Source organism: Oncorhynchus mykiss, chromosome 21, assembly GCF_013265735.2.
Source record: "Oncorhynchus mykiss isolate Arlee chromosome 21, USDA_OmykA_1.1, whole genome shotgun sequence".
Taxonomy (NCBI): Eukaryota; Metazoa; Chordata; class Actinopteri; order Salmoniformes; family Salmonidae; genus Oncorhynchus; species Oncorhynchus mykiss.
In genome coordinates this window covers 20,919,751-21,063,929 of record NC_048585.1, presented here as the reverse complement: position 1 = coordinate 21,063,929, position 144,179 = coordinate 20,919,751, and the positions used below count along the sequence as shown (strand labels likewise).

The 144,179-nt window shown below is 44.1% G+C and overlaps 4 protein-coding genes across 7 annotated transcripts; 1 reads left to right on the top strand and 3 right to left on the bottom strand.

Moving 5' to 3' along the window:
- Positions 1-24,275: 24,275 nt before the first annotated feature.
- On the bottom strand, positions 24,276-45,723 carry LOC110501024 (guanine nucleotide-binding protein G(i) subunit alpha-1). The gene is made up of 9 exons (XM_036957240.1): positions 45,227-45,723; positions 37,425-37,467; positions 35,332-35,473; positions 34,964-35,121; positions 33,955-34,083; positions 31,960-32,089; positions 29,917-30,070; positions 26,554-26,774; positions 24,276-25,540 (listed from the first exon to the last, which is right to left on the bottom strand). Exons 1-8 carry the CDS (start codon positions 45,342-45,344, stop codon positions 26,584-26,586), a joined length of 1,065 nt encoding a protein of 354 aa, XP_036813135.1. The 5' UTR covers positions 45,345-45,723; the 3' UTR covers positions 24,276-25,540; positions 26,554-26,583.
- A 6,109-nt stretch (positions 45,724-51,832) lies between these two features.
- On the top strand, positions 51,833-58,812 carry LOC110499981 (platelet glycoprotein 4). Its single transcript, XM_021577070.2, has 12 exons — positions 51,833-52,108; positions 52,391-52,551; positions 52,900-53,047; positions 54,159-54,305; positions 54,577-54,668; positions 55,471-55,520; positions 55,729-55,798; positions 56,224-56,408; positions 56,743-56,861; positions 57,129-57,202; positions 57,301-57,355; positions 57,508-58,812. Exons 1-12 carry the CDS (start codon positions 51,986-51,988, stop codon positions 57,676-57,678), a joined length of 1,395 nt encoding a protein of 464 aa, XP_021432745.2. The 5' UTR covers positions 51,833-51,985; the 3' UTR covers positions 57,679-58,812.
- Positions 58,813-59,490: 678 nt separating this feature from the next.
- LOC110499980 (semaphorin-3C) lies at positions 59,491-109,354 on the bottom strand. 3 transcript variants are annotated; one of them, XM_036957238.1, is made up of 18 exons: positions 109,199-109,354; positions 91,440-91,614; positions 76,809-76,969; positions 75,790-75,852; positions 73,581-73,700; positions 72,235-72,325; positions 70,892-71,011; positions 70,515-70,657; positions 70,311-70,425; positions 69,783-69,852; positions 67,718-67,862; positions 67,224-67,446; positions 65,921-66,009; positions 65,250-65,291; positions 64,862-65,019; positions 63,810-63,877; positions 62,824-62,954; positions 59,491-61,994 (listed from the first exon to the last, which is right to left on the bottom strand). In XM_036957238.1, the coding sequence occupies exons 2-18, from the start codon at positions 91,573-91,575 to the stop codon at positions 61,563-61,565; spliced, it is 2,307 nt and encodes a 768-aa protein (XP_036813133.1). In that variant the 5' UTR covers positions 91,576-91,614; positions 109,199-109,354; the 3' UTR covers positions 59,491-61,562. The 3 variants fall into 3 exon arrangements, with proteins under 3 accessions (XP_036813133.1, XP_021432743.2, XP_021432742.2); XM_021577068.2 differs by lacking the exon at positions 109,199-109,354 and adding an exon at positions 101,021-101,149; XM_021577067.2 differs by lacking the exon at positions 109,199-109,354 and adding an exon at positions 100,893-101,111.
- An 11,285-nt stretch (positions 109,355-120,639) lies between these two features.
- LOC110499979 (protein FAM180A) lies at positions 120,640-132,457 on the bottom strand. 2 transcript variants are annotated; one of them, XM_021577065.2, is made up of 4 exons: positions 132,008-132,457; positions 126,826-126,969; positions 126,057-126,154; positions 120,640-121,469 (listed from the first exon to the last, which is right to left on the bottom strand). In XM_021577065.2, exons 1-4 carry the CDS (start codon positions 132,084-132,086, stop codon positions 121,122-121,124), a joined length of 669 nt encoding a protein of 222 aa, XP_021432740.2. In that variant the 5' UTR covers positions 132,087-132,457; the 3' UTR covers positions 120,640-121,121. The 2 variants fall into 2 exon arrangements, with proteins under 2 accessions (XP_021432740.2, XP_021432741.2); XM_021577066.2 differs by lacking the exon at positions 126,826-126,969 and having other exon boundaries at positions 132,008-132,430.
- Positions 132,458-144,179: the final 11,722 nt, after the last annotated feature.

Here is a 144,179-nt window from a genome sequence, read left to right as displayed (position 1 = left end):
TTCTCCATGAAGAGGGGTAAGAGCGGAGCAGAAAGAGTGTTGTGGGTTGTTGTCCACTCTTTCAGAATAGTACTGATGTTTCTATCTGTGATTAACTTTGTCTCTCTCACCTCAGCTGCTATGGATGTAGTTTATGTCAATATCCCCAACCTCAGTGAAAGTGACAGCTCCAAATTGCTCAAAAAGAGCTACAGCTATCAGTCTCTTTCTATTGGAAGTGGTTCTTTCAAACGGCCCCCTCGCGAGGCGGCTGCTGCTGATGATCTAGCCCCGGCAGAAGGTCAGACTAACAATTTCAGCTCGATGGGTGGAAATGTCATGATATTACCCACACAGCCTGCAAAGGTCACATGGATCTGTGACTCTAAAACACAGACGTGAAACACAGAGATAGGAGAGGAGAGGTTGGTCTGTAGGCCGTCTGCCTGAGTGCCTGTTTCCACTTCAGTCCACTTCTAAAGAGCTCTCTTAGAGCAAAGTGTGCCATCGCCATAACTTCTCCCTCCTCCGCCCTCATTCAGAGCCATTTCACTCTCATAAACAACAAGGGGCAAGAGTGATGGTCGAGACTGGCCTAGCGCCATGCATAAAAGATGAGCTATGAAACAATGTGTGTGGCTGTAACACAGAGAATAATAGAGGCCTCTAGTGGCCAGAAGGCAGTATCAATATGAGCAGTACCATTGAGGGCTTCCACCATTTCAATGTAGTCAACTGGGTGGGACTTTCAACTTCATTGACTGATTCCTCCTGCTGACCCTGTTGGAGTCAAGTCCAACCGGGTCATCAGGAGGGATTAGCCAATCGTGAAGAAGAACATTTACTACTTCTGTTGTGGAAAATATTGAGTCAAATATTTGCACAGATAGCGGAGCTTGTAGATTCAGTTTAGACTACTACAGAGTAACAGAGCAGAGCCATTCCATGGAAAAAGCTAAATTCTCATATCACAGAGTCCTGCCTTTAGTGTATTCTGTCTTTGCATAACAAATATAATCCCCTCCCTCTATACAAAAATAACTCCTCTTGACCTTTCTCCACCATTATCTTTCCGTCTCAGTTCTTGCTTGTTAACGTCCACATCTGACAGCTGGCTAGGTTATTATGGTAACGGGCCCTAGTCATATATGATCCATTCGACCCTATAGCCACTCTGTCTCAGCACCTCAAAGTGGACAGTCCGAGAGAGAAGAGAGGACAGCATGGACTGGTGACTGGTGTCTCAGGAGTTTCTGAAGGAAACAGGGTAAAGTACAGACAAGGTGAGGTGAAACGAGGGAAAGTAAACTCTGCAGAATGTGGGACCAAAGGCACTCTCACACACAAGGATGACTGTGTGTGTGTGTGTGTGTGTGTGTGTATGATTATGCATTCCCCTCGCAGCCACAATCCCCATGTCTCAGGCCCACACAGGAGGAGGGAGGGAGAGAGAGAGGGAGGGAGGGATGACAGATCTCTCTCCCCTTGAGTGTCAGAGCCCTGGTCCCTGTGTGTGTGCAGATAACACACGCCGGGCTAATTAATTACCCACCGCCGCATACATCGTCCAGCACAAACATTCATAACAGTCACAGAGGCCTTCAGTATTGGGAGAGCCCCACACATGCTGCAGTTGCCTCTCAAGGCAAAGTCACCCCACTCCTCCCCTCTGCAACTGGCGGCCTATGTCCCCAAAATGGAGAGGTGCTGAGGGTGACATTTCTCTGTTCAATCCTGTCATTTATCAATAGAACGAGGCAATATGAGCCATAGTAAATGAATATCTATTTTTCACAAGGCTAGTGCTTCACCGGGGCGGAATTCTCTCTCCATCCAGACAAGAAAGCCCAGGAATGTATAGCTTCAACGTGTGAACACACTTTTGCGGCTACGTTTGTTATTTACCAAGGCTGCTTGGTTGCTATGCTGTGTCAGATTGATCTCTCTGTGTGATTATGTTGGCTCAGCCTCTCCTCCTCCTCTTCCCACTCGTCTAGCAGGGAATCTTCACCATTCTGTACCTACTGATGACTGAATTGAGATGAATCCTTACAGACCTTCTGTCGGAGGCTCCAGACTCAATTTTCCCTTTTCATTATCCAGAAAAATAAATAATCTGTTTTTTTCCCATTTGTTGTTTTTGGAATACTTCGTCCTGTAGATCATCACAGAATGAGAAAAAAAAATGTGTAGAGGCAGATAAGAGGGTGTGTGTGTGTGTGTGTGTGTGTGTGTGTGTGTGTGTGTGTGTTTGTTATCTTCTTGATGCAAAAACAGACATAATGACCTGAAATTGATGGTTTATCAAGTTCTACAGTATAGGGAGATCAAACCGTGTGGAAAACACACATGTAAATGGTTACAGAATGAAAAACACGCTACATTGCTCTCCTGTCCTTGGATATTCAACTTGTCCTCATCAGCTCCACCATATCCTAAAGAACACAGTGTCTCTTGCTAAGCATGGACTCTGACAGGCAGGGCCCTGTTTGGACTGTTCGAGGCCCTTAGCTGTGACATGGCTTTATTCAAGTGCAGGAGTGGGGATCTCTGGGCCAAAAAAGCCCTGAGGCTTAGTAGTGGGGAAAAGACAGTGCCTTCAGTCAAAGTCTGATTTAAGAGAGAGCCCTGTCAAGGTTGTTCCCTCTCAGGGATGTCTGTCTGCCTGTCCCCTGTGTAGCCTCACTCACAGAGGTAGATAGACAGGGTCCATGACATGCATCCATAACAACATGAGGTGCAGAGAGGCAGAGTTGTCTCGTGTGTGTGTGTGTGTGTGTGTGTGTGTGTGTGTGTGTGTGTGTGTGTGTGTGTGTGTGTGTGTGTGTCCACTTGCTACTGGCTTTGCATAGTGATGTGTTATTCAAGTCCTTATTCCCCTCCTGATGCCTGTCTGCTTCTATCCTTGACTTTCCTCCAGTGGGAGAGAGAGAGGGAGAGAGAGAGGGCTGCCAGTCTGAGTCTCAGTGCACTAATCTGTTGAGATTAGAAGTGACATAGGGGATCATTAACAGTACAGCCATACACTAACCCCAGAACAGCAGTCACAGCCACACCAACAGGACGAAACGGTGCCAGAGTTTTCACTGGCATCCATTTTCTTTCCACCTTCCTCCCTCTTAAATCTCTGCCTTTCCTCCAGAACTCTCATCACAGATCTGCATCTGCCTCGTCTGTGCCGCTGCCAACTAACGGATTCTCACTCCACTGAGTTCTACACTGGCAGGCTCTAAGGACTCTCCCTCCCAGACCCACACACACTGCTGTCTCTGTCAAGGAGCTGTGAGGGGTACAGCTGAGGTGTATGTGGCGGTATGCTGGATAGGTCAATCTAGACCTGATTGGTTGAGAGATGGATCGTGCACTGGGATGATTCTATCTAAAGTGACCAATCTATCTAGGGAGAGATGAAGGAGAAAAGAGGGAGGTGGGACAGAGAGAAGAATTGAGTGTGTGGAAGAGAGTGAGCGAACGAGGCAAAAAGAGAAGAGCAGAGAGTGAGAGGCCAGAGAGTAGAGAGAGAGAGGCTAGAGAGAGAGGCTAGAGAGTAGAGAGAGAGGCTAGAGAGAGTAGAGAGAGAGAGGCTAGAGAGTAGAGAGAGGCGAGAGAGAGAGGCGAGACAGAGAGGTGAGAGAGAGAGGCGAGAGAGAAGTGAGAGAGTAGAGGCGAGAGTGAGAGAGAGACACCATTAGATCTTATTGTATACTTGGAGGTACAAAGGCTGTTTCACTGCTGCATACTATGCAAATTGCTTTCAGGGAGTAATCCATACTGTTAACACAAGCTGCTCATATTTAACACCATGTCATTACAGCCTGAGGGAGATGATTAGAAAATGAAGCACTACACAGAAGTAACAGTCAACCACATAGACACAAAGTGCATACCCACAACCACATCGATATCAACAAGCCTGCCCTTGTCCCTGTGTGTCAGGCATGGTGTAGGCTCTACTGCTCTTATCCTCTCTGTCTGTGTGTGTGCTCACTACTGAACACAACGCATGTTCCCCTCGCGCTCCACTGATCCATGAAACACGTTGGCCACTAGCAGCCAGACTCCTGGCTAAATCAACAGATGCAGCTCTCTCTCGCTCGCTCTTTGCAGGCAGAGCGTTTAACCTTTTCCTTCTCAGAGACGACCTACGAGAACAGAGAACTCAAGCGAAAATCCATTCTCTCCTCCTCTGAAGGACCTCGGGTCTGGTGTGAAATCTCTCTGAAAGGGTGGGTGGAGTACCGACTCAGAAAGGAAGGCTGTACTGTAACATTCCAAACATAAAGCAAAGGTAGGCTTTCAGTTGGGACACCTGGATCATCTTCAACCAATGACTGCTGTTTGTTCGTTTACCTGTATTTGAGCCATGAACACTTACCTATTGCTCAACAGGTAATCTCATCATGTATATTTGATGATGTGAAGGAAGGTCTCTATTACAAGCCCTCTCAGTAAGAGGCCAACCGCACACTTGGTGTTGACTGATGCCCAAGCATCACCTTCCACATTCAGTCTCTCTCTGGCTGTCACACAGGAAATGTTAGAAGCAAAGCAAATCAGAGTCATTTTCCAGGGATTAGGTTTTCAACTTCTGAAACGTCAATGGAAATTCAAATAGACTTGGCTGAGGGAGTGAAGGTGGCTGAAATAAGCAGGTAGGCTATGAAATGCATGCACTATGCTGTGTGTGTAATCCCGAGAACAGAATATAATAGGGGAATATATGTTACACACATCTATGTAAACACTGTGACACACACACACACACACACTTGTAAACACGGTATGACGCTGAGCGTTCCCCGTACTCCCCCGGGGCAGTGGATGAGTGTATCATCGATTCAGCAGCATCTCCGCACCGCCATTACCAAAACAGACTAGAACGTCTACTATTGATCTGTGTCCCCTGTACAGCCCCAGCCATGTGACTGGCCTATCACCATGTGATTTAAGATACATTTCATAGCCATAATAAGATATTATCACCGCCTAGAGCCAGCCACGGCTTAATCCATTTAATATGATTTTCTAATTACTAAAATGCGGGCAGAGAACAGATTGCATCAGAATGCAATTTATTTTCAAAATGTGGACAGCGCACTGAAACAACTCACAGGCTGTCCCAAATAGCACCCTACAGTATATCCCTATGGGCAGTATACAGGGAATAGGGTACCATTTGGAACGCATCCATATTCCTTTTTGAGATGTGTCCTGCACACTAAAACAATACATTGTCCGTCTCATTCTCAGCCCTGTGTTGCACCTGTGACAGGGTTTTCAATGAGTCTGACAGTCCAAGGACAATTTCTCAGAAACGGGATGCTGTTGTGGATTGATTGATAAACAGTAAGACATGATCGCCTTTGTGGGAAACAAGTGTGTATTGTGGAGCTGTAATCAGATCGATAAGGAGGGCTGTGCGAGACAAATACTACACTCCACATACGGATCAATGGCTGTTTACACCGACTGATCGCACGCACACGCACACTCGATGGGATCAACAGGACACAATAGTCACTTGTTGAAACTACAGGTAAGATGAGAACCACTGCTAAATAATTGATTTGAAAATATTGAGCGTTTTTTTATTTAAGTAACTGGTGCTGCTGATGCACACTGGAGCAAGCAAAGCTTCTGTTGGTTGGGATTGTAGGCTACCACACAATCCATCAAATCAGAGTCTATAGTTGGCATAACATTTTTGCCTTGCAGAGATAAACAGATTTTTCTAAGGGTCTGACATAACCCGTCAAGTGTTCTTGTAAGCTTGAAGTGTAAACTGGTTTACTTGACAACCACTGAAATGTCGTTCCTTATTTAATGGACATCTGTTCAGTTTCTCAACCACTTTCCACCAGAATAAACAACCTTATGAAGAATTCCACTTCAGACTTTTAGCTGGAACACATCTACTGTGATGAAATGATACTGCAGCAAATGGGTACATGCATTAGTGCACTATGTAACGAACCATAGCAAACTGTTTCGAACGAGTTTCTTTTGGCTAATTCAGGTAGGTCCCTCCCCGTTTGTTTCCATTTGGTTCCAAGCAAATACACTCCTGTTCCCACAGAGAGGCTGTGGTGTCCAGTCGAGCAGAGTTTCCCTCTCCCCGTGCACATTCTGGGTTTTGCCCTATCACTACACAGCTGATTAAAATAATCAAAGCTTGATAGTTGGTTATTTGAATCAGCTGTGTCAAATCAAAAACATGCTCCCAAGGGGGGGCACATCCTTGGTTGATGTGCCGTTTCCACGGGCAACCAGTGTCCTTATCACATGGAAAGAGGGTTGCAATGCCAGAAAGCCAGAGCGGGCTCAGATAGCCTACCTCTGCATTATATTTTGAATGTAACTATAAATTGGGTAATCTGGATCATATTCAACCAATGCTTCCTGTTTGTTTGTTTGTTTACATGAGCCATGAACATTTGTCTATTGCTCAACAGGTACAGTAATCTCATCATGTGTGTGTGTATATATATATATATATATATATATATATATATATTATATTTATTTTATTTAACTAGGCAAGTCAGAACAAATACTTATTTACAATGCTGGCCTAGAAACAATGGTCAGGGGCGGAACGACAGATTTTTACCTTGTCAGCTCGGGGATTCGATCGAGCAACCTTTCGGTTACTAGTCCAACGCTCGAACCACTATGTTACCTGCTGCCCCAAATGTATATTTGATGATGTGAAGGAGGGCATCTGTTACATGCCCAAGCATCACCTTCCACATTCAGTCTCTCTCAGACTGGCACACAGGAAATGTTAGAAGCAAAGCAAATCAGAGCACATTTCAAGGGATATGTCTTCGACTTTTAAAATGGAAATTCAAATAGACTTGGCTGAGGAAGTGAAGAGCCCATACTGCCATCTAGTGGCTAAGATATAAGCAGACAGTCCATGAAATATAGAGCACAAACATTAAGAACAGCTTACTAAAATTGAGTTGCACCCCCCTTATGCCCTCAGAACAACCTCAACTTGCCAGGGCCTGGACTCTACAAAAGGTGTTGAAAGCATTGCACAGGGATGCTGGCCCATGGTGACCCCAATGCTTCCCACAGTTGTGTCAAGTTGGGTGGTGGACAATTTTTATTTGTTTAACATTTTTCTCCACAATTTTGTGATTATGATCTTGTTTCATCGCTGCAACTCCCCAACGGGCTCGGGAGAGGCGAAGTTCGAGTCATGCATCCTCCGAAACATGACCCGCCAAACCGCGCTTCTTAACACCCGCCCACACCAATATGTCAGAGGAGTTCACAGTTCACCTGACGACCGAAGTCAGCCTGCAAGCGCCCGCCACGCCACAAGGAGTCACTATGAACCACGCCACAAGGAGTCACAATGAGCCAAGTAAAGCCCCCCCTCCAGCCAAACCTTTCCCGAACCCGGACAACGCTGGGCTAATTGTGTGCCGCCCTATGGGATCGAACCCCAGGCTGTAGTGATGCCACAATACTGTGATACAGTGTCTTAGACCACTGCGCCACTGGGGAGGCTTGGTGGACCATTCTTGATACACACGGGAAACAGTTAAGCGCAAAAATCCCAGGAGCTTTGCAGTTCTTGACACAAACCGGTGCGCCTACTACCATACCCTGTTCAAATGCACTTAAATATTTTGTCTTGCCCATTCACCCTCTGAATGGCACACATACACCATCTGTGTCAATGCTTAAACATCCTTCTTTAACCTGTCTCCTCCCCTTCATCTACTCTCATTGAAGTGGATTTAACAGGTGACATCAATAAGGACATCAATCATAGCATTCACCTGGTCAGGCTATGTCATGGAAATAGCAGGTGTTCCTAATGTTTGTACACTGTGTGATGTACACATTATGCTGTGCGTCTAATCCTGTGAACAGAATATAATATGTTGATTGATAAACAGTAAGACATGATTCCCTTTGTGGGAAACAAGTGGTTATTGTGGAGCTGTAATCGATAAGGAGGGCTGTGGGAGACAAATACAACATTCCACATGCTTCCCATCTGGAGCAAGCAAAGCTTCTGTTGGTTGGGATTGTAGGCTACCACACAATCAACCAAATCCAAGTCTATAGTTGGCGTACCATTTTGCTGTGCAGCGTGACGTGTAAACATGTTGACTGGTGTTCATGACAACCACTGAAACTGTTCCTTATCAAGTGAAAGGACATCTGTTCATTTTCTCAACCACTTTTCACCACAAACAATCCTGTGAAGAATTCCACTTCAGACCTTCAGCTGGAACACGTATGAGGAATTTAAATGATACTGTGGCAAACGGGTGTATGCATTAATGCACACTGTAGCAAACTGTAGTAAAGCGTTGAAACAAAAACAAGTCTATTGGTGAATGAAGGTAGGTTCCACTCTGTTTTGTCCCATTTACTTACATTTGGTTCCCAGTAAATACACCCCTGTTCTCACAAAGAGGCTGTGGTGTCCAGCGTTTGTTGGCTCCCATGCACGTCCTTGGTTGATGTGCCGTTTCCACTGGCAACAGGGTCCTTATGATATGGAGAGGGCTGCTATGCCATAGAGCCAGAGCGGGCTCAAATAGGAGGCTTTAAATAGCCATCTGTAGATTACTACTCCGCTCTGGCTGGCCAAGATGAGGGTTAACTGCCTAGGACGATGTGAGCACCCTGCAAGCAAATAGCCCAACCCTATCTGGCCTAAATAACTCCCTGAAATAACCCTGACTTACACACCTTTAGCCCTCTCATTCATGCCCAGTTATGGTCAGAATGGTACACACATTTCAGTAGCCTAATGGTCTGTTTAGCAGAACGGGCTGAATGTGTTTATTGCCTGTTGACATGGTTTGATTCTGATGAGATATGATTCTGATGAGATATGATTCTGATGAGATATGATTTTGATTAGATATGATTCTGATGAGAGATGATATGATTCTGATGAGATATGATTCTGATGAGATATGATTCTGATGAGAGATGATTCTGATGAGATGATATGATTCTGATGAGATATGATTCTGATGAGATATGATTCTGATGAGACATGATTCTGATGAGATATGATTCTGATGAGAGATGATTCTGATGAGATATGATTCTGATGAGAGATGATTCTGATGAGAGATGATTCTGATGAGATATGATTCTGATGAGATATGATTCTGATGAGACATGATTCTGATGAGATGATATGATTCTGATGAGATATGATTCTGATGAGATGATATGATTCTGATGAGATATGATTCTGATGAGATGATGATTCTGATGAGATATGATTCTGATGAGATGATATGATTCTGATGAGATATGATTCTGATGAGATGATATGATTCTGATGAGATATGATTCTGATGAGATGATATGATTCTGATGAGATATGATTCTGATGAGATATGATTCTGATGAGACTTGCTTCAATAAGATAGAGACAAGATATTGTTGTGAAGGCGTTGATCATAGTTCTTCTCACTAACTGCAGTTCTATTTGCAACAGCCCACCATAGCTTGGGGGGGGGGGGGGGGGGCTTGTCTGACATTGGCTTGGTTTCAATTGACTTCTTAAAGCTATTTTTAAAACAAGCGTTTTAGTCGTTTCCATTAATTGCATTGAGTCCTTTCCACTCACCACACTGCAGCCCTAGAGACTAATTAATGGTTAGGAAACCCACAGGGTGGACCATTAGCAGATCCTTACCATGCATTAGCATCTCCTTCTCAATCCCCCCTAAAAGGCTGTTATGTTGTTTGAAGGTTATTTTTGTGTTCAGGATGACAAAAGTCTAATGAAATCCTATTTGGACGGTGAATCTAAACCATCATCTTCCTTTGAAGTCATTATCAATCTAATCTCACACGAGCCCTTTCCTTCAACCCTCACACTGAAAAACAGCCTTCTCATCAAAAAATGATGAAGACAGAAAGATGGCTTCCTGTTAACACATGAGTAGGTCCTGTGAATAGCAGGAAGCATCTCTGCAAACAGAAAACAATTATTCCAAGGTGGTTACAGAAGGGTGAGAGGGATTTAATAAGAGTTTACAGTTCTGATGCGAGTTGGGATTGGAGGAGACGGCCGTGCAGTCTCAATCACCACGCTCATTAGTCAGAGCACATTATAGAACTATTGAAAAGACACGGGAGCTGTTTATAACCATTCAACACTACTTCACAGACCAATTGGGTCCGATATCCCATTGTTAACTAAATAGACACTTTTTCTTGAAATATCCATCTTGTCCACTGAATAGATTATAAAAATGCAACTATAAAAATAACTTGACACATTTAAAATACATATTTTGAAGAGAATGATAATTATTGGCACTTCATTCTTGGGATTGGTTGACTGCTCCAGTGATAATGATGCAGCTTTATGGCTACATCAGCACTTATTGGCCAATCCTTCAGTGAGAAAAATCAATGCTGTCATGCTGATGACGATAGCATAGCTGTGCCTTTAATTACATACAGTGAGAGGTTACATCTCTCTACTCCAGGGGGTGCTATAGTAGTCTGGCTCCAGGGAGTCCACAGCCATTGTTCAAGCCTGTCTAAAACTGTAAAACTATACTGTAGAACAACAAGTGTGAAAGTTCCAATCTATTTCAATCCATCTCAAACCCTGATTTCAGGCTAAATACTTACTTATTAATACTTAATACCTTGCACCTCATTATCACTCAGAACAGTATGATTACTGTAGTTTTACCTTGGAAAGGACCCAAACCCACCATTTGCAGCAGACTGAGTGCTAGACACCCTGAGCACTCAGTGAATGGTTTACAGTAACACCCCAAACCTCTCTCTCTTTCACTCCCTCAGACCTCTGCTCAGTTCTACAGACACAGCCTGTTCTCATAGCCTAGACGTACCATAGTAAATGTAAATCTGGGTCACTCACATTAGTATGATATGTTACGTTTGGCATGGTTACATAAGACAGACGTTTGCAACCCTCTAGAGTCGACTAACACACTGCTGCATCAATCTAAGTTACATAACAAAAACAATCCCCATCAAATCAGTCAGTTGAAGCTAGAGATATCAGTTGTTTTGCATTGCATGCGTCTCAATCCACCTCATCTTCCAGTAACACACTTCTGTATCTGTGGTGAAAGGTGGAAGAGCTGTGTTTTTCAGACATCCTGAAAATTGGTCTTCAAATCAAACGTTGTCACATGCGCCGAATACAACAGGTGTAGACCTTACTGTGAAATGCTTACTTACACGCCCTTAACCAACAATGCAGTTCAAGAAAGAGTTAATACAAATATTTACTATATAAACTAAAGTAAAAATCAACATTGATTACATAACAATTATGAGGCAATATACACAATGGGTACCGGTACCAAGTCAATGTGCGGGGGTACAGGTTAATCGAGGTCATTTGTAAAGTGACTATGTAAACAGTCCGGGTGGCCATTTCATTAGTTTAGTTGTTCAGCAGTCTTATGGCTTGGGAATAGAAGCTGTAAGAAGCCTATTGGTCCTAGACTTGGTGCTCCGGTACTGCTTGCTGTGCGGAAGCAGAGAGAACAGTCTATGACTTGGGTGACTGGAGTCTTTGACAATTTGTGGCCTTTCTCTGACACCGCCTAGTATATAGGTCCTGGATGTCAGGAAGCTTGTCCCCAGTGATGTACTGGGCCGTACGCACTACCCTCTGTAGCGCCTGTGGAGGTGCTCAACGCGCTCCACAAGTGTCACAGGACTCGTCTGAATGTAACTGGTACTGGTTTCAAAAATAAATGGAAGTATGAAGGTAGTTTGGTGCCTAACCAAAAAAGGGGTTAAATACCGGTCAAAAGTTTTAGAACGGTAGTACATCTCACATTTGGACTCCAGACCAAAAGGACAGATTTCCACCGGTCTAATGCCCATTGCTCGTGTCTCTTGGCCCAAGCAAGTCTGTTCTTCTTATTGGTGTCCTTCAGTAGTGGTTTCCAATTCGACCATGAAGGCCTGATTCACACAGTCTCCTCTGAACAGTTGATGTTGAGATGTGTCTGTTACTTGAACTCTGTGAAGCATTTATTTGGGCTGCAATTTCTGAGGCTGGTAACTCTAATGAACATCCTCTGCAGCAGAGGTAACTCTGGGTCTTCCATTTCTGTGGTGGTCCTCATGAGAGCCAGTTTCATCATAGCGCTTGATGGTTTTTGCAAATGCACTTGAATAAACTTTCGAAGTTCACTAACCTTCATGTCTTAATAGTACTGGACTGTCGTTTCTTTGCATATTTGAACTGTTCCTGCCATAATATGGAGTTGGTCTTTTATCAAATAAATTCATTAAAAATCCTACAGTGTTTTTTTTCCCTCATTTTGTCTGTCATAGTTGAAGCGTACATATGATGAAAATTACAGGCCTCATCTTTTTAAGTGGGAGAACTTGCACAATTGGTGGCTGACTAAATACGTTTTTGCCCCACTGTATATATAAACACACATACACTGTATATATTTCCTGAGATTTCGGGGACAGACACTTCACCTTGTCCTATGATACATTATTTTACTCTCCTTTTTGCAATTTATGAATGTTATTCAATGCGTTTCTATGGGCTTTAGTAGTAATGCCCAAAATCAATATTTTAGCAAATAAGTTAAAATTTGCTAAATTATCTAGTCTTAAAACAATTCCATATTTCAGCTTAGCACCCCCCCTCATCTTACACTAAAAATTGAAGGCAAAAACAAAAGGAGAGTCGTTGGTTGGACGCATAATGTGAATGTCTAGCAAACCAAATGTTGTGTTTTCAAATCATCACAGATAACTTCAGTATTTTAGCAACTTTTCAACTTACAACCTTTTAGTTACTTATCATGTTCGGTAACCCTTCCCTTAACCCTTTATCCTAACTCCTATCCTTAACCCTAACCCCTAGACTAGCTAACATTAGCCACCTAGTTAACGTTAACCACAACCAATTTTTTACATATCATACATTTTCAAATTCATAACATATTGTACATTTTGCTAATTTTGTAACGTATCATATGAATTGTAATTCATATCATACGAAATGCATGGACATCCACAAATTAATACATAACACCGCTTTTAGTAAGATGTTACGTTTCGTATGATATGTAGTAAGATGTTACGTTTCGTATGGTATGTAGTAAGATGTTACGTATGTACCTGACACCAGGTTGACAGACAACTCTTCCAGAAAAATCACCAGAGGCCCATAAACAATCATGCAATGCCACAAATAATGAAAGTAAATTGCTCCAGACATTAAAATAGACGTGGGAGCTGGACAGAGAGGTTGATAATTACTGTCTCTGTGTTATGTAACGGTAGCCTATTGATTTCTGCTTTGCCTTGGGAAGATTTTTCCTTTTAATTAGGCATCAGGTTCCAGTGGCTCTAAATGGCCAATTATCTTCTGAAATATAGATGGGTTTCTCTCAGGCTCCATGCATCCATTAGGCCCCATCTATTCATGATGTATAGAGGATGAATATTAATTAAGGATCTACGTGTTAGAATTAGCAATGCCATTATCCTCCTTTACTGTACTGGATGTTTTGAACAATTTACATTTGTAAAGTGCTTTTCATTATAGAGCACAGTGCATTGTAAAAGAAACAGAAAGAAAATGGAAACAACTAGACAGGGTAAACAACACAAAGAAGACAGCTGACGCTACATGGGACAAGGACACCAAGTAGCATAGCTATCAACAGAAGGCCGTTCTGAAGAGAAAGGTCTTTAGGCCCGTTTTAAAAAGGAGCCTTCAAGCAGTAGTATTTATTAGGATCACCAATTAGCAGCTGCTGCAGCAGTGGCTACTCTTCCTGGGGTCCAAACAGGAATCAAAACAACAAATAAAATGCATAGCACTACATTTGTTACAATTGACTATTTTGCAGAGGCTCCCATCCAGATGCGACACACAGCTAGTGCATTCATCTCAAGACAACCAGGCGAGACAGCAGCATATCACTACATAATACAATACAACATACAGAGTGCCGTCCTGTTTTTGAATCTGGTTTCATTGCAAGCTTGAGTTACCTGGGGTGGCAGAGAGTTCCATGTCGTCATGGCACTATTTAATACTGTGCGTTTCCCAGCTTCTGTTCTTGACCTGGGGACTGTAAAAAGACCTCTGGTTGCATCTCGTCTGGAACCCGATGAGTGTCTGAATAGTGTGCAAACAGCTTGAACGGACAGTTCGGTACCTTCAACAACTTGCGAAGGCCAATAGTGATGCAGTCAGTGTCTCAACTTTTGAGCCAGGGGAGATTGACATGCATGTTGACATTTGCCCTTCGTGTACATCTAAGTGCAATACGTGCTGCTCTGTTCTGGACCAACTTCACATTGCATGTCCTTTGCCACACCTGACCACACATCTGAACAGTAGTATAGGTCCGACAAAACTAGGGCCTGTGGGACCTGTCTGGTTGATCGAGATGTCAAGAAAGCAGAGCAACCATTGAGTCCATACATTTTGACCATGACAGCTTGCTATCTAGGGTTACACCCAGCAGTTTAGTCCCCTCAACTTGCTCAATGGCCACATTATTCAATAATAGATGTAGATGAGGTTTAGGTTTGATTTGTCCGAAATAATGTTTTTAGTTTGAGCTATTTAGCACCAGCCTATTGTCATGACTGTCCTGTGAGGATCTGAATGGGTCAGATCAGCTCGGCAATGGATGACAATAACCAGACCCTCTCTCACCCACAGAAGAGTGGAGGAGCGAACTACTGCCGGTTCCACAGCTCACACCCTGTCATAAATTAAAGGAGAGGGTGTCTAGGGTTTTCCCCACCTGCATTAACCAAAATAATATTTTTGTTAACAGTCTTCCCTCCGAAACTCTAACACATTCTAATGCGAATATTGGAACAATATTTCTAACATAAGAACGTAGGGACTGATCAGAAATGATCTATAGAAAACTGTCATATTGGTTTTTATTTTGCGATGTCATTAAAAAAGTTAAAGGAAATACTGTAACTTGGAAAATAAGTCCCCTTTATCTGTCAAGTTTCCATCCTCAACGTTGTCTATGAAATATGAAAAATTAACATATTTTTTGATAAGATGGGAATGTGATTTTAGGAGGTATGAGAGAATCTCTCTCCTATAAACTGTGCATAGTTAGAAGCCACGCCGAGTGATGTCAGACTGACGGAAACGTCCCTTCGGCCAGAGTGCAAAAAAGGGTTGGTAACAGAAATTAACATTAGACCAGAAAAGCGTGGAGCTATGTTGAAACTTTGAACCTCAAGACGAGGTGAAGGAAATAAACTTACCTCCCAGACTAGACCAAAACATCGCCAGGCTGCAGCTGCACGTGTAACGGGGTGCAAACTGACTATCAACACGAGGTGGAGACAGGAGAAAACTCCTCTCGGACAATCACTGGTATGACGGATTAGCTGTCTTGAGTCGAATATCTAAAAAAGAGAATCTAAGGTGGGACCATCCTACTGCTCTTCAAATCCTGCTTTACTACTCTTCTCAGATCACCTTAGTACACTACTCTCATCACCCTGAGGGAACCATAGACATGGCTAGCCATCTTCCCAGGAGCATCTTCCAGAGTGAACAACAGTAGAAGAGATGGGTCCGGACCCTTTCGGACAATCCAAGCCTTACAAGCGTGCCGCTGAAAGGCCAACCCATCACCCTTCCTAAGGAGGGCTAGTTCTGACAGAGAAGGCATTCACATGTAAATACATTCATGATTTTTTTACTCCAAAATGGGCGGCAGTTTATGTACAAAGTAAATTATTACTGTGAGAATAGTTCTAAAATGTATCAACGATAAGTGTCCCCTTTTCTCTCTCGCCTCTTCATTCTCTGTGCAACAAGCCACCATATGTTGTCGGTCTGTTAACACGAGAAACAGGTCCCTAAGTTAATAAATAAACCAATTTGTGTAGTACTGAATCATGATTAAGGCTGGGCTTTTGCAGATGCATGAGGTTACGACTGATAAGAGATCATGATTGTGATTGTTTTATGGATGTGATAGGAAAAGACCTTTAGAGTTACCATCTCCCGAATTAAACTAAAACAACCGCTCTCTTGGTGCCCCAAATCCTAATGAGTTAATCGTTACATGATTCATTTAAAATTGGGTAGCAATTAAGCATAGTTGATTAAATAAATAACAGTAATCAGATTGAATGTAAAGTCACGACGCGATTGCTAGTGACACATTTTAAAACTGACTCTAGCTCTGTTAAAGGTGTCAGTTATTTATTTTACTGTTGTAGCTGATGTGTATACTGTTGAGTTGTCATCATACATAGACACAGGCTTTATTCAAGGTCAGTGGAAGGTCATTAGTAAAAACAGAAAACAATGCACCCACCACTTTGTTTTTACACTGCTCCAATTCGCTGTTTATTCTCTATGCATAGTCACTTTACAAATGACCTTGCCTAACCTGTAGCCTCGCACATAGACTCGGTCCCAGTACCCCCTGTATATAGCCTCGTCATTGTTATGTACATTTCTTGTGTTATTTTTGATTGATTTGATTTGACTTTGTTTAGTAACTATTTTATTAACTCTTTATTGAACTGCGTTGTTGGTTAAGGGCTTGTAAGTAAGCATTTCACTGTAACCTCTGTCCACCTGTTGTATTTGGCGCATGTGACAAATACAATTTGAGGCTTCCATAAAAGAAAACACAGTTCTATTAGATAGGCAACTCTCCATCCATGATAAGACAGAGGATGGAAATCCATACACCTACCTTTTCCGGCAGTAGGTTATGATCAATGATAGTTTTTTCAAACGTAAAATATCCTTGTAGTATTTTTTCAAAAGTTTGCTAAACACCGTGAACAGGGTGATTGGTCAGCTGTTTGAACCATTAAACAGGGTGCTTTGCTATTCTTGAGCAGCGGAATGACCTTCGTAATGACCTGTGCCCTCAGGCCCTCCAGGCCCTAGAGCACACTGTCTTCTAGGCTTAAATTGAAGATCTGGCAAATAAACTCAGCAAAGAAAGAAACGTTCCTTTTCAGGACCCAATAAATCCAATAAAAAGAAAATCCAACAACTTCACAAATCCAATAACTTCACAAATCTTCATTGTAAAGGGTTTAACTTCACTAGGGTAAGGGGCAGCATTCGGAATTTTGGATGAAAAGGGTGCCCAAATTAAACTGCCTGCTACTCAGTCCCAGAAGCTACGATATACATATAATTGGTAGATTTGGATAGAAAACACTAAAGTTTCCAAAACTGTTAAAATAATGTCTGTGAGTATAACAGAACTGATATGGCAGGCGAAAACCAGAGGAAAATCCAACCAGGAAGTACTATTATTTTGAAAGGCTGGTTTTCCATTGAAAGCCTATCCACCATACAAAGACTTAGGACCCAGTTCACAATCTCTATGGCTTCTTCTACATGTGGCCAGTCTTTTAAAAATGAGGGAGATACAGCACTTTCAATGAATGGACAGTGGAAATTTCCAGACATAAGTCCAGTGTGTGATCGGGAGCGCGCATTTGTTTATCCTTTTCTATTGACGTAGATTTTGTCCGGTTGAAATATTGATTATTTATGACAAAAACAACCTGAGGATTGATTTTAAACATCGTTTGACATGTTTCTACAAACTTTTATTGTACTTTTTTGACTTTCTCTGGATGTTGAGAGCGCGCTTTGTGCCTTTGGATTACTGAACTAAACGCACCAACAAAACTGAGGTTTTAGGACATAAAGAGGGACATTATCAAACAAAACAAACATTTATCGTCTGACATGGAGACCTGGGAGTGCCACCAGATGAAGATCAAAGGTAAGTGATTAATTTTAATGCCATTTCTGATTTTCCTTGGTTGGAAAATGGCTGTATGTTATCTGTGGCTAGGCACTGACCTAATATAATCGCATGGTGTGCTTTCACCGTAAAGCCTTTTTGAAATCTGACACAGCGGCTGGATTAGCAAGACGTTTATCTTTAATCCTATGTATAAAGCTTGTATTTTTCATCAATGTTTATGATGAGTATTTCTGTAATTTGATGTGGCTCTCTGAAATGTCACCAGATGTTTGTTTGAGACAATTTCAACTAAGGTTTTTGGACATAAAGATGAACAAATATTAACAAAAAACACACGTTTATTGTGTAATATGATGTCCTGTGAGTGCCATCTGATGAAGATCAAAAGTGAGGGATTCATTTAAAAAAAAAAAAAAAAAATCGCCATTTCTGACTTTTGTGAGCCCTCGCCTTGGCTGGAAAATGGCTGTATGGTTTTCTGTGACTAGGCGCAAATAAAAGCAAGGGGTTCTTTTGCCGTAAAGCCTTTTTGAAATCGGACACTGTGGTTGGATTTACAATAAGTTTATCTTTAAAATGATGTTTGAGGAATTTTAATTATAATATTTCTGTTGTTTTGAATTTGGCACCCAGCAATTTCACTGGCTGTTGTCGAGGAGGGATGCTACCGTCCCACTGGTACCAGAGAGGTTAAACACTGTTTCCCATGCTTGTTCAATGAACCATAAACAGTTAATTAACATGTTAATTAACATGCCCGAGTTACACCAGGAATGCCCAATCCCTCAATCAGTGCTCAGACTGTCCTACCTTACAACTGGCCTGTTGTAAGGTAGGTCCTCACCAGACATCACTGGCAACAACACCGCCTACGTGCACAAACCCACCATCACTGGACCAGACAGGACTTGCAAAAAGTGCTCTTCACTGACAAGTCACAGATTTGTCTCACCAGGGGTGATTGTCAGATTTGCGTTTATCGTTGAAGGAATGAGCGTTACACCGAGGCCTGTACTCTGGAGCGGGATCGATTTGGATGTGGAGGGTGCGTCATGGTCTGGGGTGTCACAGCATCATCGGACTGAGCTTGTCATTGCAGGCAAGCACAACGCTGTACGTTACAGGGAAGACATCCTCCTCCCTCACGTGGTACCCTTCCTGTAGGCTCATCCTGACATGACCCTCCAGCATGACAATGCCACTAGCCATACTGCTCCTTCTGTGTGTGCTTTCCTGCAAGACAGGAATGTCAGTGTTCTGCCATGGCCAGCAAAGAACCCGGATCTCAATCTCATTGAGCACGCCTGGGACCCGTTGGATCGGAGGGTGAGGGCCATTCCCCCCAGAACTGTCCAGGAACTTGCAGGTGCCTTGGTGGAAGAGTGGGGTAACATCTTACAGCAAGAACTAGCAAATCTGGTGCAGTGCATGAGGAGGAGATGCACTGCAGTACTTAATGCAGCTGGTGGCCACACCAGATACTGACTGTTACTTTTGATTTGGACCCCTCCCCCTTTGTTCAGGGATACATTATTCCATTTCTGTCACGTCTCTGGAACTTGTTCAGTTTATGTCTCAGTTTTTGAATCTTATGTTCATACAAATACTTACATGTTAATTTTGCTGAAAATAAAAACAGTGAGAGGACGTTTCTTTTTTTGCTGAGTTTAGGAGTCAATGTATTCCGCTACCAACCTCAGTAATTTACCATCCATGTTATCGGCACCAGGTGGTTTGTCCTTATTGATAATATTATTGCCTTCACCTGTTCCACACTAACTTTGCGTTATTTAAAACTACAGTGCTTGTCGTTCGTTACTTGGTCCGTTATGCATGAATATTTAGGCTCAGCATTTGTTTGCATGTAAATCCCAATTTGCTAATCTTGTCAATAAAAGTGGTTGCAATATTTAAGGGTTTTGTTATGAACAAGCCATCTGCTCAATGAAGGATGGGGCTAGATTTAGTTTGTTCTTATTGCCTATAATTATATTTAAGGTACTCTATAGAGCTTTTGACTATCATTCATAATTTGTTCCATAGTATAGTTTCTTCTTGTTTTTGTTAGTTACGTGATTTCTCAATTTACAGTATGTTTGCCAATCTGCTGTGTTGCCAGATGTATTTGCTATTCCCTTTGCTTCATCCATCTCAGCCCTGGTGTTTTTCAATTCATCATCTATTCATTGGGATTTGGCAGTTCTCACAAACCATTTATTGATGGGTGCATGACTATCAATAACCGGAAGAAGCAATTTAAGAAGCAATGGTCAGAGAAGGCATTCCATATCATATGTACAGTGGGCTATTAGGCTACTTAGCCTGGCTGAAGTAGGTGCTCTGGTCTGAGTACAACCCATCACTGTCTGGAAGGAGAAACCTGACTCCAACTCCAAAGGGCTTCCAGTAGCCATCAGCCTGAGAGGTATAGTTACACCAGCCAGGTCGCAAGCATCCTTACAAAGTGGACAGTTTGGTTTCTATGAGCATAGTACACAAACAAATACATGACATCGCCATTGCACCATTTTCCAAAGTAGGACATAACAAGTACATGAGCCATAATCTTTTGCATAATGAATGATTCATTCACAGGAAATCAGCAGAGGCCCACCCACGGACAGACAAAGAGCGGGAGCTTGAGAGTTCCTCAGCGGTGGCCCAGTGAGCAGCCATAGTGGTAAACCAAACTACACCGCCTGGCAACGGACTTCATCTTCCATAAGCCTTTGCGGCAGCCTGGTGGGCACAAACTCCTGTCCGGAGGTAGGTAACCCTTGACCCTCCATGACCACCCCCCTACCCCAGCCAGTCATGCAGCTCATGTGACTGGGACATTTTTTTTTACATTTCACCTTTATTTAACCAGGTAGGCTAGTTAAGAACAAGTTCTCATTTACAACTGCGACCTGGCCGAGATAAAGCAAAGCAGTGCGACACAAACACAGAGTTACACATGGAAGTAACACGCGTAGTCAACACAATAGAAAAATAAGTCTATATACAGTGTGTGCAAATGGCGTGAGGAGGTAAGGCAATAAATAGGCCATTGTAGCGAAGTATGGTATGGGTTGTTGGTAAGCCCAGGCAGTGGGCACACAGGAATGTTAAGTCTGCAAAGGCTGTTTAATCCCAGGCATTTTATATCAAAGCACAGAGAGCTAACTCTCCCTGGACTACTGTTCAGGCTGCAGCAAGGAGTGGATGAGGTGTGAGAGCTGGAACTGTTCCAAACACATCTGGGTCCCTGGGCTCTCTGCACCGAGGCCTGCGGAGAAGATGGGTTCTTTATCACACACACACACACGCTGTGTTATGGATTTGATGTGGGTGGTGGTGGTGGCGGCATAGTGTAGTACACACGCATTACTAGATTTTGGCACACACTGCAGTGGAGAAGTGATCAGTGAATCTGTTGGTGTTTCTGCATCAAACTAAATGAAGTATTATCACATAGCAGTCAAGGACAGGAGAGAATGAATGAGAACTGGAAAAAGAACTGGAAAAAAAGTTGGAAATGACAACATTGCTCAATGCTGTTGTGACGATTACGTGAAGCGCTTTTCTTGGCTCAATGCATGTACTCTACTTAAGGAGAAGTGCTGTCATTGATAATACAAATATTTTTTTACTAAATCTTGGGTTGGCGTCATTCTTCAATTGGCCCCGTAGAATCACATGACCGCTTCGTCACAAAGGCCCAATGTTCAATATGCAGAAAATAGCTTGGTGACGACGGCGTCTTACGTCCCATCAGTTCCCGAAACATCAGGATCTATTTATAACGCGTCTCTTCTCCACTGAGCTGAAGGTAATGCCTGTCTAAAGGAATATCTCTGCCTGTTGCCATGGAGCCCAGCGTCGATGACATCACGGGGAGAGGACGAAGATGAAAGCGAGTCGTGGGGACTGAACAAGAGCAACAAAGATCAGGTGACGTGTTGTGGGGGGCTGGGGAAAAAAAAAGATAAGCAAGGAGTGTCACCAAAGGCTGTATAGCAAACACACAGATAAAGTAGTAGATTGATATCACACACACACACACACACGTTTAACTATCCTTGTGGGGAAAAAACAATCGATTGCCATTAAAAATCATTTTTGTGGGGTGGAGAAATGCTTTCAGTTTTAAAGCTAATTCCCTGCAATTCTACACACTATGCCATGACTAATGCCATGTTAATGATATCCGAGTGAGATTGACTAACAAAATTAATATGGGGGGCCCCCTGGAGGTCAGCGCCCCTGGGCACGTGCCCTGCGTGCCTGGTCAGTTTTCGGCCATGATTACTAGAAAAAAAAGACAGCTGGCAAAACTACCTTCCCAATCAACATTTATTTTCTTGACATAGCTAATTGATTTGACTGCCACGCTAACTATGCCACATCTGTGAAAAGACTAAAATCCTTCAGGGAAGCACCGACTCACACACACACCACAATGTTACAGAGAGAGAACATCCAAACACAACAGGTCCTCTGATTGGTAATAACAGTAGAACTGGTAAGACCAGGGTTGGTCAGCTGTGGACCGTTTCCAGGCTTTGGAAAGTGACATTGATCAATTTCTCCTACTCATGTCACTTCAGTGGTGTATCATATAGTATCTTAACTGGTTTTGAATTGCTAATAGCCACACTGATGCTGTGCACTGACTATAGTCTCCAATCAGCTGTGCTCTATATAGACATGCAGAAGTGTGTGTTGGTGCTCCCCAGGGTTGTAATACAAACAGTGTGTGTGTGTGTGTACTTGCGAGTGAATACAGCACCCCATAGGGACTTGGAGGTGGCAGCCAGACAGACAAAGTGTGGCTAGTTTAACAACGTGGCCGGTCCAACACAACCACCACCGGGAGCAGATCACACAGATAAGCCTGTCTTCTCCCTCCTGCGGCCAGCTGCTTCATACAGAGATACCAGACACAGTAAACAAAGAGTAAACACTGTACAGTTCCAGGCAGCACAGGAATAATGTGTCCATTGTTCTGTCACACACACACAACAACCTCCCTCTGCTCTTCAGCGTTACCCATTCATTAACAGTGTCACTATTGTTTTACAGTGTTTCACACCGAAGCTGCTGCGGGGATGCTAAAAATATCTCCCGCCAAACGTGGCGCCCACGGGATGCAAATCCCTGAGCCCCGCTTCACATAAACACATTTTCCTCCCTCTGTCCGTCACACATCTGTCTCTCCCTCCTCCTCTGTCATATTGTAATGACAGCTAAACTATGCAAATGTAGCTTTCCCGCACAGACACGCTGCCACAGTGATGTGCGCACATCTATAGATGCAAATCAGCGTGTCTATCATGTGCACACATTATGCAAACTATGGTGCCTGACCCAGTGCTTAGAAAGTCCTTTGAGAATGTCTTCCACCCGGGGATCTCCAATCTGTCCAGGGATGTATGGAAGAAGTAGTGAACGCTACAGTGTTGAAGGGTTGTGTGGCTGCTAAGCGGCATCTGTGCCAGTCCAATGCCTCCTTGGGATCCCCTGAGGTGGCCCAGATCTGACTTGGGATATGGGAAGGCACAAGAGCGTGTCACAGAAGTGGACAGTGGTGGTCTCTGCCTATGTATAGTGCCAACTCATTTACATTGCAAACAGTGTTTCTGGGATAACATCTATGACCAATACAAATTTGTCAGCTAATCTTAACAAGCTCACACAATATGGAAACTGAGTAGGTGTATCTCACACACACACAATGTTGATTCAACCAGTGTGACCCCAGTGGGAGGTTACTGTAAACTACATCAAAAGGTTATGAAAGAACCTGTAAACTACACAAACGCATTTTGTTTCCCCCGAAAACCCAAACCAACAACAGCCCTGCAGGGTAATCTGGCTAATGAGATCAGAGAAATGAGATAGACATCATTTTTTTTCCCCGCTATGACTAAACATGTCACCATGGCCACTGACCAGACTCTCTCACTCAACACCCAACAAACATTAGTGCCACACTCCATACAGCTGTATACTCAAACAGACAGGGAAATGCCACCAGAGGAGAATAATCTAGAGACAGAGAATTGTCTCCAGTTTGCCAGTTTCCTTGATCACACACACTATCTGATGTGTTTTGTATGTGTTTGTGCCAACCACTCAAGAAACACTTGAATTTCAAAAATGTTACACTACGTTAAAGAATTAAGGAACAAAGACACTGGGAATTAGCCCGTTGGGAAAATCACTCCCGTTATACCACTGTCTCACAGTGAAGTGTGTCACACCTTGTGCAGTAAAACTAAAGTGAAACAGAAGGATTTGGGGTTTTCCCAGCTAACTGGACATGGCAGCCAGTGTGACATCAACATGGAATGAAGAAACGGGATGGTAAGACATAAATGATGACATAAGGATGACTACATGACATAACAATGATGACATGACATAAGGATGAATACATGAGGGTGACTAGAAGAAATGCTCAAACTCACCTGAAGTAAGTTGACTCCCTCCCCCTTTTCACCAACTGTAACTCAGGAGAGCACTGAAGACGCAAGGTTCACTGAATGGTTTGTAAAGGGTTTTATTAGCAAAATAAGGGAATGAGTGTACAAAGGCTCCCTGTCTGTTGGAGAACACAGACAGCTGTGGCTGGTTACAGACCATAACCATGTGTTTGTTCCCCATTCATTTTTACTTTACAATTGTGATTCTGCAGTGATCGCAGAGACCAAGTCCCCGAAGCCACCTTAAATAAATCTTAAAATATACAGTAAAATATGACTCCGATTGAGCTATTCTGTCATTACACAGCATAACGTAAGCTCCCTGACCTAGCTAGGGTTCATATTGGATACACATAGGATATGGTGTACTGTTAAAAACCACATCCCTTTGTCAGTATGGGACAGCCTGTGGGCAGGGCTGGTGATGGTCACCATCGAGACACACATACACACCTTTGGACCACGAGGAATCTCGCCACTAAATTGGTTGGGAATGTGCACAAAAGATTGTTAATATCCCTCAGGAAACGTTTCACCGTTTATGTTGGAACGATTTCAGCAGGCAAAAAAAATAGCAATTTGGTCAGTGACTGCAGAGAAAAAGGACATGCAAAAGGCACAAGTACAAACAAACTGAGCTCAAATCCCTTTCCCCTAACAATTGGGGAGGGAGAAAAAGAATATTTCCACCAAAATGCAAGCTTCCTTTTCCAGAGAGGGCTTAAAAAAGGAACAAACTAAATAAAACAAGCTTCCTTTTCCAGAGAGGGCTTAAAAAAGGAACAAACTAAATAAAACAAGCTTCCTTTTCCAGAGAGGGCTTAAAAAAGAAACAAACTAAATAAAACAAGCTTCCTTTTCCAGAGAGGGCTTAAAAAAGGAACAAACTAAATAAAACAAGCTTCCTTTTCCAGAGAGGGCTTAAAAAAGGAACAAACTAAATAAAACAAGCTTCCTTTTCCAGAGAGGGCTTAAAAAAGGAACAAACTAAATAAAACAAGCTTCCTTTTCCAGAGAGGGCTTAAAAAAGGAACAAACTAAATAAAACAAGCTTCCTTTTCCAGAGAGGGCTTAAAAAAGGAACAAACTAAATAAAACAAGCTTGCTCTTCCAAAAAAAGAAAAAAAAAGTGTGAAAATGATTTTACAACGACACAAACATCCAACACAAATGTTTAAACGCCAATTCAAAATGTTCCAAGACAAAAACATAAATAAATCTGTTAAAAGTGGCATATAGTACAGCAATGGTCCATAATTGATTCTCCCCAATCAGATTCTTGTGAACTTCTCCCCGAAAACGCACATTATGCTGGCTTTTCACCACCTAGAGAGAGAAAGAGTGAGAAATAGAGAAAGAGTGAGAGAGAGAAATAGACACCATTAGATCTTATTGTATGCTTGGCGGTACAAACGGCCTTCCATTCAAATATCCTTAAAATATTGTTTGACCATGCCATGATCATCTCCCAAACATCTTAATGGAGCAGAACATTTGATTAGGCTCCCGAATCAAGAGGGCCTTGATTTCAGCTGATTAGATTTAACACGCGTTTGATCATGAAAGGGTTAAACTGCATCTCTGAGGCAGCCTGGAAGCAGCTCAACGTGTTACAAATCAAATCCGTCAACTGATTTTAAAACGTTTGAAGTTGGATGCCAGTCGTCAGGAGGTAGAGATACACACGACAACAAGAGCTCCTGTGGATAACTTTCACCATCTGGGAAAGCTAGCATACTAGTTTAGCACACTGGCAATGTGGATAATACCGTGCACCCTGCCTGAAACCGGCCTTGGCTATGACTGCAGCATGCTAGTGTAACGGATCTCAGTGTGCTGCTAACAGTTTGGCTTCCTCCACTCCCTGTCCCCATACTGGGCTCAAACCTCTGGGCTTGATCCTCTGCTTCGCAACACACGTGACCTCCAACCTTGACAACATACCATCAGTTTCAGCTATCAAACTGGTGGTTGCGACATTTGAAGCTCACTGTGGAGTGAGCTAAATCAGCTGAAATCAAGACCCTCTTGATTTGGGAGCCTAATTAAATGTTCTGCATTAAGATGTTTGGGAGATGATCATGGCATGGTCAAACAATATATATTTGTAAGTCCTCAACACTGGCACTCTGAGCACTCATGGCAGCCACCAGTCAGACATGTGCCCTCAACCATGTAGCGCCAACATCAATCCCCCAGCACTCTACACATACGAACACAAGTTCACAAGTCTGCAGTGCGTAGGCAGGGCTATGTTGCACATAGAGAAGTGATGAGAAGGGAGAGAGAGGGAAAGATTGATGGAGAAAGGGAACGAAAAAAAAAAAAGGTGGGCTTACCAGAAAACTTCCATCGATGAAATCCAGGTCTTAGAAGAGTCCACAGTCCTTCAGGTTGTTCTTGATGATGACGTCAGTGACGGCATCGAAGACAAACTGCACGTTCTTGGTGTCGGTGGCGCAGGTGAAGTGAGTGTAGATCTCCTTGGTGTCCTTCCTCTTGTTCAGGTCCTCAAACTGACACTGGATGTAGGCCGCAGCTTCCTCGTAAGTGTTGGAGCCTAGCCGCAAGACAAGAAAACCCCCACATTTCTAATGACTTTCCTCATAAGGCGTAGTCCCAGCATCTACTTCAGGCATTCTCACTATGTCATGAATTGATGTTAATAGGAGTGAGAATTCAACTGAAGTGCAAGACAGTACACCAACTCAGCAAAAAAATAACCATCCTCACTGTCAACTGCATTTATTATTTAGCAAACTTAACATGTTTGAACAAAGGGGGAGCGGTCAAAATCAAAGGTAACAGTCAGTATCTGGTGTGGCCACCAGCTGCATTAAGTACTGCAGTTCATCTCCTCCTCATGGACTGCACCAGATGTGCCAGTTCTTGCTGTGAGATGTTACCCCACTCTTCCACCAAGGCACCTGCAAGTTCCCAGACATTTCTGGGGAGAATGGCCCTAGCCCTCACCCTCCGATCCAACAGGTCCCAGACGTGCTCAATGGGAATGAGATCCGGGTTTTTCGCTGGCCATGGCAGAACACTGCCATTCCTGTCTTGCAGGAAATCACGCACAGAACGAGCAGTATGGCTGGTGGCATTGTCATGATGGAGGCTCATGTCAGGATGCAGGAAGGGTACCACATGAGGGAGGAGGATGTCTTCCCTGTAACGCAAAGCGTTGAGATCGCTTGCAATGACAACAAGCTCAGTCCAATGATGCTGTGACACCGCCCCAGACCATGACAGACCCTCCACCTCGATCCCGCTCCAGAGTACAGGCCTCGGTGTAACGCTCATTCCTTCGACGATAAAGGCAAATCCGACCATCACCCCTGGTGAGACAAAACCGCGAGTCGTCAAAGAGCACTTTTTGCCAGTCCTGTCTGGTCCAGCGATGGTGGGTTTGTGCCCATAGGCGACGTTGTAGCCGGTGATGTCTAGTGAGGACCTGCCTTACAACAGGCCTCCAAGCCCTCAGTCCAGCCCCTCTCAGCCTATTGCGGACAGTCTGAGCACTGATGGAGGGATTGTGCGTTCCTGGTGTAACTCGAGCAGTTGTTGCCACCATCCTGTACCTGTCCTGCAGGTGTGACATTCGGATGTACCGATCCTGTGCAAGTGTTGTTACACGTGGTCTGCCACTGCGAGGACAATCAGTTGTCCGTCCTTTCTTCCTGTAGCGCTGTCTTATGCATCTCACAGTACGGACATTTCAATTTATTGACCTGGCCACATTTGCAGTCCTCATGCCTCCTTGCAGCATGCCTAAGGAACGTTCATGCAGATGAGCAGGGACCCTGGGCATCTTTCTTTAGGTGTTTCCCAGAGTCAGTAGAAAGGCCTCTTTAGTGTCCTAAGTTTTTATAACTGTGACCTTAATTACCCTACCGTCTTTTTCAATTTTTTATTTCACGTTGAGAAATGCTTGTTGAAGTTTTCGATTATCATGGAATTAAATCGGTGGTGATCGTGTTACCTAGCCTCAGTGCAGTGGGCAGCTGGGAGGAGGTGCTCTTATTCTCCATGGACTTTACAATGTCCCAGAACTTTTTTTTTCAAATTTCTGCTTGAAAAAGCTGGCCTTTGCTTTCCTGACTGACTGCGTGTATTGGTTCCCGACTTCCCTGAACAGTTGCATATCGCGGAGACTATTCAATGCTATTGCAGTCCGCCACAGGATGTTTTTGTGCTGGTCGAGGGCAGTCAGGTCTGGAGTGAACCAAAGGCTATATCTGTTCTTAGTTCTGCATTTTTTGAACAGAGTATGCTTATCTAAAATGGTGAGGAAGTTACTTTTAAAGAATGACCAGGCATCCTCAACTGACGGGATGAGGTCAATATCCTTCCAGGATACCCGGGCCAGGTCGATTAGAAAGGCCTGCTCGCAGAAGTGTTTTAGGGAGCGTTTGACAGTGATGAGGGGTGGTTGTTTGACTGCGGACCCATAGCGGATACAGGCAATGAGGCAGTGATCGCTGAGATCCTGTTTGAAGACAGCGGAGGTGTATTTGGAGGGCCAGTTGGTCAGGATAACGTCTATGAGGGTGCCCTTGTTTACAGATTTAGGGTTGTACCTGGTGGGTTCCTTGATGATTTGTGAGAGATTGAGGGAATTTAGCTTAGATTGTAGGACTGTCGGGGTGTTAAGCATAGAACTAACTGTAAGCTGTTAGTGTCTTAATGACCGTTCCACGGGTGCATGTTCATTAATTGTTTATGGCTCATTGAACAAGCATGAGAAACAAACAGTGTTTAAACCCTTTACAATGAAGATCTGTGAAGCTCTTAGGGATAGCCCCCTTCTTTTCAATTTTTGCCTATAATGACATACCCAAATTTAACTACAAGTAGCTCAGGCCCTGAAGCAGGGATATGCATGTTCTTGGTACCATTTGAAAGGTTTTGGAAATGTGAACGGAATGTAGAAGAACAACAATAGATCTGGTAAAAGATAATACAAAGATTTTTTGTTTTTTTTGTACCGTCATCTTTGAAATGCAAGAGAAAATACATTATGGCCTATCCCAGTCCACGTGCAATTTAGACTTTGGCCACTAGATGACATCAGTGTATTTGCAATGTTTTAGACTGATCCAATGAACCATTGTTTTTCTGCTCAACATTTTGTATCATGACTGGCCAAATGTGCCTAATTGGTTTATTAATAACTTTTCATGCTCAATACTGTGCACTCTCCTCAAACAATAGCATGGTATTCTTTCACCGTAATATCTACTGTAAATTGGACAGTGCAGTTAGATTAACAAGAATTTAAGCTTTCTGCCAATATCAGATATGTTTATGTCCTGGGAAATGTTCTTCTTTCTTACAACATCATGCTAATCGCATTAGCCTACGTTAGCTCAACCGTCCTGTGGAATGAACACCGATCCCGAAGAAGTTTTTAAAAAGGTAGAAGTGACCAATGTCTGTTGAACGTCTCCTGTCACAACACTGATGCGGTGGAACATACCATCTGAATATGTTCAGTAACTACACTATATTACCGGCGGTATATGTTTATATGAGATCCTCTTTCCAATCATGTAGACATTCAATTATATTTGTTCAGGTGTGCAAATGACAAAGAAATCATTGAAAATGTACAGACAACTCCAGCGATAAGTCACACACAATTCACAGTTATCCCCAATCATTCTATAAACTACCATGGCTGGTTGGCTGTGTTACTGTACCTGCGTATTCTGGGTAACAGATAGTTAGAGGACTCTTCTTGATCTTCTCCTCAAACAGGTCTTTCTTGTTAAGGAAGAGGATGATGGAGGTGTCTGTGAACCACTTGTTGTTGCAGATGGAGTCAAACAGCTTCATGCTCTCATGCATCCGATTCTGGGGCGAGAAGAAGGCAACATTGGACAATAGCTTTTGTGGGGCTTCGAGCTACAGGACTTCACCTGCACTGATGTGGAATAACGGGACAGGTGAAAGCAAACACCTGCTAGGACGTCCACCATATTGCTTTATCCTATGTTTTCAGATCAGTACAGATGAAGGAAAGGAGTTGAGGAGAGAAAGCCTTTTTAAACTATCGAGATAAACTCAGAAACATGTTTGGACTCGTAGAGACAGTTTCACAGACCCAGAATGAAGCTCAGCCCAGCACTAAAATGCATGTTCAATGTAAATATTATATTGAGAACGATCTTTTGTTCAGGACTTGGCTGGTTTCATACAGATATACAGTACCAGTCAAACGTTTGGACACACTCCTCATTCCAGAGTTAGCTTTATAGAATAATAGTGAAGACATCAAACTATGAAATAAACACATATGGAATCATGTAGTAACCAAAACAGTCTTCAACAAATCAAAATATATTTTATATTTTTCAAAGTAGCCACCCTTTTCCTTGACAGTTTTGCACACTTGGCATTCTCTCAACCAGCTTCATGAGGTAGTCACCTGGAATGCATTTCAATTAACAGGTGTGGCTTCTTAAAAGTTAGTTTGTGGAATTTCTTTCCTTCTTAATGCGTTTGAGCCAATCAGTTGTGTGACAAAATAGGGGTGGAATACAGTAGATAGCCCTATTTGATAAAAGACCAAGTCCATATTATGGCAAGAACTCAAATAAGCAAAGAAACGACAGTCCATCATTACTTTAAGACATGAAGGTAAGTCAATCTGTAAAAGTTCAAGAACTTTGAAAGTGTCTTCAAGTGCATTCGCAAAAACCATCAAACGCTATGATGAAACTGACACAGGAAAGGAAGACCCAGAGTTACCTCTGCTGCAGAGGATACGTTCATTAGAGTTACCAGCCTCAGAAATTGCAGCCCAAATAAATGCTTCACAGAGTTCAAGTAAGACACATCTCAACATCAACTGTTCAGGAGACTGCGTGATTCAGGCCTTCATGGTCGAATTGCTGCAAGGAAACCACTACTGAAGGACACAAATAAGAAGAATAGACTTGTTTGGGCCAAGAGACATGAGCAATGGACATCAGACCGGTGGAAATCTGTCCTTTGGTCTGATGAGTCCAAATTTGAGATGTTTGGTTCCAACCTCCGTGTCTTGGTGAGACACACGGATGACCTCCGCATGTGTGGTTTCCATGGAGGAGGTGATGTGATGGTGTGGGGTGGGGGGTGGGTGCTTTGCTGGTGACACTGTCAGTGCTGGTGACACTGTCAGTGATTTATTTCAAATTCAAGACACACTTAACCAGCATGGCTACCAGAGCATTCTGCAGCGATACCCCATCCCATCTGGTTCGCACTTAGTGGGACTATCATTTGTTTTTCAACAGGACAATAACCAACACCTCCAGGCTGTGTAAGGGCTATTTGACTAAGAAGGAGAGTGATGGAGTGCTGCATCAGATCACCCAACCTCAACCCAAATGAGATGATTTGGGATGAGTTGGACCGCAGAGTGAAGGAAAAGCAGCCAACAAGTGCTCAGCGTATGTGGGAACTCCAAGACTGTTGGAAATGCATTCCAGGTGAAGGTGGTTGAGAGAATGCCAAGCGTGTACAAAGCTGTTAAAGGCAAAGGGTGGCTACTTTGAAGAATCTAAAATACATTTTGATTTGTTTAACACTTTTTTGGTTACTACATGATTCCATGTGTTATTTCATAGTTTATGTCTTCACTATCATTCTACAATGTAGAAGATAGTAAAAATAAAGAAACCCTTGAATGAGTAAGTGTTTCAAAACTTTTGACTGGTACTGTACTCTTATTTAATGTCCATCGTTGGACAGGAACTCACCATCTCCTCATCTTCAGCCAGCACCAGATCATAGTCGCTGAGCGCCACACAGAAGATGATGGCAGTGACACCCTCGAAGCAGTGGATCCACTTCTTCCTCTCGGACCTCTGACCTCCAACATCAAACATCCTGAGCACCAGACAATGTAAACAGAGTATGTTTCCATGCATGTTGCACACAAGACAAACAACTTTATTGGCCATTGGCCAGTAGAGAAAACAGAGCTGTGGACTGGGGCTCTGGGTTTAAGTGTTTAACCATCTAACAGGCCACCAGGTGGAAATGACAGAGAATACATTCATTTTTTGGATGCTTTTCTGTGTTGTGGAGAGATGGTACACAGTAGAAATGTTCAACACAGAATAAAATATTTAGAAGGGAGGGTATAATTGTTTTATGGGGTATAAATGGATACACTTTGTTAAATGTAATGTTTTTGTATTTTAAATAACATTCTTGTTTACACCCGTACCAATTTGCACTTTGAGCTGTATAACCCATTAACGTAACCCGAGGGAACAAGCCGCTAATAATGTCACCCGCTTTGTGAGCCAGTTTCCACCCATTGGCACACAGACGGCTGTGGGGCTCTAATGTACTTAGATATGGTTTGCATTGGAATGGCTCCACATAGTTCTCTCTGCTGAGTTGCACTGAGTGGCTTGGCTGAACAAACTGTTGAGGAAGAGCATTTTTAAAGGGCTTGCTATTCAACTAGGATGTGGAGTGGGGGACAGACATGATAAAACAACTAAATATGCAGTGTTGTGGAAGCTACTCTGAAAATATAGTTTACCGAGCTACCGATTACTTCACACTGGAAGAAGTGAAGCTACACTAATGCTACCATTAAGGAAAACATAGTTAACTTAACTAAAGTTACTTTGAATGTGTAATTTAGCCAATATAACAAAAACTGTTTAAAGTGACAATTAGGCAGGTATGATTTTTTTGTTTGTTGCAAAAGCAGTAGTGTGTAGTTCCAGTAGTCAGCTACACCACTACATGGTAAAGAAGTAGTGTGTAGTTCCAGTAGTTAGCTACACCACTACATGGTAAAGAAGTAGTGTGTAATTCCAGTAGTTAGCTACACCACTACATGGTAAAGAAGTAGTGTGTAGTTCCAGTAGTTAGCTACAGCATTACATGGTAAAGAAGTAGTGTGTAGTTCTAGTAGTTAGCTACAGCACTACATGGTAAAGAAGTAGTGTGTAGTTCCAGTAGTTAGCTACACCGCTACATGGTAAAGAAGTAGTGTGTAGTTCCAGTAGTTAGCTACACCACTACATGGTAAAGAAGTAGTGTGTAGTTCCAGTAGTTAGCTACACCGCTACATGGTAAAGAAGTAGTGTGTAGTTCCAGTAGTTAGCTACACCGCTACATGGTAAAGAAGTAGTGTGTAGTTCTAGTAGTTAGCTACAGCACTACATGGTAAAGAAGTAGTGTGTAGTTCCAGTAGTTAGCTACACCGCTACATGGTAAAGAAGTAGTGTGTAGTTCCAGTAGTTAGCTACACCGCTACATGGTAAAGAAGTAGTGTGTAGTTCCAGTAGTTAGCTACACCACTACATGGTAAAGAAGTAGTGTGTAGTTCCAGTAGTTCGCCACACCACTACATAGTAAAACAGTTCACTACTGAAAACACTACCTAGATTTGAATTTAGTTGAACTACCACCAAGCTACTGTAAAATGCAGTTCAATTACTAGTTGAACTACATGTAGTTCACTAATCCCCAACACTGGAAATATGGGTATTGACCAGTGAGCCAATCGTTCCCCTTTCCTCTCTGGCATCAGCCAATGGAACACTAGAACAGATATGATTCACTGCTGATGTCGTATGGTTCAGCTCTGTCACAATGAACCACTGGACTAAGGACATTTCTATGGGTTTGAGAGATTCAATACGCACAGTAGGGAAGTAGATTGAGTTATCCTGTTTAAAGTATGGAATATGACTACACTTAAAAAGAGATTTGGAGGAAGTGCTCACTTAAAGTGGAGGTCCTTGAAGGTGAAATGTGTCTCCACAATGCCTGTGGTTTTGACTCTAGTCCTCAGGACATCCTGCTGGGTCGGGATATAGGTGGCTTGGGATATCCTGTCCAAATCGTTTAAGTAACTGGAGAAGGGAGGGGGAGAGAGAGAATGTTTAGATGGGAGTCAATGCATCCAATACACATACTTCAATGGAACAATAGGACAATAAGCTATTCTAATAATAAACAGATCTTGTTTGGCCATGAACCATGTCTGCTTCTATATCTTGAACTGGGAAAAACAAGTGACATTTTTTCCACTCTCTTCCACACTATCAATGCCCCCTTCTGTTGCCTCAGAATGGTCCCTCATCCAATATTTCCACATAGGGCTCAGTTCTGGACTTGTCGCACACACCTTGTCGCACACCACAATGCGGACAAAAAAAGAACAACCACTTCAGGAAAAAACAAATGAACCGAGGGAGTTTCGAGCTCAAGCGCTGCCCACTGAAAGGGATTTGGACATGTTTTCTAGCTCTTCTGTCTGTGGTGTTTTGCTACCAGAGTTTGGTAAACAATAGCCCTGGCCAATCTGCTGTTAGCATTTAGCTCATGTAGCTGTCTAAGGTCAAGGACTCAGCAGACACGCAGCAGCCTGCGTGTTACAGTCCTGCTACAGGGGTGACACCCCCACACAAAACAAATATTGACAGTTTCACTCAAGGTTGAAACACCAAGCGGACTGGACTGTAGGCAGTAGAGATCTACATGTCTGCCAGAGAGTGGGCGGGCATCTGTAATAAATGGACTGCTCAAGGCCTTTGGTTATTTTAGAGGAATGAGAATGTATTTACTTCCAGCAGAAGAGAATTAAGGAGGAAGAGGAACTTCAGGAGCTCTGTGTGTGAGTGTGTGTGTGTATCAGACCAAGGGGAGCAGACTGTCTGACCAGGACAAGGTGGTGTGTGTGTGTGTGTGTGTGTGTGTGTGTGTGTGTGTGTGTGTGTGTGTGTGACCCACTATGCTGCAGAGTCGTTGAGCTGGTACTCTCGTGAGCGGCTGAAGCAGGCCTGTACCCCTCCGTCCTTCCACAGGCGTTTGATGACCCCGGCCAGCTCCGCTGTCATGAAGCCTTCCTCTGCCGACCCCGCCAGCACAAACAGCTGTCTCGCATCATCCTGGGAGAGAGCAGTCCGTCAGCACAACCATCACTATTACCATCAAATCGTCACCATCAGTTCCACTGTGAAAATCATCCCTACCATCAATAGCATTATTAATACTGCCATGGCATCATCAGTGTTGGGCATGTGATTGGGTGCGTTTATAGTTTTAGTCAGAAGGCTTTGATAAATGCAATCCATCATCATCATGTCTAGCCCACTCACGGCTCTGGCGGCGTCTCCAAAGTCGATCTTGAGTCTTCCCATGGCTCGGATGACGGCGATGATGGACTGGATGGTGTTGCTGTAGACCACAGCCCTGTACTGTTTACACTCCTCCTCCGAGTAGCCTGCCTCGTGGATAATCCTGACACACGGGACGGAGGACACAACTACAGTCAGTCACCATGAGGAACACGACAGTCAGTCACTATGAGGAACACGGAGCAACACGACAGTCAGTCACTATGAGGAACACGGAGCAACACGACAGTCAGTCACTATGAGGAACACGGAGCAACACGACAGTCAGTCACTATGAGGAACACGGAGCAACACGACACAGTCAGTCTATGAGGAACACGGAGCAACACGACACAGTCAGTCTCCATGACTAACACGGAGCAACACGACACAGTCAGTCTCCATGAGTAACACGGAGCAACACGACACAGTCAGTCTCCATGAGTAACACGGAGCAACACGACACAGTCAGTCTCCATGAGTAACACGGAGCAACACGACACAGTCAGTCTCCATGAGTAACACGGAGCAACACGACACAGTCAGTCTCCATGAGTAACACGGAGCAACACGACACAGTCAGTCTCCATGAGTAACACAGAGCAACACGACAGTCAGTCACTATGAGGAACACGACAGTCAGTCACTATGAGGAACACGACAGTCAGTCTCCACGAGTAACACGGAGCAACACGACAGTCAGTCACTGAGGAACACGACAGTCAGTCACTATGAGGAACTTGGAGCAACACGACAGTCAGTCACTATGAGGAACACGGAGCAACACGACAGTCAGTCTAGGAACACGGAGCAACACGACAGTCAGTCACTATGAGGAACACGGAGCAACACGACAGTCAGTCACTATGAGGAACACGGAGCAACACGACAGTCAGTCACAAGGAGAAACATGGAGCAACACGTCAGTCAGTCACAAGGAGAAACATGGAGCAACACGTCAGTCAGTCACAAGGAGAAACATGGAGCAACACGTCAGTCAGTCACAAGGATAAACATGGAGCAACACGTCAGTCAGTCACAAGGAGAAACATGGAGCAACACGTCAGTCAGTCACAAGGAGAAACATGGAGCAACACGTCAGTCAGTCACAAGGATAAACATGGAGCAACACGTCAGTCAGTCACAAGGATAAACATGGAGCAACACGTCAGTCAGTCACAAGGAGAAACATGAAGCAACACGTTAGTCAGTCACAAGGAGAAACATGGAGCAACACGTTAGTCAGTCACAAGGAGAAACATGGAGCAACACGTCAGTCAGTCACAAGGAGAAACATGGAGCAACACATCAGTCAGTCACAAGGAGAAACATGGAGCAACACATCAGTCAGTCACAAGGAGAAACATGGAGCAACACGTCAGTCAGTCAGTCACAAGGAGAAACATGGAGCAACACGTCAGTCAGTCAGTCACAAGGAGAAACATGGAGCAACACGTCAGTCAGTCACAAGGAGAAACATGGAGCAACACGTCAGTCAGTCAGTCACAAGGAGAAACATGGAGCAACACGTCAGTCAGTCAGTCACAAGGAGAAACATGGAGCAACACGTCAGTCAGTCACAAGGAGAAACATGGAGCAACACAGTCAGTCACAAGGAGGAACATGGAGCAACACGTCAGTCAGTCACAAGGAGAAACATGGAGCAACACGTCAGTCAGTCACAAGGAGAAACATGGAGCAACACGTCAGTCAGTCACAAGGAGAAACATGGAGCAACACGTCAGTCAGTCACAAGGAGAAACATGGAGCAACACTTTCTGTTTTTGAGAACACGTTCATTTTTATTAACAGCAAAAAATTAGACAGGAAAATAGCAGACCAATAACCCCCAACCCCATGGCAACCTTTCCATCATAAAATGACGGTGGGGAACGCGAACATTGATAACAACACTATCCAGGTAACAATGTTTACAGCATCTGAATTGAATGGGGCACTAGGACAATAACAATGACTCATTTCTGAGAACTGTCCCCACAGAAGGGCAAAAACAATGCTTTGTTTTGATGGTGTGGCAGATATGGCATCTGGAAGAATGGAAGGAACATACTCACTTCATCTGCTTGACTATTGTGCTCTTCCCCGACTCACCAGCACCTGAGAGAGAGAACACATTTACCAAACCAGTCAAAGCTTATAATGGAACTAATTGCAATTATGCGATAAGAGCGATGTGTTCCGAATCTGCAGGGGAATTTCAAGCCAACACTGACCATAATGTTGATTGCCTGGTATGGGATAACACTGACATACTGAGAAAGAAAAGTCCAATTGTAAAGAGCTACTCATTACAGGCCATTATGCAACTCCTTTTGAAATGGACCACCGTGGAGAACCCCGAGGTGGTCAAACACTCTGATCATTTCCCTTCCTGTGTTTCTGTATTGACGTCTCTGACCCACAGCGTCGCTCTGCAGCCGTCCGGTCGATACGGACCCTCCCCACCTCTCCCTTTATCGGCACATTTCAACAGCAGCACTAACACAGCATTATGGACCTACCTACTGCAGCAGGAACCAATGACCCATCTCAGGCAGCGTCGCAAGAATCATTGAATGAGCCGCACCATAGCAAAACACAGTAACATTCAGAGAGTGTGTGTGTGTGTATGTGTTGAGATGGGAGTACAGTGAAGGGACAGAGGTGAATACATTATGGTCCTCAGTATTATTGCAAAGGCCAAATCATTGGCAGTACAGTCCTCATCTTCATTAACAGCAGTGAAGCATGCAGCCTGCAGTAGTTTCCACTAACCACTAACACAACGATGCCATCAACCAGTTAATATCTGGTCATTGGGTCTTTGTACATTAAATGAGTTAGTTGTCTTTCTGGTGGTATATCAGAGCTGACAACGATCAGTTGTAACCAGGGTTTGCCTTAATGGGCCTATGAGCACATATTGTGTTACTTCAAGATGGTACAAGCCTTCTATATTGAATTACACATTACTGACTGATAGGCTGTGTAAAACACTCACGAGGACACGAGCTGGGAGGGTGGACACTAAAGCTAGCATCCAATGAGTGTGAGGCGGAGAGGTGATTGACATGGCAATACTCCTATGAGAGAGGCAGGGAACACAGAATAAGCGTTGCTTGGGCCTGGCTGCTGCTAGGGGCTCCGTGCCTCCGTCACACTGCCATGGCAACCGGCTCCGTTACCAAAGACATCTCAGCGCTCGCCACACGGTCAGTTGAGGAGGATTAGGGGTGAGTGTGTAGTGATGGCTCATCTCCATAGCCCAGGCATGTATTATTGATAGGCAAATGTCCCCAAACTGCACACAATGCCCCCATAACACATAAGTAGAGGATGTGTCATGGAGATTGACTAAGCCAGGCCCCCTCCTCGACATAACATCCACCGGTGGGTTTTTCCACTCAGGGACAGTCACTGGCCAATGGGAAATATGGGTTGTCCCTGAAAACTAACATATTGTTTTCACTTGTTTCGTGGGCTTGCTAAGTCCCTTCCCATTGGGGTTGCTCAGCTCGGACACAATAAACACAGTCAGAAAAAGGGGAACAGTAGCCATGTCAGTCTAAACCTTACTCATTAGTATTACTTACCAATTCTATAGAAGTTCAGTAGAGGATTAAAAAAAGTCCCAATTTTTGTTGTGTAATTACAAACGCCATTGCTATGCAATAAAATGCAACTACCAAAGTAGTATATAACATTTTAATACAATGTTGTTGTTACTAGTGTGATTAAAGTTCTTCACTGTTTATTCAGAACTGTCCAGGCTGTACTAACACCCATCTGAGTTGCCAGGAGGAAGCTAGTTCTGTAACACCCAATCTTCCCATCTCGCAAGACCCAGCTAGTATTACATTACAGCAAGACAATGAGCACATGCACACACACACACGTCAGGGCTTCTCGTTGTGGCAAGTGAAACTTGGGGGCCTGGAACTTTCCCTAACGCAGTAGAGAACCTGAAACCAACATGTAGAAGTGAATTCCTGTGGACAAGCCTTTCTCCAGAGCCTTAGAGCATGCTGATACAGAGTGTGTGTGAGAATGTGTGTGTTTTAACAGTGTGCCAGGCAGGTACCTCCTACTGTTCAGCCTAATTGGAATGGCTTTCACCGGAGGACAAATTGTTTTAATTAATTGTCGCTGTGGCCCTGGCCCCAGAGAGGAGGACTAACACATCTCATTGCTCCGGAGCCAAACAGTCACATGTGCCACTAAGAACCCCAGAGGAGACAGCAGACACATGTGCACTGTAACACACACACACATAAAAACAAAAGTGCGCGCACACAGACACACAGCATTGGCAGCAGGTAAAGTCATCTCCCTACTTCTGCTAAGGGCCTAGGTGCCAAGGCAGCGACACAACATAGCATTCCACTCCCTACCACACTGACTGGCTGCCTCTCAATCTAGAATAAACATACCCTCTTTACAGGCCGTTGTGTGTTCACTGAACCCTCCCTCTAGATATATGTTTTACTGTCTGACCGACACACTTGATTTCTCAATATGGGACACAAAACCCTGCATAGTGTCAACAAAATGTACGCTAGCAAGTCATAGGAATAATTGTTGAATGATATCGGCAAGGTACTTTTCCCTTATGACATTTCTTTAAGTAAGGCAAACAAACGCTCCAGTCTGGACTGACTGACCTTGCTCTGTCCTTCAACTCTAAAGTTACTGGTGTAGGGCCACACCCCTATTACATCACTAAAGTCTAATGGCCCTGATTTGAGCCACATGGCCATTAAAGAAAGCAAAGGCAGAAAAGTGGACCTCGTGGGCTGGGATAGACAGAGTCATGTTACCCACCCATCAAAGAGCCAGACCAAAACCACAGTGAGGCAGCTGCTTTCTGGCGGTTGGGAAAAGAATGTATTTTAAGAAAAATTGTTGAGGCCTGCAAACTAAATGGACGTTTACAGAACAGTACTTCTAAAGCCCACCAACCATCCAACCCATCTCTCCTGGAACTTCCTCCAAGGTGGTTTTCCACAGACAGTAAAGAGGACAAGCATGTCGACAATGAAGGAAAGTTTTAAAGTGCTGTGGTAGGATTGGCTACAATCAAGTCTTCATTCCAAATGACAGCTCTGTTGTATTTTAATCTTAAAATTATGATTAAGTTGGAGCTTTTATATAATACCAGGGTGGGGAGAATCACTTTTGGAGTTCCTCCCACTCTCTCAGAGCTCAGTCTCTCTGCCTGTCCCGGAGTTGAGGGCTTTCAGATCTAATGATCCGAGGGGTTTTCTGTCTGAGTCACCGGAAGAACCAGGGCACGTCCTGCCTGGGGTTCAGTTAGGCTGGCCAGGGCATACAGTCCTCTGGGAGAGGGGGACAGAGCGAGAGAGGCAGTGAGGGACAGGGCTGAACGGGCTTACAGCTGGGCCTGGCTCGCTCTCCGTGAACCACATTAGTGGTGCCACATTAGCCGGCACCATCCCTCGTTACCATTGGGAGCTGTTGAGCCTGTGAGTGACTCACAAGGGAACCCAGGAAGTTACAGGAGCATTAACCCATCAGGGAGTCATGTAGCTCAATCAGCTGGATTCATCTGCCCACATCCAGAACAATGGATAATAGATTTAGGAAACAAACTACATGCAGACCGATACTTTACTGGAAGAGACCAGTAACAGTAGTAGATCTAACGGGATGGTGCTGGAGAAGTGGAAGCTACTGAATTCCTCATAATTCATAAGCACTTCAGTTTACAGTAGACCTACATAAAATCACCCGATGTGATAAATGACATGGTAAAATAGCAGATAGTGATAACCTAGGAATTGCTTGTTTGTTTGAGAGTTATTGCTACACATTTGGTAACAGGTAATTAACCACCATGTGTTGAACTATTTGAAGTACAAGAAAGGCAGTTTCCAATCAAACATCCAGGAAATACAAGTGGAAGCATTAGTACTGTAAAATAAAAGTACTACCCATAACGCTTTACATAAAATGTTACATAGACCACCTACAGAAACCTCTTGACACCAATGTGGTTGGATTTAGTCGGCCTAATATAGACAAGACAAGATGTTGCTTGTACAGACTTGACAGCATACACCCAAACATTCATAGCACTCCTCATACAAATGATTGTTCCTCTGACAGCAGGATGCCGGTACACTCCGCTGACAGAGGGCTCATTATGCTGTGTGTGTGTGTTAAGTTTTATGAGTCATATAGGATACACATGGTATACACTGGCCAATGAAATGCTTACATGCAGGTTCCTTTCTGGAGAATACAACAATTGTTTTGTATTTGTGCGTGCGTCCTACCGTATACCACCCCCCATGAAGTCCACAGCACAGACATGGACAGGGTCAGCTCATCAACGCCACACAATGTAAAACACGGACGCTAGACGGTAGGTGTCCTTGAAGTGATTTAATAGTTAATATTCCCCACCGTTTCTGAGGTGCTGCCTGTGCCGATGTATGCACCATCAGCATCACTGATATGGCTGTGACCTCTTGACCAGGATGTAATTAAACAAAGTATGTTTAGTGGGGCGGCTAGGAGGCAGATGAGAGGAATTGAGACTTTTGTGACAGAAGTATAGTAACAGAAAATACTAATATGTAAACAAACAGAAACCAAAACATCTTCCTCCTCTCCATGAGTACACCTCAATTTATAATGAGTGTTAGAGTTTAGACCTGATCTAGAACATTCCTTCCTGTTGCTCCTCTATTAGCATATCTGACGAGGCTGGGTGTGTTACCTGGTTACCAACCTGAACGGCTGACACAGGAAGCAGGCCAGGGTGCCAACGTGCAAACAAGTTTCAATGTCACACGCACAAGTACAGTGAAATGCCTTTCTTGCAAGCTCTAACATGCTGACCTTGCGTTGCAAAATAAATTGACAAATACATGTTAGTCAATCATTTCATCTAAACTGCTCACGCGCGTCAACGAACATCTGCATGGCCAGGTGAAAAATAGAACTTGGTTCGATTTTTGACGTGCTGCAAGTCCCACCTCTCCCATCTCCTCATTGGTTTTTAGGAGCATATACCCACGTGGGTGATTGAAAGATGAACTGCGGTCCACACACCAGTCAGTGGTGGTAATGCACCTTAAAGTTGGTTGCCAACCGACAAAGTCCGACGCATAGTGTTGATCAAGCTGTTGATTGTGGCCTGTGGAATGTTGTCCCACTACTCTTCAATGGCTGTGCAAAGTTTCTGGACATTGTCGGGAACTGGAACACGTGGTCGTCCGTACACGTCGATCCAGGGCATCCCAAACATGCTCAATGGGTGATATGTCTGGTGAGTATGCAGTCCATGGTATAACTGGGACATTTTCAGCTTCCAGGAATTGTGTACAGATCCTTGCGACATGGGTCCGTGTATTATCATGCTGAAACATGAGGTGATGGTGGCAGATGAATGACACGACAACGGACCTCAGGATCTTGTCACAGGTTCTCTGTGCATTCAAATTGTCCTTGATAAAAGGTAACGGTGTTCGTTGACCGTAAGCTTAGGCCTGCCCATATCATAACTCCACCATGGGGCTCTCTGTTCACAACATTGCCATCAGCAAACCGCTCGCCCACACAACACTATACACACTGTCTGCCATCTGCTCGGAACAGTTGAAACTGGGATTCATCCATGAAGAGCACAATTCTCCAGCATGCCAGTGGCCATGAAAGGTGAGCATTTGCCCACTGAAGTCGGTTACGACACGAAACTGCAGTCAGGTCAAGTGGTGAGGATGACGAGCATGCAGAGGAGCTTCCTTGAGGCGGTTTCTGACAGATTGTGCAGAAATTCTTCTGTTGTACAAACCCAGTTTCATCAGCTGTCTGGGTGCCTGGTCTCAGACTATCCCCAGGTGAAGAAGCCAAATGTTGAGGGCATGGGCTGCCATGGTTACACATGGACTGCAGTTGTGAGGCCGGTTGGATGTACTGCCAAATTATCTAAAACGATGTTGGAGGCAGCTTATGGTAGAGAAATTCTCCGGCAACAGCTCTGGTGTACACTATACTTGCAGTCAAGCATGCCAATTAAACACATCCTCAAAAGTTGAGACATCTGTGACATTGTATTGTGACAAATGTACATTTTAGAGTGTCCTTTTATTGTCCCCAGCACAAGGTGTACCTGTGTAGTGATCATGCTGTTTAATATAGCTTATTGATATGCCACATCAGATGGATGGATTATCTTGGCAAATGAGAAATGCTCACAAACAGGGATGTAAACAATTTGTGCGTATGGAAAGGAGAAAATATTTTTGTGTGTATGGAAAATGTCACTTTACATCTTGTGTTTATATTTTTCTTCAGTAAATGATTTTGGGAGACACCGTTTTCAAAAGAGTTCAAAATATTGGACGTCACAGGTCTGGGATCGACTTTACACAAACTTTATAATTTCACTCAGAGGAATATTTGGAGACCTAAGTCGCAGACTGCAGCCAGCCCATAGTACTTGACCCGACTTGCTTCGAATCAGTTTCATCATTCATAGAAATACAGATGAATGTGGCCTAGGTTCTCAACAACAAGGAAGAGGCTTATACCATATAACCATAGACCACAAACCTAGAAGTGTCTTATTGTTATTATAAACCGATTACCAACGTAATTAGAAAAGTACAAATAAAAAAGTTGTCATACTCGTGGTATACCACAGGTGTCAGCAAATCAGCATTCAAACCACCCAGTTTATAAATATCAGCATGTACAACTAGAAGAAAATAGCAGGAAATCAAATTAAAAAAAAAACAGGGACAATGTCCTCACCAAAAGCTTTCATAGCCATCTACTGACAGGCCTACAGTTTTACAGGTATTTCAGGACAGCCATTGTTGCTCATGGAATCAGTGAAGAATACCCATATTTACAGAGAAGACACATCCAGTCCTTCTCTTCCCCAATGGAGTGGATGGTAGAGCAGTATTTCAAAAACAATCACTAGTTTCTGTCTAGGGAAATGGGCTTATTTGTTTGTCAATGGAATGTCCACGGTTTTAATTGATTTTAGGTAAAACACATTGTGCAGTAGGCTAAACTCAGAGATAAGTCCATCCACTATTGCAACAACCAATGAGAGTAGCGGTAAGAAAGAGCCTGAAGTTTAATTTTGACCTGTTTATCTAAGAAATGGCGGAATCATAAACAACATACATCCATGCCTGAAGTAGCAAAAAAGGCGATGAGGTCTCAAACAAAAATGTTTTGAACATAGTAGTATAGTTATTGCAATTCGTTATTCCAACAGTTTCTGGGCCAATTACCAAGTTGGAAACATCATATGCACTCAGCTGGACATAGCATTCAAACACAATGCTGCAGAGAGGCGACAAAAAAGGTGTCAAATGCTGGAGGATTAAGCCAATGAATATGGCCCATAGAAACCATTTGTGTTGCTGAACAAGCGTAACAAAGAGGGGGTACTTTGTTGCAACTGCCTGTAAGGGTGATAGATAACATACCGAAGGCTGGAACTGATGAGCCAGCGTGGACAACGAGCTTTGTTCTGCTTATAGGCTAAATCGGAAAAAAAACAATCTTAAACTTGTTTTATTAGGTCGTCCAATTTCGCCAATGTGCTTTGATTTCAAGGTCTATGCAAAAGTTGACAATATTTTACATTTGATTACGACAGCTTGTGTGCTATGCGGAATTATATGAAATCGTGCTAGAATTCTCAATTCAAATTGTTGCCATTATATGTATGCAGACCAATTGTTTATCACTGTAAATAGTGCGTTTGACATTTAGTTACAATGTCGCAATCGCAGCTAATATTACAGTTTGTGAAGTTCACGGATAACCATTGTTTCGTCCCACAATGTTTCACGTTGCGGGACGAAGCAAGGACAACCACTTCCCTTACCGAGAAGCAGTAGCTTGACCTCTCTTGCGGCTTTCTCCCCGTCGTCCCGCAGATTCCTGTCGATCATTTTACTGCGCTCCACCGCCGCCTTATCGTCCGTGCTCAGGGTACACCCCATCCTCAAGCAAATTGTCCGGACCCAAGTGATGCAAAAATATCAAATATATACAGAACCAACATGCAAGAGTTAAAAAGCGAGCCGCTGCTCCCGGAGACCCACACACGCCCTTGTGTGAAAGCTATCGGGTCGCTTGGATTTATACTTTTTTTTTTAAGATAAAAAAAAAAAAGGACCAGGAGTGTGCTTCTTTAGTCCACTATATTCCTACGCTTTCAGTCAGTGTAAGCTATTTCTCTCGTCGTGGCATAAATAGCTGTAAATGAAAACAGTTCCACGGCGAATTGCTCTCTCTGTCTCAGCACGTCCGTCTTTCACTGCCACAGTGAGCTCTGCTCATTCAACTACAATTACCACCAGCTGGCTACACGAATACTTCCTGTTTCAGTTTTTTTCTGTCAAAATACCAGAATGACCTTTGAGTCAATATATTGTGGTCTTTGGAAATGCCTAAAACTGTAAGTGACATTTGATATCACGCGAGAAAACAATGTACTGTACTTTACTGTTTCTTGTCTGTGTATAAAATATTATAGGGAACACTGGGGCCATCCCACTTCTGACACCGATATAGCTAAACCAAGGCAAACATGCTATTCACCCCCAAGAGAAACCTCAAGAGATATATTATACGGTTCATGCAGATTATTAGGCTACTAGGGTGTTATAATGTATTTTCATTATCAAACCATGAGGGTTGTTAAAGGATACGTGATTTCTTATTCCATAGCCAGATTCTTTGCTTCTAGTAGCCTACGTCTAAAGTTAATATACAGTACACATATAATTAATTAAATTAATTCTGGAATTAAAACATTTAATTCCAGAATAAAACAATATCAAAAGGGTATGCAACACCTGAGTTGTAGTTGCATTTCTGCCACCTGGTGGTTTTATAGAGAAAACTCCATGGAAAGACCTCATCTCCACCTTCTGATAGAGATTCCATATGAATAGTCTGCATCACATGAGACTGCAGAGGGGAGGATGACTCATAACAATGGCCGGAATGGAGTGAATGTAATTGTACCAAACATGTTTTTGATACCATTCCATTCATTTATTTCCAGCCAGGCATGCAGGGAACATTTCCAGCATGCCTTTTACATATCATTTTACTTTCAAATGGGGATGTTTAGGAGTACATGCAAAATAATGGTGGTGACCCCTGCTATTCTAATGGTTTCCTATAAACAGATTTCCCTTTGTGACCACAGATACAGGCCAGGTGCTGAGGAAAGTATAAGAGGTAGATACAGAATTATAACATGGTATGAGACAGCTCCATACAGTGTTACAGCTTGGCTAATGGAAAGCCCATTTTTCAACTAATCTGTTCTGGGTGATACTTTCTTCATTCTCGGATGTCCGTGCCCAGTTGGAGGTGGTTCTCCACCTGTGGTCTGTCTGTCTGTCTTACAGAATAGCCAGGAAGATGTGGTGATGGAGATGGTGAGCCTGGTCAGAGAGACCATCAATCTAGTGGCTGCTTTCAGGAAGGTGCTGATTGTCAGAGGTCTCCCCAAGACCGGCTCTGGGAAGATCCCCGTGCCAACCTGGTCAACAAGAAGCCATTCACCCATTCACCTCAACAAGCCCATTGAATCATATTACAAAACGTGAGACATTCAGGCCCACTTTGAGGGATAGTTGCATAGAAATTAATAATGGTTGTTGTTTCTGGACAACAAAGGTGGAATTATTCAGTAAGATTCCTGTACAGCTGCCATTTCAGTTTTCTGGTGAGCCAGTTGTTGGATAATTTGAATTCATGTCAACAAATTGGATAAAAGTTTGAGGAGCATATCAAATATCAAATGTAATTCAATTTAAACTGATTTAATATATAAAAAAAGGCTGCTGTGGAAGCGTCTGTCTCCACAGATCACTCCTACCATTGAGGACCCAGATGTGGGCAAGGACATTGAGGATGGGGAAACAGGAGCTGAGACCTGCTGGACAGTGACTCTCTCTAGGCTTTAGCCTCTAACCTCACACCTGGGCAGCAGTCTAATTAGCTATACTGTCCTTCGCCTGAGTTGTGATGCTGTGAATGAACATTATAACCTACTTCCTACCATAGGGGGCCATCTTCACAAACCAACACTCGACCACCAAGCTGTCCAACGGAATATGCTTAAGCCCTCAGCAAGATCCAAAATAAAAGATATTGTGATTGTAATGAACACAAGGTGAGACAGAGAACAGGTTTCAAGTGCAGGGCGCAGCAGGTGTTTATTGCAAAGGACCGCAGGAGGAGGCACGTAGCTGGGTCCAGGGGCATGCAGAAGGTCATACACAGGGGCTATAAAAGGGCAACAGTACAGGCAGGGAAAATGCTAGTAACCTAGTCCAGGAGATCAGGCAATAGGCAGATAACAGTAAATCCGCTAAAGTACAGGCAAAAACTATCATACAAAAGCGGCATAAATCACAGCGGAAACCCCAGTGCTCAGAACAACAAAACAAACAATACCTCACAATGATGGGGTGCAAAGAACTTAACTAAATAGTGTGTGTAAATGACATGCAGGTGAGTGAACAGGTGATTATAATTCAGATGATTGGAATCTGGAGAGTGAGCTGCGTTCAGGGGATCTAGGTGTTTGAGAGTGTGAGCTGGAAAGTGAGCTACGTTCAGGGGATCTAGGTGTTTGAGAGTGTGAGCTGGAAGCAGATGTTACAGTGATATCAATTTAAAAAAATTGACTTGGCCATGAACGGGATCTTTTTCACTTACTAATACACTGGTGCCTTCAGTGGCCTCTCATTTAAACTGCACAGGATCATGCTGGTGGCCATCTGGTGGAGAATACAAGTGAAGAGAACATAGTTATGAATACTCATTTGAAGCTCTGAACCCCTGAGTTCCTTGATAGCTCAACAGGTTAGTGCTGGAGTGGCAAGCCAACTCCAACATGGGTTTGAATGCTAGCTTTGCCCAAGATGTTTATATTTAAGTGTTCTAGACTTGTCTGGTTAAATATCACAGATGAGCACTTGTCAGATCTCAGGAGTGGCTCATGAGGTATATGCTGGGTTTTACACACCCAGCACTTCAAGGTCACATTTCTTGCAATGTGGGTTTGAGTCCCACTCAGTCTGTCTCTCCTTCATGGTGAAGTAGGAGGTGGTGTTGCTGGATCCAGTATCTGGTAAGTGGGCTGGGGTTGCCCAGGATGGTGCACTGGTAGGGATACCCCATAGGGGAGGGGTAGATGGGGGCACTGGCTCCCCTGGGGATAGTGGGGAGGAAAGGCGTGGCTATTAGCAAAGGTGAAGAAAGAACAGGACGGGTTAACACAGACATCTCCGTCATGTGAGGCATGGGTTCAAAATCCTGCAACTATTATCTTCAAGCCTCTGATCATTTGCATGGTTAGATATGTCATGTCTCAATGGGTTAATGCACACTCATTCAATTCCTAAACAATCAGCTCATTGATAGACACTATGCGCCACAGAGGTACAGCTCACAGCACTTAAAAAAAACCTTTTGACAGCTCTTCCAACCTATGTGAAATGAAAAGCAAACAAGACAGATCTGAGAACCTTGCGCCTGTTAATAATCATGGCAGTAATCCGAAATGGTAATGTTAGTCATGACCCCAGTCTTGCAATGTCATTAAATATAACTGCATTCACTAGATTTAATTGCATACATCTTCTAATGTCATCTCTAATATATTGTAACTATTCCAAATTGTTTCACATGAAGAGAGGCATGCTTATGTGCCTGTTTGCGAAGCATGGACCAAACATTGAAATAGGAGTAGAACTTTTACTGTGGATATGGAATGGAGATGAGAACGAGAATTGGAGGGGAGGAAGCCACGTGCTGTAGATGAAGGATCCTTACCCGTGGACTGTAGTGTAATAACACATAATACCACATAGCTGTGGTAGGCTGCTGTGGTGATGGTGTCATTCTGAAGTATCTCAATGTGTGAAAGACAGTCATTTCAACCAATATTTTACTGACAGTATTTTTTGTTGTTGACAATCAACATTTGCTTGATCAGCCTCTTTCAGATCGTAGTTTATTATGTAGAATGCATATGCTGCTTTGGCATGTTGAACAAGGAATCACACGTAAGCTTTAGTCATGTTTGGCCCAGGTTTGTGCACCTGTTGTAGTGAATCTTCAGGTGGAGTTTGATATCCTCCTGTGGATTAAATACATTTAAATAAAGATGTGTCTGTTAGCAGATGCTCAAAGCGATTTACAGGAACAATTAGGGTTGAGTGCCTTCCTCAAGGGCAAATCAACATATTTTTTATTTAGTCAGCTTGGGGATTCAAACCAGAAACTTTTTGGTTACTGGCCCAAAGCTCTTAACCACTAGGCTACCTGGTGCCCGTAAAAGCGAAGAACAGGGTGTGGCAGGTCAGGAGGGCAGATGAGGCTGGTGGGAGGTGCCATAGGAGGATGTACTCATTGTAATGGCTAGAATGAATTATATTGAACTGTATCAAAAATATGGAAACCACATGTTTGAATCCGTTCCATTGATTCCAATCCAGCCATTACAATGAGCCCATCCAAAAAAAAGAAACGTCCCTTTTTCATTATCGCTCAAAGATAATTTGTAAAATTCCAAATAACTTCACAGATCTTCATTGTAAAGGGTTTAAACACTGTTTCCCAATTTAATGAGCATGCACCTGTGGAACGGTCGTTAAGACACTAACAGCTTACAGACGACGGAAGGCAATTAAGGTCACAGTTATGAAAACTTAGGACACTAAAGAGGCCTTTCAACGGACTCTGAAAAACACAGAAAGAAAGATGCCCAGGATCCCTGCTCATGTTTGCGAACATGCCTTAGGCATGCTGCAAGAAGGCATGAGGACTGCAGATGTGGCCAGGGTAATAAATTGCAATGTCCATAACTGTTGTAAGGCAGGTCCTCACCAGACATCACTGGCAACAACGTTGCCTATTGTCACAAACCCACCGTCGCTGGACCAGACAGGACTGGCAAAAAGTGCTCTTCACTGACGAGTCGCGGTTTTGTCTCACCAGGGGTTATGGTCGGATTTGCGTTTATCGTCGAAGGAATGAGCATTACACCGAGGCCTGTACTCTGGAGCGGGATCTATTCGGAGGTGGAGGGTCTGTCATGGTCTGGGGAGGTGTGTCACAGCATCATTGGACTGAGCTTGTTGTCATTGCAGGCAATCTCAACGCTGTGCGTTACAGGGAAGACATCCTTCTCCCTCATGTGGTACCCTTCCTGCAGGCTCATCCTGACATGACCCTCCATCATGAAAATGCCACCAGCCATACTGCTCGTTCTGTGCATGATTTCCTGCAAGACAGGAATGTCAGTGTTCTGCCATGGCCAGTGAAGAGCCCGGATCTCAATTCCATTGAGCACGTCTGGGACCTGTTGGATCGGAGGGTGAGGGCTAGGGCCATTCCCCCAAGAAAAGTCCGGGAACTTGCAGGTGCCTTGGTGGAAGAGTGGGTCAACATCTCACAGCAAGGACTGGCAAATCTGGTGCAGATTATCATCACTTAATGCAGCTGGTGGCCACACCAGATAATGTTACTTTTGATTTTGACCGCTCCCCCTCCCCTTTGTTCAGGGACACATTATTCAATTTCTGTCACTTCTGTGGAACTTGTTCAGTTTATGTCTCAGTTGTTGAATCTTGTTATGTTCATACAAATATTTACACTGGTTCAGTTTGCTGAAAATAAATGCAGTTGACAGTGAGAGGACATTTCTTTTTTTGCTGAGTTCATATGTCCTCCCACCAGCTTCCTCTGGGTCAAGGTGTTTAGTAAAGTAGAGATATGGATGTGGGACAGAGGGTCACCTGGAGGGAAGAGGAGGAACCTATTAACTCTAAGATAACAACACCTGAATAATGCATGTCAGTACGGTATTGCAATAATAAATACACCTGTTCAACAAAAGATGTAGGTCTGTATTTGTAACACCAGGGGGCATTTTGTGACACAGAATCTCCCACATACTGAATGACCTGACATTAGACCAGACCGAGGTAGAAGATAACTCCAATATCACTCAAATCTATGGCTGTCATAACCATGGTTTGCCATAATCATATAATCAAGATTACACTTCTCCTTCTTTGATATCAGCATGGGATTAGTAAAGCTCTGCAAATTCCATTGAAAACATAGAGTTGTGGATATATTCTCTGAAAAGTACCCAATTCGTCTCCTCCGACCCACCTCCAACAGTGACCATCTCATCTCTTCCTCTAAGCAGGGGGAGGGTATAAAGCAACCCACATACCATCAGGAAATAATATTAGAATAGAATATCCAATTAACACAACATGATATACAGAGACTTGCTCTGTATTTATAGGTACAGAAATCACAGTTCCTCTCAGAGCATATCCTTCCTTCTTGACTCCTCCTCAGTTAAGCAGAGCTCCAATCAGCTAGTGTAGTGTAGTGATATCTGTAGGTCAGGAGTCATCATCACCCAACCTTCAACCCCCAGCTGTCACATTACTATATACCTCTTATCAGTAGGTGGCCTGGTTTAGGACCAGCTACATCTGTCTGTACTTGTCCTTCAGTCTCAGTCTCTCGGTCTCTCCGCTGGCACGGCTGCTGCTGGGACCTACATACACCACAGATAGAAACACACACCACCATGGGTTGCTGTAACAAGCTGTGTGGGCTAAAGGCTGGAATTGGGGCTGGAATTGCAGTGGCCATATTAGGTATAATCCTTATCCCCGTGGGGAACAATATCATCCGTGAGACTGTTACAAAGGTGAGTGTCAGCTGGCTAGAGCTGTAACCATTTTGGATTTCCAAAAGGTCCGTTTAGGAAAAAGTGGTTTGCTGCTAGCGAGAAAGGGACATGAGAGTAGATTCTAAACAGTAAGTGAAAGAAACATCTTCATTTGTTCAATCTCTTGCAGGTCCCAGGTCATATTTTCCAAATGCATCTAAAAAAGTTGACATAGCTTAAATAAATGCGTGAAAAGATTGCTGCTTTACTTAAAATCAGGACACTGTATAGAAAGTGTTTCTGTCTGTCTGGTGAATGCAGGAATCGGTCATCGAGCCTGGGACCACAGCCTGGGACAACTGGGTGTCTGCAGACACACCTGTCTACAGACAGTTCTGGCTCTTTGACGTGCAGAACCCACAGGATGTGGTGGAGAATGGGTCAAAGCCCACATTGGTGGAGAAAGGGCCCTACACATACAAGTAGGTCCCTACTCACTCAGATGCCTCTAAAAGATCAACAAAATGATGTATATACGATGTGCATCATCTCTGTTAGGTGATTTCAATGCTGTATAGAGGAAGAAAACCTATGGTGTTGTTCATCTCCACTTTGTATTCTAAATATAATTGGATGACTTTGAATTATAAATTGCTCTTTAATATCTACTACTAATATAGATGAAGAGAAAACACCTATATTTGAATACATCTAATCTAGAATCCAATCTAATATGATATAATGTACGAGAGATTAAAAGTCACTGGGTGAGAAAGCAGGAGACGAAAGGGTGGGTGACACTCGTCCGTGTGTGTCTCTCTACCCATCAGGACGCGGTACCTGCCCAAAGAGAACATCACGGCCAACCCAGAGAACCACACCATCTCCTTCCTGCTCCCTGCGGGGGCCATATTTGAGCCCTCCCTGTCTGTGGGGTCTGAGGAGGACAGTGTCACCTCCCTCAACCTGGCTGTGGCTGTAAGTGGGTGACACCTCATTATCTTGTGATGGCTCTCTCTACCTGTCTGAGTGGATGTTGTGTATTCCACCTCTGTCGAGGTTCCTTTGTCTGGAGTAGAGAAAAAGGACAATAAGGAGAGCTGGGGTTGAAGGGAACCAAGTGTCTGGATTAAATGAGCACAACATAAGTTATGTTATGCTTGTTCTTCTAGAAAGTTCTCCCATCTCCACAGAGGAACTCTAGAGCTCTTTCAGAATGACCATCACAAATCCTTCGACCTCATGGCTTGGTTTTTGTTTTTTGATCTGACATGCACTGTCAGGTGGATTCCAATCAAGTTGTAGAAACATCTTGGCCTCCCAAGTGGCGTAGTGGTCTAAGACTGTGCCACTAGAGATCCTGGTTCGAGTCCAGGCTCTGTCGCAGCCGACAGGGAGACCCATGGCGCGGCGCACAATTGTCCCAGCGTCGTCCGGGTTAGGGGAGAGTTTGGCCGGCAGGGATGTTCTTGTCCGATCACGCACTGGCGACTCCTGTGGCGGGCCGGGCACAATGCAAGATTGGATACCACGAAATTGGGGAGAAAAGCGGGCATTTAATTATTATTTTTTTAATTAAAGAAAAAGAGAAAAGAAAAAGGATGAAACAGGATGCACCTGAGCTTCATTTCGAGTCTCATAGCAAAGGGTCTGAATACTTATGTAAATAAGGTATTTCTGTTTTTATATGTTATATATTTGCAAATTAAAACCTGTTTATGCTTTGTCATTATGGGGTATTGTGTGTTGATTGCTGAGTATTTGTTTTATTTAATCAATTTTAGAACAAGGCTGTAACCAATCAAAATGTCAAGTGGTCTGACTACTTCCCGAAGGCACTGTAGATAACAGATCGGGACCTTTGTATTCTATATGTTTAAGGATCTATGAGGTTAGAGTCAATAATACAACCATTTGTAGGACACAGCCCTCTCTCGCACGTCACCACATCAGTCATAAAACCTTTCTGTTGCAATCCTCTATCTGCATGAGCTGGGGAAGCAGTAATATGCAGGTGTGCTGACATTATGTAATGTACTCGTTTTGAATCATGGAAATGCAACTTCCTTTTTCTTCTCCTTCCTTTCAGGGTGGGTACAAGTTGTTACCCCCATGGGTACTGGAAGCTGCAATAAAGTTAAACAATGTCTCCCTCTTCCAGCGACGGACAGTGAGGGAAATACTCTGGGGTTACAAAGACCCCATTCTGAAAGGGACACTGGGCCTCTTTTTTCCTGTAAGCTCACCAGCATATCATTTTCACACACCTTCCCTATGTAGAATAATACAAATCCTTTATTTTCATACACCTTCCCTATATAGAATAATACAAATCCTTTATTTTCATACACCTTCCCTATATATAATAATACAAATCCTTTATTTCGTTTTATATGTACGTTATTCTAAAAAATACCAATCTACATTATTTATGTTACATTCACTGAAAATGTAAGAATAACTTAATGAAATGTCATGTACTATGGTGTGATGTGCTGTTTCCTCAGTACAACGGCACATATGATGGGCCATACAATGTCTTCACGGGCAAGGATGACATCTCTAAAGTGTCTATCATTGACAGCTGGCGGGGGGAAAAGTGAGTCTATCTTGAGCCTCCACACACTGAAGTTGATGGAGAGTTGTTGTGAGGGTTGAATCTAAATAGTGCAATGAGTACACACTAATCTTCCCCCCATATCATAACAGGGACCCATGATGTAATTCTCTTACCGTTTTTCCGTTACCAGATGTAAATCCACTTCACCTATTGTAATATCAATAAACAAAATAAAAAATAAATAAACTGTAATTCTGTTAGAAAAATGTGCATCTGCACAGTTCTAGTAAACGTTGTTTTGTGACATTTTCTGTGTAAATTGTTCAAAGTAGTCCTTGTGCATAGAGTTGCATGGTTTGTTGTTAAACTTTGAAATCAATGCTTTTTGTTTGGCGTACATCTTAAAGTGAAACATCTGAGTCTGTTACCGTTACCGTACCGTCCATATTGTCAGTTCAGTCTAATGGCGTCATGGATTTACAGCATCATCTGTAGAATTCTCCTGGCAAACCATGTAAAACCACAGGTCTTTGGTGAGTGTAGGCAGGCTGCGGACTGGCTATCTGGTATTTTGGGCAAAAGCCAGATGGGCTGGTCCATTTATAGCACAGTAGGCCTGTCTAACTAGTTTTTTTTTGTGCCCCAAATAATGATCTGGCTAATAATGGGGGCCTCAAAGAAAATAAATAGGCCGGTGTGGGGGCCTCAAGGAAAACAATATGCTGGTATGTTTGAAATGCCAGGGCCAATTTATTGTCCCAATCCACCCCTGAATGTAGGTAGTTTTTGTCTGGGTCGTATTACCCAATAACTGATGGCTTTACTGATTTCTCTGTAATAGGAAGGTGTCTTTCTGGAACAACACATACTGCGACATGATCAACGGCACAGGTACAGTCACCCAAATACCCAGGCAGCAAACAATTTGCATTGAATCACTGTCTTGTTGAATTACATTTTACTCACACAACCAAAACATTTCAAATGCATAAGAAATCAATTAAGAACACTGGAGAATCATTACTAAATCATCTTATACTCCCATGGTTAATATATTCAATTCTATGTTCTTTACCATTGTTCTGACTATTTTCATCAGATGGCTCGTCATTCTCTCCCTTCCTGGACAAGAAGAAGCCTCTGTACTTCTTCTCCCCTGACATCAGCAGGTGGAGTGATCATTTACCTATTGGGGTGGAAAGTAATGTTCAGATCTAATGTAGACTGGTGTTACGGTATACGATGACAAGTGGAGATGATAACACATCAATGTTCAGATCTCATGTAGACTGGTGTTATGGTATACAAAGACAAGTGGAGATGATAACTGATTCTGTTTTGCAGAGGCCCTAGTCTGTAAAGCAACTTCTATCAGCTTTAATCCTGTTCACTGCCGTCATACAGTCAATAGAAATGTACTACTTGTTTATCATACCCCTTAAAGTCTGGAAGGAACTCTTCACTAAGTAGGGCCCCTGATCTTCTATTCCCATCACTTTTGAAGATGCCCTTTTAATCATGACCACAAGAGGTCAGGCCCTGGAAAAAACAAAGAGCCTTGTCTCATAAAAGCACTTTTCTTCAATGTCTTCAGGTCTGTGTCAGCTGAGTATGAGAGGAGCCTGAACCTGAAGGGGATCGAGGTGTACCGGTTCAAACTGCCCCCGCTCACCCTAGCCTCCCCTGCAGTCAACCCAGACAATCAGTGCTTCTGCACGGACTCCGTGGTCTCTAAGAACTGCACATCGGCCGGAGTCCTGGACATTAGCTCCTCTCGTGGTGAGGGACACGGGCAACAGTCACTAACTGGTTCCTGCACTGCTGGACATCAGCAGATAAAAATCATAATATGATCTATTAGCACTGTATGAATGGCACAGAAGTCTAATAAATTAATATTTTTGTCATGTCAGCAGACGCTCTTATCCAGAGAGACTTACAGGAGCAATAAAGGGTTAATAGCAACTAGCATTTACTGTAGTTCCATTGGACTACAAGCAGGTCCCAGAGTTTTTCCTGGTCAGGGAAAACTGTGGGTTCTACACGTACTGTAAGCATGCCCTGTGTACAGTACCAGGTGATCAACGTGTCCATCTTTGATATTCTCAACCAGGACAACCAGTCTACATCTCCCTGCCTCACTTCCTGCATGGTAGTCCATACCTGATTGAAGATGTAGAGGGCCTTGGTCCTAGTGAGGAGCATCACGTCACGTTCCTGGATGTGGAACCGGTGAGAGCCCTGCGTCCATTCACCTTTCACCTCTGACCTCTAGAAGATGTCAAATGACCTTCCCAACTATGCAGTCATCCGTGAATATGCTCCCAAAAAAGTCTTAGCACGCATAGTATTCTTGTGCTGTTCTCTCAATAAGCGACATCTTTTTGCTCTCGCATCTATTTAGATTTTGACAGATCCTGGTTGTCTGTTGCTGGCGTGTACAGTACAGTAGGCCTAACTGCTGTGGGAATAAATGTGTTTGGTGTTTGTTTCCGTCAGACCACGGGGTTCAGTCTGAGGTTCGCTAAGAGACTGCAGGTGAACATGATGTACGGCCCCTCCAAGATCATCACGTAGGTTTAATGTCTCGGTCTATTATTTTCCCGTACTTTACTATTGTATGTACAGACACTCATCCAAGGATATCTCACTCTCATTACATATTCTCCAGGGTGTTAAAGAAAGTGAAGGACTACACCGTGCTCCCTATAGTTTGGCTAAATGAGGTAAGTCATTTGAGCTGTACTTACTGCTGCCAGGCCTTACTTCTAAAACTTTTAAACTTGCGTTTGTTATGGCACATTTCCAAAGTATTTCCTGAGTATATAACCTCTCGTTTCTGTACGTGCTACACCTCAACGACTGTCTGTTTCCACAGACGGCATCCCTGGATGACGAGACAGCGGACAGGTTTAAGAAGGAGCTGTTATCTCGTGTTGACATGCTGGAGACGGTGCAGTTCACGCTGATAGGCTTAGGGTCAGCAGCCTTGGTACTCTGCACAGTGGCACATTGTTTGGTAAGCAGAAACAACAACAAGCTTGTGTGAGAGGGACAATGCTGCTGGACAACAGAGGAACAGCGGGGGTACAAGGACATCAGTGTGCTGTAACTTGTCACTTAATATCACGCACGTTCATCATTTGTGTTATTTACAATGTCAAAATTCTTGCTCTGATACAAAGCGAGGATATATTGTAGACATTGTGGGAGTTAGAATGTACTTTTTCTTTGTACAAATTCTTATAAAACTGTTCCTTTATGTTATTGTAATTTGATTTGCACACACCTCCCGGCTAGATTTTGGTCAGGGATCCTGAAAGCTAGAATATACGGCGGTTAAAATTGCTATGACATTAACGTAGCGAACATTCATGACTCCAATAAAAAGAAATCAAGCTGATTCAAATGTATTCAACTTAATCTCGGCTCCCACTGAAGTTGAGCCATGAATATCAATGGAGGCAGGAACGGGGAGGAAGTGAAGTTGTTTTATGATACCCTGCTTCTCAAGGGGTCTTAAGCTAGACTCATGCCGTGCCATAACCCTACTTAAACTGGCCCACCTAACCAGCTTAGGTTCTCATTACTGGAACAAACCGCTCTATTGTACATTTGAAGACAAATTATTCAGTTTCCCTTTCACCTCATGTGGCCCGTAAATCAAAATGAGAGTGAAAACAACCCCATACGGATGATTATTCTGTGGTTTCTGCATGGCACTTGGGTTTGTTTGGTAAGAAAGCACTGTTTTTCCCCGCAAGGAACCCTCCCTTAGTTTTAAGGGGTTTAAGGTGACCATTTGCCGGTTCCCGGGGCGCTTTGATACCGCTGTCTACTCTAGAGAGTACAGTAACAGTGGAAAGTGTTTCATTGAGATTGAACGAGAAATCTTTACTTGCCTTAGTGCTCCTCAGCTCTCTAGCGTTCCCTGCACCAGCACACTCTAAAGCAGCCATTTTCTTTCTAAGCCAGATCTTCTAAGATGTGTGGCTGTTTGAAAATGAATAATAAGTACTGAATATGAATCTACAAACGGAAACTAACCAATATTCAATGCTAGTTCTAACAGCAGCTACTGATATCTTTATTTAAATATTCTGAAGGAAAGTAGGTCATGCCTAAGTATAATTTCTCAAGTATTTAAACTTGTGGATACCTAATAAATCACATTGTAAATCTATTCAGCTTCACTTGGAGTCATTACACTGTTTCCCAGAATTCTTTCCCGTTTCCCATATCCACCCTATTTGCATGGGCAGCTTCTTCCTACCCATAATTCCTCAGAAGGGACCCCTGACCTTTTTCTCAATATTAATGCTGCATTCACGTGCTAGTCGGAAACTTACATTTTCGACTTGCTAACTGGTTGTAGTTATTATACACGTACCGCGTTCAACCAGTTAGTAAGATGGATATTTCAGATTTCCAACTAGCACATGAACACGGCAAATATGTAGCCAACAGAACAGTAATGTGATTGTTTTCATTCATCATACAATTTCATCAGTGGAAGCTGCTGAGGGGAGGACGGCTCATAATAAATGGCTGGAATGGAGTAAATGGAATGGCATCAAATGCATGGAAACCATGTCTAAGATGTATTTGATACCACTCCACCAATTCCACTCTAGACATTACCATAAGCCTCCCCCCAATTAAAAGGTGCCACCAACCTCATGAATTCCATGCATTCAATAAATCGATGTAATTCCTAAGCGTGACTGAACAGTGAAAGTGTATCACATCTGAAGAGATAAGTGAAATATGGGGACTTCCTGCTCCTTGGAATGATCCTGTTGTTCCTTTCCTGTCAGATTCATCTCTGACTACCTACAACCTAAATGTAGGACATTCAAAGTAGTTTCTAAATGCATTTATTCAGGCTGTCATTACATTAATAAATAGAAATACACCAGTTTTATGATGACATGGAAATGACATTGAACATCACTATGACGACACTTTTGTTAAACGTTTGACTCGACCTCAACTCGTCAGTCTAGAGATTTATGTTTTCAGGAAAAGCCAGACCTTCAAAAAAATATTTTGTCAAACAGAAAATATAGCTCTACGATTTGCAGATACGGTCAAGAATGTTTGATGAAATATGTTAAATTATATACACTAGGGTCACATTCCAAAGCGCAGATCCACAAAAACTGGACACAATGACATAAGTTACAATGATGAAAAATAAAGAATGAAAAACACTCTGTACACATACAGACCATGAATACATCTACACAGACTATACTTCTGAGACAAACAGGAGAGAGCTATTCACACTATAGAAAACAGAGAGCGCCAATCTGACCATCTCACAAACTGTGAACGAAATGATTAGAATGATATTCAAGTTAAATGGTCGTCATGGTTATTTTTGATCGTGCACGTCTGCCTTGCTGTACGTGAAATTAAAACTCCGTAAGGGGATGAAATATATCTCATCAAATCATGGATCAAGAAAATGCAAACCCCAAAATCAGGAGTGTACATGCATGTACCTGAATACAAAAGCTAGGATGTGCGTCACTGCTATACTCCATCAGTATAAAACCAATCCAGCGATGTATTGCAAATAGCCACAAAGTTAAGATGGAGAATATACACATTAACATGCTTATGTGCTGACGACACAGTATCGTACACTATCGAAGAGATACTTGTACAGTATGGCACAATGTCCCGTACCATTTAAGAACATAAATGTTCCAAGTAACGTGAATAAATACAGGAAAGACGACGGAAAATGTTAGGTCACAGCATTCTATGACCTTTGTCCTATTCAACGTGATGTTTAGAATATGACTGAGTAAGGATTGTGAACATGTCGGGTGGTCTTACCAGTGTTCCTGTAATAAATTGAGCAGAATCCCTCCCAACAAAGGTTCTTTGCTCACACAGCGCTACGTGCTCTAGTGTAACGGTACTGTCCATATGGGTGGCAGCTGAGCTGGAGGTGTACTTTGGCCTAGCCACTGTTTCAATTTCCAAGGCTGGAATATTTTTATTGGGACCACTTAGTGTGGACAATATGCCCTTTGTATAGGCTGTGCTGCTATTTTATCTGGTGTTAGGAGGGATAGAGTTCCTCCATAGAGACAGGGCTACAATGTGAACATAGAAGCGGGTCATACAATGAGAGATTTGTTTCTGATATTGACGACAGCCCTGTCGTTTTGTCAAATGGAAAACTGTAATAGGTGGTAGTTGTAAACCGTGTTCATATGGTTGAATATGATATGAATATGAGTCAATGTACAGTTGCAGAGCAGAGTGTAAACAACTAGGGTGCTCCCTATGAAACACCCCTCTTGGATATACAAATTAATATGCCAATGATCTCCCTACTCAAATCACAATCTTTACCATCTGTAAGTCCAGGTTTGTTCTCCTTGGACCAGACATCCATCCATACTAAGCCATTATACGCTGCTTGATGCATTTCCCCATGCTGTAAATGTCTATACAGAATATACTACAATACTGCTATCAGACCATTTGCCTACTGTATAGCGTGAACACAGTATATATGTGTGGCAAGTATTATCATAGAGCTATGGGAGCAGCATTGAATGCAGTAAGTCATCCTGTGTATGTAGCCTACGACACCTGAACCCGATGCCTAAATCCACACATCTCCATGTGTCCTGATCCAGGGTCAGGGCTTACACCTCTGTCTAAATGGCGAGTGTGACAGGATGTGAGGTGTGCATGTATATCACAGTCATCTGGTCAGTGTACCTCATGCATATAAGACTACAGACAGACCCAGGCAGGGTGAGTCCCACTCTCTCCTTGTAAACCTACAGTAGCTTGAGCTAGGGAAGTGTTCAGTTCAGGTCCATTGCCTCTGGGCAGGGCGGGAGCTCGGGGGTTGTGTGTGTGTGTTCATGTATACCCCCTCTACACAGCCCTTGTCTCCACCAGTCAGACATCAGGCAGTTCCAGGTGGTTCCTGCGGTTGCGGCTCTTCCGGAGGTCTAGCAGGGGCTTGAGCTTGGCCATGTCACCCCGTAGGGGAGGCCCTCCCCTCGGCCCCTTCTGCTGCCTGGCCCCTTGCAGGCTCTGGAGCTGCTTTTTCTCCTTACAGTACTGCTGTATGGCCAGGCTCTCTGCAGGGCTGAAGGCTGAGAGCAGGGCCTTGGGGTGCAGGGTGCTGGCCCAGGCCCAGGGAGACTGCTGCTTGTCCATCAGCACTGACACCATGGCCTCACTCAGGACACGCAGGCGGAGCTTGGCCACGGTGCGCTTGAAGGTGTTCTCCGTGGCCAGGCAATAGTACAGGCCCTGGTCGGACAGCTGGACGGAGCGGATGAGCAGGCCGTGGTCAGTGGCGACCACACGGTCACCCAGCTTCACCTGGAAGGGGGAAAGAGAGGTGTCAGCAGAATGGTCTTAATTGTCCTATAGCATAACACATTATCCCACAGCATGATCTGTAGTCAAGTAAATCGAGCAAAGACAAGTCAACTTCAAGTGCCACTCCAGTCTCCTTTTCAGCTCATTTAACACTGGATTGACTTAACGTAAGGCACATCTCAATAGGTGGTCCAGATATGTCATGACATAGCACAAGGAAGGGGGAGGGCTTTACTCCTTTGTTCTCTATTGTCCCACAAGCAAGGGGGGAGGCCCATGACATCACGACTTCCCATCAGCCCAACGCCATGAATGCCCTACTCCTTGAAGTTTGCAGTTATGTCTAAAACACAATTTCACAAAGATGTGAATCCTTATAAGAGCAGGTTCTCTTAACACAGCCCCGTATCATTTCTCATGGCCTGATGGGCAGCAGGAAGTCTCAGAGGGTGTCAATAATGTGAAATGTTTCCCCCCGTTGAGAATAGACTCATTAGTTAGGTCCCGTATCACATCTGATCTACAGTATATCTCATCATTACTCATTATCTTGTTACACAGCCAAGAAATACTTTACAACGTCATCCCCGAGGCATGACATGATAGTGGTCTGATATTACTTCAAACACGTCGTCACAATCGAAGGATACCTACTCAATCCTCCTTTACGTCATGGGATTCCATTCTTGCCTAAAACGTCATTGATTTGCAAGAAACTGGAGTCGGAATTGAGCCAGCTCTGACATTGAACACACAGAATGAATCATTCGATTTCTATGGTTCAACCCAGCTTCTCAATTAACTTTGACTCGGGAAGTTGTTGTCTGACCTCTTTCCTCCTGTCATTGTCTCTGTGGATGAGCCAGCGAATGGAGGCCTGAGGGGACTTAGGAAGACACTCTAGGAAGGTGGTGTTGTTCTTCACTCCATACTGGGTCATCTCCACCGCGTTCCTGTACGCTGAAACAAGGGTGTTTCACACACGTCAACTCATTGACAGACATAAACCACACAACAGGATGATGTAGGTCCCAAGAGTCAGGGTCAAAAGTTGACCGGAGGGTTAGTGACACCTGCAGTACAACCAAACCCTCACAGTCACTAGGGGGTGAATCCTAACTTCCACTTAAGTCTAATTTTCAATTAGTCTCCCATTGAAATTTGACTCAAGTTAAGATTATCCCCCAAGTACGCTTGTTTGTCAGATTGAATCCCCACTGAGATGCACTTCATATCTGTATAGTAGAACAAGCTTGGTTGACCTGGTCTTTAACTGACAGCATTGTCATCTGATGTTTGTGTCCCAGCCAACTAGCTCATCCCCATGCTGGATGGATGACAGGGTATAGACTAATTAGCACCGATGACCATGTGGTTTGGTCCCATGACATATGTTCATTTACACAGACTTATACTGGAATGTAGCACTATGGGGATCGTAGCGCCTCCCCTTGTTAGACTGCTTGCCGACAGCTGATTGAGTGAATCATCTCTGCATAGTCTGTTTGCTTACACACACACACACACACACACACACACACACACACTCTCACTCTCAAGGGGACAATACAGTAAAACACTATGCACCTGCTGCTGACCCACAAGGGCCTGAACTCAAATGACCCATAAACCAACAGAATCTATGTTAGACCCTTTTAGAGTAAAATGAGTACAGCTGGGATAGACTAGCCACATAACAAATGAGTCGAGGAAATCAGATAAATGGATAAGCACACCAATGCCCTCTGTTGGCCAATTCAACAGAGCTGTGGGTTTCTCAGGCATTTGGTGCACGTTGGCTGGATGTTGTCATACCTTTCAGGTTGAATCCTCTGCACTGAGTCAGTGGGTTGCCATGGATGATGTCCTGTCTTCTGCTCCTTCTGTATAGAAACCATAATCATCCAGAAATATTCCAATGCCACAATACAGTACCCTTATATATATATATATATATATTTAAATAAAATGTACTATGAAGTGGCCTAACTGTTGAATCCTGTCAAATATATTGTATATCTAGTTTCATTGCCTACATAAACTAGTTGGAGAATACCTACCTTTCACAAAGCCCAGTAGCTTAGAAACATGGTTACACCAACCCTCCAGCCCATTATGAAAATCTCTAAAATCCCCAAATATCAACAGTGAGGAAGGACCACTGAGCCAGACAGAGGTGTGAGGAAGATTTGACAGTGTTATTCCACTATATGGTTCAGTCGCCTCCCATCCAACAGCTACAGGGAGAGAGAGCTTAAACAGCAGGCTTTCTGAGGAGTAAAAGGGCAGAGCCTCTGTTCCCTGACCAAGCTGCACTTGAACTGTGGTTGACTGAAATGGCAGCTGAGCAGCCGGTGAGGAGGGAAACCAGAGGGGGGACTGTTCAAAGTAGAACGGTATCACTCACTGTGCTACGGCTATGGTTGGATCAATTCAAGAATACATGGTGTATACACTGAGTATACCAAACACAGACAAGGACCAGGACAGGAACCGTGTCAGAACAGGGGGAACAGAATGACATCACAACGATAATGCTGAAGCGGGGAACAACCTCTGGAACAGACAGATATCGGGGAGGTAATGAAAGCAGGTGATTGAGCCCAGATGAGCCTGACTTGTCTTTATTCCCAGCTAATTCCCCATGAATAACCCCTTAGCTATGTGAAGTGTTGCCCTATACTGTAACCCTTAACAACCTGGGTCCTCAGCACCAATGTTTTACGGGTAAAAGCAGACTGCACCATAGAGCGGAATAACACTGTAAAATGTTAATTGTGCCGCTCGGTTTGCTTTAGAGTGGTCTTTTCTCACAGTTGGCATTGTACTGTTGATGTTGACCCAACCCAGGGTCTGTAGTACCGTACCTCTTGCCAGTGGGGTAGAAGCGGGAGCAGCTCAGGCCGTCCCAGGCACAGTAGGGGTCTCTGGCCAGGCAGCAGTCGGCGCAGGCTGAGCCGTAGGCATGGCAACGGTGCAGAGACACTTGAGACACGCCGTGCTCTGAACTTACGTACAGCTGTTGCTGCAAGGCAAAACAGTTCAAATGTCAACCACACTGTTTGTTTTAATAAGTGGAAGCGTGACTTAACTAAGTTAAGCTCACAGACAATTATGGCTTATTATCTGGCTTTCCGGCTGAGTCACAATTTTAATGCAGAAAATAAACTATTGCACTAGGCGATAGCAATGAGCTAATCAGAAGCATTTTGAAACAATATTGAGATACATTAAGCACTGCTTGCATATACTTACTTTTTTGGAAGATATTCTCAAGTTTGTCACTGGAGCTTGGTCCTGGGAAGAGAGAAACATGCCACAATGTCAATAATATTATGTAACAAATGTTGTGACCCTATGTCATAAAAGTAATGGACCATAATAACTTTCTTATCTTATCATATTACATAAGACTGTAGGTGTGTTTGAGCTAGTCCTTGTTGCACACCGTGAATCTTAGAATGTAAAGGACCAAATGTATATCCTGTGTAGGGGTCTTTTTACCAACACTCAGGTTATCTAACATCCTATTGAGTACCTTGTAACCGTCCAACGCGCGGAACTAGTAGGAATACTATGTGAGATCTCTATGACACGTCAAACTACACTAGTGGGAGACCGGTGTAGTCCAGGTGCAGAGAGAGATTAAAGCTTGGTTGGGCCTTGATCACACAGATGACTTGCTTTGTTTATCATGCTGAGATAAAACAGAGCCTGTGAGGGTTGGTATGGGTGACTGGCATCGCCCTCTAATGTCAGTATGCTTCCCATCAGTCTTGTGTGGTGGTCTAGTGCCCGGGTCATCACGCTCCTGAATGCCCCTCCCTTAGGAGTACAGTCTGTGACCCTTTGTGAAAAAGCCAAGAGCTCCTATTCTGTCTGCATTTGATGTCTGTCTGTGTTTGAGAGAGAGAGAGAATTCAAACCTTAAACACTTCCAGCTCTTCTAGTATCAGATCCTGGTCCAGGGAGCGGTTTGTGGGGAGAGCGATGACCTTTTGCACTGTCCCTTTGTCTGAGGGGACGGGCACACACACACACACACACACACAAATTTTGTTCTGATTTATTCGGATCCCCATTAGCAAACGCATAACGAAAAATACATTACAGACAAAAAAAACTTCACAATTGCCATACTACATGTTATTGTTTTGAAATGTGTGTGTGTGTGTATCTATCAGTTCCATATACGCGTCAGAGAATGGAGACAGCTGTGACCGGTATCCACAGTCAAGCCAGTTGTGGGTTTGTGAGCTTTAGAACCCACAGAGAGGAGAACGGACAAAGGCCACGGAAAGGGGTAGAGCTATGTTTGTCCAGGAGTTAGCTAGCGAGCAGAAGGAGGAGAGAGGAGAGTTACAGGAAGATCTCCTGAAAATCCCTGAAAAAAAACTCCACATCCCTGAAACAAAGCCCCCACCTCTCCGCCCTGCAGTCTGACATTACTGGCATGTCTTCAGGAATCTTGGCGGATTGGAAGGCTGATAAACATAAACAGCTGTGGGTGAGAGAAAGGAGAGAGGCTCCCTGGGATGCATGACGTACAGCCAGCTCCACACTCCCCTCTCAGACCTGTCCTCTTCCTCTTCCTCCTCCACCCAGTGGGCTGCATCGCCCTCCTGAATGTCTATTTCTCTCTCTTGCAGCTCGTTATAGTGCAGTTATTGTTCTATTCACAGAAGAGCGAGACCGACTACTTATCTTGAGTTCATATCCCCTCTGTAATCATTTGCTTATGAAATGCCTGCGTTATGGCATGAGAGCAGAGATGGATTACTGCAATATAGAATGAAATGGAATTATGTGGGTTATGTATAATGAGGGGATTGTGGTGGCGCCACCCCCTGGTGACAGAGTGAACAGGTCATTTAGGCTGTCATGCTGGGGCCTGGAGATCTATTAGCATCCGTAGCCAACATGGATGCTCCATCATGGACGATGTCACACTCTTTACGAAGCATCCCACTCATGTAACCCACCGCGTTAGTCAGAGCTCTTTAAAGTGCAACTCTGATGGTTATTGAACACAAGTGGCGAGACGAGGAATATGAGAATGTTAGTCTGAGGGTATCCTGAACAGGCATCCTGAACAGCTACTTAGGTGCTGATGTAGGCGATGTACAGGCCCTGTGCTGCTCCCAGCCTGTGGTGTGTGTATGTTGTGTGGTGGGGCTGGGTGCTAGTTGTCTCTAACAGATCAATAAGGATGTATCGTTCAGTACAAACCTGTGCCCAGGAAGAGGACCTGGTAGTGCCCGTCTGCGGCGGTCACCTGGTCCACAGCGATGGAGGTGTACTTGTAGTCAGCTTGCGTTCTGACCACCAGGGGCCTCCTGCCCACGGGGTAGATAGGATTGAACATGACCGGGTGGTTCCTGACAAACGTCACCACATCGTCAGGGAACTCCTTGGTGCTCTGAATGTGAGGGGTGAAGGCTCCGCCTGGACACTGGAGGGAGGGAGAAAGAGGAGAGATGCTATAGAGGTGAATAAATCCCTACCACTCAGCTCTGTGACAAAGGTACATAAAGGAAAAGCCTACCCCTGACCCTGAACTCTGCTGTCCTCATCCTCATCGATTAATGTTTCTCTGACCTTGTTTCCTCAACCACACTGATAGACACAGTAGATACTGTGTAGGATAACAACAAGGAACTGTACATTTGCATTGGCGCTCGTCTTATTTTGAGTTCAATACAGATATTAGATCCTAAACTCACTGTTCCAGGCCGGGGGTAGGGGATCCGTCCCTGGTACGCCACCCACTGAAAGTTCGGCCCATCCCTGTGAGCGAACGGCCCATTGAAGACTGTCAAGATGTCTGCCATGTTGTAGACACACACGGCCGAGCCCTTAAACACTGAGCTGTGGGAAACGACACACACATTCCGGCGGTCAGTGTGATGTGGATAACTGACATCCCAGAAGCCCCCAGATCCACCCAGTTAAAACATCAGTCCTTTAAACCCTGCTGTTCATAGGATATCCAAGCCATCAAATCCGGGTGAAGCTTACTGCCACCCCACTTCGCCCTACCCAACTTGCCCCTCTTCCCCCATTCTTGCTCCATTCCCAGAAGGATATGATGCGGTTTGGACCAGACCCCAAAAACCACATGACCATCAGTAATACAGAGAGCCTTTGTTCAGCGAGCAAAACAGAGGAGAAAGCCTGAAGGAGCAAAAGGAAGAAACACATTGTGCTGATAGGAATGACAATGTTGCATAGAGACTACAGACTGTGTTGGAGATTCATATATATATATATATATATATATATATATATATATATATATATATATATATATATATATATATACACACATATATATACACGAGAGAGAGAGCGAGCAAGCAAGCGAGAGCGGGAGAGAGAGCGCAAGCGAGAGATTGCTTGGAGACATGGAGACTACAGACTGTTTGTGTTGGCTATAGAGAGAGGATGAGTCTCAAATGGCCGGGTTAAAAGATACATGTGTTTCCTTAGGATTTATGGAAGGGTCCCGGTACAAGGTTGAGTAACCCTGATCTAGAGACTGCCCAATTAGCCTTGATGATTGAAGAAACCAGGGTTGTATTCACTAGTGCAGAGCATAGCAAATTGTTTTGCAATGTAAAAAAAAAAGTTTCTTATTGATAGTTCCCTTCCTGTTTCTGCACGTTTGCTTCCGTTTAGTTCCTAGTGAATACAAACCTAGTTCCTAGTGAGTACACATAACAGGCATCCATAGCCATCCTGCAAAAGCCCTTGAGGATAAATAAAGTTATTGAACACATACAGTGTCTGAAGTTACCACATACAGTAACAGTAGACCTCAGGAAACACCAGGGGTTACTACATGGTGATACTCTGCATAATGAACTTGCTGTCAACATTGCGAAAGGAAGCAGAGCTCACTAACTGCATTACTAGTACATAAGGAAAAGTGATCAATGTAATGAGAACGGTATGGTAAAGTTAAGTCAATGAGCCAAATACTGTAGTGCCAGAGGAGGCTGGTGGGAGGAGCTATAGGAGGATGGGCTCATTGTCATGGCTGGAATGGAACCGTATCAAACATATGGTAACCACATGTATGACTCTGTTTTATTTATCCCATTACAAATGAGCCCATCCTCCTATAGCTCCTCCTACCAGCCTCCTCTGGTACTACATGCAGGTCACTAGAGTGTGCTCCCAAGTGCTGCAGTGGTCTAAGACACTGCATCTCAGTGCAAGAGGAGTCACTGCAGTACCTATTTTGAATCCAGGCTGCATCACATCCGGGCGTGATTGGGAGTCCCATTGGGCGGCGGTCAATTGGCCCAGCGTCGTCCGGGTTTGGCCGGCGTAGGTGTAACCGATGTGAAATGGCTAGCTAGTTAGCGGTGGCGCGCGCTAATAGCGTTTCAATCGGTGACGTCACTCGCTCTGAGACCTTGAAGTAGTTGTTCCCCTTGCTCTGCAAGAGCCGCGGCTTTTGTGGCGAGATGGGCAACGATGCTTCGAGGGTGGCTGTTGTCTGTGTGTGCAGAGGGTCCCTGGTTCAAGCCCAGGTAGGGGCGAGGAGAGGGACGGAAGCTATACTGTTACATAGGCCGTCGTTGTAAATAAGAATTTGTTCTTCACTGACCCGCCTAGTTAAATAAAGGTTACATTTTAAAAATGAAATGCTACAGTAAGATGATACTGGAGGTCTCTATCCAGGAGCTCCTGTCATGTCTGCTTCATTCCTAATGGTATCCGGTGCTGCCATGCCAGTCAGCATAGCCACTAAGGCTCGAGCAATATCACCATTGGCCTCACCTTGTGGACGTGAAGACGCCGAACACCAGGAGGTTCTTGGGGTGATCAGTTTCCAGCAAAAACACACTCTCTGGAAGGGAATACACAACGTTGTGTTATGGAGTCAGCGTTCATCATGCACCTTATCGTTTAATATTCCTGGAACGGAAGAGTCTGAAGTGGAGATGAATTGAATGAATGTAAGTGTTGACAGACCTCCCTAGACTCAAAGAAGACTAAAATAATACTAGGGTAAGGGTTATGGTTGGGGATAGAGCTAGAAGATAGTTTAAATGTTACTAATAGTCTGTAGAGCATCTACAGGTGGACTAGCCAACTAAAGTGCAACCATGAATTCTTTCAATACTGAGAAGGTCAACAAACCGGTGTAAAGACCCTTCTTATAATCCAAAACACCTGAGATCCATTGGTATTTGTTAAGACTGGCCAGGTAGATGTTGAGTTGTAGGTAAACAGGAGAAGTGGTTTGGGTTGGAACAGTTCCAGGCCTTTGTAAACACAGTAGGTAGGTGTTGGCGTGTTCCTCACCGAGCTCGTCAAAGTGTGTCTCTGTGCCGTCCTCCTCCAGAACTGAACACACCATCCGGGCCTTCAGGAACGTGGTCCACTTGTTCACCAGGCTGCGCTGGCCACCTATGTCATTCTGTAGACATTGAAAGAGATACATGAGACATTAACATGCATGCACACATATGCAATGCACACGCGCACACTTCCTGAACACACACTTACAGGACACACTCTAGCGACCATGGTGTGGATGTTCTTGGTATTCCCACTGTTGTCCGTTAGTCTCTCCCGGAAGAAGAAATACAGTTTCGCATCGTTGGGATCCGATCCGTCTGGGATTAACTGGGCATCTATGAAGATGGGTTCTATGGAAAACAAATAAACAGGGTCAAAGGTTATAGTATAACGTTCTGTCCACTGTTTCCAGTGTCAAAGTAGTTGAAGTACATTTGATGTACTAAATGTGGATCTCCAACTCCAGATGTGTTAGTGCAGGGCTGGAACAAACACCTGCCCAACCTCTAGCTCTTCAGGGTCACAGTTGGAGACTTCTGGTGCACATCACATGTGCTTCATATGTTTCTGCTGTACGTGCTCACCACTCAGCCACTTGGAGTTGTGCTGGTCTGTCCTCACTGCGTTCCTCCTGGTGAGGCTCCTGAAGATGGCAGCGTCCGTCCCCATGAAGTCTATGTACATGCCTGAGAACAGCTCCTGGTCTGGAACACAGAGACACATACAGGGCTGTGTTCATTATGGCACTGCATGGAAGAAAATGAAGTAAAACAGGGAGGTACTACCTGAACTTGTCCACTAAGAAAAACTTGTTTTCATTTTCCATCGCAAAAAGTTGCGCTACGGTGTGCCCTAATGAACACACCCCTGGATCATAGCTGAACCATCTTACTCCCATCTGAACAAACAGAACCCTCTGTTCACCCCCCACGAGCCCTAAAGACTTGACAAAACACACACACACAAATAAAACAATAAATCACTGACTATTAATGGCCAAGGGAATAAAAATGTGCCTGTCTCAATTTCCATTGACAGCAATGGAAATTCTGGGTTCATATTCAATGGTGAATTCAATGGTGATGGAATTTTTTCATTTAACTAGGCAAATTCTTATTTACAATGACAGCCTTTATTTACAGAGACAGTACATCACTGTGGACAGGGAATGGTGACAGTAAACAGTAATGGAGCCAACAGTGGATTTACAGCCATAGTGTTTGATCTCCCTGTACTCTGCTAATGACCCTGGCTGTGAGCCCGCACTCTTTCTTTTCTCTCTCCACACCCTCTGTGCATTTCATCATTCCATTACTCTGTCACTTCATCATTCCATCAGCCCCAGCATGCAGCAGCCTGTACTCTGGCGGTGTGGCTCAGGTCCAAGTGTTTGTATGTGATTGGCTGATTTGAGGGGAGCAGTGGTGTCAACATCCCCCAGAGAGCACAAGCTCATATGAGGGGTTCAGTATGGAGATGGAGCCTTTTTATCTAGCCCAGACACAGGCCTGATTGTCCCCTAGTCTGACTCAGAGGTCCCCTCCCTGCCACCACCACCCCTCCTCTCTGCCACCACTACCCCTCCTCTCTGCCAACCCTCTCCTTGTGACCGGACGGCCCGGGCTTGAGGGGCTGATGACGGGTAAAGGCTGCTGACGCCACAGGGCTCGGGTGTCAGAAAGTCGAGCTGTGCGTGCGACTCGGTGCCTCTGGCTATTTCGTCAGAAACTTGACACCCGGCAACCAATCAGAGGCCAAAGGACAACACTGACAAGGGTGTGCGGCCCGACCTACGGCAGGGTCACCGATAAGGAGGATGGGGAGTTGGGTTAACCATGGGGTGGGGAAGCACAGCGATGTGGGTTTTTGTATGATGTGTCCTGCAGAGACAGAAATAGAGCCAATAGAGGGACAGAGGAAAACTTACTAAGCATGACGGAGACCGTATTGACTCTAGGATTGAAGGAGCACCTTCCCTTCCCAGATTCCGCTCTGGAGTCAATGTGGAACACTTGCTCCTGCAGGAAAAAAAAAATGTAAATAACATATTTCAAATGGGAATTTGGTGGAATTCAACCTTCTGCTCTTTTTAGCAATAAATATGAGATTATGAGCATTCCAAATGTTCTCAAGGTAATCCAGAGTAAGGTTTTTTTCTGGTTTAAAGAGTTACAAAACCAGCGCTGGGCTTTGCCTTTACTGGTCTGCACGGGACATTAAAAGAACATTCCATTAGGGAGGAATGTCCTCCGATGGGCTGAGATGCTGTGGTTCCATCTCAGACCTGGCCCTCCGCCACCCCTCACAGCGAAATGGATCATCTGAATTTACAATCTCGGCGGTCAGCGGAAAATCCCCCCGGCTTGGTCCAACCCACACTTCGACAGTTCTGACTGGGGGAATGAAGGGGAAGGGTGTGCCGTCAGCCCAGGGACGTTCTCCAGAAAAGCGCGGCTGCTCTCCAAGTGGTGTGTAAAGATTTCCCGTGGCTCTGGCGGCGATCCGTGGCCATTCATCACAGGGTCTGTACGGCGACACACTCACACAAAGGTGACCTGTCTGTGACACTGAAATCCTCCTCACTAGGCTCCCATACAACAATGTGACGCACGCTTAGGGGCCAAAGAGCCCAGGGAGATATGCGTCAAAGTCCCACAATAGCAGCTTGTTACTGTTAGCAAACCCAGTCTGAGAAACGATACTGACACATCCAAAAATTGGCTGATGGGAAAAACAGAGCAATGCTGCTTTTTAAACAAAACCCTAAATGACAGAAGACACCATACTGAAGAAAGAGCCTGGTTTCGAACTCTGTGCCGATTAGCATTTGGCAGGCGCTGCAGACTGCTGTAACTGCGAGTGAGTTCAGTGAGCGCTTTTCTCCTGGAGGGGGTTTCCCAGTCTTGTTTTCAGGGCCAGGTGGCCAGAGACCGGGGCAGACAGCTCCTCCTCTTCTACTCCATCCCTCTCGTCTCTGTCTCAGAGAGACTGACACACAAGGCTAAACTCAACTGTTATGGCTGCTTTCCTGAGGATGTCTTGGATTAAGACAGACTTCCTCTTGCCCCAGATGAGACATAAAAAAAACGGTAGTTTGGTTTCAGAAGCAGAGGCGCCCAGCCGTAAACCTACCAAACTCTAGTTTCAGCAATAACCACATCACATATCCACAGGAATTTCCATTTGTATGAGAATGTGGTGGTAGAGACTGTACTGTAGGTGAACTATAGCATAGCGGTCATGGTCTGATTATAAGTCAAGGAGCATACGAACCTCTGGTCTCCTGCCCCTGTTGATGAAGGCACAGACAGGACTGTAGGCACCACTCCCACAGATGAACAGATGGGTTCTGTTGAACGGCTGGACCACCCGGATGAAGTTACCACATCCATGCTGCAGAGAGGTGGAGAGGAAATTGGTTAGTACATGTATGAAATCAAAGTATCCATACATCAGTCAATCAATCTATCATGTAATGTTACATGTTCAACAGCAAAATCCTTCCAGATTGCAATTGTTGAGAAGGTCATAAAGCTAACAGTGGCTAAGTTGTGTTTGGTCAGGGCCTATGCTTCATAAAGAGCAATTACACAGTTCCAAATGGTTAGCTACCAATGTTATTCCAACTTTCCTCACTTGCTACTTATGTACTGTCATTAAGTACAATCATAATAGCTATTTCCAGTTTGCTCCCTGGCACTGGTAGAGTGGAAAAAAGGGTGTCAACAGTGAAGTGATGTTTCGTCAAAGCCCTGTCTCCAGGGCTGAGTATATACAGCCCTGTGATCTGATTACAGACCCAATTGAGATCTTTCCCTCTTCAGCACGAGGTGGGACTGGCCGGAGCACTGGGCTTTGTGCGTAATAAAAACTCAGACCGCGGAGCGAGCCAGCGGAGGAGAGGATCATCCAGGGAGCCATTAGGAACTTGGCCATCCCCACGGAAACGGAGCAGCTGCGCCCACTCACACTCAGCACACCAACTTTACCGAGAAAAACAATGATAAGTCCAACATCACACACCCTTCATTCCCTCTCTCGCTTTTTCACTTTCTCTTTCATTCCCTCTCCTCCTAGCAGATAAACACCCTTCAGACGACTCCCTCCATCAACTCTACACCCCCCACTGCTCATATCCAATAGCAGATTTACAAATTAACTCATTTCATGTCCCAGAGCTTGCTGGGGTTAACTATCCAGCCACAGGTCCCCTTCAGAGACAAGCCAGAGCAACTGTAGTAGGGGATTTAAAACCAGGCTGATGGCCTTTAAGGGAGGATCACACAGCGAGGGAACTTTTAAACATGGACTTAATCAATCTCAACCTTTTATACATACAATAAAGGAATATTTCTCCCCAAATGCCATCCTCCAGCGCTTAACAATGTGTGGTCGTAGTCTGGAGGCCCGGTGACCCCAGATTCTATCGTAAAGGAGGAATTGAACACACACACACACACACACATCAGGAGGGTAACCATAACAACCTGACAAGGGCTGCGATTCAGGAAGACAAATAAAATGTCTGGGAGAAACTGCATTATAAAAACCGAGTTTAAACAGAGAGAGAAAGAAAGAGCGAGTGAGAGGTAGAGAGAGACAGTAAGAGTAAAGCGAGAGAGAGAGGGGAGAGGCCGAGACTGCAAGATAGAGACCAGGCAGGGCTGCGAAAGAGAGGGATGGAGGAGTAGAGGCGGAGGAGGGAGGTAAGCCGACCACTGGGCTTCTCCACATAGAGACGCTCAGCCAAATATTTGTGCGAGGCTGTCCACAGAGCCGGAGCCGTGACTCTAGGCAGCACTAATCACCCTCCACTGACTGGAAACAGCTTCTTCTCTACCCCTACAGTACAAGACTATGGTCCTACACTCTAGTACTGTACAAGACCACAGCTCTCTGTCATGGTGGCTGTTGTTACTAACTACGACTACTAGCTTCATAACAGTACACCACATGAATGCCTTTGAAGTCACAGTCCAAATAAAAAACAGACCAACACAGTCCACTAAAAACAATGGAACAAAAACAGAATGTTTGTCCTAACATGCAAAACAGCCTAATTAGTTACAGAAATCTGAATCACCAGCTGATGTTTTGAGGTTGTCGATGTTGTATATGCTAATACAACAGAGACTCAGTGCAGTAAGGGTTCAGGCCAGGTTATGGGATCTGTTGTCAGTCACAGTAGTTAGCGTACTGTTTTGATGCTTCTTTATTTTCTCTGGGTGGATTTGAGCACTCCTATGCCTCATTCAACTATCAACTAACATAAGGAATGCCAAGAGTCAATGACTCTCCTCAACACATCTGCAGCCCCACGTGTTTGGAACCCAGGATGCTAGCACATGCTAACACATGCTAATGGAGAAGGACCAGAAACTTCATCAGTATAGTGTGTTCATTCATTTAGTTAGCATCACACATGACTTTTAGTGGATTTAGTTAGCAGTTAGTGCTACATATTGAGTGTAAGTGTTCTTACCGTGGGGTCCTTGCCAGCCATTTGGCATTCCTCAATCTTGCTAACAGATGCAGGCCAAAACACCTGGTGAGAATCACAGAAAACAGCTTCATTAGGGACCATTGCACATCCTGGTCTTCTTGGAAAGTTGGGATTTTTTTAAAACCCAAAAACAATGGACAGTTTGTGGAGCGGAAGGAAGGAAGAGAAGAGAACATATTGAACAGGAATAAACACACTGTAGTGAACTTCCCAATAGGGACGCCCTACACTGTAGTGACTTCCTAATAGGGATGCTCTACACTGTAGTGAACTTCCCAATAGGGATGCTCTACACTGTAGTGACTTCCTAATAGGGATGCACTACACTGTAGTGAACTTCCCAATCATGATGATAACTTGTCTCCAGTAAATGCTATATTTCCAATCCCGTGAGGAGCTTGAAGGATCTAATGCTGGGAACGTATCAGGCAATTACTTTGCAAATGGATGTGCTACAGCTCTCTCTGGGGTAAACTAAATGCATTCCCATCTGTTCTGCTCTTCACGCCTGTCAATTACAGACAGGATGGCTCCCTCACTGCACACAGAGATACAATTAGCAGGGAACTTCTGTTACAGAATCACAGAACTGCATCAAGCACCACTAAGATGTGTCATATTTTGCTCCATGAAATGGGTGTGATCTAGCTTATAAAATGTCCTATATTTTAACTTAATTACCACCATTACTGCTCTTGTATAATTAGCATAAAGTATTCAGCATGATCTGCCACGTGCAAGGAAAGCTAAATGAGATCAAGGTCGTTTTGTCTCTAGTGTGAGCTTGATAAATAGGATGGAAAGTAATAGAACTCATGTTGGTATCAGACAAAGTTGAGTCATCACACCATCACACTAAGGCAGATGAAGTCAGTATCCTGCTATATCCATTCTCTACTTACAATACTATCACAACAAACAATGATCAACTAAACATTTCCCTGATGCTGTAAGGAAAATCCTCTTAGCAGTTTAACGGACTGCTCAGAGGACCTCACCTTGAGTGTCCCATGGGTGATGTTGTTGATGTCCATAGACAGGACATGGTCCTTACAGCCTACATACATCCTGTCCTGGTCCTCGTCCAGCAACAGGATCCTGTAGTCCATGGCTTTGTCTGACAGACTGTAGTACTCCACCGTCTGGGAGGCCTGCAGGTCTGTGGGATACAAAAACGGATAATGTTATGGTGGGAAATAAATGAGGGATCTGTTGCGTTTACAGCAGGACTATACCAAGTCAGTTAACACTGACTGAACAAGTGCATAAAAAGGTGATTGCGTCCGTTTTTCAATGCATGCAGTAGATTCCACACAACAACTTTCCAGACACTTTATGAACACTGGACAGTCACGGTGAGCAAAATAAATCTAAGGAAAAAACATTTACTTGGTTGTCTCTCTGACCGACCAGCTACTGAAAAAGCCTGTATTGCCCTAAAGCAAGAAGGACGAAGTAAACGTCCTCTGTCTAACCGTCCAGAGCTCTCCATCCAAACCATCAAAGGCCTTCACTGTCTATGCCAAAGTCACGCATATTCATCACTATTGACAGGGGCAGGGGGCAGGAGTGGAGGAGTTGAGAGCAAGTTGATCCTTCTTCATTTTCTTCTCTCTAATCAACAAACAGGCTGGCTATGCTCTCCTTGAGGCCTCCAGGCTAAAATCACTTTTCATTACTCTATTCAATAGTATTGCTTTTGAGGTCGAGGCCCTTTAATCCTGAATGAAAGCTGTTTTCCAGTGCCTCACCTCACTCTCTTTCTGATCATGGATGTGTTTTAAGTGCTGTTGCCGTATGGAATACAGCTAGAGTTGTTTACATGGATAAGTACCGTTTCCCATGGCTCTTCACTCTATTGATCTTGACATACCTCTATAAGCATCCTTTCGTGGTATCCAATTGGTAGTTACAGTCTTGTCCCATCGCTGCAACTCCCGTATGGACTCGGGAGAGGCGAAGGTCGAGAGCTATGCGTCCTCCGAAACACGAGTCAACCAAGATTCTCAACGATTCTTGACACAAAGCCCGCTTAACCCAGAAGCCAGTCACACCAATGTGGCAGAGGAAACACCGTACACATGGCGACCGTGTCAGCGTGCACTGCGCCCGGCCCGTCACAGAAGTCGCAACAATGCGATGGGACAGGGGCATCCCTGCCGGCCAAACCCTCCCCTATCCCGGACGACGATGGGCCAATTGTGCTCCGCCCCATGAGTCTCCCAGGCGCGGCCGGCTGCGACAGAGCCTGGACGTGAACTAGGATCTCTAGCGGCACAACTAGCTACTGCGATGCAGTGCCTTAGACCACTGCGCCACTCGGGAGGCCCAAGCATCCGCATTTCGCTACACTACAAGTATTTCGCTACACTCGCATTAACATCTGCTAACCATGTGAATGTGACAAATAAAAATTGATTTATCCTACGCCCCAATCAAATGTAGAGAAATCAACTTTGCCGATATTCTTAAAAAAGCACAAAGCAGTCGGTTGGTGTATCATGTATAACTTTAGGCATGAGCATTATCTCACAGCGCCTAATGAACACCACACACACAATGCTTTGTTTCCACCAGACTCAAATCTAATACGAAGGCCCTTGTCAAACTCCAAAAAGTACAATGTGCATTTAACAAAGAGAACCTCTGGAAAAAGGAGATCACCACGTGTCCAAAGCTTTAGAGGTGAGGAGATAGGGTCGCATTGGGCTCAGGGAGATATTAAGTTAGCTCAAGCCTTTGGCTCATCAGGCTACAGAGGTTCAACGGCCTGCTCTGTCAGAGATCAGGGAAGCCAGGCGTGCCACCAGGGGTGAAGGAGTAACTATAAGAACTAATTAAAACCATGCTTCACTCCAAACCACTCTTACCTACATCCCTCCAGAATAAGCAGGCAGGAGAGATTTAAAGACCTTCTTGGAAAGGGTTTTATTTGATCTTTTTCTTATCCTTGAGGGAGAGGAGTGTTCAGTTTACAAGCCTGCGGGCTCCTGCTTCTGTTTTTCCTGGAGCAAAAAGGTGCTGACTCTCACTTAATGATTCCTGTTTACAGAAGGGTTTATTGTAGCTCTGCTCAATGTGGATCTGGAAACCCCCCTAAAGTCAATGCTCTTGATACAGTCTGATTCTATCCATATTGTCCCTCTAGAACATTCCACAAGGGGAACAAAGTGTTCAGAGGTGTGTGGGGTGAGGCGGCCCAGGTGAAATAATGATAATAAGTTAACTCTGTATTGTTTTCTCAGTGGAGGAATTGGACACTCATGTTTCCTACCGTGGGTGGAAGCCCTAACTAAGTCCAGTGTTTTGGGGGGAAACAGCGCGGCAGGCGTGCGTCACATGACCCCGCCGCCCAGCTGATCCTCTGTGAGGCGAGCATAGCCTCTGGTGCATACCATGGGATCCAGTGTCTGTCTGCTCATCATGACACCAGCGGGAAAGACAGGAGTCATGCCTGGGTAAGCAATACAGCCTATCAAAATGTCACAATAGCCGTTGGTGTACCGCACCTGCACTCTCTGAAGAAAAAACATGAAGACTCACTTCAAGTGCTTCTCCACCATTTTCTGCCTGAGATGCATGGGATTTGCACAATTTAGCATGCGTCTAATTTATGATGAGATCGGCTTACAAAGAGAGATGGTGGCAGGCAGGTCTGAGGATGTTTATTCTACTACCCATTAACCTCTGACCTGATGGGATCGGAGGTCATCCTTGTGGGACGAGTTAAGCTTTTGACGCCATAACATGCGGTGGCTGTGGAAATGTAATCAAAGCAAACCTTAAACTATATAATGGTTGTCATAGATCAGTAATAATGAGTCCCAGAAGTATCGCTTAAAGCATTTGAGGACAGTGGCTGGTACATGTACAACACGATCTGTTACCATATAAATCATTGGGTTGACAATCAAACCCATGCTCTTACGATGAGTTCGGGACTGTTTATTGAAAACCAACATATCAAATGGGAGCTCCCATATGCGCTCATCACAATGAATTTTAAATCCATTAGGTTGTAGTAATATTTATTAGCCATGGGCCTAGCCTGCATTCCACTATGATGACATCACCAGCAGAGACCCTGAGTATGTCATAAGTGTTTGTGGATATAATTGGCTATATTGTCCTCGTCTGTCCAGTCTGCTATGGATGGTGCTGTTTATGTAGACTGGATTCACTCAGATGTGGCTTGAGGAAAAAACGGGCTCTGTTAAACATAATGAGTAAGAATGTTGGTCATTGTTATTGGCTCGCTTGAAGTATTCAGGGGATCGTAAAACGGGAGGACACCACCCTTGACAGTAAGACGTTGGGGAGGTCTGGTATGTAGGTTGAGCTGCTGTGGTGTTGACTGGGGATGAAATGGCGTATCCCTTGTTGTTTAGGCATCATAGACAGGATACAAAAACATTTCTGCCCCCGTTACAGAACACACCCGCAGTAGGAGAATGCAGAGCAGTGTTGAGGACTCAGTAGAGGATTGTGGGTAGTCTATTATTTATGTGGGCAGGTGGGCCACACCTTCCCCCGTGTGCCTCCTGCTTGGACTACAGAGTTCACTTTGACTGTGAGCGTTCACCCATGGGGGCTCCGCTGTGCAGGAATAGCGTTCTGACCAGGCGCGTTCACCCATGGGGGCTCCGCTGTGCAGGAATAGCGTTCTGACCAGGCGCGTTCACCCATGGGGGCTCCGCTGTGCAGGAATAGCGTTCTGACCAGGCGCGTTCACCCATGGGGGCTCCGCTGTGCAGGAATAGCGTTCTGACCAGGCGCGTTCACCCATGGGGGCTCCGCTGTGCAGGAATAGCGTTCTGACCAGGCGCGTTCACCCATGGGGGCTCCGCTGTGCAGGAATAGCGTTCTGACCAGGCGCGTTCACCCATGGGGGCTCCGCTGTGCAGGAATAGCGTTCTGACCAGGCGCGTTCACCCATGGGGGCTCCGCTGCGCAGGAATAGCGTTCTGACCAGGCGCGTTCACCCATGGGGGCTCCGCTGTGCAGGAATAGCGTTCTGACCAGGCGCGTTCACCCATGGGGGCTCCGCTGTGCAGGAATAGCGTTCTGACCAGGCGCGTTCACCCATGTAGTGGACTGCGGGTTGCAGAGCAGCCGACCGCTGCAGGTGATTCAGCACAGTAATACCTCTAGTGCCTTTGAAGAGTGGTTCATTTGTGAGAGGTTGGTCAAGCGGAAGCGGCACAAAAACCTTCAGTCGGGGCCAAGAGACCACAACGGTCATTCAATATTTAAGAGTGGTGGTGGGTTGCGGGCTTCGCATGGTCGTACACTGCGGCAGAGCAACTGCAGATGTTATCTAGACTGAGTGGAGTAGTCTACATATTTCACATGCAAGACTAAAACCCAGATATAAATCCATACTAGCGGTCACCCAAGACATCAGGTCAGAGATCTTCGATGGTGATAATGTAACTAATGAGCCTAATGGATACACATTCGCCTTGACATTAGAGCAGGATCTCAGATCTATATTTCATCAGCTTATTAAACACACTTTCGATGCACATTTGCATTGATCCCCAGTCCAGTGAACCTTGTGCATGGAGGGCAAATCTGTTTTAGACAGCAGGCTTTTAATCCAGTCTAAAACCCACCAGGAACACTTGATGACAACAAACTTTGATCATCATCATCAGTATTCTGTAAACTAAGGGAGGATAGCAGAGAAAGGCAACAACCGTTCTGCATGCCACATAGTACTGTCCAAAAGGCAGTTGTGATGTCAGTCTGTAGAATCTAAGTGAAGGATTTGGGCAGCAGCAGGGACTTGTCCTTCCGCCCATGATGGCATTACTGTAATTAAAATCGTGGAAGAGATTGCAGTGTTCATTTCATAATTGTATAAATGTAGATGGGATAGGCCTCGTCTTGTTTCACTGTGATTACATTGGGGCGGGGGGAGTAAGAAGTCTCCCTCCGGCGAAGTGAAAACCCATAACACGGAATGACAGACTAACTCTCCCATTTGTTAGGCTGATCAAAGTAGTGGGCCTCCATGATCCCAACCAGTAAACAAGCCAGTGGTGTTTTAGGTTTGGCTCGCCATACAGTTTTATCACATTGCAGAATTGTAAAAAGAGAGATTCAGCGCCGCTGGAAAGTACGCCGTCTGGCTTTTACAAGAGCGATGACTATGTGGGTCCCAAGACTGGGTTTAAGGACATGGAGCCAGCAGTCTGTGCTGGTCGGCCCACTGAGCCACCCGAACAGACTCATTCTACTCTCCCTTTCTCTATGTGGGGGGCACCAGCTGGGGACTGACACTCTCAGGTTGTACTGAGCCATGACACGTGTAGTCCAGCTGTGTCCAGGCAGGGTCAGGTGCAAAGAGGCATCAAAGGATCAGGATTACGGCATTGTGTGAACAGACAACTTCCTAATATGGATGTCGTACGCGGTATAGGACGGTTCAAGCCAAGGCTCATCTGGGGCTGAAGTTTAAGAGAACCAAGTCTACAAACAAGATTTAATCCGCTCTACTCATAGGGGTACTGAATTTTTTTTATTTATTTTACCTATATTTAACTAGGCAAGTCAGTTAAGAACAAATTCTTATTTTCAATGATGGCCTAGTGGGTTAACTGCCTGTTCAGGGGCAGAACGACAGACTTGTACCTTGTCAGCTCGGGGGTTTGAACTTGCAACCTTCCGGTTACTAGTCCAACACTCTAACCACTAGGCTACCCTGCCGCCGTTAAATGGTTAACTAGGCCTGTGGAGTGAGAGTTCTTGCTGGATGTTGGCAACCTCAGTGTTTGAGAGCCAAAGGCCCAGAGGTCTTCAGACCCCATTAACACCAGAGCCGGGCAGGCGGCCAATCACAAACCTCCCTTTGAGTCTCAGATTCAATGCATTCCTTTTCAAAATGGGCCACACCCTCAAAGGCCATCATGAATTCATTAACCACATGCAAATGAGGCATAGTCTATTTTCAACGACTAGGAGCTGTGTTCCACTGTTTTCAGGGGCAGGAGTTGGCGGATCCCAATCACTCGCCTTGATAAATATTGAAGCATGGGCTTAGTACACTTCCGCCCCCTGATTCATGTACCCACTGAAGATGGAGTGGGTTTCTTTATAAATGTCTGACTTTAGACCTCTTGCCAAGTGTCGGTGCTCTTTGTGAGGACAATGCCACATCTCCTTGGGTTCAGTTCTGCATGGCTACACTCCTCTAATACAATGTTGGTACATTCACACATACTGCGCCACTCACAACCTTTATCCTGGCAACTCAAAGCTTCGGTCTGGCTCTGGAGACACTGACCCGCACGATGACATTTCTTCCATCACCATGGGGATATAGGCCTAGCCTACATTACCTCTACAGTATACAGTGTTATGGCAGGTGGTATTCAGGCAGGTAAAGCCTCCTTCTTGTTCCTCCCGTAGAGAGGGACCACCCAGAGTGGCCAGTGCAGGGCGACAGTCATCTGGCTGTCCGTCTGTCTGTCTGTCATTCACCACATTCTCGACACGGCAAGAGGAGCAGGAGCACACAAACTCACCGCTCAAGTATCAACACACTCCTCTCCATAGACATACAGGGACTGCTTGTGAGAAAGAGGGACAACCGCTCGGCCGGCTAACTCTCATCCCATCCAATGTCATCCTCTTCCCACCATTTTCTGTAAGTTACTGCATTATCTAGTAGTCTCCAGACATCATGTCAGGGGACTCGGTCATATGTAGGATGACTATTCTCCTATTAGCCTTTAGTATGACATCCCCATCATTGATTTCTCACTCCATTTTCACTATGTAGGACACAAGGGTAGAACACGAGGGCATAGAATAATCTTTCTCCTTGGCAGTGAGAGTGTGGTTCTCTAAGACTCTGCAGGGTGAGGTTACTCAGCACCAGTATCAGAGCAGTCTTCTTACACGGATGACCTGCGCTGCAGTGGCGTTGGGTAATATCTCCTCCAGGAGTCTGAAACCGGAGACGCAACCCAACCTGTCCATCACGCTAGCTAAGCGTTAGCCTTAATTAGCACCTGGCCTCTTCACCTGCCATAGCATCCCACCAACCCCCCCGGTAGGGCCTCTCATGACCTTTCACCTAACCAGTCCTCCAATTACTCCTTCACCCCGCCCGCAGATACTAAATCAATGTATTTTTACTGTCAGTTCAGCTACAGACTACAGGCCCCATGAGACCAGAGGGAGAGTCAGTATTGAACTATCAAATGTGCCTTCCTGTATTATACTTATGCTAAAATGTTTATTATATTCTACGGAGTCATTTACTTTACGTTCGTATTCTTATCTTCTATTATTGCATTGTTGAGAAGGAAACTGCAAGTAAGCATTTTGTTGGACAGTGTATACCATGTGTATCCCGTACATACGACTAATAAAACTTGAAACTGTCAGGTTCAGGGGAGGTTTAATAGACAGTACTGGGCCATGAGATTCTCTGATTTATTAGTGGAAGTGGAAGAGAAGCAAAGGCTGAGAAAAATTTAGGCGAATTGGGCAGAGATGACATGTTGAGATCGTCATTTTGTTGGATTAAAAAGTCTTTCCTTCCTGGCTGACATGAATGTCAAACGGTCACCTCAGTGCTGTTGAATTATGGTGAGGGTCAGTGGTGTAAAGTACTTAAGTAAAAATACTTTCAAGTACTACTTACTGTAAGTCGTTTAGGGTATCTGTACTTTACTATTTGTGATGACTTTTACTTCACTACATTCCTAAAGAAAATAATGTACTTTTTACTCCATACATTTTCCCTGACACCTGAAATTACTCTTTACATTGTGAACGCTTATCAAGAGAACATCCCTGGTCATCCCAACTACTGCTGATCCGGCGGATTCACTAAACGCAAATGCTTTCTTTTTAAATTATGTCTGAGTGGTGGAGTGTGCCCCTGGCTACATGTAAATTTGTGGAGTGGTGTGGATTACTTAATATAAGGAATTTGAAATTATTTATACTTTTGATACTTGAGTACATTTGATCAATTACATTTACTTTTGATACTTAAGTATATTTAAAACTAAACACTTTTACTCAAGTAGTATTTAATTTGGTGACTTTCACTTGAGTCATTTTCTAATAACATATATTTACTTAAGTATGACAGTTGGGTACTTTTTACACCACTGGTGAGGGTACAGAGAGTAATAACTGGTCACAGACATGCCGTTTCTTTTAACCTTCACTCAACACCGATACGTTATGACCAAGATCTCAGAAAAGGGTCTTGACCTCAAAAGGTACAAATAACTCACATTTAGTCATTGATCCCAACAATAAAATACAAACATTTTCACTGGTATAATAAAAGAGTTATTCCAAAAAAGTCACTCTGAGCCTTGTTCCATTGTTAGTGTGAGCCTTGTTCCATTGTTAGTGTGAGCCTTGTTCCATTGTTAGTGTGAGCCTTGTTCCATTGTTAGTGTGAGCCTTGTTCCATTGTTAGTGTGAGCCTTGTTCCATTGTTAGTGTGAGCCTTGTTCCATTGTTAGTGTGAGCCTTGTTCCATTGTTAGTGTGAGCCTTGTTCCATTGTTAGTGTGAGCCTTGTTCCATTGTTAGTGTGAGCCTTGTTCCATTGTTAGTGTGAGCCTTGTTCCATTGTTAGTGAATACAGAATAGTTGTGTGCAAGATAAAATATTTAAGGATACACCTGTAAAAAAAAAACGACCGAAAAACAACGCTGAGAATACATTTCACTGAATCAATAGCCTAAATTCCCAAAGACCAACCGTCACCATTTCCATTTGACCTTGTGCATCTTCCAGAAGGATACCTTCTCTTCCATATTGATGGCCACGGATTACCTTTCAACATGGTGCACGGGATGAACACTAAAACATTCATCTGGGGCAGCAAGGTCAAAGACAGGAATGTCAAAACACAGAGACACGAAGAGAAAGGGGGAGAAAGGAGAGAAAAAGTATGACTGACAGAAGGCTTGTCAAACCCTGTCCGCAAACACAGCAGCCGTAGGCTTTGCTGCAGCCTGTACCCGCTAACCTTCACTGGAAAATGTCCTGTTTCTAACTCAATCAATTAGCTCGGCTAGCAACAGGACACATGCCTGGAGACACAAACAACAACCACACAAAAAACAACCCCAGTCAGCCTGGTTATTTGTATGTTTAAATATATCTCTCTGTCAACAGTAATGACAGGTCACTGGTTTGCATAGCCTTGAACTCCCTGGAGCATACCATCACGGATTTGTGATTTCACTTCAAAGGCAAATTGTGTTGCAAATGACAAGTTTAGATGCACTCTGGGAAAAATAATGTAAAGCAGATATGGGATGCTGTGTGAAATTATAAGCATTTTACTTGACTTCCATGCCCCTGAGCACTAATGCAGACACACAGGTCCACTTTTGCCCTGCGTCAGCCCTGCCTTTAACGACCTTTGACTTCCTATTGGCCCTGCTGACGACCATGCAGGCAGCAGTCTGTTTGACCTATCCAGGCCCTGTAATTGCGGAGGGGTCAGGGATAGAAGACAAAAGTGCAAACCCATAGAGAACACATTATTATGAGATCTGGGGCAAGTTAGGCGATTTATGATCAGGTTTTGAGGTTTAGGTTCGGCAAGGATAAAATCTTGAACATCAAACCACTGGCTCAGACCTTGCCATTAGATTTCAAGTTTGAGACATTATCTTACAGGAGTTGAATGTTACATTGGCAAGGCTCTGCTGTTTATCTTACAAATGAGTCCTTCACGTAGGAATTCGGAAAATGTTTTACCTTGGCTATGTTTCAGTTTCACTGAATGCACCTCATGATTTTCCTCAGTAAAACGCAGAGGAGTCTTCGAGTTAAATCTGAAAGGGGTCAAACATTTTTCAGGATACCTGAAGTATTCCAAATATTCACTTAACAGTTCAGAGCCTCAATTTGTTTTATAAAGAGGGATGGAGAAAAAAAAAAACTGTCAGTTTCCATGGTGATTCAGGGAAAAGTAGAAAGTAATCAAATGTGAAGAATTTGCATGCGCGTGCACACCCACACACCATCCCACAATTAAATAAACATACTTCACAGTTGGACGACCTCCTGATAGTCATCCTTTATGAATAATGAGGGCTAGGAGGAGATTCTAATGACGCATGATAAAAGAAGGAACTGATCTGAGGAAGCTGGGGAACCAGAGCATCCGTTCTATGGTGAAAGGCTGTGAGACAGACGGCTGTGTGTGTGAGACGTCTGGTTCCGCTCAGGGTTTGGCTGAGAACAGGAGTAGCTCCCAGAGAGAGGGAACGCTCATTACAAGAACACCATCTTAATCAAATCTCCCACATGTCTCAAACTACAGCTACGCGACCAAGGCTCTCTACCAAGGACTAGACCGAAGGATTCAAATAGACACCTGCTAAAACACACACACACACACACACAGAGATATACACAGACAATTAATTTTTTTACATCCAAATACTTTAATATTTTCTTAAGCCTCATTTACACAGTGACACTCTGACCACCAGCAGGACAGATGACATTAATGACATCTTAAACAAAGACCAGCACCCACCCTGAGCCACACGTACCCTGTCAGTAGTGACAGTGACCATGACTTTCAACACCCACTGCCTTAGTGTAGAATCCTCTTCACAATCACCCAGAGAGAAACAAAACCCAAATCATCCTACCAGACCGTATACAGACAGCCTTAGATGTGTGATAAGTACCATACAGCCATAGCCCTGGGCAGGCAACTCGTTAATCGTTGATACGGCCTCCTAACAATTAGATCAGGGCTAAAACATTGTCGTATTGGCTTGTAAACTCACTGGCAGGTGCAGAACGCAGCCTAACAAAAAGGTTGTGAAATGTTTCACCTGGGTCAAACAAAGTATCAACATGGCATGAGCCATCTTTCTGACCAAGAAACTGATGATCTAACGTTTTCTTCTATGCTCAGCAATTTGACCGAGATGAAATCCAGATACTTTATGTTCGAAAGTATATTTTGCGGAGTAAAAAGCCAAGACAGAAAAGTGAATTCTGTTTCTGATTAAAAGCATATCACCTATGTCACTGAATCGGGTTAAGAAAGGACAATGCTATATGACCACTGGAACAGACCCAGATTCATTTTCCACCTTAGTTGAAATTGAAACATTTCTCCATATAGTCTATGGCAGGGATTTAAATAAACACAGATTATCGACATCGCAGTGTTCTTGACTTGAAGTAGCCATCAAATCACGAACCCTATGGCTCCAAATCCCAAAAGCTTTCTCTGAGCAGGTGAGGTGTAAATCTGACTGGGACTAGGTAATCCTAGCCCACGATTCAGCCAAATATTTTATTACATTTTCTCTGCGTTTGTCTGAATCCTGGCCTAGGATTAGACTTAGCCCAGTCTAATCTACACCTCACCTGCTCAGGGAAAGCTATAGGAAGCCTCACTGTTAGTGGTTTATTATTCAGTCCTTAGTCATGGGCTTTGTACCAGTCGCACATTTTAATGATTCATGGGAAAATATGGCCCTTATCTTATTTTATCCGTGGCTGACAAAACACAGACTTCAGAGCGGTCCGCTATTCATTATTTTAACTTTCACTGAGACAGATGGAGTTTGTGTTTTGGAATATGTCAAATGAAAGGGGTCGCTAGACTAAATATTGGAGAAAATAAGTGATTGAAAACAAAAGTTTAAATACAAATCTCTTATCATGCTACTAAATCCAAAATTATTTTTGCTAAAAATTGAGGAAGGGGAAGCCCCTCATTTAGTTTCCAGCTTTACTGAAACGTATTTGACAGTTTATTAAATAGGGCTGAGTTCTGGGGCCTGCGTTTCTCACTGTTTATTATATAGGGCTGCGTTCTGGGGCCTGCGTTTCTCACTGTTTATTATATAGGGCTGCGTTCTGGGGCCTGCGTTTCTCACTGTTTATTATATAGGGCTGCGTTCTGGGGCCTGCGTTTCTCACTGTTTATTATATAGGGCTGAGTTCTGGGGCCTGCGTTTCTCACTGTTTATTATATAGGGCTGCGTTCTGGGGCCTGCGTTTCTCACTGTTTATTATATAGGGCTGAGTTCTGGGGCCTGCGTTTCTCACTGTTTATTATATAGGGCTGCGTTCTGGGGCCTGCGTTTCTCACTGTTTATTATTGTGTTTTGGTTGCCATTGCGTTTGCTTCTCCAAGACAAGATTAAGCAGTGTGAGGGAGCAGGAATGTCAGTGACGGCAACCTCTCCTGGAGACGCGAGCTGGCTCACTCAGCCACGTGAACCTGCCTTACCCTCGGCTAGAGTTTCAAGGGAGAGGGAAGAAAAGATGGGTAGCTAGAGGGAGGGAGAGAGAGTGAGATACTGTGTACTGACAAGTCTCCCCCCAGAGTTTCTTTTTTTGGTTTAGTCAGTTTAGGCTGTAGTAATAAAAGAGTCTTTACTCTAGGGAACTACAGTATATCTCGCCTCCAGTGCAGAACCTTTGACACACACCCTTACACTTGCTGCTGACTGGACCTCCCACCTGTTACCCTCTCTGGGCCCTGCACCTCTCCCCACCCTGGTACTGGAGAGAGCCCATGCACCCTAAATAATTCCCACAGTGGTGGACGTCCACACTGGAGTTTATTGGAGAGAAGAGTCCTCTCCCTCGGTCAGAGGAGTCTCAAACTCCCTACATCTGGATCTCTCCCAGGCAGAAGCTCCACTGAATGCAGGGTGAAATATGGAGCCTGTCTGCCCCAACGGAAAAGGATTTCCAGCTCCACCAACATAGATGAGTTCAGCTCAACTCCCCTGTGCTTAACATCCCGGACAGAATAGCTCTAAAATCACAGCATGGAAGCCAACCAACACCTGAAATCTTGGCTCACAATCAAATCTCCATTCCTTTCTTTACCTTGATATGTCCTTCCAGTCACTGCCAAATCCCCTCTGCTTCTGTTTTCACACTAATTCAATCCAATGGGTCCCATGGGAATAAAGCACAGCGAAGCACCTACATAGATCATCCTAAATGACATACACACACCTGACTTTCAAATAAAAAATAAATAAAAATCAAGCTATTACCGGTCCGCCACAAAACCAGAGCTACCCAACCAAGAACCACTTTGACTGATAATAGTTCCCTTTGACATTTCACTCAGATACAGTAAAACCAAACTAAAACAGGAAATGGGGACAAATTAAATCCACACATGGAAAAGGGATTAACCAATCACATGATCAGCAGCAGGGATAGATTTATTTCCAGCATGTTGACCATGAATCCTGGAGGTCAGCCATTTAACAGGGCAGGAGTGAATAGGCCTACCGTGGTTGTATGTAAAAGCCACAGAGGTATTTGAGTGGTTTGGTCTGTTTGCAGTGAGCGAGCAGGCTTTTTCCAAGCCACCCGCAATGCTCCACACATCCCCTAGACAAGAGTATACAGCCTGGGTCCTGTCTGTGAGCAGCTCTGCTGAGTGGGGCGTTTCACTGCCTGTCTCTGTCTGACAGCTGGGCTACAGCACTCGAGACAATCACAGAGAAACACAGAGAGAAGAAGAGAGGGAGAGGAGAGAGAAAGTCAGGGAAGGAAAGAGGATGAGAGCCAGTGAGAGGAAGAGAAAGGTGCCAGGAGTCAAGGAAAAAGATGACCACAGCATATCACAGCCTTTCCAGAGACAATGAGTCACAGCCACAACACCTCTTCACACTGTCTGTGCACTCAGACGCCGCACAGACACGTGCAACAAAGACATAGCACAGCCACAGTCTTTCCTGGATTGGACAAAATAAATCAGCCTGGAGGTACTGAAAGATAATCAAACATACCCAGAAGTTGCTGTACAACATCAACACCAGTGTACAGCTACACCACTTATGAGGGGTAGATGGTTCCTGAAAGCTAGAGAAACAAGAAGCAACCCCTCCAGCCTCCTCCACCGCAAACTCCTTCCTAGTTCAGAGGGTTAATAATTCATCCAATCATCGGTGTCAAGGAAATTAAATAAAACAGAATCAAACCAAGAGGCTGTAACAACACTCACAGGGAAAGGAAACAGTGCCTCCACCCAGTGTGTGTGTTTAACGTTTAACCGGGACCAGGCGGAGCCAGGGCAGTCAGTCATTCATGACACAGTACAGTACGATCTCACAGAGGTATGGCTCTGGCTCGCCTCAATGACATGGAACAGAACCACGATCTCAGGGTCTCACAGGCCCAAACCAAGAACATGACAATGTTAAGTCCCACAGGGACTAAGCAGCATGGGTACTATAACATTTAGAGACGCCCTACCACTATCTGGCAGAGAACACTGATTAAATGTCAATCAAACACAAACATCTAAGGGAATGTCTGAGATGACCTCATCTCAGACATTGCAGAGAAGGCAATTATATAGTATTTTCTTGTTAGTTCAAATCGACGAAGATGATTGTACATCCTCTGGATGGGCATCAATCTGTTATTGACCATATGTTACCCATTAACACCATAAACTAATAGCTTCATTGTGTTCTGTAAGCTCATCACAGCTGTGGTGAAACACAGCAGACCAGGATGAGACTAAGCCTGAGGTAATGCTTTACGGGTGTTCTGGAGAAGGTTAGATGTAGGACACGTCTGTCCAATGCTTAGGGATTCACTGTTGGAGTAAACAGGACATTTCTTTACCTTCGAAGGAGAGGAAGACTCTTGGCAGTGGCTGGAGGAAGCTGGAGACACAAGTGAGGAGGAGAGAGAGAGCCAGGAGGGTGGATCTGGCTCCTATCCAGGGCGGGGTCTTCACGACCCCCTCTGGCCACCTCATGACAGCAGGGCCTCAGGAACCACACCTAGTCCAAATAACCTAAGGGAGAGAGCGGTGCATCACTGGTCAGACTACAGTACCACAGATGCAGCAAGGATGTTCAAATCCAGTCCACGAGGGCTACACCACCGCTGATTTTCATTCTCTTCCCGGTAGTTAATAGATCCCAGTAATTGATTGATTCACTCATCTTGTTTCCCAGGTCTGAAACAATTCCTGATTAGAAAGGTAGGATTAAAACTAGCAGTGCTGCAGCCCTCCATTATCTCTTCCTGTCCTATGGTGTCTACTTCCTGTCCTATGGCGTCTACTTCCTGTTCTAATAATAACAATAAATAATAAGGATCTGTGTTAAAGGAGAGATCGAGTGTCACATGACAGTTAAATCCATCAGTTACCATGTCCTTTAACATGGCTGCCTGTTATGGACGAGATTCATCTACACAAAAGAGCTGGGGGAGAATCTCCTCTCTGCCTTCACTCTGCTTCCATTATTGGACAAGAGGAGTTCCATTATTGATGAAGACAGGTATTACCAGGGGACTTTCTCCTGTAGAGAGATTGTCTTACTGCTAACCAAAGACTGAGCTTCTCACTGCCTCTGAAAAACTGAGCAGGCTCTTCTGCCCATGGCCACGCCACTCAACGTATTATGCGCAGAGTATCCATTTTGGTTTAATAGAAAAATAATACAAATGGGGGAAACAATAAAATGCACCCAAACAAAGACAGATCTATATTCTCATGGCTTATAGATGAGGGTGGGATATCTATGAAACGTTCAATTTGGGATGCAGCTGATGGAAAGTTTGAGGCACTGGGATCAGATGAACCATATATCACCCAGCTGAAATGTAACCTGCATGACGGGCTTGGGTCGTCGTTTGAGGGGCCGCGTGTGAAGAGTTAGAACGCATATGGAAAAGTGCAGAAGGGCTAAGATCTCTTTGGCCCTCCCTATCCCAGCCCACCCTAGCTGGGGTGAGTTCCAGGAGAGAGAAGCCCTTGCTCTGGAGATGTCAGCCTCACAGCTGCTTAAACCATCACTGGAGATGGGAGCCTCTACTGCTGCTGAGTGCCAGGAGTCATTACTGTGAGATAAGACACAGGCCTACCATGACACGCCACCTCAGCAGGATTAGACACATACAACTGGAACTTCTCTCCTGCTTTAAAATCTACCACGGTCATACTGTATAACCTGTCAGGTGATATCATGGAGATCCCTACAAATATGACTGGCACCTAGCTAGTACAACTGACCTCCCTAACCTCCTAAGGCATGTCTGGCAGCCTGATAGTGCTCCATGTACACAATCAAGCTCCCCATTGATATACATAACAGCCTTATAAGGAGCAATGCTCCACATTCTGGTCTACAAAGCCATGTGGATAGCCATAAACATTCATTTGTCTGGCGAGACTGTAATCAGACCAGAAATACTGCTGCTTGTCGAAGCCTTGCCAGGAATCCTGGCGATGACAATTAAATTGGTCTCCATAAAGAAGCTGGACTTGAACAAATACAGCAATACATTACCGAAGTGGTATAATGATAATTGGGTTTATTGTGTGTTGCTTGGCCCTTTGTCTAATTAATTTCCCATCTCTCTTTTAAAAAACGACTAATCGATGAATGTACAGTGCCTTGCGAAAGTATTCGGCCCCCTTGAACTTTGCGACCTTTTGCCACATTTCAGGCTTCAAACATAAAGATATAAAACTGTATTTTGTTGTGAAGAATCAACAACAAGTGGGACACAATCATGAAGTGGAACGACATTTATTGGATATTTCAAACTTTTTTAACAAATCAAAAACTGAAAAAGTGGGCGTGCAAAATTATTCAGCCCCCTTAAGTTAATACTTTGTAGCGCCATCTTTTGCTGCGATTACAGCTGTAAATCGCTTGGGGTATGTCTCTATCAGTTTTGCACATCGAGTGACTGACATTTTTTCCCATTCCTCCTTGCAAAACAGCTCGAGCTCAGTGAGGTTGGATGGAGAGCATTTGTGAACAGCAGTTTTCAGTTCTTTCCACAGATTCTCGATTGGATTCAGGTCTGGACTTTGACTTGGCCATTCTAACACCTGGATATGTTTATTTTTGAACCATTCCATTGTAGATTTTGCTTTATGTTTTGGATCATTGTCTTGTTGGAAGACAAATCTCTGTCCCAGTCTCAGGTCTTTTGCAGACTCCATCAGGTTTTCTTCCAGAATGGTCCTGTATTTGGCTCCATCCATCTTCCCATCAATTTTAACCATCTTCCCTGTCCCTGCTGAAGAAAAGCAGGCCCAAACCATGATGCTGCCACCACCATGTTTGACAGTGGGGATGGTGTGTTCAGGGTGATGAGCTGTGTTGCTTTTACGCCAAACATAACGTTTTGCATTGTTGCCAAAAAGTTCAATTTTGGTGTCATCTGACCAGAGCACCTTCTTCCACATGTTTGGTGTGTCTCCCAGGTGGCTTGTGGGAAAAATGTAAACACTTTTTATGGATTTCTTTAAGAAATGGCTTTCTTCTTGCCACTCTTCCATAAAGGCCAGATTTGTGCAATATATAACTGATTGTTGTCCTATGGACAGAGTCTCCCACCTCAGCTGTAGATCTCTGCAGTTCATCCAGAGTGATCATGGGCCTCTTGGCTGCATCTCTGATCAGTCTTCTCCTTGTATGAGCTGAAAGTTGAGGGACGGCCAGGTCTTGGTAGATTTGCAGTGGTCTGATACTCCTTCCATTTCAATATTATCGCTTGCACAGTGCTCCTTGGGATGTTTAAAAATTGGGAAATCTTTTTGCATCCAAATCCAGCTTTAAACTTCTTCACAACAGTATCTCGGACCTGCCTGGTGTGTTCCTTGTTCTTCATGATGCTCTCTGCGCTTTTAACGGACCTCTGAGACTATCACAGTGCAGGTGCATTTATACAGAGACTTGATTACACACAGGTGGATTGTATTTATCATCATTAGTCATTTAGGTCAACATTGGATCATTCAGAGATCCTCACTGAACTTCTGGAGAGAGTTTGCTGCACTGAAAGTAAAGGGGCTGAATAATTTTGCACGCCCAATTTTTCAGTTTTTGATTTGTTAAAAAAGTTTGAAATATTCAATAAATGTCGTTCCACTTCATGATTGTGTCCCACTTGTTGTTGATTCTTCACAAAAAAATACAGTTTTATATCTTTATGTTTGAAGCCTGTAATGTGGCAAAAGGTCGCAAAGTTCAAGGGGGCCGAATACTTTCGTATGACGACATTTTAAGACCAATTTGTTTTTCTTAGATGCCGAACAGGAGATCTGATTTTCTGGCTCTGCCATAATGTCTTTACTGAATGAGAGCAATTCCCAAGGCTGTCTTTTGTAATGGAATATTGACATTTTACACAATTGATCATGTTTACACTGCATTGGGAAAGTATTCAGACCCCTTGACTATTTCCACATTTTTGTTAGGTTAGACTTATTTTAAAATGGATTAAATCAATCTACACACAATGGCCAAGTGAATACAGGTTTAGATTTTTTTAAATAAAAAATACCTTATAAGTATTCAGACCCTTTGCTATAAGACTCGAAATTGAACTCAGGTGCATCCTGTTTCCATTGATCATCCTTGAGATGTTTTTACAAAATGATTGGAGCCCACCTGTGGTAAATTCAATTGATTGGAGGTGATTTGGAAAGGCACACACCTGTCTAAAAACCAAGCCATGAGGTCGAAGGAATTGTAGAGCTCCGAGACAGGATTGTGTCGAGGCATAGATCTGGGAATGTCTGCAGCATTGAAGGTCCTCAAGAACACTCCATCATTCTTAAATGAAAGAAGTTTGGAACCACTAAGACTCTTCCTAGAGCTAGCCGCCCAGCCAAACTGAGCAATCGGGGGAGAAGGGCCTTAGTCAGGGTGGTGACCAAGAACCTGATGACCACTGTGACAGAGCTCCAGAGTTCCTCTGTGGAGATGGGAGAAACTTCCAGAAGGACAACCATCTCCGCAGCACTCCACCAATCAGGCCTTTATGGTAGAGTGGCCAGATGGAAGCCACTCCTCAGTAAAGAACACATGACAGCCCGCTTTGAGTTTGCCAAAGGGCACTTAAAGACCCTCAGACCAGGAGAAACAAGATTCTCTGGTCTGATGAACACGAGTGAGTTACACGCTCAACCATTGCTACTCTTAACTTCCGCAATGCATACAAGGCCCTCCCCTGCCCTCCATTTGGCAAATCTGACCATGACTCAATCTTGTTGCTCCCTTCCTATTGGCAGAAAATAAAACAGGAAGCGTCCGTTCTTAGGTCTAACCAATCGGTTTCACGCTTCAAGATTGCTTTGATCACGTGGACTGGGATATGTTCCGGATAGCCTCAGAGAATAACATTGACATATACGCTGACTCGGTGAGCGTGTTTAAAACCAGTTGCATCTCTAGGGGCGCTATTTCATTTTTGGATAAAAAACGTTCCCGTTTTAAGCGCGATATTTTGTCATGAAAAGATGCTCGACTATGCATATTCTTGACAGTTCTGGAAAGAAAACACTCTGAAGTTTCAGAATCTGCAAAGATTTTGTCTGTAAGTGCCCCAGAACTCATTCTACAGGCGAAACCAAGATGATACGTCAAACAGGAAATGAGCAGAATTTCTGAAGCTCTGTTTTCTAATGTCTCCTTATATGGCTGTGAATGCGACAGGAATAAGCTTAGACCTTCTGCCGTTTCCCCAAGATGTCGGCAGCATTGTGACGTATTTGTAGGCATATCATTGGAAGATTGACCATAAGAGACTACATTTTCCAAGTGTCCGCCTGGTGTCCTGCGTCGAAACTGGTGCGCAAAGCCATGTGCAAGTATTTTTCCATTTGATTGAGAGGGGAAACCATGCTTCCACGAACGATATCATCGAAGAGATATGTGAAAAACACCTTGAGGATTGATTCTAAACAACGTTTGCCATGTTTTCAGTCGATATTATGGAGTTAATTTGGAAAAAAGTTCGCGTTTTGAGGACTGAATTTTCGTTTTTTTTTGGTAGCCCAATGTGATGTAAAAAAACGGAGCTATTTCTAATACACAAGGAATCTTTTTGGAAAAACTGAGCATCTGCTATCTAACTGAGAGTCTCCTCATTGAAAACATCTGAAGTTCTTCAAAGGTAAATGATTTTATTTGAAGGCTTTTATGTTTTTGTTGAAATGTTGCGTGCTGGATGCTAACGCTAATGCTAGAGCTAAATGCTACGCTAGCTAGCTACTTTTACACAAATGATTGTTTTCCTATGGTTGAGAAGCATATTTTGAAAATCTGAAATGACAGTGTTGTTTACAAAAGGCTAAGCTTGAGGGATGGCATATTTATTTCATTTCATTTGCGATTTTCATGAATAGTTAACGTTGCGTTATGGTAATGAGCTGAGTCTGTATTCACGATCCCGGATTCGGGATGGGGAGATCAGAAAGGTTAAGGAAGTGTATGGGAGATGTTGTACCCACTGTGACAATTAAAACCTTCCCTAACCAGAAACCGTGGATTGATGGCAGCATTTGCGCTAAACTGAAAGCACGTCCCCGGGTCTCCAGACAAACTAACACCTTCTTTGCCCGCTTTGAGGATAATACAGTGCCTGTCACCGACGCAGCCCGCTACCAAAGACTGTGGGCTCTCCTTCTCCATGGCTGACGTGAGTAAAACATTTAAACATGTTTACCCTCGCAAGGCATCCAGCCCAGATGATATCCCTAGCCACATCCTCATGGCATGCGCAGACCAGCTGGCTGGTGTGTTTACGGACATATTCAATAAATACCTAACCAGTCTGCTGTCCCTACATGCTTATAAATGGCCACCATTGTTCCTGTTTCTAAGAAAGCACAGGTAGCTGAACTAAATGCCTACAGCCCCGTAGCATTCACTTCTGTCATCATGAAGTGCTTTGAGAGACTAGCCAAGGATCATATCACCTCTACCTGACACCCTAGTCCACTCCAATTTGATTACCGCGGCAATAGGTCCACAGACGATGCAATCGCCATCCCACTGCCCTATCCAATCTGGACAAGAGGAATACCGATGTAAGAATGCTGTTCATTGACTAAAGCTCAGCATTCGACACCATAGTACCCTCCAAACTCATCATTAACCTTGAGACCTTGGTCTCAACCCCACCCTGTGTAATTGGGTCCTGGACTTCCTGACAGGTCACTCCCAGGTGGAGAAGGTAGGAAACAACATCTCCACTCCGCTGATCCTCAACACTGGGGTCCCACAAGGGTGTGTTCTCAGCCCCCTCCTGTACTCCCTGTTCACCCATGACTGCATGGCCATGCACGCCTCCAACTCAATCATCCAGTTTGCAGACGACACAACAGTAGTAGGCTTGAGTACCAACAATGACGAGACGGCCTACAGGGAGGAGGTGAGGGCCCTCGAATTGTGGTCTAAGGAAAATAACCTCTCACTCAATGTCAGCAAAACAAAAGAGATGATCGTGGACTTCAGGAAACAGCAAAGGGAGCACCCCCTGATCCACATCGATGGGACAGCATTGAAGAAAGTGGAAAGTTTTAAGTTCCTCAGTGTACATACCACAGACAAACTGAAATGGTCCACCCATACAGACAGCGTGGTGAAGAAGGCACAACAGCACTTCTTCTGTCTCAGGAGGCTGAAGAAAATGTGGCTCGTCATCGAAAACCCTCACTAACTTTTACAGGTGCACAATTGAGAGCATCCTGTCGGGCTGTATCACCTCCTGGTACGGCAACTGCACCGCCCACAACAAGCTCTCCAGAGGGTGGTGCGGTCCGCACAATGCATCACCGGGGTCAAATGACCTGCCTTCCAGAACACCTGCAACACCCGATGTCACAGGAAGGCAAAAAGATCATCAAGGACAATAACCACCCGAGTCCCTGCCTGTTCACCCCGCCATCATCCAGAAGGCGAGGTCAGTACAGGTGCATCAAAGCTGGGACCGAGATATTGAAAAACAGCTTCTATCTCAAGGCCAGCCGATTGTTAAAACAGCCAATACTAGCACAGACAGGCGGCTGCCTACATACATCATTGGCCACTTTAATAAATAGAACACTAGTCACTTTAAGAATGTTTACATATCTCGCATTACTCATATGTATATACTGTATCCTACACTATCTTTTGTGTCTTAGCCGCTCTGTCACAACTCATCCATATATTTTTATATTCTTATCCCATTCCTTTACTAGATTGTGTGTATTAGGTTTTGCTGTGGAATTGTTGCTATTACCTGTTAGATATTGCTGCACTGTCGGATCTAGATCCATAAGCATTTCGCTACACTCGTAATGACATCTGCTAACCATGTGTATGTGACCAATAAAATTTTATTTGAAACCAAGATTGGACTCTTTGGTCTGAAGGTCAAGCGTCCCGTATGGAGGAAACCTGGCACCATCCCTACAGTGAAGCATGGTGGTGGCAGCATCATGCTGTGGGGATATTTTTCAGTAGCAAGAACTGGGAGACTAGTCAGGATCGAGGGAAAGATGAATGGAACATAGATCCCTGATGAAAACCTGCTCCAGAGCACTCAGAACCTCAGACTGGGGCAAAGGTTCACCTTCAACAGGACAACGAACCTAAGGACACAGCCAAGACAATGCAGGCGTGGCTTTGGGACAAGTCTTTGAATGTCCTTTAGTGGCCCAGCCAGAGCCTGGACTTGAACCCGATCAAACATATCTGGAGAGACCTGAAAATAGCTGTGCAGCGACGCTCCCCATCCAACCTAAGAGAGCTTGAAAGGATCTACAGAGAAGAATGGGAGAAACTGCCCAAATACACGCTACAAGTTTTTAGCGTCATACCCAAGAAGACTCAAGGCTGTAATTGCTGCCAAAGGGGCTTCAAAAAAGTACTGAGTAAAGGGTCTGAATAATTATTCAAATGTAATATTTCATTTTTTCAATACATTTGCAATTAGCAGTATTTCTGGACAGAGTACAGTCTCGCCAGACAAATTAATGTACATGTTTATGGCTCTCCATATGGCTTTGTACACTAGATTGTTGTCATTATGCGGTATTGTGTGTAGATTGATGAGGGGAATTTGTTCATCCATTTTAGAATAAGGCTGTAACGTAACAAAATGTGGAAAACGTCAAGGGGTCTGAATATTTTCCGAATACACTGTATATGGAGCGTAATGAGGAAAAAGCAGTCCCATCTGGATTACGACTTGATAAATGGATTGTTTTGGTCTAGACTCGCTCTTCTTCCTGGTTCTATTTGTACAAAGATTCCTACTTTAGATAGAGATAACCACACTGTAATTACAACACAAATTACACGAGAGAGTCACTCTAGTCATGAAAGAGATGCTATTTAGACCTAGAGCATATAAATAAAATATGGTAAACAGATAATGATATTCTGAGAGTAAAGAGTTGAACACTGTGTGAATTGTCTGGATCGGTGTCTTCCCTCCGCCTACAGGATCTACCAGAGCAGCTCCGAGTGTTCACACCACACCCTGTCACTCACAAGTTAACGGCTCGGGTACATGGACATGTTGCCAAGCACACGTTTGACCAGGAAGAGCTAAGAAAAACAAATATTTTTGTAATAAAAATTGAGGGTTTAGGGCTCAACAGTAACCTGTTGAATTGAATTAAATAACACTTTTTAACTATATCTTTGGCTTATAGTAATCTATGGCTTATAATCTTCTATTTTTACTTCTATTTTTACTCATATAGTTAATGTCAGACAACGTGACAATCTCAGTCTCAGAGCAAAGGCACACTTGTGATCACCCTGATATATTTGTAATAGTATGTCCTATAACAATTATACTTCTTTCTACTCAATGTAAATGTTAATATAACATGTATCCCACCATAAATACAGAATGGTGTGCGAACATCAGTGATGAAGAACAATCAAAAACACATTCAATGATCAGCATTACTTTTCAGACGCCTCACAGCCCGTCATTTCAGACATATCTTCACAAAACTCAACAGAGAACCCCTTATCCATCACTATAGAAAGGAGAAAATAAACCACCAAACCGTAAACGGGTATCTAAATTAACAAGACACAAATGCAGTTACATTTGGATCAAGTCTTTTGGAGCTTTTCTTAATACTTGTCTAAATGTGTTCGCTTCAGCCGTTCTTATTCCCTTTCCGTCTGTCTACCAGTGGGACCCTGCACCTGTTAGCCCGAGTCCACGCAGCCCTCTCCCACTACCGCCTCTCTGTCACAAAGATTGACTGTCCACACACCCCTGTCCCAGCCTAGGACAGCCCAGCCTAGGACCCACCTTATAAGGCTCCTCTCCTGCTCTGTCTCGATCCCAAAGCCCTGGTTCCCTGATTGTTCCTGTGTTGACCCAGTCCTTATCCCCGTCAAGCACTTAAGTACCACTGAGACAGTTCCCTGGTGACTAACCCAGAAAGAAGGCAGAGAAGAGAGCGCTGCTGCTATTACATCCAACCGCCTGCAGGACAGACTTGATGAGTGAAAGAGATGAGAGAAGGAAGGGTAGAGAGAGGAGGAGAGAGAGAAAAGGCTGGTTTCCTATTACATACTCTACTGAAGTCCCCCCTCCTCGCTTCTCTTTTTCTCTCCCCCTCCGTCAGCTAACGAGACAGTGAACTGATCACCCAATCCCTCCCAGTCCTAGGACTCCTACCTCACACAGGCAGGCAGGCAGGCAGAGGACTCCTACCTCACGCAGTCAGGCAGGCAGGCAGAGGACTCCTACCTCACGCAGGCAGGCAGGCAGGCAGGCAGAGGACTCCTACCTCACGCAGGCAGGCAGGCAGGCAGAGGACTCCTACCTCACGCAGGCAGGCAGGCAAGCAGAGGACTCCTACCTCACGCAGGCAGGCAGGCAGGCAGGCAGGCAGGCAGGCAGAGGACTCCTACCTCACACAGGCAGGCAGGCAGAGGACTCCTACCTCACACAGGCAGGCAGGCAGAGGACTCCTACCTCACACAGGCAGGCAGGCAGGCAGAGGACTCCTACCTCACACAGGCAGGCAGGCAGGCAGGCAGGCAGGCAGAGGACTCCTACCTCACGCAGGCAGGCAGGCAGGCAGGCAGGCAGGCAGGCAGGCAGGCAGGCAGGCAGGCAGGCAGGCAGGCAGGCAGGCAGAGGACTCCTACCCCACACAGGCAGGCAGGCAGAGGACTCCTACCGCATACAGGCAGGCAGGCAGAGGACTCCTACCTCACACAGGCAGGCAGGCAGAGGACTCCTACCTCACACAGGCAGGCAGGCAGAGGACTCCTACCTCACACAGGCAGGCAGGCAGGCAGGCAGGCAGGCAGGCAGGCAGGCAGGCAGAGGACTCCTACCTCACACAGGCAGGCAGGCAGGCAGGCAGGCAGGCAGAGGACTCCTACCTCACGCAGGCAGGCAGGCAGGCAGGCAGGCAGGCAGGCAGGCAGGCAGGCAGGCAGGCAGGCAGGCAGGCAGGGGACTCCTAATTCACGCAGGCAGGCAGGCAGGCAGAGGACTCCTACCTCACGCAGGCAGGCAGGCAGGCAGGCAGGCAGGCAGGCAGGCAGGCAGAGGACTCCTACCTCACGCAGGCAGGCAGGCAGGCAGGCAGGCAGGCGACTCCTACCTCACATAGGCAGGCAGAGGACTCCTACCTCACATAAGGAAGACAGAGGTAACCAGGGAGAAAGCAGGAGAATATAAGAGAGACTGAGCCAGTAATAATCATTTATGTCCAACAGAGCCCTGAACAGTTTACCTAGGGACACTCACTTCCCACTCACAACACATTCAGTCATATTGCCCTTCAGCAGTAGATTAAAATCAACACAGACCCTTCCTCCTTCACAAGCTACACACCAACCCAATATTAAATATTATTCCTGTTGAATGTTTCCAAATAATAAAATCACATCTAACATGGGCTGGAGACAGTTTCAAAAACATCAAATTAAATATTTCATAGTAGTGTCGTAAAATGTTATAGCCCAGATATTGAGTTAGTCGTGGGACATGTTTTCTTAATGCTGAGATATTAAAAATAGGTTGTTAGACATTATTTGAATTCTGATGATAATTTGATATCCTATGGAAGTTACTATGGCAGAAGTTACTATGGCAGTCATACAAATATTCCTAAACTATTCATTTCCTCCACTTGTGTGATTTTTTTATTGCCTGGCTCTCCATTCTTATATATTATATATATATATATATAAAAAACACTTTATTATTCCATTGCCTTTACTAAGGTATTGCCAGAAGCCTAAATTATAACTTACAGGGCAGGTTAGTGCATCCCTGAGAGATCTACTATAGTAGGGTTGCCTCTGGGAGCGTATGGCTCATGGTCAGAGTGGTATGTCCTCTCTAAGACCAGAAGCATGCAACCATACCATGCAGAGACCATGTCACTTTCAGAGTCACCTAAAAACACACCCACCAAACACACTTCATGTTTGAAGGGGTCCTTGGAGTCCTGGGTCATTTTCAAACGTTTTGCAACATAATATAAAAATGACCATTTCTCATTAGACAAGTCCAGGTATGTGTGTGAAGGCAAGCAAGCAGGATTTACACTTTTCCATTTGAACAGCTTTGAGGTTGAGTTTTCACAGAGTTTGAGAGCTCTGGTTCAATACATTTTCAATATACAATAAACTCAGAAAATGCATTCCAAATGTGTTTTCTGAAACTAACTCAGAGAAAATCGGTTAAAATACATTGCAGCACAATATTAAGACAAATTTAATTGAGTGTGTGTGTGTGTGTATTTACTACTACTACGTGTGGGTGTGCTCCTACATGTCTATTTAAGGGAGGAAGAGAGGGCGGTAAAGCTGGTAGCGGAGACACAGGAAAATAATTACCCCTCTCTCTGACAGATGGGCTGATTTATGCCTCTCCAATTAAACTGTCAGGATACGGAGCAGCAGAGTGGGAGAGACCATTTCATAGGGCCGTAAAGCCTCTTCTCTTCACCCAGAGAGAATAGAGGCAGACGGGTCTCTTCTTTAACTAGCCCCTCTACAGAGGCGAGGAGGAAGGAGCAGTAAATTACTAATGGCTGTGATGAAGCTGAGAGCACGTCAGCCTCAGACAGAAGGGATGGGCTGCAACTATCTTCATGACATTACATACAGAACTGAGATACATTATTAAAGGACGAGAGGAGGGAAATGAACCTGAACGTTTCTGAATAACAGCCCTCTCTGACACTGTAAACGATGTAGGTAGCTGCAACTCTCTCACACTGAGAACAGGATGCATTCTCTGTGGTGTCATGTAAAACATGTCCGCTCTGTGTAGAGGTCAGAGATGATAAAACATTGGTATGCTTCATTTGGAGTTTTCCAAAAACATCTTGTTGGGAGGATCAATAAATCTTTCAGTTTATAGAATTCATCACGCAATCTGGACTGTCCACCTGTACTTATGACTGTATCTTTGTTTCACAAGCGGCCACACACACACACACACACACACGTGTTTTTTGTTGCCACACCAAAGTTAAATACATTGAGCGATGGCTAGGGTTACGGGTGGTTCCACTCTAAGCCAAAATATTCCGTCACACACATCTGCTTTCATGGTATGTGATTCTATACCAGAGAGTTCATAGTGTAATACAACTAAAACTCTCATCAGAGACTACATGGACAATCTATCAGGCTGAGCATGGAATATTCCTCCCTTCAAGTTTGGTCTTATTCTTAACACAAATCAAGTTCTTTGGACATTTGCCTTGAGCTTCGCATCATTTAACAGATGCGAAAGTGACAAATAGAGCTGTAGTGGCCTGTGCGGGAATTGAACACACAACCCTGGTGTTGCCAGCATCATGCTCTAACCCACTGAGCCAATGAAACCTCCAATTGGTTCCTACTGTGCGAGTACTGTCTGGTGAAACAGTACAGGTGGAATGTCATTATCATAGCTACAGGCTCTAACGAATTAGCTACAATTAACAACTAATTGGAGATGATAAAAGATGTGAGGCAGAGAGCTGACCTTGTCCTGCTCCCCCACTGTGTATCCAACACATGAGTATTGAACCCCCACCAGCTGGAGTACAAGCACTCCATAGCACTCTGGTCAAAAGTAGTGCACTATACACTGAGTGTTCAAAACATTAGGAACAACTGGTGAAAGCTATGATCCCTTATTGATGTCGCTTGTTAAATGCACTTCAATCAGTGTAGATGAAGGGGAGGAGACAGGTTAAAGAAGGATTTTTAAGTCTGGAGATGTTGAGCAATGGGCAAGACAAAAAGACATCCAAGCCAACTTGACCCAACTGCATTGAAGTCAACATGTGGAACACTTGACACCTTGTAGAGTCCATTCCCCGACAACTTGAGGCTGATCTGAGGGCAAAAAGGGGGTGAAACTCAATATTAGGAAGGTGGTGTTCTTAATGTTTTGTACACTCAGTGTATAGGGAATAGCATGCCATTTCAGACAGCCTATGTATCGCTGACAAACACTACCCAAATTGCACATGACATCCTAATCAGCGGACTGAAGCTTATTGCAAACCCTCTCCTCAATTACCATGGGAATGACAGGCGTGATAACGAGGCAGGAGCGTGAGTGGTGGATGCCTGAACGAGCTAATGATGGATTGATTTGCGTGTTACGAGAGGTATAATAAGGACATATTGTTTTCTCTGTTGGTGCAGCTGCTCTGGTTTTGCATATCTCTCCCTCCATCTGTCCACACAGCACATAGTTGAGGCCGCCGCTGCCACTTAGCCATGAAAGACTGCAATAACAACAGCAGAAAACGTGAATAGTGGGGTCAGTAATAACCTACCAGGCAGCGAAAGGGGGGAATCTGATCTGATTAATAGACTGGCCGTAGTTACCCTGGACGGAGAGAGAGAGAGGAGGAGGGATTCAGCCGGAGTCACAGTCTGTGTTGAAACAGCTTGAGGTAGATCTCCTCAGACACTCATCTTTTAAAGCGTTCCCCTCAGACCGTGTTGAAGATTCCATTACTGTAGTACAGTTGCAGTTCTGGCAGAATCAGCGCAGCCGAGACTACTTCTTCAGTCTAATGTGGAATGTCTTGGCATTTGAGAAGGGAAACAGAGGGAGACTTTCTATAAACGGGGGCATTTCCATATCTAAAGGACATCCTGTGGTCTCACAGTGGAGGCTGGACGGAAGGTCCAGAAATAACAGCCTATAGAGAAAGGAGAGGAGGAACTCAATTAACTAAGTGACTCATAATACCCAGACAGACTCATAAGAGCGAGTCTGTGTCAAAATGAACGATTGCTTCTCGACTAGCTTCTGGCTAACGTCTGTTTGACCCCAGACTACATGAATCCCACAAACTAAATTCAAACCCATACACTGTTCATAATATCTCCATACCTGATCCTATTATGAATCGCATACCTTCGAGGTCGCCCAATGAAGACTAAGGCAGCCAGGGCGCGAGGAAAGGCAGACATCATCAGGTGTCTAATAATAGCGCTGCTTCTCACCATTAGTTCTGCCAACACAGTCTCATACGTACCAGCTCCCAGAAAGTCCCGCAGGAAGGGCCAGAGTTTGATCCCATAATCTATCAAAGGTTATACTCTCTCCTCCTTCTTTCCCTAAAGTGCACTGTACAAGTCAACCTTAATCTCAACTGCTCCGTTTGTTGTCTGTGACCTAGACTGGCTCTGTATGAGGCCTTCCTGTTGTTTATGACATGTATACACCACACCTGGGTTCAAACACTACTTGAAATAATTTGTAAATACTTCCGCTGGGCTTGAATGAGCTTTCCTGGCCAATAGAGTAGTCGCAACAGTGCAAACCCTGACCATCTGTCACTCCAGGCAGGCTAGAGCAAGCGCTTAAAGAATTTGAAAGATTTCAAATAGTATCTGAACCCAGGTCTGGTATGCAGCACAGTGAACTGTATGGAGAACCCCACCTCTCACCCCCTGCCACTGAACAATATTGTCTGTCACAGTGCTAGACACCTCAGCAAGGGGTACAGTACAATAACATCATATGTGCCATCGCAGGTTCTCTCTCTCTAGCTCAGGCATTAACTTCAATAGGAAAAGCGTATTGGAGTTGAGTTAGAAAATGTATACCACTTCCTATAGTTTCGTCTAGCCACTGTCTGTGATAAAGGGTACAGTTACAGGTACAGTTACTAGCAGAGATACTTCAGACCTTCCTATCCAGGGATCTATGGCATATCATTTCGATTTATGGATTTTGGAGGGAGGGTGACAATGGGTCTAGTACCATAGATGTATGTTACCTTATGTCATGATGTGAACAGTTGTCAGGAAAAGGTCCAATTTAAAGGACCAATGGCCCATGCACACTATAATAATTGCCTCCTCCAATGATTCATAATAGCGAATGGACGAGTCTATTTCCTTCTGTCCATGTTTCAGCTACTCAACGTGCTCCATTCACATTGAGAAGCCACAGACATCTGTGTAGCATTACTCAGCGGATGTTACCAGCTACTAAATAAGTTATTCAAATGACGAGAGAGCGGAAAGACTGACCGATAGGCAGATCCCACAGTAGGTTTCACCTCATGACCAGAGCTATAGTACAGTGCTTCTCATTCTCTTCCATTATTATAACTTCCTCTATGCTTGTCAAGTACATGGTTATGGGTCATTACCCTCCCATAAAGCACCATTCAATTTCATTACAATGACTTCTGCCTTCTACTGGATTTGATTACATTTCATCCCTCATTTCACATCACTGATATTGTGTTCATTTATTTCTCCTCATCTTCCATCAGCCAACAAGCACTACTGATGAAGAGTTCTAGTACTGATGAAGAGTTCTAGTACTGATGGAGAGTTCTACTGCCTTTGTGGTGGAAAATTTAAACAATATCAAAGCAAGTGACCAAAGGAGGTAAAATACCACAGTATGAACAGATCAGAACAGCCAGCTGAGCTCATACTCCTGGAATAGGAATAACACCTGAAAACACTCTCCTTCAATCCAGAGTGTATCAGTTCCCAGGATCTAACATGGAGCACAAAACGCGACTCCTGTCTGGAAGTGAGTTTCTACTGGGACAGAAAACAAGTGAACACACAGGACGTAGTTTGACCTTCCTTTTGACAGGTGGCGGACTTGTTAACTCTTCCTCTTTGAGAGAGGTTATAGATGGATACTAGGTTAAAAACACACAACCGAAGCCTCGGAAAGAAAGCAGCCGTATTCGTGCCGACACGCCCGGTAAGTTGGAAGCTGAAAATCTGGTATTAAAAGCAGCTGTCCATCTTGTAAAGGGGATTGTTGCTTTAACCTCAATGTAGACTAAATTCTCCTATCAGCAATATGCTAATGATTTAGTTGGCGGGTCAAAAGCTTTTGATAATACCTCTGATTACTTTGACACCGCTAAAGACAGATGCTGATGAGTTACTAGAGAACCAATCAGAGCCTAGAGAACCTTTAGAAAACAACATTCCACACAGACCGATCCATCATAATCTACTTGGCTGTAGCTGACAGTTTAACATGAGGGTGAAGGCAGAAGGTTCCTTTAGGGCGTTTTTAGTTCTGCTTTATCTTCTGCATCTAGACTCCTGTAATTTGACTGTCATCTTGGATCATGTGGATCATCACCAGGATCTTCACCTGTTCATTGGGATCGTCTGCCGGAATTTTCTATCAGAGTGTGTCAATGTAGAACAATTCTCAACGGGACATTCCTTCTTCAATCGGCTCACGGCGGTGGCGAATTGGTCAGTAGTCGTTCTGCTCAAAGCAGCGGATGCCAATCAGTAATCTAGGGCCATTCTTCCCTGAGCAGATCATGTCAACTGGGAAGAGTCATGCTCTCCGTCACAATCCAAGCGTCAATCATAGGAATTACCTTTTTTGACCACTGAGGAAATAGTGAATCAGGCATTCTCTCCACGTCTGCTTCCACTGTTCATCTCTACTCATTCAACACAGAATAGCTGTCAGTGGTCTGTCTGGCAGCCCAAAGTCTAAGCCCAGTTTGTGTATGTAGAAGTCCAAGCCTTTCGCTACGTAAATGGTAACAATAAGGTATAATGTACACAAAGTCTCAGAGCAAGGGAAAAACAGTGCAATCCATCTTGGAACATGTAAACGCCGCACATTCCCCAAAAACAATAGCTTTCAACACGGATGGAGACCTGAATGGCCCACAGATGAACAACCTCAACGTTGTTTGAAATGTCTATCTAGATAGCAAATGAATCAAAATATATAAATAAATGTTGAGTTTAGCCTGACTTTCAACTCAACCAAAGCTGTTTGAGTTTCATAGAAAGTTCAAAGTTCAAGAAAAACCGCTGCATTAGATAAGGTAAACCTCTTAGGATAGGCAACATAAATCAACGAGGGTCAGGCTATCCCAGAGCTTACAACTCCAACTGCCATCCATTTCCAACCATCAGACTGCTATGGATGCACAGAAGCCAGTCACCAGGAATAATGCTTTTAACCTCTAACATCTAGCCAAACATGTCAAAATGTAACCCACTCCCTAATCAAAACAAATGAAATTGCATTTTGACCATGCTTTCCCTTCACCAAGGACAGAGTGTTTTATCTAGAAATCACATGATCAATGAAGCTATACATTTTCATTTTACCTGGGGACTTCATTCTCCATGAGTAACTGCAGGCAGGGGGCCCTGTGTATTGTGGTCCCTCCCTCCACATGCTGTATAAATTAGGTAGAAACAAAGACAAATTTGTCTGATTAGAGTGGACTGGCAGGCTAGTACAAAGAAGGGAGGGGAGGGGATATTGGCCACTGTCTCGCAGCACTTATGAATTGGCCTTGTGCAAATATCCTGCTGTTTTATATGCTTCCTGGGGTCAGGGGTCAACAGGCGTGCATGACCAATCACAGCCCTAAATCAGGAACTGAATGCATTCTGTCATCAACACAGTGGAATTCAATTAGGTTTAATTCATTTTAAAGGCCTGCTATCAGCCTCATTGTTACTTTTGTTGATGAATGGGTTTTTTAACAGGCGAAGGCTATGCTAGGACGGCACGCCTCCTCGTGTCAAAAGGAACTGCAGCGAGTGCATTAATGGAAAGAGGAGAAAAGTGACACTTGATTTCCGCTTACCAGTTGCATTCCAGAAGCTCTTTTGGTCTATGCCAGCAGACCATTATTTATGTTGGGTCCACAATTCAATCAGGAGGTCCCCTCAGACCAGACCAATCAGCAGCAAAGAGAGCCTCAGACATGTTAATCAATAACTGCATTATTGGTGGGTGGATAGGTTTCTCTGCAGAAGTACTACTTCTGATTGGTGTCTGCATTTTGAACAGGAAGTGAGTTCTCTTGCCTATCCATTGTTTAGTCTTTTCAGATTAGGCTTAACATATTCCAGTCTTAACTTTTTGAATTAGAAAGGCATTGCCTTTGCCTCCTCTCATATTTCAGATAAGTGAAAGAAAAAAGGCCCTATAGCTGTTTTATTCTGGGCATTTTAAAAATAGCTTAGTAACCAGAAACCCTCCACTGAAAGCAACTGAACAAGCAGATACAGCTAAATGAAGAGATAAGTGACCAATTAAACCAACCCCTTCCTTTCATTCCAGGCTTTTTGAAATGTCATCCGTAAAGTATGACAACAACAAGTAGAAGGAGTACATAGCTATTTACTGCATATAACAATGTCCTACAATTTCTGGTGTTCAATAAGAAAATGCTGTCAATCAAATACACATTCATTTAATGATACAGTATGTGGATATACTGTAAATCGCTAGACAACTTGCAGCTTTTCACAATTTCCAAAAGCGCTCTTACCAGTACATCTTGACGATCTTAGACTTTCCGTATAGCCCGCTGATTGCAATATCTTCCTGACCATATCCTGGAATCACTTACAGATTGCTTGTTTGGTTCTTGATGTTGGAAGTTCAGATATGAGCTCATTCTCTGAGGGAGGGTTGCTGAAGTGTTAAGGCCAGCTCTGCATCGTAAGAAACATGCTCATCATCATGCAGTCACCAGGCTGGATTAGAAACACATGTGGACAACATGAGGCAAGGCTGGGAGCAAGGTGACGATAAGACATACATATTGGGTAAATAGAAAACAAACAAGAACACCCTCACACTCACAGACTGTTCTCCCACCACAAGCTACGGGTGTGAGGTCGAAACGTTGGCACAAAATAAACAAGTGACACTATGAAAGCGCAGTGTGCTGGGAGCTTTTTTTGCTTTGAATCAAGCCATCCTTTCCCCCTAGTCTTCCCATTCACTTTCACTCAATTGAAGAGGCATATTTTGAGTATGCTGCTCCTTTTCTTACTACCACGTCCAACAAATGAATTGCACCCAGGTCTCTGACCTAACAGTACCAATCGGTTATATTACTCTAACAGTGTGACCGAACTATTGAGTCCCTCATGTTTTAAATGGGATGACTTCAGGCCAGATCAATATGGCCCAATCCACAGGGGATGTACGATGGGATGCCCACCCCTGTGCTCTAATCCCAGAGGTGTGTGTGTGTGTGTGGTTGTGTGTGTGTGTGTGTGTGTGTGTGTGTACATGGCTGTATTAATAACAGCTATTTAATTGGCCCAGCCTCAGAGCGCTGAGGGAGCTGTATCCAAGCCCCTCTCCCTCTGTAGATGAATAGTACTTTGCTAATTACGTGAATGGATGACCTGGGGACCCGGGCGGGACAGGCTTAGGTAACTCTACTTAGGCTCTGATTGATTCTGTCAACATTAACCTGTGGTTCATATTCTTCCAGCACGCTATGGGCCCTCTTCCTCATTACAGCCCCAGAGAGGACCAAGGTTCATCTGCCATGTGTCCAGCGCTGGGCCAGCGGTCACTTCTTCCATTGCTGCATCTGCAAATGTATGAGAGGTTCCCTGCATGGTGAGTGTTGGGTCATGAACACTAGAACCTGTTATTACTGTGAGTCAGCGTTTAGTAAGGAGTAACAGTGAGATTTGATTCTCGGTATTTCTAGATAAATGGCTCCATATCAGGCAGTATCGACAGCGTTAATGACTCATGGACTTATTTATGGAGCCGTCACTGGGTCAGGACTCCACGCTTCAAGCCATATACTGATCCGGATTAATTAACACATTTACTGTTCTGTATATTCAGCATGCGGAAGTGTCCTTGAGAGTCACCGCAAAGCTGTAAAGCAATTACTTGAATGTGATAAAGAGAAAGCCTCTTATCTAATCATGATGTGTTTAGGGTTCCTTGCTGATTCCAAGTCTGAACTCCATGTCTGGAATTGAGACTGAACACACTGCAGGAGAACCAAAGCCAATGTTCAGGACAAAGAGCAGATGTTTGCTAGATAACCTTTCTCTGGGCAATCTTGGCACCCTAACCAGACAAGGATTTCCTGGGTAAACTACAAGTCGGCTGTATTGGGAGGGAATCACGAAGGCCGGGCTGAAGTTGAGCTTTGTGAATATGGACATACACTATGTCTCCCACATATATATCAGTGGGATCAGGAACAGTAAAAGCAAAGGCCTAGAGCTATATGCGTACCTTAGTTGATTACGCATCAATCATAGGCCTATTTACCAGATAGAAGAAAACATGATCATAACTGTAAAGTCTGTCAGTGATGCCAAGATATACGGCACCTTCGGAAAATATTCAGACCCCTTGACTTTTCCCACATTTTGTTAATTTACAGCCTTATTCTAAAAATGATTAAATTGTGTTTTTGTTCAAATCAATCTACACACAACACCGCATAATGACAAAGCAAAAACAGGTTTTTAGAACATTTTGTGAGGTTATAATAAAGAATAATACAAAATAAATAAAAAATGTTGGATCGGGTTCAAAGTCTGGGCTCTGGCTGGGCCACTCAAGGACATTCAGAGCCTTGTCCTGAAGCCACTCCTGTGTTGTCTTGGCTGTGTGCTTAGGGTCGTTGTTCTGTTGGAAGGTGAACCGGAGCGCTCTGGGGCAGGATTTCATCAAGGATCTCTGTACTGAGTACTCTGTACTCATCTTTCTTCGATCCTGACTAGTCTTACCAGTCCCTGACACTGAAAAACATCCCCACCGCATGATGCTGACATCACCATGTTTCACCGTAGGGATGGTGCCAGGTTTCTTCCAGACGTGACACTTGGCATTCAGGCCAAAGAGTTCAATATTAGTTTCATCAGACCAGACAATCTTGTTTCTCATGGTCTGAGAGTCCTTTAGGTGACTTTTGGCAAACTCCAAGCGGGCTGTCATGAGCGTTTTACTGAGGAGTGGCTTCCGTCTGGCCACTCTATCATAAAGGCCTAATTGGTGGAGTGCTGCAGAGATGGTTGTCCTTCTGGAAGTTTCTCCCATCTCCACAGTGTAACTCTGCAGCTCTGCCAGAGTGACCATCAGGTTCTTGGTCACCTCCCTGGCCAGGTGGCCAGCTCTAGGAAGAGTCTTGGTGGTTCAAAACTACTTTAATTTAAGAATGATAGAGGGCACTGCGTTGTTGATGGCCTTCAATGCTACGGAAATCTGTGCCTCGACGCAATCCTGTCTCGGAGCTCTAGCGACAATTCCTTCGACTTCATGGCTTGGTTTTTGCTCTGACATGCACTGTCAACTGTGGGACCTTTTATTGACAGTTGTGTGCCTTTCCAAATCATGTCCAATCAATTGAATTTACCCCAGGTGGACTCCAATCAAGTTGTAGAAACATCTCAAGGATGATCAATGGAGGCAGTACGCGCCTGAGCTTAATTTCGAGTCTCATAGCAACGGGTCTGAATACTTGTGTAAGTAAGGTATTTCTGTTTTTTATTATGGGGGTGTTCTGTGTAGATTGCTGAGGATTTTTATTTATTTAATCCATTTTAGAATAAGGCTGTAACATAACAACTTTTGGAAAAAGTCAAGGGGTCTGAATACTTTCCTAAGTCACTGTATCTGTCTCTCGCTCTCTTTCTGATTCAGAGGGTTTGGGTTAAGTGCAGAAAACTAATTTCAGTTGAAGGCATTCAGTTGTAGAGCTGACTAGGTATCCCCCTGTCTCTCTACCTGTATCTTCTCTCTCTCTCTCTCTACATGAATCCTCATGTGGACACATTGATCACCACGTCATATCCCTCCTACTGTGTGTGATGTATTCTCTAGGACACGAATGCTTCAACTCCTCAACCCAGAGCATCTGCAGAGTCCTTATGTGACTCAGTCAACACATCTGTTCCCCTGAAAAACACCATTACGAAGAAAGGAGGGGAAAGAGGGATTCACCAAGCCAACAGCTTTTTACTTTCTACTATGTGATCCAAGTTAACATACTTTCCCCGTTGTGGAATAAAGCCTGGGGTGTGTTAGGTCAAACAATATTTGTCAGATGGATAACACTTAAAACTCCCATAAGGCACCACTCCCATTAGGCACCACCACCCAGCGGTGACGACTAAGGGATGATCTAGGGAGGCTATGTTACATGTGTCTCTTACTGATGAGGTCATCAAGTGGAGAGTGTCATACCCCTAAGGTCCATCATACTGCAGGTGGACATTCCCCTGAAATACAAATGAGATGGCGTGTTGAAATGGAAGGATAAGCAGTTTGACTAAACGGCTCACAGGGTCAGGTTGGCTCTCCGAGGGCCACACGCGTCTTCACAGCTAGTTTCACACTGAACACACTCACACACATAATGGCCCTGCTGCCTCTGGTGACTGGCAGCTCAGGGGTGGGTTGGAGCACGTCTGAGGGGAACACACGCACAGACGAATGCGCGAATGCACGCAAGCAAGCACACAGGTACTGTATGTGCACACTGATGCACATGCACCTAATTTCACGGTTTACTCTGTGAGAAATAAACGCTTGAATTCCCCGTACGTTGAGGCCTAACACTGGGTTTCCTGTATGTGTTGACACAACAGCACGATGCACATTAAAACCATACAAAGATGGCTACAGAGAAAACAGAGCCTGCTGACCACAGATACTATAGTCACTTAAAGGGGCAATCTGCAGTTGCTACATCCATTTTTGGACTTATACAATAATGATTTATTAATGTATTGATTACCTCAATGTTCGTAAACAAAGTAATGTAAACAAACACTATATTGCCTCAAAACAAAGTAAAACTGTTATTTTTATATCATGGATGGTCAGTCCTTGCATCCATAGCTCTGTCTATGAATTTGAGAGTGGTTACATTTCTCCAGCCCAATCCCACAGCTAAATGTATTACTGAAACAGGGGCGGGGATTATGCTTTGTTATTGTTTCAACTGCGGATTACCCTTTTAATTATTAATTCTTAAATAAACAGAGAAAATGCTAGGATGGAAACCTGCCAAGGTGCTTTCCACCAGTCAGCACACCTTATGGAGCCAGTTGTTTACTCATTACTCACAGTTATCTCCTTACGTTTTCCAAGAAAATCACACAAGAGCTTCTCCTTGGACAACAACCAATAGAAAAATCAGTTGATAAGCGCCTCTATAAAGATGCCAAGCCACAAGGGGAGAGAAACCCGAGCCTGTGATGAACTGGCTGAATGGCAGATACATTTGCACAATGTCCAAAGTGAGAGAGTCTATTAAAAACAGATTGCTGTAACCACATAGCTAATACACTGAGTCTATTGTGGGGACTGGACAGTAAGGGGCAGTGTGGGCGCGTGATAAGGCTGTTGCTCCTTGGGCATTAACTGTTGGGTGTGTTCAGTAGAGATAAAAAATGTTGGTGTAGAAAGAAACGTGGAGGTAATTAGCCAAACTTGTCTAGAAGGCCAGCATCCCTGAGTCGCCTCTTCTCTGTTGACATTGAGACTGGTGTTTTGCGGGTACTATTTAATGATGAGGCCAGTTGAGGACTTTTAAGGTGTCTGTTTCTCAAACTAGACACTCTAATGTACTTCTCCTCTTGCTCAGTTGTGCACCGGGGCCTCCCACTCCTCTTTCTATTCTGGTTAGAGCCAGTTTGCACTGTTCTGTGAAAGGAGTAGTACACAGCGTTATACGAGATCTTCAGTTTCATGGCAATTTCTCGCATGGAATAGCCTTCATTTCTCAGAACAAGAATAGACTGACGAGTTTCAGAAGAAAGTGCTTTGTTTCTGGCCATTTTGAGCCTGTAATCGAACCCACAAAGGCTGATGCTCCAGATATTCAACTAGTCTAAAGAAGGCCAGTTTTATTGCTTCTTTAAACCAGCTGTGCTAACATAATTGCAAAAGGGTTTTTCTTATGATCAATTAGACTTTTTTTAAATTATAAACTTGGCTTAGCTAACACAACATGCCATTGGAACACAGGGGTGATGGTTGCTGATAATGGGCCTCTGTACGCCTATGTAGATATTCCATTCAAAATCAGCCATAAATAGTCATTTACAACATTAACAATGTCTACACTGTATTTCTGATCAATTAGATGTTACTTTAATGGACAAAAAAATTGATTTTCTTTCATAAACAAGGACATTTCTAAGTGACCCCAAACTTTTGAATGGTAGTTTAAATGGGGAAGAAATATTATTAAATCACACACACACACACACACACACACACACACACACACACACACACACACACACACACACACACACACACACACACACACACACACACACACACACACACACACACACACACACAAACACACACACACAGGATGAGCATTTCCCCTTGGGAAGCCAGCACCTGTGGTAGGATTACACCAGGCCAAATTGAGTTGACGACCCTTGCAATGGGTTGTGTTGAAACAGGGCTTATTAGAACTCTCATGAGAACCTAGCAGCTCTACATAACACTACCAGAACTCTCATGAGAACTAAGCACCTCTACATAACAATACTAAATAAGAGCTGTAGAGGGGAGTAAGAGAGAACCACTTCATGCCTAAGCCTCATCACTTCCTCCCTGACAATGATCTCCCATCGCTTATCGACTGTGTCAGGGGCACTATGCACAACAAATCTATTTTGTGGGAACATGGAGCAGAATGCCAGAATTCCAAGAGCTGTGATAAATGTGGCCACTTCGGTTACTGAGGATTATGGGGTTTTTGGAGGAGAAGCCGTCACCAAGAACCACATCAAAGAGGGCAAGTGCTTGGCAAGAAGTAGATTGACAGTCTGCTGTGAGTTTTATCTATTCTTGGTGACATGATCCCAAGTAGTGGTAGTGTGTTAATTTAATTTCAGGCTGATCTCATGAGTTCATGCAGGCTGTTAAAGTATTGTTTGTTATGGGTTAGGCACTACCCTCCTCATACTGTGTAATTGGCTGTTGGATACACTGAGGTATCCCATTCCATGACTAACACATAGGAAACTAACACACACACAAGGACGTAAGCGCACACAATGTTGGCATCATCACCCCTCTCCCTTCTCACTGTCAAAGCCAGGCTCCCTAGCCATTATACATGCCATATCAGTCTGTCAAAACTCTATGGATGGACAGGGAAATATGTCAACCCTCCCTTCCACCTCCCTACTAAAACTGGGTGGGCCACATTTCTAAAATCCTACCTCACTATCAGCCCCTGGGGAGTAGGGATTCTAGATCTAGTGTTCTGTGGGCTGCCCACTTAACATGGCATGGACCCTAACCAGAGTTACAGGATTTGTACATTGCCATGGTCACTAGGTGGCATCATTATCTGGGCAATAGCCTCACACTGTGCATGGCTCTATAGCTCATAAATCAGAACATCTGAACCTAACATCTGGAGTCTCTGACTGCGTCTCTAAATCCCTCCCATTCTCTTCTCTACCGCCGCCATGTGTGACAATAAGTAATACAAATGTTTTATTTTAAAATCGCTTTTATCTATTACTCCCCTTTTTTTTCGGGCTCACAACAGGAACATATTCTTTCAATGGAGTTTCAAAAGGAGGAATTTGGTCCATATGGGCCGTGCTGAGGGGCTGCCAGTGGAATATTTTCCATGGTGGGGCCGGAGCGTGGATCTGATGCATGGGATACAGGCGCTGGATTACTTCCTCCTCATAATAATAGGGGGGCAAGTCACACCACAAGGCTGCTAGAGGAATGAAGGTTGAGGATATACTCCACTGAGTCTGTAAAGGTTTAACGGCACGGCGGGATGCCAGATTGGGAATTTACCCTTCATCACTAGAGAAGGCATTGGTTTAATGGCACGGCAGGATGCCAGATTGGGAGTTTATTCTTAAACAAAGACACAAGGCATTGGTTTAATGGCACGGCGGGATGCCAGATTGGGATTTTACATTTCATCACTAGAGAAGGCATTGGTTTAATAGCACGACAGGTTGCCAAATTGGGTATTTTATCCTTCATCACTAGAGAAGGCATTGGTTTAGTAGCCTACGTAGTCCCAGATCTGTTTGTGCATGACGATGTTTGGGATGCCAATGAACATAGGAGCAACACAGAGCAAACAGATCTGGGACCAGGCTATTGGTTTAATATATGAGCAACACATGGAGATGTTTACGCCATTGGTCCACTTTGCCAGAATGGAGTGATCTGAAGTGAGAATATGGGTGACATCTCAACAACAACAAAAAAAGTTCTGCAGTTGATGAGAGTTAAAGGCAGCGGTGTTCATTCTCTCCAATTCAGCTGATATCAATAACACTTCATATCACCTCACAGGAGTTTGGAATCCCAACCAGGTTGGCTAGAAGACCACAACTCAACCGTGACCGAGCAGCCAAGGTTTGACCCAAGGTCTTTAAACAGAAAGGCTTCCCCATAAGGACTTTGATGAAAGGCGGATGTCGACCATCTCCTCTTCTTCCTCCTTGCAATTGTCAGGACATTGACTAGTATGACACCTACGAGCAGCAGACCAGTCATTTAAGAGACTGTACAATGCTGCCACCTGGTGAGTAAAAACAAATCCAACCAATATCTTCTCTCTTTAATTTCAAGAATAGGGTCCTGACAGATAATGAAGCTGGAGAAGCGACGACTATAATGGAGATAGTCCAGGAGGATCTCACAGCTCTGAGGGGACAGAGGGGTCCTGTCTTTGGTACAGGTTCTTCTGAAGGAACTCCAGGATCCCCCTCCATTTGGACCCTCCCCACAACATGATCACTGCAACAATACATCACAGTTTTACAGTAGGGTAAAAATACTCATGAAAAACAATACCTTTCAAAGACTTATAATGTCGTGTGTGTAATGTCTCGGGATACTATCGACTGGGTTCCTTGATCTAGCCTTACAGTAAGTAAGAGCAGATGAGAGATGCTCTGTAAAATCCCTCACTTTTTACCCTGTTCTTGGTGTAAAGCCTAAAGAAGGTGCTAGAGCGGAAGTGAGGAGAGTAGAAAGGTTTGATCAGGTGACCAGCCCCAGGGTAGGACACAGTTGTCAGCAGGTGACCGTTCCCTGCCCTCTCCAACATACTGTACTGTGCATCTGTGCATAGAGGTCAGAGGTCAGGTGATATCTGGGATAGGCCTTTTAGCGTGCCAACTTATACTGTAATCAATGTGGGTCTATGTATGCATTATCAGGTAGTGGCAGGTAGCCTAGTGGTTAAGAGTGTTGGGCCATTAACTGAAAGGTTGCTGGTTTGAATCCCTGAGGTGACTAGGTGAAAAATATATCTTGAGCAAGGCGCTTAACACTAATTGCTCCTGTACAGTACTTACATCCTGGACAGATTCCGCAGTGGCACAGTTCTGGTCAGCTTCTCCAATGACCATCAGTAATGGACACTTTAACCTCCTGACCTATGGGGTCAAAAAAGAGGTCCACACACATGTCAGTTCCTCACTGTACAAATACATACAGTATAGTGTGCATACAATGCAGTCTGAAAGATACCATCACCTCCACTTTGGGGTCACTTTCAGTGATAGGCTGGATCATGTCTCTTCGGATCAAATGGTTGTTCTCATCAAAGTACATCTTGTGCATATTTCTAGAGCTTTGAGCAAAATACAACTATAATTTCAGTGCATTCCAAATTTGGTCATTTACCATTGCTTTAGAATAGGTTAAAACACAAGGGACAATCTCAAAGGGAAAACATGACTGGCACTTATACACTCCATACATCTGGGCTGAATTATCAAAACATATGTTGGAAAATAGGCTTGTGTCTACAGAGCATCTGTAAAATGTTTTTTTTTACAGTATTACAGAGAGAAAAGAAACAGTCAACTATGTAGGGAGAGCTAACTGAAAATAATTCAGAATTCATACTGGAGCAGAGGCATATCTTATGTAATTTGGTGTGTGTGTGTGTGTGTGTGTGTGTGAGTCCTGTTTCACTGCCAGACACTGGCCTGATGATCCACAGTAAGCCCATGGATTCTAAGCCCACATAAGAACCGCCGAAACGGATGTCCTCAGCAACTTCACACACGATACAGTACAATAACACAACTCGGTTGCTTTCCTATAGCAATTTGTTAAGTTGATTAACAAGTCAAAATACTGTACTTTAAAAAAATATCTTTGCATGAAGTATGACAAACATAAATAGTAACATCTGGCAAAACAACAAGTAGGAACACAAGCCCAAAAACATAGTTGTTCTTGCCTTTGTCCGTCCCCGTTTCATCACTGGCATAATGGCCGAACGCCTCCCATCCTCAGATCTCTGAAAGGAACGAAGGGTAATCTTATTTTTTTGGGAAAAACATTCTTCACCACAATCTGTAGTTTCTCATCAATGAGGGCTCTATTGGGCTCTACTCGGAGCATGGGGCTTGGACTCACCTCTGCCATTATGTGTGACCACCAGGAGAGCTTAACATCCTCCCTGCAGGCTAGAGCAGCTAAAATCCTCTACTTCCAAAATAAAAACAGGTTGGGACTGAGGCAAATCCCTCCTCACGGTTTTTGCAAATGTGAGTGAACATTCTATAGCCATATCCCTCATTTGTACATATTCATAACAAGGCCATATCAAAAGAGGACCATAGTGCTCTCCAAAAAGTCTTGTTGGTGCGTAAAACCTGTGAATCCAGATAATCCAAAAATATATAATGGGTCTGCAGTCAAAAAGATTTGGCATAAATATATGTTTTTACTGCATCAGGATAGGTTGGATCATAACATGGCCATAACCATGGTACAGTAAAAAATATTGATCATTATTTTATTATAATATCAATTACAGAGAAATAAGCTGAGCAAATTGATTCCCCTGTCTTCATCCGAAGCTCCTTTTCGCCATAGGACTGTGCTGGGGAAAGATTATGTGATTGTGATAAACAGCTGAGAAGATTATGACAGAAGATTTGATAAAGACCTGTTATGAATCATGATGACAGAGTGACTGATAAAATATTTAAAATGTTTGTTTACATCTGAAGTCCTGGAACAAGGCGGAATCCAATAGATAGAACATGAACAAGATATAGTTCACATCCCTCCTTTTCCCACACCCTCCTTGCAATATGATTAGATCATAACATTTGATCATAACCAAACATATTACATTATCAGAACAGTCATTTTGATAATACAATACAACTCAATAGAAAACATCCTTCAAATGCTCTTGTTTTACAGTATAAAATAATCAGTATATTATATTATCTAAAATAATGTGTCCACATGTCCATAACACTAGTGCTGAGGTGTCCTGGGTGGGGGCGTCAGATCTTCTTGTATGGCCCTGAACAGCTGCAGCAGGGCGTCTCCCCACAGCGCCTTCTGGTGTTGGGAGGTGGTATGAGCCAGAGTCTGGGCAGTGTACACCATAGTGAGCACTGTGCGCTCAAAGTCCTCCCTGCTCAGGGCACCTCTGCGCTGGGACAGGTGGGAGGTCAAACGTCTGATCTCGGATAGTCTCTTGGGCAGGACGTCTTCACAGATAACCTCCAGCTTTTGGACCGACCTCAGAGACGCCAGCTCCATGTCTGGGATCACGAAGGGCTTGTCCTCACCCTCGATCTGCAGGCCTGCCAGCAGGATCTAGAAGACAGGCACAGTTGTATCAGATTTCCCAACAGAGTCATGGTGAAACTCACCTCATAAAAACCAATGGTATAACTGGAATACAAGTCAAGCTCTTACCAGTAGGGGTCATACAATACATTACAAAATATGTTTGCTGCCTTATTCCTCTGTTGAATCGGACTAAACACTCAATAATTAAGACCTTAAAAATACGTTTCTGTTCCTTCCATAGATAGAGGGACAGTTTTCCTTGAGTAACCTGGCATGTATTCATGGATGCCAAAGGAAGCCAGGCTTCCCCCAAAAAAATGTCAAAGAAAAAAAGTGTCATTTAAAAAAAATCTTTCATCTCGGTCTTTGAGAATTTTACTTCAGTTCGCAAGAGGCAGAATGTATCTCACCGGAGAAAGCATTAGAGTGAGTGAAACTGTGCCCCTTTCTCTCTGTATGTGTAGGCCATCTATCTGAGGATGTCTGGTCAAAAACTGTTTGGCATTTGGCCTCCCTTGAAAAAAATGATAAAATATTAGCCAATCAGTGTTGAGCTAAACTGTTAATGGTCTTGGCGCACCAAAAGAAAAAGTCTCAGGGGAAGCCAGTTTGGATTTGGCTTCACTCCTATCACATTGAGACCCAAACATCATTGACAAAAAACAACTCCAATTGTCACATTTCATTGTGTTGTTGTCCTCCGGTGGCTAGCTAGCTAGCTAAAATTACCCCTTTCATAAATGGACTTGTTTTACTTAATTCATCATACTGGCAAATTATTATAACCGCGATTCTGATCCAATGATAAATTCATACATTGTGCCCTTGACCTGAGAGGATGGAAGTTCAATGTGTAGCTAGATGTAGAAGGCTAATGCTAACTAGACCGTTTCGTCAACATGAAAGAGAGGAGGAAGGCATTGGCATTTCTCTACAAGTAGGGTGTCAATGTGTTTTTCTACGTGCACACACACACACACACACACACACACACACACACACACACACACACACACACACACACACACACACACACACACACACACACACACACACACACACACACACACACACACAGAGCTTACTATGGAAGACCAGGGGGTTTGGTCAAGACATTTATACAGATTAGACACGGACAGAGTAGGATAAACTCGGTTTCAATGGTGTTTATTTAAATAATAAATCAAAAAGAAAAGGTCTCCCCTATGAGACCCTCTACGGGATACCGTCTTCTGGGCTCCAGGTCTTGCTGTATCCTGTCGGGATCACAACTGCACTCACTCCTGTAACCATCCCCACCTATACAGGAGTCCTTTCTTCCCCCCATCCCCAACTATACAGGAGTCCTTTCTTCCCCCCATCCCCACCTATACAGGAGTCCTTTCTTCCCCCCATCCCCAACTATACAGGAGTCCTTTCTTCCCCCCATCCCCACCTATACAGGAGTCCTTTCTTCCCCCCATCCCCAACTATACAGGAGTCCTTTCTTCCCCCCATCCCCACCTATACAGGAGTCCTTTCTTCCCCCCATCCCCACCTATACAGGAGTCCTTTCTTCCCCCCATCCCCACCTATACAGGAGTCCTTTCTTCCCCCCATCCCCAACTATACAGGAGTCCTTTCTTCCCCCCATCCCCACCTATACAGGAGTCCTTTCTACCCCCCATCCCCAACTATACAGGAGTCCTTTCTTCCCCCCATCCCCAACTATACAGGAGTCCTTTCTTCCCCCCATCCCCACCTATACAGGAGTCCTTTCTTCCCCCCATCCCCAACTATACAGGAGTCCTTTCTTCCCCCCATCCCCACCTATACAGGAGTCCTTTCTTCCCCCCATCCCCACCTATACAGGAGTACTTTCTTCCCCCCATCCCCAACTATACAGGAGTCCTTTCTTCCCCCCATCCCCAACTATACAGGAGTCATTTCTTCCCGCCATCCCCAACTATACAGGAGTCCTTTCTTCCCGCCATCCCCAACTATACAGGAGTCCTTTCTTCCCCCCATCCCCACCTATACAGGAGTCCTTTCTTCCCCCCATCCCCACCTATACAGGAGTCCTTTCTTCCCCCATCCCCAACTATACAGGAGTCCTTTCTTCCCCCCATCCCCAACTATACAGGAGTCCTTTCTTCCCCCCATCCCCAACTATACAGGAGTCCTTTCTACCCCCCATCCCCAACTATACAGGAGTCCTTTCTACCCCCCATCTCCACCTATACAGGAGTCCTTTCTTCCCCCCATCCCCACCTATACAGGAGTCCTTTCTTCCCCCCATCCCCAACTATACAGGAGTCCTTTCTTCCCCCCATCCCCACCTATACAGGAGTCCTTTCTACCCCCCATCCCCAACTATACAGGAGTCCTTTCTTCCCCCATCCCCAACTATACAGGAGTCCTTTCTTCCCCCCATCCCCAACTATACAGGAGTCCTTTCTTCCCCCCATCCCCACCTATACAGGAGTCCTTTCTTCCCCCCATCCCCAACTATACAGGAGTCCTTTCTTCCCCCCATCCCCACCTATACAGGAGTCCTTTCTTCCCCCCATCCCCAACTATACAGGAGTCCTTTCTTCCCCCACTCTCCCTGTATGCTGCTCTTCTGGCAGCTGTATGGGCCTTGCACAGCTGGTGAGCAATCAGCCTTTGATTACTCACCAACTCCCAATCAGACCCAATTAATCCTGTCCGGAGAACTCGTCGAGACCTGACACGTCCAGCAGATGGAGCCATCGCCTCGTGATGTATACACCGACTGTCACCAGGCCTTGACGAGTCTCCCCCTGGTGGCTGACTTGCTGTACGCCACATTACGTTGATTGGACTAGATTGTTTTTGGTGTATTTTAGTTGTCACTGTATTAGACTAAGCATACAGTAGGTGATTTGATGATGTTGAAATGTTGAAGATGATGGTTCTGGAATAGTGGAGGTAGTTCCTGTTTTCTTTGTGACTTGCAGTAACTCTCCGTGGTTCTAAATCGATAGTTGTTAAGTAGTCTGAAAATTTCGGAAACAACTTGCTTGACGATGCTGTAGTTCATGTAACTGTTGGTTACATTCAATATGCTTTGTGGACTTCACCGGACAGATGTTGCTCTCCGGTTTTGTGATGAAACAAATGTGTGGTTGAATTTATTCTGCCACTGTGTCTTCTTATTGACTCGGTCTTAGGCCTATATATCACGGTGGCAAGGCATATGAACTAACAGGTCATAGAACAGACAAATAAATTCTCACAACACAGGTTGTAATATGGCTTTTTTTCCTGGCTTGGTTTCCCCAGTGATTTTATCCACACACTGCTACTGATGACGACTGCTGACTGAGGCTTCAGTTTCCCTTTCCCAGTGGGTCAAAACTACGTTCCTGCTCCAACCATGACTCTCGTTGCCCAAGTTCAACTGTATGAAATTCAGAAAGTTTGAACCCATGAGTTCAAACTTTCTGTTCACTTTGCCTACAGCACCTCTGCCTCGGCCCTTCCCACCTCCGACCTCCATTTCCCTGCAGCACGACGAGCGGTGGTATCCACAAGATTCACATCAAACAGGAAATGTTTCAGCTCTTCAATTTGTAGGAGAAGAGGAGTCAAACATTCAATACATCTAACTTTCACTTCTCTCTCTCTGAATGGAACTCTGAGGAGATACACACACCTACACACATAGGCCCACTGCTGAAGACAAGAGCTCTCCAACTTTGCTTACTCCAAACGCACTTCTTGGTTTCCGTTGTTTGCTCAGCAATGTTCTGAGTTCTTTCATAACAAACAGTAGAAATGTAGCCTCTTCCCATACTGTAATGCCCAATTCCAAATCAACCCTTAGACCCTATGCACTCTCAGATCTCCATAAGTGCAGGGTCTAGGGGTCGATTTAAGATTTGAGATTTGACACTGACAAGGACTGATATAAGAGTTTGCTACAGTATGGAGAAAGGGGCCCCTATGCGACCCACAACTCACTTAAGTAACTAACAGAGTTTCTGAAAGTTAAGAATTCTTCCCAAAAGCACAAGAGATGAGCTTTCAGGTATTTTTGACTTGTTATGCCTAAGATATTTTATTTAGAAGCAATGGTGAATATAAAAGCTTGAGTGGCATTGATTCTGATGCAACATGTTTTGCTGCTACCCCACAAGATTCACAAAGATTCAATAACCTATGACCTCTGTGTCCATGTTTTCCACTCAAATATCAGAGCGGTGGATGGTTGAGCAGTATATGTCCAGACATAATGTTTGCTTCTTGGGCTCCAACATACCAGCTGTAATATGTGTGGATGAATCTGGGTTGTGCCCACAGTGGATATGGTCTGGCTCAACAACGAGAAGAAGCAAGGGCCTCTGGGATATGGAATTCAATGTCAGAACAATATTAAGTATTAAAGACGAAATGATCTGAGAGGAGGGTCTCTGGATGATCCATTGTGGGTCGGAGAGAAGAGCCAGACTGTTACAGACTGAGAGCCTGTAATAAAACTTTACATTTGTGGAAGATTTAACTTTATCTGACAACAATCTTCTTGTTTCCAAGTAACATTCACAATGAATTAAATCCCCTTTATGCTCATTAATGTAATTTAAGCAGAGATGGCTATTGTCGACTCACCTCAAACAGCAGGTTAACATCTTCCACAGAGTTCTGGAAGGTGGGGTTGACCAATGAGTGTGTGCCACGCTTCACTCTAAAGGCTGATGGGTAAAGGGCTGAAGAGAAAGGGGAGAGAAAGTGAGAAGAGGAGAGATAGTATTTTGAGTAGTTGAATGACTCATTAAACCAATAGCAAACCAAAAGAAGTCCTGAAATACAATAGATCCAGAATTTCCCGTTGAGCGGGTGAATATGGTTGCCGTTGTTGTGACCAGGAGGTCAGTCAAACACAACACATGTTGCAGTATTTACGCAGTGGCATACAGTATACAATATAGTCAAATACATTGACACAGTGGCTATAGGTCATGTAAAATCCTACACTTACTGCACACTGTAAACATGTCTACGTAGGTTAAACTATCGAGCCCCAGGTTTGTGGGAGACAGCTAGGGGGTAAACTGCAGCAGATGTCCCTATGTGAAACTGGGTGAAAACCTTTTAACCTCTGACACCGGTAATCGCTGGTATGTCCCACGTTATAGATGCCCCCTCTTTTCAAAGAGCCAGGTGTGTCTATAGGGCATAGGCTATAGGGTAGGGCGGTCAGATTTCAAAGTGTCAGGGCATATGTGCCGCAGCAGGCCTGAGAGTTCAGGAGCTGTGGTCTGCTCCTTATAAAAACCCTCTCTCTCAGCATTCAGAACCGCAGATTAAGGCAGCTCTGTCATTTATAAGGGGAGCTAACCAGGAGCAGAAGCAGAGAAACACCTGGGCACAAGCTTACCAACTGGGTTCCAACCTTGGTCCCTTGCATACCACAAGACTGCTGAGCTAAAGGCAGCTCCTGAGCTAAATGCAGCTAAGGCAGGTATTCTGATCTCAGATGAGACCATTCGCTGAGCCACCTCCTTCACACCTATTCTTTGACCTGTAAGGGAGATGTGGTAGTTATATCTACAAAGGACTCGTCTAATCTCTCAAAAATGACCTAAGCCTGATTAACATTAAGTGAGATAATGGGACTAATGGGCTTCTTTTCACAGGGTTCCCTCTGTATTACTCTGAGCAGCTTCTGAACAGTGAGGGGATGATTTGAGGCAGGAGTCACAGTAGTGACATGATAATACCCTTCACCAGTTTGAGAGACAGCTGCAGTACATAGAGACATTCTTGTGGTCAAGTATTTGACCGCAACAGAAAAATATGACACGTTGAGAAATGTTGTTAACATAACCTAGAGATGACCCAGCCCAACCCAAATAAAGTCTGGTGCAACAACATCTCTCCCTCAATACCTTATTTGCTTTTTTTTCCATTACATCCCTGAATACCTGGCTGGAACTCCGACTGTGTGTTGAAAGTACAGGGCCATGTGCTTTTGGGTTGAAGGGTCAGGTACAGACAGACAAGGTCCAAATAAGAAGCTTGATTGGAAGTCGGAGCATGTATGAAATGGACACAAACAGACCATCGATCATGCAGTGCTTCAGTCTGTCTGAGGAATGCCTGGGCCCTGGACAGAACAGAAAGGTCATGGTAGGAACACAGCGTGGCTAGGGGTAAAATAAGTTGTCCTCTCAACAGTTCAGAGTTAAATGCAGTTGTAACTTAGCTTTATGAAACACAGCACACGGGGCTACTGTTTATCTATACCTCACACCATAGCTTACTCATTCTCTCATAGATACAACACCTGTCAGAGAGTGACATTCTTTCCGAGCTTGGTCAGTTCCCTACTACTGTAGAATGTGCTCTTGTTACTAATCTAAGCCAGATATCCAATCACTGTACAGTAATCTGCTGTTTGAGCCAAGATAAATATAGGCTCACTGAGCTTAATGAGGATCATAGTTTAAACATTGGCCCTCTCAATGGAAACTGATCAGGAATCAGCTACTGGTCAACTGACACCCAGCACAATTCCACTGTTCTCCGACTGTACTCCATATGGATTCTGATCCAAGATCAGGTCTTGCTATTCCCAGCCCCCCTCCACTGTACTCCTCACCGTCCGGCCACCAAGGCCTCACACTCTCGATGGGACAACACTTGCCATATTCTCCCCATTCAGAAACAGGGTTAAATAATCAGTGTTGGAATGTATAAGCATACAGAACACACCCATAGGGACAACTACTTTTATTGGCACAGAGCCAGTGTGAACAGTGAGGTTATGAGGTCTATGAAGGTTTGTTTCCATGCTTCATTTTCCATGAATCGTTTGATGTTAATGTTGATGCTGTACCACTGTGGAGATATTAGCTCCAAAATGGCTGCTCCAACCAGCCAGCAATTTGTATGGGTTTTACCAGTAGTTGCACAGGTGCCATATATACAGCAGCTGCGAGGAATGCCAGACACTGCCGTCATAATTTTCACCTAGATTTGGGCTGATATGTGCTACTGTGCATCCAAGTGAGATACTCATCCAGTATGTACTGGAAAGCCTAAGCCCCAATGTTGACTTTCATCCAGGAGCACATCCTTTCCTGATGCCTTCCAGTGTGTATCTATAAGTGGAGGTAGGTGGAGCTGGAATTCCACACACAGATGATGAGTTGAGTCCACTGTGTTAAGCTCGAGTCAGAAGTGAAGAACAGGAGGGAACCTTCTTTTCACCTCAGCAGAACAACAGCAACACAAAGAAACATCTACGTGCAATGCCCATGTGATGTGTAACCTTGCCTGAGACCTGAAGACTTGTGTAATGCCTAGGCTTTAGCTCAGCGGGCCAACACAGTCATCTGATACACAGTAGCCTCGGTTTCCAAATCTAGCCGATCACATATGGAATAAGTGGTTGCTGGTTTAAAGTAGATGATCCCACCTCTGAAAGCAGATCTCAGTTTTCAAAGCTCTGAGCTAGAAGAAACCAATCATCGCTCATGCTTCTCGGCCCACTGTAGCGCTAGACTAAATAATCAGTGTTTGCTAGGACACTGTCCCCTGTGTCCTCACAAACAAGCAGGGAACTTGTAATCTCCCTCTAAGCACATGCAATGAGCCAGGGGAAAACACAAAGCCATTCATTACAAACAGTGCTAAATGGTCCTGGCTGGAATTGTGTCGTGACTAGAGAAAAGCAGGCAAACCAGAGGTCACTGTCCTCCAGGTTTACAGTAATGGTTATTTGGATTAAAGTCAGAGCCAAAACCAAAGTCAGGAACATTTGACATACTACAACTGATGAATGATGTTTGCTTAACCAGTTTACATATTTGCATTGTGATGTCTAAACTGATATTTTCCACAGAATGCACACACTCTGGTATGTGTCCTAATTAGAACATTCCCAGTGGGCCGAAGACGTGAGAGCTCCAAATATGGGACAAGATATGTCTCAATGTTGAAGGGATAACAATACGTCAAGTCAGACATGCAGATGTTCTTCCAAGCTGCTGCAGTCAAAACAGCTGGGGAAGAATTTGGCAGCAGTCAGAGGGACACAGTGGGCCAGAGACAGTCACATGGGCTACACTTACAGTTTGTCCCCAATTCTAAATCACTGTCTGTCCCCTCTATCAAATCCTAAATATTCAGACGTGATCTTTAGAAGTGACCTGACGTTCAATAGCCATACAGTAGATAAGCTTAGTACTACTAGTAATATTTTCCTAAAGGATACTGAGACACATGACTGATTGACAGACCAGTTTCCCCTCTGGGATTAATAAAGTTTGTGTTATTTTATCTGATCATGTCAGACTCGTATCCACACAGTCACATCATGTACAGTCGTGGCCAAATGTTTTGAGAATGACACAGATATTCATTTGTCTGCTGCCTCAGTTTGTATGATGACAATTTGCATATACTCCAGAATGTTATGAAGAGTGATCAGATGAAGTCCCTCTTTGCCATGCAAATTAACTAAATCCCCCCAAAAACATGTCCACTGCATTTCAGCCCTGCCACAAAAGGACCAGCTGACATCATGTCAGTGATTCTCTCATTAACACAGGTGTGAGTGTTGACGAGGACAAGGCTGGAGATCACTCTGTCATGCTGATTGAATTTGAATAACAGACTGGAAGCTTCAAAAGGAGGGTGGTGCTTGGAATCATTGTTCTTCCTCTGTCAGCCATGGTTACCTGCAAGGAAACACATGCCGTCATCATTGCTTTGCACAAAAAGGGCTTCACAGGCAAGGATATTGCTGCCAGGAAGATTGCACCTAAATCAACCATTTATCGGATCATAAAGAACTTCAAGGAGAGCGGTTCAATTGTTGTGACGAAGGCTTCAGGGTGCCCAAGAAAGTCCAGCAGGCGCCAGGACCATCTCCTAAAGTTGATTCAGCTGTGGGATCGGGGCACCACCAGTACAGAGTTTGCTCAGGAATGGCAGCAGGCAGGTGTGAGTGCATCTGCACACACAGTGGAGGATGGCCTGGTGTCAAGAAGGGCAGCAAAGAAGCCACTTCTCTCCAGGAAAAAGTTCAGAGACAGACTGATATTCTGCAAAAGGTACAGGGATTGGACTGCTGAGGACTGGGGTAAAGTAATTTTCTCTGATGAATCCCCTTTCCGATTGTTTGGGGCATCCAGAAAAAGCTTGTCCGGAGAAGACAAGGTGAGCGCTACCATCAGTCCTGTGTCATGCCAACAGGAAAGCATCCTGAGACCATTCATGTGTGGGGTTGCTTCTCAGCCAAGGGAGTGGGCTCACTCACAATTTTGCCTAAGAACACACCCATGAATAAAGAATGGTACCAACACATCCTCCAATAGGAACTTCTCCCAACCATCCAGGAACAGTTTGATGACGAACAATGCCTTTTCCAGCATGATGGAGCACCTTGCCATAAGGCAAAAGTGATAAGTAAGTGGCTCGGGGAACAAAACATCAGTATTTTGGGTCCATGGCCAGGAAACTCCCCAGACCTTAATCCCATTGAGAACTTGTGGTCAAGCCTCAAGAGGCGGGTGGACAAACAAAAACCCACAAATTCTGACAAACTTCAAGCATTGAATATGCAAGAATGGGCTGCCATCAGTCAGGATGTGGCCCAGAAGTTAATTGACAGCATGCCAGGGTCAGATCGCAGAGGTCTTGAAAAATAAGGGTCAACACTGCAAATAATGACTCTTGCATCAACTTCATGTAATTGTCAATAAAATACTTGACACTTATAAAATGCTTGTAATTATACTTCAGTATTCCATAGTAACATTTGACAAAAATATCTAAAGACACTGAAGCAGCAAACTTTGTGAAAACATATATTTGTGTCATTCTCAAAACTTTTGGCCAAGACTGTATATGACTGGATCTCATCTGCCTGCAAAGACCTGAGCTAAGTTGCGTTTCCTGAAGCAAGTTCAACATCATGTGACTGATTCAGTGATTTACATGTAAATCCACCCTCCTCATTCCTTAATTCGGAGGGACCTATTTTCGGCAGTCAACATTTCCAAGGAACCAAACATTGACGTGTGTGGGAGGGAGGGAAAATGTATGAATGTGGATCCAAATGTTTGGACCCAACTACAAAGAGGCACTTGAAGTTGTTTTTCTCTGTCGAAAGATATTCAGAAAATAGCATTTCTCTCCTTCTCATCAACACAATCACATACATACAGGAGCCTAACACCCACAGCCCTGCCAAAGCAATCAAAACATTTGTCTTTTCTTCAAAAAAACATTAAATCTCATAAAAGTCTGCAAACGCATCAGAAAAAAGTCTACATAAAAAAATGTAGCCTACTTAACTCCACATAATTAATCTATTTGGCAGCAAAACGTTCAGTTATGATAACGCACAACGATACTTAATACATAAGTTAATTATGTTATAGTAGTTAATTTTTTCCTTTGATTCCTAAATGCAGTTCATTACTTCTTATTGCGACTAGCTCTGAGTACGTCTACACAACAACCATTAACTTTCTATGAACGTGTCTATGTGGACCCCTCAAACTGACCTGAAGTCAGTCGAAGCTCTGTGAGGTACTCAGGTGTCCTACCTTTCCTCCAGTGTTGAGCAGCAGCCAGGAACAGCTGGCAGTAGAACACAGTGATGAGTAGACCCCACTGATGCATCATGCTGACTCTCGGCCCAGCACACACACACTGACACTGCCCTGTCGTCTGTCTGTCTCAATGGGATCTGAATGTGGATCAGTCACCAGCTAATCACAGCAGCCAGCCAGGCCCCAGCTGGAGAGAGCTGTGTACCAACAACCATCAGGAGAATGAGGTAAGAACGCTGACTGGAGCACTGCTAAACCACTTCACATGCAACTGCTTCATCCTTTCCTTTGTCTGTCTGTTTCTCTCTCTCCTCCCCTACCCTATCTCTGCCTCCCCCCTCTCTCTCTGTCTGTGACTGAGTGCTGAGTTCTCTCGGGCCAGGCTGTCTGGGCTGTCATCTGGAAGTCATCAAGACCCAGGGAATGGCTGCTCTGTTAGTGGCTGGCCTGCCGCTCACCGTGCTACTGGCTGAGGCAGAGCTGACACCAGACTGGCTGCAGCTGGTCTACAACCTGTAAAACCTGTCCAGTATCATCATCATCATCATCATTGTTGTAGTCACCGTCGTTTCCAATATGGTTTCCATCAGCATTAGCATAATGGTCATCATAGTCATATCGTAACCTCGTCCCCAGGCTTATTGCTACCTCACACAGAGACAAAGATGGTGGCTGAGACAATCACTACTGTGAGGAATACCACGTCTCCATCATCATCATGCTCGGTCTTAGAATCCACCTGCATTCCACATATTGTATACACAGTAAGTGTCTGACAGCTTCATCACAGACAAGACTAAAACACCAATATCTGCCCACTTCAAATACATCCACTCCACATACAATAGACTACAGTGCAGTATAGCATTTCAGGGTTCTCTTCGTCTCTCCATTGTCCTCAGTGAACAGTTTCTGTTCTCTGTGTAGTCAGTCACATGATGTCAGTTACAACAACATTCAGAACTCTCGCTACCAGGGCCAAGGAGCATAGTGGTTTGCTCAGGAATCCAGGGGCTTTGCTTTGGTTGGCCTGTCCTCTGAGATGAAGGCAGGGAATAAAGGAAAATAACTGGAAAAAACAAGCGATTTCAGAAATGAGTCTGCTATTATTAAATAGAATTACACCATTCTACCTCAGCTTACTGACTGTTTTTGCAGTATGTATTTCAGAGCTCAACCAATATCTGCTATATCAGTACTCTACTGCTGAGAACTAATGGTGTATTCATAAATGATCGTTTGGGTTAAACGGTTTGTTTTACAATTACTGCTTCTATATTATCAGCTCATGATCATAAAAAATATGACTGATGACTGATATGAAATCTAAATGAAAATCTAAAATTGCCAGCGGTTTTAATTACCCACTTCACATCACTATTGCCACCACCTTGATAAGGTAACTTCAAACATTTCACTGATATATCAGGCAATGCTGGAGGGCATGATCAATTAAGAGCCCTCTGACTTTCAAGTTATTTGCTTTACGAACACAATATGTTGAATTGAAACGTTCACCTCTAAAACCAGATGGGCACCTGAGGTATTCTGCCCTTCCGTGTCTCACTGAAGGAACAGTATATTCCAATAAAGCATGATGAGAGAAGGTGATGATATTCCCAGTGAACAAGTTAACACCTGTCTGTCTCTCAGTACATTACGCAATCAACTCAGAAGGTAATAACAGATGATATTCTGAGTCTGAGAAAACAATGTCCAGTAGGTAAAGAAAACTTCACCAGAGCCTGTCTCTCGTCTCCTTACTGGAAGGGTCATGGTAGAGAGGAACTCCAGTCTTTTTGTTGAAAAAAAAGAAGGGTCACGGTAGAGAGGAACTCCAGTCTTTTTGTTAAAAAAAATAAACGAGGTCCACAGGAGCTCCTGGATACATGAGCAGGAAAAAGTCCCAGCCCTAATCATTTCTACTGACGTGTAGTTCTCCATTTACCAGCAGGGGGCAGGCTAAGAACACACATTCTTCTTCCATCACTCCAGCACCCCATCAGACTGATGCCGTTTTCAAACTATTTTGGTGATGCTGTGTGAATTTAAGAATGAATTCTATTAAGATAAATGCTCACAATATGAATGCACTTGAGAGAGATGTAAGGGTTGTTTGGGTTCAGGTCCAGGTGGGGACCCTTGAGAAATCGCTCAAGTGCTTAATTGCCCAAGTCGTGCTGTAAAGCTTGGTAATACATAAAATATGCAAATGAATAGGAGGCCATTAGAAGTCTGTAAAAGCCTCAATAGTCAAATTACCTTTAGACAAGAGAAGCGCAGCTGCAATCCCTATAGGAGAACTACAAAAGAAAAGCATTTTAATTTATACACTTCAGACTCGAAATGTCCCATGACTGTAATTACCAGCAATCAGGATGGGGCAGAATATACAGAATCGTTATTTGAGCTGTAGCAAAAGGTTTAATGGAAAATATAAATTCTTGGCAGGGTCAGCACCAGTGCCTATCTGATACGTCTTCCACCACACAATTCCGAGTCATCCAACATCAAGAATTCATTGAATTTCCCTAAAAACATCCAACATAAGAGACCCATTATGAATAGACAAAACATTACTGTAGAAACATATCCTAAACCCTGTCAGGAGGATATTAGTTCAGAGCTAAATTGTCTGGACACAGACAGCGGCTCAGCTGCGTGATCCATCTCCACTGTGTCTTAACTGCAAATGGAGCTGATGTCTCCTGGCCTTCTCCCATGACAGCTCCTCTTATTATGGTTGGCCAGAGGGCACACACACCATCCAGGCTCTCTTAGAGAGATTCCACTGCTGCTGCTGTTGATTATGCCTCTCCCCAAGACCAGCGGAGCCTGCAGAACTAACCAGCCGATTCACAACACCCAACACCAGCCTCATTACTCAGACATAGAGACAATTACAATGCAATAATGACTCATTATGGACATCATGCTTCGTAATTGCTCTGCAATTAATGACCACCGGTGGCGAAGTTCCCTGAAATGCTCTTTGGGTTTTTCTGTTGCACTACCACTTTTTGACCAGTCCAGCATTTCAATAACGAGAAGGAAACACTTAATTGGTGTCTGAAACTTCACCAGAAGGCAGTATTTGCTCCTTCACTTTGTGACAGCATTGTTTCAGTCATTAGTGTTAGTCATTGCAGTTCCCGTTGCAGGTACTGTATACTGAAGCTTGTCTCTGTATTGATGTCAGTGTCTCTGTGCTGAGACATTATTGCATGTCTTGGCTGAATTCCTCAGAGCTGCAGGTTGTTGTTGGTGTGTCGTGGGCAGTGACACATTCGCCCTGGACAACAGCTTTTCCTGTGACTTTCCTGTGGAAAGTGAGAGGTTTTGATGATGGTGACACGCTGAGACCTTCCTGCCTTGTTACATGTGGGCAGAGGGATTATTTCTGACACAATGATTAGGGAGGTACACAGGCATCTCAGGTCATGCTATAGCAATTACCAATTATAGCACAGTATTAGTAATGAATACAATGAAGGCATGTTTGCTGACTAGAGAGCCATCACCACCACTATCTCCTGCCCTCATCACCGTCTCCAGGGACAACGCTGTCACCTGCAGAATGGCAGAGGGGAGTGTCACCGGACCAGTCTGTGAGTGACGGGTGCATGGTGATGGCGACATTGCCTGGTGATGCGACTCTGATTGACGGAAGGATTGGGAAGGGTAATTCTGGTCGCTACGCCCACGGGCTGCACACACAAGCAGGCTAATGTTGAGAGAAATGTATCTGCTGTTGAAATAGTTGGGGATGACTCAACATGGGGACAATAGCTGGTAGAAATTGATGGTAAAGACGAGATAACATACGTAATTGAGGTCCTATTGTCCAGTCCATGCCACAACCCATCAAGCCAAAACTACCAACCGCTTCCACCTGATCTATGTCAGTCTCTCCAACCCCTCTAATAATAATAATAATAGATGTATTTTATCAGTAGAGGTTGCTGAGGGGAGGACGGCTCATAATAATGGCTGGAACGACACAAACGGAATGGTATTTGATACCACTCCACTGATTCTGCTCCAGCCATTACCACAAGCCCGTCCTCCCCAATTAAGGAGCCACCAACCTCCTGTGTATTTAATATAAAGCTTTTCATACAGAATCTCAAACAAATTCAGGGAGCTGGCAGTTGATGGGAGATGGTTTACCACAGCTAGATCATGATGCAGTTCAGTAAAGGAGTAACTTGAGTAGAGGTGGCGTTGATGGTACAGCCAGGGAGGGAGAAACAGTCGGGAGCTCTTTATCAGGCACCTATGTATCTGAAGCTCACAGCTACTCCTCCTCTGTAGGTGCGCTGGAACATCCACCACCGAATATGTAGCCCCGACCTGGGTGATGCTTCGGCAGCACAAGTGCCCGAGAGACCACCACACCTCGGCTATAATCACCAAGTGTCTCCTACGAGGTGAGCCTCTGCAATCCCCTCACACCACGGTCCACATCCTTCCAGAAACTGAGGCAGGTGGAATAAAAATCTGGTTCTGTGTTGATCAGGTGTTGATGCATCATTCCTATTAGATTCGCTAATGCTAGCCAAGCAAAGTAAACAGACTTCCAAGCTAGCTAGCTAATCCTAGCCAAGCCAAGTAAACAGACTTCCCAACTAGCGAGCTAATGCTAGCCAAGCCAAGTAAACATACTTCCCAACTAGCTAGTTAATGCTAGCCAAGCCAAGTAAACAGACTTCCCAACTAGCTAGTTAATGCTAGCCAAGCCAAGTAAACAGACTTCCCAACTAGCTAGTTAATGCTAGCAAAGCAAAGTAAACAGACAGTCCTGCAACTCCATAGGCCACCACCAGATATTTTTTCTGAACAGGTTAACAAAAAATTGTTTCAAAATGCAACAAAAAACACTTAATAATACAAACATACAATATTGAGAGAGCTCTCTGCCTAGGCTTCCTCCTGGTGCCATGGCAACAAAAACATCCCAACTTTGTATGCTGTTTGTACTCCACAGAAGAGTCTGCCTTGAGCTTAGGAGCGGATGGCAGGATGAAAGCAGGGGAGAGAGAGAGAAAGAAAGAAAGAACAAAAGAGAGAGAGAGAGAGAGAGAGAGAAAGAGAGAGAGAGAGAGACAGTGAGAGAGAGGTCTGAAGGGAACCCGCCTGAAAAGGTGAGTTGGGACACGACAGGCTCTCTTGGGGGGCATTCTAGGACAGCTGGAGGGGGCATGTTCAATGAGGTCCAATAGTCAGGGTGAGGCAAAAACGGAAGGACCTCAGAGTAGTGTACGTGTTGTTTTCCAGAAGTAGACACCAAACACATCAAAGCCTGGACCAGAGGTGGCTAATGGTAGGATGAGTCCAGACCTCCTGCTGAATGCACAACACAGGAAACATGCACTGCCAGCAGAAACAGAGAACAGGGAGAGAACAGAGAGAGAGAGAACAGAGAGGGAGGAAACGTAACTGCATAAAGAAGGGGAAAGGATGGGAAGTCTGAACAAAGTGGGGTTAGGATCGACCAAGAGGGAATATGTCAAAATGCATCCAAGCATTGAGAAAGTATTCAGTCCCCTTCCCCTTTTCCACATTTTGATACATTACAGCCTTATTATAAAATTGATTAAATCATTTCCCCCCTCATCAATCTACACACAATACCCCATAATGACAAAGCAAAAACAGGTATTTAGAATTCTTTTCAAATGTATTACATATAAAATAAAATGCCTGATTTACATTAGTATTCAGAGCCTTTGCTATGAGACTCGAAATTGAGCTCAGGTGCATCCTGTTTTAATTGATCAATCTTGAGATGTTTCTACAACTTGATTGGAGTCCACCTGTGGTAAATTCAATTGATTGGACATGATTTGGAAAGATACACACCTGTCTATATAAGGTCCCACAGTTGACAAGTGCATGTCAGAGCAAAAACCAAGCCATGAGGTCGAAGGAATTGCGCACAGAGCTCCTAGACATGATTGTGTTGAGGCACAGATATGGTGAAGGGTACCAAAAACATTCTGCAGCATTGAAGGTCCCCAAGAACACAGGGGCCTCCATCATTCTTAAATGGAAGAAGTTTGGAACCACCAAGACTCTTCCTAGAGCTGGCCTCCCAGCCAAACTGAGCAATCGGGGGAGAAGGGCCTTGGTCAGGGAGGTGACCAAGAACCCGAGGGTCACTCTGACAGAGCTCCAGAGTTCCTCTGTGGAGATGGGAGAACCTTCCAGAAGAACAACCATCTCTGCTGCACTCTACTAATCAGGCCTTTATGGTAGTGTGACCAGACGGAAGTCACTCCTCAGTAAAAGGCAAATGACAGCCCACTTGGAGTTTGCCAAAATACACCTAAAGGACTCTCAGACAATGAGAAACAAGATTCGCTGGTCTGAAACCAAGATTGAATTCTTTGGCCTGAATGCCAAGCATCTTGTCTGGAGGAAACATGGCACCATCCCTACGGTGAAGCATGGTGGTAGCAGCATCATGCTGTAGGGTTTTTTTTCAGCGGCAGGGACTGGGAGACTAGTCAGGACCGAGGGAAAGATGACCGGAGCAAAGTACAGAAAGATCCTTGATGAAAACCTGCTCCAGAGCGCTCAGGACTTCAGACTGGAGCGAAGGTTCACCTTCCAACAGAACAACGACCCTAAGCACACAGCCAGGACAATGCAGGAGTGGTTTCGGGACAAGTCTCTCAATGTCCTTGAGTGGCCCAGCCAGAGCCCGGACTGGAGAGACCTGAAAATAGCTGTGCAGTGACGCTGCCCATCCAACCTGACAGAGTTTGAGAAGATCTGCAGAGAAGAATGAAAGAATCTCCCCAAATACATGTGTGCCAACCGTGTAGCATCATACCCAAGAGGACACTGAGGCTGTAATCGCTGTCAAAGTTGCATCAACAAAGTAAAGGGTCTAAATACTTCTGTAAATGTGATATTTCTGTTTAAAACCTATTTTTTTGCTTTGTCATTATGGGGTATTGTGTGTAGATTGATGAGGGAAAACAACTATAAAATTAGGCTGTAAATTAACAAAATGTGGGAAAAGTCTAGGGGTCTGAATACTTTCCTAATGGACTGTAGGTGTTGTATCAGAGTAGCCAGCATGCTTATGTTGGTTTACAGAGGTCCATAAACTCACAGGAGAAGAGGATATTGTAACTGTTGGCTGCAGTATATACAGTATGTTGTGTTCACCCCTAATGTATTATACCATATATACTGTAAACGTACTATAAACGCAACATGCAACAATTTCAAAGATGTTACTGAGTTACAGTTCATGTAAGGAAATCAGTCAATTTAAATAATTAATTAGGTCGTAATCTATGGATTTCACATGACTACAGATCTTTTGGTCACAGATACCTTAAAAAATGGGCCTCAGGATCCCATCAACGTATTTTTGTGCATTCAAATTGCCATTGATAAAATGCAGTTGTATTCGTTGTCCATAACTTATGCCTGCCCATACCATAACCCCACCGTCACCATGGGGCACTCTGTTCACAACGTTGACATCAGCAAACCGCTCATCCACACAACGCCATACACATGGTCTGCGGTTGTAAGGTCAGTTGGACGTTGGAGGCGGCTTAAGGTAGAGAAATTAACATTAAATTGTCTGGCAACAGCTCTGGTAGATATGTCTGCAGTCAGCATTCCAATTGTATGCTCCCTCAAAACTTGAGACATCTGTGGCATTGTGTTGTGTGACAAAACTGCACATTTTAGAGTGGCCTTTTAATGTCCCCAGCAAAAGGTGCACCTGTGTAATAATGATCCTGCTGTTTAATCAGCTTCTTTATATGCCACACCTGTCAGGTGGATGGATTATCTTGGCAAAGGAGCAATGCTCACTAACAGGGATGTAAACAAATGTGTGTACAACATTTGAGAGCAATAAGCTTTTTGTGCGTATGGAACATTTCTGGGATATTTTACTTTACCTCACGAAATATGGGACCAGCACTTCACATGTTGCGTTTATATTTTTGCTCAGTGTATTACAGGTACAGTGCCTTGCGAAAGTATTCGGCCCCCTTGAACTTTGCGACCTTCAGGCTTCAAACATAAAGATATAAAACTGTATTTTTTTGTGAAGAATCAACAACAAGTGGGACACAATCATGAAGTGGAACGACATTTATTGGATATTTCAAACTTTTTTAACAAATCAAAAACTGAAAAATTGGGCGTGCAAAATTATTCAGCCCCTCTCTCCAGAAGTTCAGTGAGGATCTCTGAATGATCCAATGTTGACCTAAATGACTAATGATGATAAATACAATCCACCTGTGTGTAATCAAGTCTCCGTATAAATGCACCTGCACTGTGATAGTCTCAGAGGTCCGTCAAAAGCGCAGAGAGCATCATGAAGAACAAGGAACACACCAGGCAGGTCCGAGATACTGTTGTGAAGAAGTTTAAAGCCGGATTTGGATACAAAAAGATTTCCCAAGCTTTAAACATCCCAAGGAGCACTGTGCAAGCGATAATATTGAAATGGAAGGAGTATCAGACCACTGCAAATCTACCAAGACCTGGCCGTCCCTCTAAACTTTCAGCTCATACAAGGAGAAGACTAATCAGAGATGCAGCCAAGAGGCCCATGATCACTCTGGATGAACTGCAGAGATCTACAGCTGAGGTGGGAGACTCTGTCCATAGGACAACAATCAGTCGTATATTGCACAAATCTGGCCTTTATGGAAGAGTGGCAAGAAGAAAGCCATTTCTTAAAGATATCCATAAAAAGTGTTGTTTAAAGTTTGCCACAAGCCACCTGGGAGACACACCAAACATGTGGAAGAAGGTGCTCTGGTCAGATGAAACTAAAATTGAACTTTTTGGCAACAATGCAAAACGTTATGTTTGGCGTAAAAGCAACACAGCTCATCACCCTGAACACACCATCCCCACTGTCAAACATGGTGGTGGCAGCATCATGGTTTGGGCCTGCTTTTCTTCAGCAGGGACAGGGAAGATGGTTAAAATTGATGGGAAGATGGATGGAGCCAAATACAGGACCATTCTGGAAGAAAACCTGATGGAGTCTGCAAAAGACCTGAGACTGGGACGGAGATTTGTCTTCCAACAAGACAATGATCCAAAACATAAAGCAAAATCTACAATGGAATGGTTCAAAAATAAACATATCCAGGTGTTAGAATGGCCAAGTCAAAGTCCAGACCTGAATCCAATCGAGAATCTGTGGAAAGAACTGAAAACTGCTGTTCACAAATGCTCTCCATCCAACCTCACTGAGCTCGAGCTGTTTTGCAAGGAGGAATGGGAAAAAATGTCAGTCTCTCGATGTGCAAAACTGATAGAGACATACCCCAAGCGACTTACAGCTGTAATCGCAGCAAAAGGTGGTGCTACAAAGTATTAACTTAAGGGGGCTGAATAATTTTGCACGCCCAATTTTTCAGTTTTTGATTTGTTAAAAAAGTTTGAAATATCCAATAAATGTCGTTCCACTTCATAATTGTGTCCCACTTGTTGTTGATTCTTCACAAAAAATACAGTTTTATATCTTTATGTTTGAAGCCTGAAATGTGGCAAAAGGTCGCAAAGTTCAAGGGGGCCGAATACTTTCGCAAGGCACTGTATATGATGAATGTGGTTATTATGTCACTCACCTCTGGTACTCTCTAATAAGGGCATTAGGGTAATAAGCTCCCACAAAGCAGAACCATTATGTGATAATTCCACTAACCTCCCTTGAGACAGTGATGCAGCTGATAATATAAAATGTTATGTTTGGCACAGAGAATTTAAATCTCCCATTCTCTACTCTCAGTGATTGCCTTGTTGCTATGCAGTGTGCTCATTTCCCTAACCACAGATTTCTATATGAAATAAAAATTATGAAAGAAAAACAAAGGGTGATCTTAGCTACATTCATAAATATAAGTAAGTATTTGGTCAATAACAAAAGTTTATCTCAATACTTTATACCCTTTGTTGGCAATGACAGAGGTCAAACGTTTACTGTAAGTCTTCACAAGGTTTTCACACACTGTTACTGGTATTTTAGCCCATTCCTCATGCAGATCTCCTCTAGAGCAGTGATGTTTTGGGGCTGTTGCTGGGCAACACGGACTTTCAACTCCCTCCAAAGATTTTCTATGGGGTTGAGATCTGGAGACTGGCTAGGCCACTCCAGATCTCCACTCTAGGCAAACTTCAGACGGGCCTGGACATGTACTGGCTTAAGCAGGGGGACATGTCTGGCACTGCAGGATTTGAGTCCCTGGCGGCGTAGTGTGTTACTGATGGTAGGCTTTGTTACTTTGGTCCGAGCTCTCTGCAGGTCATTCACTAGGTCCCCCCGTGTGGTTCTGGGATTTTGGCTCACTGTTCTTGTGATCATTTTGACCCCACGGGGTGAGATCTTGCGTGGAGCCCCAGATCGAGGGAGATTATCAGTGGTCTTGTATGTCTTCCATTTCCTAATAATTGCTCCCACAGTTGATTTCTTCAAACCAAGCTGCTTACCTATTGCAGATGCAGTCTTCCCAGCCTGGTGCAGGTCTACAATTTTGTTTCTGGTGTTTTTGACAGCTCTTTGGTCTTGGCCATAGTGGAGTTTGGAGTGTGACTGTTTGAGGTTGTGGACAGGTGTCTTTTATACTGATAACAAGTTCAAACAGGTGCCATTAATACAGGTAACGAGTGGAGGACAGAGGAGCCTCTTAAAGAAGAAGTTATAGGTCTGTGAGAGCCAGAAATCTTGCTTGTTTGTAGGTGACCAAATACTTATTTTCCACCATAATTTGCAAATAAATTCATGAAAAATTCTACAATGTGATTTTCTGCATGTTTTCTCTCATTTTGTCTGTCATAGTTGAAGTGTACCTATGATGAAAATTACAGGCCTCTCTCATCTTTTTTAAGTAGGAGAACTTGCACAATTAGTGGCTGACTAAATACTTTTTTTGCCCCACTGTATCAACCTAATCCAATGACAGTGCAATTTTTTTTGCTGTTGATTTCACGTTGACTTCACGTTAGTCGACAACTCAACCAAATTAAAATCAAAACTAGACTGATCTGTCAGTTGATCTGACGTTTGTGCCCAGTGGGTACCTGTACAGCATGCATATGAGACTGTGACATCAAGCTGATGCAAAGAACTAACATTCCTATTCAATGACCATGTCAATCTTGTCAATGAAAGTGATGAAAACAAAATGATTGGCTGGATGTCCTGGAAGGTTAGTGTAACGGACATACAGTATGACAGAATAAACAAAAACAAAGTCATTAGATAACCCAAGGCACATTTCTTTCCATCTTTAGCAGAAAAATAAGCATCTTTGTATGAAAAGCTAATTCCACAGCTTTAGCTAAATTTGAGGCATTTTGTATGTTTCACAATGGCAGTTCAGGGCTTTGGTTTCCTATATCCAATTCTAAATAGACGCACAGCATTTGAGTGGGTGGGACTCAGCTTGAAGACAGTCTTTTTTTTCACTCCTTAGCAACCTTTTCTCCGCTCAATGTTTGCCAAATCAAATCTTCTCCTTGTTAAAATCTCACACTTCCTCTTCTGAAATCCCCTCAAAGCTGTCTACCGCAGAGCATAATGCCTCGTTAGATCAGAGGCAGAGCTGCCGTCTATAGTCCAGACCGAGACATTTCCAAATGCAACAACGGCTCTTACGTGTAACAATCAGCCCATACAGAAATATATTGTTACACTACAAAGCCCCTCACAAAAAGACACCTGCACATTCCCCTGCACACATATAGACATACAACAATACACCTGCACATTCCCCTGCACACATATAGACATACAACAATACACCTGCACATTCCCCTGCACACATATAGACATACAACAATACACCTGCACATTCCCCTACACACATATAGACATACACCTGCACATTCCCCTACACACATATAGACATACAACAATACACCTGCACAGTCCCCTGCACACATATAGACATACAACAATACACCTGCACATTCCCCTGCACACATATAGACATACAACAATACACCTGCACATTCCCCTGCACACATATAGACATACAACAATACACCTGCACATTCCCCTACACACATATAGACATACAACAATACACCTGCACATTCTCCTACACACATACTGTATAGACATACACCTGCACATTCCCCTACACACATATCAACATACAACAATACA

Bases quoted from the DNA above. Each gene is read 5' to 3' on its own strand.
- LOC110501024 (XM_036957240.1), bottom strand. From the start codon at position 45,344: ATGGGGTGTACCCTGAGCACGGACGATAAGGCGGCGGTGGAGCGCAGT. The intron at 37,468-45,226 runs GTAAGGGAAGTG...TCTCTCTCTCAG, and splicing joins GGTCAAGCTACTGCTTCTCG to GTGCTGGTGAGTCGGGGAAG. The intron at 34,084-34,963 runs GTGGGTCACACA...TCCCTTCTCCAG, and splicing joins CTCAACGACTCTGCAGCATA to TTACTTAAACGATTTGGACA.
- LOC110499979 (XM_021577065.2), bottom strand. From the start codon at position 132,086: ATGATGCATCAGTGGGGTCTACTCATCACTGTGTTCTACTGCCAGCTG. The intron at 126,970-132,007 runs GTAGGACACCTG...TCTCCCTTACAG, and splicing joins TGCTCAACACTGGAGGAAAG to GTCAAAGAATAGGTGTGAAG. The intron at 126,155-126,825 runs GTAAGCTTGTGC...CTTTCTCTTCAG, and splicing joins CCAAGGTTGGAACCCAGTTG to CCCTTTACCCATCAGCCTTT.
- LOC110499981 (XM_021577070.2), top strand. From the start codon at position 51,986: ATGGGTTGCTGTAACAAGCTGTGTGGGCTAAAGGCTGGAATTGGGGCT. The intron at 56,862-57,128 runs GTGAGAGCCCTG...TGTTTCCGTCAG, and splicing joins CGTTCCTGGATGTGGAACCG to ACCACGGGGTTCAGTCTGAG. The intron at 57,203-57,300 runs GTAGGTTTAATG...CATATTCTCCAG, and splicing joins GGCCCCTCCAAGATCATCAC to GGTGTTAAAGAAAGTGAAGG.
- LOC110499980 (XM_036957238.1), bottom strand. From the start codon at position 91,575: ATGAGGTGGCCAGAGGGGGTCGTGAAGACCCCGCCCTGGATAGGAGCC. The intron at 65,292-65,920 runs GTTTGAATTCTC...CTCTCTTCCCAG, and splicing joins AAGAGCTGGAAGTGTTTAAG to GACCAAGCTCCAGTGACAAA. The intron at 62,955-63,809 runs GTATGACAACAT...CCCTTGTTTCAG, and splicing joins CAGAGGATTCAACCTGAAAG to CGTACAGGAACGCGGTGGAG.